The following is a 144,179-nucleotide window of genomic DNA, read 5'->3' on the forward strand; positions in this document are numbered from 1 at the left end:
GGGCTCCTGGCTCCCACTATGGAAAGTGGCGCCTTAGCAGATACATGCATTTACGATCGTGTCTGCTGTGTTAAATGTTCAGCATTTTTCTCTAGTCAGTGAGTTCTTGAACAGAAATGAAAAACAAAGTTAGTTTCTCTTTCAGTTTGACCAGTCTCAGAGAATCCCGATTTAGGGTATAATCTCTTAGTTGCACTTGCTATGCTATGAGCTTTGTTTTTTAGGCTATTGCGTGCTCATGAATGATCAAATCAATGACATCTTCAGAGCAGCATCAGTGCCTGCCTGCCAATTGCTACTGAAACTGCAGGCACACAGTCTGTTAGTGCCCTTCCATTTCTTGTGCTTTGTAGTCGTTTTAAGATCTTTTAGAGGTCCTCGTTACTCAAATGAGTGTAATTATTGATATTTATATGTAGTTTCCCTCATGTTCACTGCGTGATTTTGCACGCGGGAAAGTGTCACTCATAGTTGTTGAAATGTCACTCATAATTGCAATGAAATTATGAAAATGTCACACACAGCAATCTGAAACCTTGGCAGCTATGCAACCTTGCGGAGTGGTAGCCACACATGGCCAATACAGTCGATTCATGTCACTTCAAAATGCCGCAGTTGCAGAAAGCGATGATTGGTAGTTTATTGGGTGCACTTGTTTTGTATTAGAGATGGTAAAAACGTGGTTTATATTTGACACAGAAAATACCACCCTAATTTGAAGGTCCTGTTTTTTGGGCTTTGCCTGCACAAATTAGGTTGATGTAAATACATGTTCTCGGAATGCATTTGTCGTGTGATACTTTGTAAAATAGCATTGTGTTAAATTACAATAAGCAGTGATGATTATAGCAGATCTATTTAGGGCGTAATGGTAATGCTCGATCGCACCTTCACCCCGACAGACTATGCCTTACATTTCTTCTGTTGCACAAGTAAGGTATATTTACCAGAATACCGCGTGGCTCAGGCCTGTCTAATAATGTTTTAGAAGTCTCTTGCACCCTGTCCGGGTCACGAAGGGCTCACGTCACCTTGTCCAAGCCTTGCCAGCCCACCTCTGTCGTGGATTGTCATTTCACTCTTGCATTTCGTGCGCCCACACTCGCCTGTCAATCTCGGCTCTGCTAGTGAAGCTGACCTGGGGTTCCGTGTGATTTTCTGACCTCATGATTGATTCTCGCTGAATCCTTATCTCGCACGCCATGATACTGGTAACAATAATTTGAGGAAAAGGTTTTTCAAATACGTATTTCTCCCAGAACAATTCATTCACTGAATATTTCATTACGCTACTACTGTGTGCAGTTTTATATTAATTATTTAATACCATAGCGGCCCGAAAGTGCTCACCCTATATGCTTTCATCAACTATCTTATATATAAAAATGAGCTCTCTGCAGCAGAAGGGCATCGGTTCTGCAGTGAAAAAATGAGTGGCAAAGACCCGCCATATCTCTCTGTCAATTTAAGTCTTTACAAGGTGGCCAGGCAGGCGGTTTTGTATTTGTCACTGGTTTTGTTGTTGCTTTATTTAACAGAGCGTTCCAACAAAAATGTATAATTCCTTGCATGTGAAAAATACCTTTGTCTCTGCAAAATCAATTTAATGTGAACAACAAATATAGGCAGATTATTTTTTTCCTCAATACTTTAGGCAATATTTTCACACCTGTTGATGCAGATGAATCTTATGAGAGTTGAGTATATTTGAAAGATGACCTCAGTATATTTGAGTGATGAGCCTGGGGCTAATTGAGTATATCTTAGAGATGACCTAAGTGAGAGTTGAGTATATCCGAGAGCTGTGTCTAGTTAGAGTTGAGTATATCCATAAGCTGTCTAGTGAGGGTTGAGTATATCCGAGAGCTGTGTCTAATGAGAGTTGAGTATATAGGAGAGATACATCTAGGGAAATGTAAGCATATCTGAAAGATGAGCTTAGAGAAGACTGAGTATATATGAGAGAACACACTAGTGAATTTTGAGTATATCCAAATGAAGAGCCTAGTGGGAGATAATTATATCTGAGAATAAGTCTAGTGAGTGAGGAGTATATCTGAGAAATGAGTCTCGTAAGAGATGATGGGACTGACTATTGATTTCCTTACCCTTCGAAGTGATGTAGCAGGTACCCATGGATTCATGTACCCCCTGCTCTTAATGCACCTTTTGTAGTTCTTTGGTACTCACTAATGTTGGTGATTAATTTAATGCGCATATCTGTAGGCCCTTTGTGTCCATCGAAAACATTTAATGTAATATTCTAAGTGGCGAAGAAGGGGTCCCCGTTGGTGTAACTATTTAAGACTCCGTTAATCATTTTGTTTAAGGTGAAAGAGGTACCTAAACGAAGTATCATGTTATGATGGAAAGGCTGAGTAACATATTGAACAATGGCACATTATGCATCAAAGATATGCCACAAAAACTCATGGGGGCATATTAGCAAAAAGCTCGATAAAATGATTGCCGTTTTAGCGGCAGGAAACTGCCACTAAAGCGGTGATAATGGGCTTGCTAATATGCGCTACAGAATTCCAATAGAAGTCTAGGTTAGATGTGCAGGACATCTAACCTGGAAATGTTTACTCCGGGAACCCATAAATTGAAAGTCAGGTGTGGCAGGGCGAAGGGGCTAAGTCACAAGGGGCAGAGCTTGTAAAACAGAGCCTGACAGTCAATGTATACATTTTTAAAAAAAAGTATGCTCAAAGAAATTGTCAACAAGGATAAATGTGTCAGTAAATATGTCCTAGTTGATTAAACTGGTCACAAAGATATTGCATTTTAAAATATCTTACAGGGTTAAGACACCTGCTGCCGAGATCTTCTTTCCCCCCAATATTGAAGGGATTGTAACATCTACGATATGGGATTCCTACACCTTATAACCCCCATTGTCTTATGTAGCATTTCCTGTACATGTATTTTCACACGTATTTATGTCTTGTGTCTCTGTGATGTAAAACAATCTGAGCGCTGTGGCTTGCAAAGATTGTGTCAGGCTCATACACACACCAACCAACCATGCTGTTGTAAGCCTACAGTCCAAGGGCCACAACAATGTTCGAGAGGCATGCTTTTTTAGTTTTTGAGCCACTGGTGGTTGCATCCTTTCCTTTCTACACCACCTTTTGTCAGCATCCCTCACTGCACTGTAAGGAGACGCTACCGCGGTGCTGCTCCTGCTCGGTCAGTTACGAGAATTAAACCGGACTCCGGTTTAATTCTCGTAACTGACCGAGCAGGAGCAGCACCGCGGTAGCGACACTGACCGGACTATCGAGTATCGACGTCACATTACCAACCCCCTTGCCCCCAGTAAGATTATCGCTCAATTGGTGCCTGGATCAGGATCACAAAAGATATGATTCCTTTGCAAAGTCTTGTTTTCTTAGCATTTTGTTACTAACAATGCTCCCGGGCTGTGGTTGTGTGTTTCTGTTTCCAGTTATTGTGTGACAGTGAACCCCACCCCGCCCCCGCCCACCGTGCCCCTACTACACCCACGAGCAGAGTTTCCACACCTTCAGAACTTGGTTTTTGTTTTGTTCGTGTTCAGGGTCCATAGATTGCAGAGATTTTGTAGCGTGCAAAGGTTCTTTTGCAGTCTGTTTTGTTGACGATTTCCATTACAATCCAAGGCTCATCCCACTGTGCCAGCGCCAGTTCCTAAATACTGGGGTTCAAGGGGTGGTGGTCGACTCTACACTGATGCTCAGCAGAACGTGTTTTAAGTCCCTTTGTGCTTTCTCGAATCTTGTGACCAGTAGACATGCAGTCAGGCTGCGGGAGAGTCACTATTGTCCTTAGTGCCTAGTGAGAAGTCCGAGGTAATCAAGGCGCAGACATGAAAATAATTGTCACAATGTGAGCAGAGGCCGACAATAATGATGATCAGAGTCCAAATCTGCTGAACTGCTTTTTTGATAGCCTCAGATTGTGTTAAAGCTCCTCAGAGTGCCAGGATGAGGATCCGAGCCTAGCATGCGCTCTGGTTCTCCTCGGAGTCGGCTTAGAAAATGAGGAGAAGTAATGTTTCTTGGAGTGGGGCCTTTTTTCAAGAAAAAAAAAGTAAAGACAGAAAATGAAGAAAAAAAGTCTATTCAGTCTGACTTGTGTGACACAATTCTACATCTGGCGCGTGGAGAAATTGATTTCTGGCCGCACATTTGAATTAATGGGAAGCCTTCCCTGCGGCATTGCTAGCTCGAGCTCTAATTGACGAGAGGCAGTCATCTTTGTCCTACATCTGAGGCACTTTTGAAGCTGGACCATGCTGAGATCAAAGAGCCGCTTCCCTGGCCCCTTAACTTGTGCTCTGGTCTCCCTGTCACCTGCATGAGAAAACATGGTTGACATAGTTCACATGCCTTGCCATTTTGGGCAACCTGTTGTGTAGTCCACCAGGGACTCATTGGTGACTGGTTTCACAAGCCCTGGCGCGTAGTGGTGCTTTTCGGGCCTCGTTGCACAGTGGACTACACAACATCCCCTCCAGAAACCTGTGTTTGAGAGCATGGCCGCAGGTTGCCAGGTCTGGTGGCTTAGTGGACTAATGCATCCACTGCAGGGGCCTGTGTTCGACCTCATGGTCATGTGATCATAAACTGATTACTTGAGCAATTCATTTACCTGTTTAAATTACTAAGGAGCAGGAGTTTTCCTATTTGTACAGAATGAACTCTGAAAAAAGTTATTCGAGAAACAAAAAATTTACCGCTGCCTCTTTTATATTTAGTATATTGTAAGACTTTCATGTGACCTTTATGACCACTCTCTCCTGGCAGATTATTCTTTGAACGTATAACCTACAGAAGAATACACACTCCTCTTACTCCTCTCTGGGAATAGAGTGGTGAGCCATACATACCTTATCATTGTATATACTGACATTGTGTTGGACCATAGTGCTCATAATCTTATCCTTCTGTTGCACAGGGGTACAACCTATGTTAACCATTTGTCTACTAGAACCAAGACTGAAAGCTGTGTATGTTGTATATACAAGTGTGTGCTGGTTCATACTCTCTCTGGTATAGATAAGAATAGAGTGTAACATCTTCCTTTACAGCCTGCCAGTGCCTATTCTTCAAGAATTCACGAAGAGGTTTCCACGCTCAAGACCTGTTTTTCTTCCCCCGCCTTTCCTTGTTTTGTTTCCCTGTTTTCCCCTTGCGTGCCATTCCTTACTCTAGAGTCTAATAGAGTCGGAAGGCCGTAGGGGAAGACTGTGGACTTTTCTTCAAGTTCCTGACGCTCCTGCGGAACGAGCCTGGCAACCATTACACTGCTGTGCAACTTCTTCTACTCTTAGAGCTGAGATTTCCATGAAAGTCTTATAGTCTGAATTCAGCACCTGAGCATAATAGGACGAAATGTATGAAGCTCTGTACTTATACTGAATAAGCAGCTACCTATGTTATGCCATCTATTAATGTAATAACTGCACTTTCGCAATTGCTTTATTAACCTTCCTGCTTTCTCAAATTTGCTTGAAAATGCACCATTTTTCTTCTTTTTTTCCAACATTTTCTTGGGGGGGGGGGGTGATCCTCCCAAACCCCCCTTTTGGGGTTCGGTCTCGCTCGCTGCGCTCGCTCGCTACGGTGCTGTATGCAAATCACTTTGCGCCCCACCACTTTAAAATCTCACCCACCGCCCCTGTGTGTCTGCTTCGACTTCGACTACTGCCTTGATTCATGCAAGCTGTGAAGAAACAGCGTATTTACTTTGTTCTGGATTTCCTATGTTTTATTGCAGCAACAAAACCGACTGTGGCCTGCTAGGTTACTCTGCTGCAGTAGATCAAACCTATTGACTTGCACTACTTGAATCCTTGTAAGTGTTTGAGGGGTTTGCTTCTTGTACTGGATATGTATGTGTTTGTGTCTGTTCTCTTTACACCGGGCTCTCTCTTTGTATCTTTCTGTAGTTACTCACGTGGAATGAGTTATACAGACACCTAGAACAGACCTAGGAAGCAAGCAATCCAGGCAGTGCACTTTATTATTTTGTCCCCTTCCCTTTTCTACGAGGTGCTGTTTTCCATAGTTGTGCCTACCACACTGTGGGGAGCTGTGTTCTGGGGAATAGGGAGGCTTCTCTACAGGCTGTGGTCCCGGCTGGCTGCTAAGAAGAGGTTAGTGGCTTGTATTTCTGTCTCGGGCTACTGACATTCCTGACAAATAGTATCATTGCATAACATCATATGTTGGACGCCTGGAGAGTCCTACACCCTGCACATATAGAGGGCACATTCTACTCCATGCTAGCTGGTCGAGAGTGGACTATTGGTTGCTCTCGGCGGGACTATTCACGTGGCTCAAAGAGACATGTCACCTTGCGCACACTTACTCAGACCATTCCCCTGTACTGTTAAAGCTTTGCCCCCCTGCTAATGAAACTCCGTATCGCTCATGGCAACACCAACCCACAGCGATGTTGGATGCTGTGTTCCAGGAGGAGCTGCGGCAGAAAATCCTGGGCATCTTCCCATGCAATACTGGCAGCGTGCAGACGCTGGCCAGCGTGTGGGAAAGTTTTAAGGTAACTGTCAGGGGATTATGCATCTCTAAAAGTGGAGGAATACTGCGAAACATCAGGAATACGTTAAGCAAACTAAAACAAACCATTAAAGTAACTGAGAATTCCATAGCGGAAGCACCTACTTCACTATTGCACGCACAGCTGAAGGAACTGCTAATAGAATATACGGATACATCAGACCGGGAAGCCCTATTTCGGTCTAATGCATATGGGGAGGGCGAGAGACCTGGAAAAGCTCTTGCAGAGGCAATTACCGCCCCACGGTTCTCAAACAACATATTTAGCATAGAGATTGAGACTGGCACATTGCACGCAGACTCTACAACAATCCTTAATATTTTCACATCCCATTTACAGCACGCATAGAACTGGACAGATAGATTTGGCAGCATATTTTGAAGACACTTCACTTGGTTGGATAAATGACAGTCGTAGGGAGTTCCTGGCAGCGGACATTGAGGAGGACGAGGTGCAGAGGCCATCAGGCAATTGCGCTCCAGTAAGGCCCCGGGCCCTGATGGCCTACCAGTGGATTTTTACAAATGCTACATAAATGAGATAGTTCCCATACTTAGAAAGGTATATGAGAAGACTAGAGAGACTGGAGTTCTCCTGCAGTCAATGCGGCAAGCCCTAAACCTATTTCCCCCCAAACCAGGCCGGGAAGCTACCAAATGTGATTCTTATAGACCCCTGTCCTTAATAAATTGCGACTCTAAGATTCTAGATAAAATATTAGCCAACAGACTTAGCTTGCTGATGACAGGGCTAGTACTGCCAGACCAAGCTGGGTTTATACCCCGGAGGGCAACGTCCTACAACCTGCGCACAATCTTCGCGCTGCTACACAACGTTGACCCAGAATCTAATGCAGCAGCTGTATTATTAGATACCACTAAGACATTCAATTCATTAGAATGGGATTACCTACTCGCTATCTTGGGCAGAATGGGCTTACCTGCGGCATTCCTCAGCTGGATAACCTCTGCTGTTAAACCAACCCATGGCTGTCGCGCAGGTGAATGGTCTGCACTCTGCCCCTTTCTCGATCTCGAAGGGCACTCGACAGGGGTGCCGCTTGTCGCCCCTGATCTTCACCCTCGCTATTGAGCCCTTCGCTGCCAAACTCCATCAACACCACAGAGAATTTGCCATACCATATCCCTCGAGACATATCCTACTCTCACTTTATGTCCACGACATCATCCTCTATCTTCGCGAACCGAGCATTAGCCTGAAACCTGTCCTTCTGGAATTTATCAGGTTTGGGGACATCTCAGGGATACATATCAACTGGAGCAAATCCCAGATATGTCCCCAGACTTCATTCACTCCAGAGATACCCCTACATTTTCCATTAACATGGTGTGACTCGGAAATAAAATATTTGGGTGTGAGGATTACCCGAGATAGGGGGAGACACTGAGGGCAAACTATAGAACCACATTTGAATCTATCACAAACTCGATTAGCCGCTGGATATCATTGCCACTATCAATAGCAGGTAGGGTACCACTGATGAAAATGATAATCCTTCCGAAATTACTCTATCTATTTATCATCATACTCTACCATCCAGGTCACTCCTTCTTTAGCACAATTAAATCTCAACTCATGAGATTGTCTTAGGGGGCAAACTGCCCAGAATAAGTTGGCAGACACTGACCCTCCCATTCTCATGTGGGGGGCTTTGAGGCTCATGACATCGAGCTTTACTTCTTGTGTGTTCAAGCGCATAGCGCCATACATTGACTCCAGCCTCCACCCTTGATGCCTCATTTAGCCATTGAACAAGGGTACATGGTTCCACTGCCCTTGACGGCCTTCATTGGAGTGAGCATCCCAGAGTGGAGTACCACACACTCAACGGTAGCGTGCATGAATTTAGCATTGAGGAGGCTGATTAAAAATATAGGGAAGCCCCTACTATACTCTCCTCTGCTGCCCCTCCCGTATCTGTACCTAGCCCTGGTTACTCAGGAAACAGCTTGTAGGAAAATGCTCAGCCTTAACACCAAGGGAGACCTATATCAAGAAGGCCTGTTCAAAGGTAGACAAACATTCATGGGGGGATGGTGGCACAACATTAGAAAGTTTCCTGTACATCTTGCTGTGACATGACATTGAAGTAAATACTCCTGCATTTCTACATGAACCTGCCAGATGTGACACATTACACACTCTCCTCCACATGAAAGTGGCAGCACATGTGGTGTCTAGGCTATACCCCATGGCTTCACTTGAGTGTCCATGTACACAGCAAGAAGCGAGAAGAGGCTGGGAACTGGAACTAGAGTCCACACTCTCAGATAGGCAGAGTATTGCTGCAAGCAGACAGAGGCCATCATAGCGAGTAGCCACTTAAGGACTATACACTTTAAATTTAAACATTGTGTGTTTACACAGCTATAAGCTACGAGATAGATGCAGGAATGAGGGAGCTGGTTTCCTGCACTTGGCATGGCAGTGCGATGCAATACTGAAATACTGAGGGGAAGAACTAGATGCGGTTTCCCAGATGACTGGATATCACACTACAATGACACCAATAATTGCACTGTTGGGATACACAGAAGAACAGCCATCGACACATAGGAAATTCTTCGTTTTCAGCATGTTGCTAGCGAAGAGGCATGTAGCATGCAGGTGGGGCTGGGGACATCCTCCCAAATGTAAGGAGTGGCTCATTGATCTAATATACTGGAAGGATCAACTCACCACATATGCAGAGCTGTTACCACCTTCCTCACGCCCCAGGGAGATATGAGATCCGCTACTGACATACCTGCGTGACCACACTGACTAACCACTCACACGTCACGCTGCCGACACCCTCTACAATTAACATGGAGTCAGGCACATCGTAACTGAAGACTGGCTGAGCATGCGGCTACACACAATCAATCGTACAGTGGCTATGCATTTTTTTTTATATTGTACCATTCACTAATTGGGTGCGAGATAAATCTCACCGCAACAATTGCATATTGTCCTGGATTCTTAAAAATGTGATGTAGCATGTTGATAGAATTGCTAAGTTGGGGTGGACACCGCCTGATATATACAAACTACTACGGGATGTGTACTTTGTATATGCTGGACAAAGTATACTCTTGGGAACATGTTTTGTACTGCTGTGTATGATCAATAAAATTCAAAAAGATCATCACCTGGCTTTTGTGTTCCCTCACATTTGTTTTATTTTCCCCCTTTGTTTGTTTCCCTTTCCTACTTTCAGTGCATAGTAGTTTGATCCAGTGAATTTGTTTGGAGCTGTGGCTATGTCACATAAAGCTCTTCTTCTCCTGGTCTTCTATCTGTTTGCAAGAATTGGTTCCTGATTTCCCTTAGCAATCACCACAGCATCCTTGTTGTGAGTGTCAATATGCAACAAAAGCCCTGCTTTACTCTTCGCCTATGAGCACCAACATATTGAATATATGTTGTTGTAGTCAGAGATTTACAATCGAATTCTGAAGCTTACAACTCAACCACAAGTTCCCCATATGATTTCAGGCTGCATCGTCAGTGCCTCCAGGAACCCCAAGAACACCTTGCGCAGCTATGTTCTGCCTCTCTTCTCATTCCTCATTTTGCCCACACCACCAATAGTGTGTAACTGTACATTATTATCACTCACATCAATGTAGGGATGGTTATGTTTATGTCAGATCACAACTACTGTAGGGCTGTGATGCACTGGACTTCGGAATATTTTTTTGTAATAAAAAATGTACTCTGTACACTTTTCTAAGAAGCAAGAAGACTTGAAACTAGAAATCCCAAACTCATATAGCGATGTCATGGCTACAGCAACATTTTAGTACAATTGCCTACCAAGGACGCTGTGTGCCATGAGAACATTTGTATCTGAAAGTTCAAAGTGACTGCCATCTTTTTAGACACGTAAGAGCTTGTGGCCTACTGGGAAATGTAGTTCACATCTGGTGCTCTGCTGCACAGCATCTTCTCTTTGATCACACAGCCTGAATCCACTCTGTACCAGCACCTTATAAGGACTACGAACATTCCCTTGACTGAAAGTCACTCACTGCAGAAGGCATCAAGGTGCTGCTTCCTCGTAGTTGGACCAGATTTAAAGGTAAGTGTCACTTCGAACCCTGCCTCCTGATACAAGGAAGAGCAGACTGCCATCTCTGCTTTTGCATTCTCAAACTAGAATAATATTATAAAGGAAGCCCATATTCCGTAAAAGAACTGGTGCTGCTTTAAAACCAAAATTGCCATGTGGAAACATTTTGGGAGAAACAGGCTGTGATCCACTGGACCACTGTCTGCTCCCCCGAAGTTGCTCAACACAGTTCCCAAAGGGGAAGCTGGCTAAAATGGACAACCCCCTCTATGTGAATGGGCTACCACTTCCTTTGAAGAATTGGTAGCTAATCAATGGTTTGTGGCCTCAAATGTGGTAACAGTTCATTGATATATCTCATTGCACTTTGCAATTAGGACAGAACGTACCTTTTAAGCCCTTCCACATTTGCTATTGGGGTGAATTTGTAAACCCATTTTGAAATTCGGAAAAGATTTACCAAATTGCAAATGGGCTTAGTAGGTATCAAGAAGCCATTTTGCAATTGCAAGACCAGTGATTTTGTGAACCACAGGGTTTGTGGCCCTATAAGGGCTTTGCACATCAGCCTTTTAGTTCCTTTTTTTTTTTGTTTAAATGTTTTTATTCATAGTATTACATTTATTCCCCCCCCCCCATCCCCCGTATGACAGACAGGTAAACATACGCACATTAACGTCATAAGCATTACATTGTTTTTTCTTTTTGTTTTAACCCATCATTACATAAACCAGACTTGAGAGCAAAATTCTATATACATTACAGCATTATACATACATTTGATTATGTTTGTGAATCCCGCCATAGTGTAAGAGGGGTCCAGATTTTCATACCCCTTTTATGCCGTTGTTTACCTTTTCGTTGGTAAATGGCTATCTCAATATTATGTACCGCTAATAGCCTAGCTAACCACTGTTGGAAAGAGGGCGCTAAGGGGTCGAGCCAAGCGGAAGCTAGGCATAACCGCAGGACGGCCATCGCTACGAATATGAACTCTTGGCCACTTTCAATGTTATCTGGTTCGTCTGCCCCAAGTACCATTGCCTCTTTTGATAAAATCACCTCTCTATGAAGAACAGATGATAAGAACCTCTCTATGTCTTGCTTTAAAGGAATTAGCACAGGGCAGGAGGCAAAGATATGTATGGAATCGGCTTTAGATAAGTTGCATCTCGGGCAACAGGTCCCTTTGCCGGTTCCCCATTTTGCAATCTTGTCAGGTGTATAATAAAGAAAAAAACAGGTTTTGTAGAATTGTGCCTGAAGTTTTGTAGAGATCAGAATAGATTGAGATAGTTGATAGGTGTATAGAAAACCTTTGTTTGAAATCTCAAGTTTGCTTTGCCACTTCATTGATGTTTTATCAATGTCGTCCGGGAATAAGGCTAACAGCAGCGCGTAAACTCCACCTATAGAATGATTTTTAGAGTGTATGATTATCTCTACTAGGGTAGATTCTTCCCCCAATGTCCTAGCCCCCAGTTTGCGAGTTAAAAAGTCCCTAATTTGGAGGTATTTAAAAAAATCTCTCCAATCTAGGCTATATTCTTCCTTCAAAGCTTCAAAAGATTTACAGCCTGATTCATCAAGCCGAATTGCGCTCGCAAAGGGCCAGATTCTGAGAATCTGGCCCATTGCGAGCGCAATTTTGGCATTTGGGATTCATCATCCCAAATGCAAAAATCGCTAATGAAGAATTAGCTAATATGCGAGGATTAGCATTTAAGGAATCTCTATTAGAGATTCCTTAAATGCTATTCATGACACTTTCAAAAATTGCGATTTTGCTAATTTGGGCCGCTATTTACCGAGAGGTCAGACCTCTCGGTAAATAGCAAAAACTCAGAAAAATGCTTTTAAAAGCATTTTTCTAAGTTGCATGTTGCACACACACATGTCCTTTGGACATGTGTGTGCGCAACACCTGTTCAAATGTGCATTTTAGGGGTGCTACAGGGTGTCCTTTGGACACCCCTGGCACCCTTAAAATCGCTATCTTATTTGCGAGTAGTAAATTGCTACTCGCAAATAAGGGATACTCCCCATTCATTCCTATGGGCCTTTTGGCCCATAGGAATGAATGGGGAGTTATTCCTTTTTTTGCGAGTAGGAAATTTCTACTCGCAAATAGAGAACATGTAGGAATCGCTATTTATTTAGCAATTCCTACATGAATGCCGTTTTGCGTGTCCTCAATAGCGAGTCGCTATGATTCGCTATTAGGGCCACGCAAAACGGCCCGTACATGAATCAGGCTGTATATCCCCTGGGTTGTAAACATGTCCCCTAATTGTGTAATTCCGGTTCTATGCCATTTGCTCACACAATTATCCTTGAAAACCATTGGTGGAAGAATTCGATTGTTCCATATCGGTGTGTAATATGAGATTTGTCCTATTCCTAGTGTTTCTCTTACGGCCTTCCAAACTTTAAAACAACTATAGAGAGTCTTAAATTTGACCTTCTTGTGATAACTGTCATGAATATGCCTCCATAGATAACCATTACTAGAGTTTCCAACGAGTAGCTGGAAAATTGATACTGTATGATCTTCTGTGTTATCTCCCTCTTGTAGTAGTTCCTTACTGTAAAGTAGTACACATGACCAGTAATATCTTCTCAGATTCGGAAGAGCTAGCCCACCTCTATCTTTAGGAAGAGTGAAGATATTTGTATGCCCGCCGGGGTTGTGCATATGCCCATATAAATTTTGAGAATGTACGTTCCATTGAAGTAAGCCACTGCTTAGAGAATTCCAAGCAAATTGCCCTGAATAAGTATAATATTTTTGGGAAACACCATTTTGATTGCGTTTGCTCTCCCAATGATGGACAGATGAAGGTTATCTAGGCGTCGTAAGTCCTTATGCATTGAGTTCAGCATTGGCTTGACATTAATATCCACAACTTCCTCCAGGTTTGAGGAGATGGTAACCCCCAGGTAAGTTGCTCCCTTTACCACTCTGGGGTCGTCCATCACAATTTTTTGATTTAAAACAATTTGTGTCTTCCCCTGATTGAGTGCATAGCCAGAGACAGCTCCAAATTTCACCGCTTCGGCCTCAATGTTCAGCATTGCACCTACAGGATCTGGGGTGACTATAGCAATATCGTCAGCATATGCAAGCGTTTTTGTAGTGTGTCCCTGAGATATGATAGGTGCAATGTTGTCATTTTTTTCCAGGTAGCGAATAAAAGAGTCTATATATATTGCAAAGAGCAATGGCGAACAAGGGCAGCCTTGGCGAGTACCTCTAGATATATGAAATTCCTTGGTTAAGCTTCCATTAACGGACACTACAGCCTTTGGATTAACATACATTTTTTGTGTAGCCCGAATAAACCCTTTTCGAAATCCCATCATAGCCATTGCTTTCCAGAGAAACTGCCAGGAGACCCTATCAAAGGCCTTCTCTGCATCCAGAAGGATTAGGGCCATAGGGTCTCCTGCAGTTCCTGTTCCATCAAAAAGCGTGATAACCCGCTGAATATGATTTATTGTTGACCTCCCGGGGACGAAACCATGTTGGCTACTTGCTACTAATTTTTGTATAATTGGTGCTAACCGGTTTGCCAAAATGTTTTAATATATTTTGGAATCGGCATTTATAAGAGTTATGGGGCGGTACGACCCCAAGAGTTCAGGGGGTTTCCCTTTTTTGGCAAAAATCACAATTTTAGCCCTGGACCAGGAGCTAGGTGGTTGACCCCCAGAAAAATATGTATAATCAAGTCAATCAGTATATGCTTGATTTGATCTATAAATGTACTATAGAACTCTGAGGGGATGCTATCAAGTCCTGTTGCCTTCCCTTTCGGGAGGCTTTTGACAGCCGTTAGCATCTCCTCCATACTAGGAGTTTCCTCTAGAGTCTGCTGTACGTTTTCCTCAAGGCTGCCGCTTTCGCAGTTCTTTAGGTAATTTTCTATTTCGGCTATATCCCTACTGCCATCTTCTGAATATAGTTCAGTGTAAAACCGACAAAAGGCTTCCCTAATTAATTCTGGGTCTTTTAGTTGTCCTGCCACTGGATCTTTAATCTCCCTAATTATGTTAACATTGATTTGTTGCCGCATTCGCACCGCTAGTTGATGACCCACTTGTTCATTTACTTCATATACTAGTTCTTTTCGTGCAGTGGCTTTCCGAATGGCTTTGTCTGTAAAGATATTAGTAATTGCTGCTTTAGCAACTGCTACTTGGGCTAAGCTATATGAGATATCCACAGTTGGATCACCATTGCTGGTGGCTCTAACAAGACCTACTTCTGCTATTGTCACCTTATCCTGTAGCCTCCGTATCTCCTCCTTCTCCTGCTTGTTTGATCTGAGTGAGAATAGCATGGTCTCGCCCCGAATCCCAGCTTTTAAAGCGTCCCATACAATTTCTATTGAAGTGCTGTCAATATTCTCTACTAGAAATTTGGGGATCCAATCTTTCATATGAAGACAATATTGGGAGTCATTCAATAGGGCTTTTTCAAATGTCCAGGGTGTTTGTTCTAGTTTAGCCGATCTAATAGTTAAAGTACAAAATAGGGGATTATGATCTGATAATATACGGGGCAATTTCACAGTTTGACAGTCCTGACTAAGCGAGTTTGATATAAGCATATAGTCTAATCTGGCGTGTGTACGGTGTGGATTAGAGTAATAGGTGTAGCCTTTTAGTTCCTATACTTTTTGGAACAAAATGAACTTATTTCTGGGTGATGAAAAAGGAACATTTCCATCCAGTCCATAAGCAAAATATCCTGTTAGAAAATGATGACTGGTGGGCAACCCTGAACCATGTTGACTATCTAAGTTTTGCTGCCGGCTACCAATGACGACATGAGAGAGTACATGGAGGTTGTGTCGCGGGGGCTGGGGTGTTTTATAGACCATCTGTTCACCTCACAATATGACTCAAGCTTGGGGTCAGTAGGTAGCAGGCATCAACAAGTTCCTTGAGAAGGTAAGAATTGCTTTTTTTAAGTTCAGCACAATGAATTGAGTAATGGGGAGAAGAAAGAATTGGGCACCCTCAACTTATTACCATGAGAATGGGTAACAGGACAATGAGTCATGGGTCAGGATAGGAGTGAAAGAAGACAGAGCTGTAAGGATGAGAAGGAATAGAAGAAAGAGGGAAGGAGTAAGAAAGCTGGGGGTAGAAAAGGCCTGTTTCATCTATGTTTATTGCTATCGTTTCTGGCTTATGGTGTAATTTTATTGTGCTCCTTTCAATTGGTAGCAAACAAAGTAATCTGTGTCTTTTATACTCAGACTTCTCTAAAGTTTCCAAATGTTGACATAAAAAAATGACAGTAGAGTTGTTCTTTTCTAGTGAGGAATTTCAGCTTGTTCAACAGTTCTGTTCGAACTTTTTACAATCCCAGTGGTTAGACGCCATATTTTACCACCTAATGTTTATGAATTGAGCACCACTGAGATGGATAATATTAACATTTAATTATTTAAGCTGTTTATCCATCAGTTAGGTGTGCATTTGTGCAAGATATTTAAATAAAGGCGCTACATGTAAGTGAAAGGCTCTCATAATACCTCAAGCCATGATAATCTGTTCTTTCTAGCCAGTCCTCTTGTGGGCCAACATCCAGTGTCATCGCCCTCCTGACTATTGTGGTCTAGATCACAGAATTCATCCTTTTTTGTACTTCAATTACTGCCTCAGTATATCCAATGACCACTTTGTTCTCAATGTTAACCAGAATCTTACAAAAAATGTTCTGCATAGTGATCCTTTTCTTCATTCTGGCTACAATAAAATGATAAATTTAACTGCTTTAATATATCTGCTTAGTTAAGGTTTCAGTATCAGTCCTTCTCTTGTGGTTTTATCAATATAAAACTTCCTGATAGGTTTTTACATGTCAATTTGAAACACTAATTGTATAAAATTGCTCACTTCTACTGTTGGAAATGGCGTTTTCTGCAGGGTTATCCCCAAACGTGTTTGCTTCTTCCTCCTATTTTTTTCTGACCTGTTTTTGTTGGTTTTAGGACTCTGGGCACTTTACCACTGCTAATCAGTGCTAAAGTGCATATGCTCTCTGTGTAAATTGTGTTATGGATTGGTGTTTCCATGATTGGGTATTTGATTTACTTGTTAGTCCCTAGTAACGTGCACTGAGTGTGTCAGGGCCTGTAATTCAACTGCTACTAGTGGGCCTGCAGCACTGATTGTGCCACCCATGTGAGTAGCTCTAAAAAGGTAACTCAGACTGGCCATTACAGAATCTGCGCGCATTTTGTAACTGCCATGTCGACTTGGTGACTGCACCCACTTGCCAGGCCCTAAACCTTCCCTTTTCTACATGTCAGTCACCTCTAAGGGAGGCCCAAGGTATCTCTGTGGGCAGGGTTCAGTGTATGTGAAAGGTAGGACATGCCCTCGTGTGTGTGGAATGTCCTGATAGTGAATTACAGCTCATTTTGTTTTTCACTATTGCAAGGCTACCTGTTCTCCACAGGACAGAATGGGAAGTTTGTTTATAACATCTTATAAACATAACTGGCCTTGCGAAGTAGGTGGGGAAATAAAGTTTAGTATGCCTGAACTCAGAATCTAAAGATGTATCTTTTAGTGAAGGTGATTGTTACATTCTGTATTTAAAAATACCACTTTTAGAAAGTAGGTATTTTCTTGCTCAGTCATCCCGTGTGCCTCTGCTAGAATGTGGATTGCCTATCTGGGTTTTGGATGACTGAAGGCTGGGGAGCAGGAGTGGCTCCAGATAGTCTAGGTAGGGTCAGGAAAGGGCTAAATAGACCTGGTCTGCAATGGGGGAAGGGGGAGGAGATTTCATTGCACCTCAAAGGGCCTGGTCTGCCTCTGACAATACCATCTCCACCTCCTGCCAGGAATTTACACCAGAAAAGGCAGGACTGGTTCTGGCTGGGCACAGACACTCTCTGCCTAAGAGATCAAAGGATTTTGGGATTTAAATATTGGTGCCCAGACCCCTGAACTTTAGAACTCTTTTGGATCAAGAAGACTGCCAAAAAGAAGAGCTGGAGAAGCTGTGAGGAGGGCTACCACTTTGCTGTGTGCTTTGCTGTGTTGGCCTGCAGTGGCTGCTTCTGTTTTGTTTTTGGGCAGTGAAAGGGCTGGACTGAACTTTCTGCAATTTACTTTTGTGAGTTTCTCCAATGGCTTGAGATAGAGCTTGCCCCTTGGTCAAGAAGTCCCATGAACAGCAAACAATTCAAGCTCTTCTGCCCTCAGCACTGGGGACTGTGTGTTTTATGCTGCAACAGAAGAAAAGCAACTCAACGATGTCTACGACGCCGCTGCCGACTCCTTGTCCTGAAGGCACCACAGAGGGCAATGCCACGACGCAGCAACGAGACCCTGGTCCACCACCGAGCTGCTGTTCACACCGCGACCTGTGGGCACCACACTCCGCACCACCTTGCTTCCCACTTCACGACGATGCCTTCGTATCCCCAATGACGACGCTCCACACCGAAATCGATGCTGCTGCTTGCACCGTGGTTCAAGGGCACCACTCGTAAAGTTATACGATGCATCACCCTCATCCCGCACCTCAGCCTTGGCCTACCGATGCTGGCGCCATCAACTCCAGTTCGTCAGCCGATGACAGTGTTTCAGCCACAACAATGCCACTGCTTGCACCGTGACTTGCCAGCACAGCGATGAGCACTGCCTTCATCTCGCACCATGACCCTGGTCTCAACGACTATGCCATCTGATGCCTCCACTGAGCCACGACTCGCACTGCGACCTGAGGGCACCTCCTGCCGCACCACTGCACTTTGCACCGCAGCACACGACGCCGGCTGACACCAGTGCTTCTGACTCTATCAGAGAGGAGATCAACATGCAACGCGCGTGACTTCGACGTCCCCGACGACTCCTGCACCGACCTCCAGACCGACGCCTACAGACGGCGTGTTTTTGGAAGCTCAACGAGAGTTCATCGACGCCCTGCATTTCTAAAAGATACTGTTTGCAGGTCTTCCAGACACCGTACCTGGCCCGCGACGCCGTGGTCAGCCAGAACTGTTTGGATTTGTTTGCTCACGAAGCCCTTCATTGAGCTATCGACATCAAGGAACTATTTTTAAAGCATATTTTGATAAGTGAAGATTTTTTAAGTACTGTATTGTGGATTTTTATAGTTTTTGGTCTTGTCTTAAGTATATAAAAATAATGGATATTTTTCTAAACTGGTGTGGAATCGTTTTGTAGTGCTTACACCGTATTACTGTTGGTTATGTGCAAATACTTTACACGCTGCTTCTAAGATAAGCCTGACTGCTCATGCCAAACTATGAAGGGGGTGAGCAGGGGTTATTTTAGGAGTGTAACTCCCTTATCCTAACTAGAGTGGTGGGTTCTGCCTGGCTTTGGCACATGCCCTAGCCTGTCAAAAATTCCACCTCTAACATTATCTAACGGACCAAATTGCAAAATGCGTTTACAAACTCACCCCAATCGCAAATGCAGAGGGGCTTAAAAGGGAAGTTCTTTCCTAATTCCAAATTGCAATGAGAGTCATCAGTGATGTCATGAGTGAAGTCACTTACCATGTCATGACTGATATAATATGCAAGGTCATAAGCAGTGCATTGCGGGTGTGAGTTATAGTTAGCTGGTAGCCTAACTATAAGGTCCCTATAACCTTTGGCCTTTTCAGTGAATTTCTAAGTTTTTTTTAAAATTCTGTTTCCAAACTATGACTCCCCTGTAACCTTTGGTTCTTTTCAGTGAATTTGTAAGGTTTTTTAAATGCTAAATACTAACTATAACGTCCCTGTAACCTTTAGTTTTTAGAGTGTGGATTTTTGCCCAAAGTTATGTCTGTTGGGCTAAAGGAGCTGAAAAAAGAGCGATATTGACTGGGACTTTGGTTTGCCAAATGTGGAGATTACTCAGTTTGGCCAGAGAGGGTTAAAGTTTCATCAGTTGATGACTTTGATTAAACCATTGTGGATTGCAGAACTCCTCCCCTCATGATTGGGCACTGTGGTGGCCATGACCTAGGCACATTGACTGGGGTAGGGCTGGAAATACAATTGAAAGGTACCTTTCCAGAACTGATGTCACTTTTCCCTCACACTGCCTTGGTGTACTCTAATATATGCCAAAGACAGAAATGGAAGAGGTCAAATCAATTCTTTCCACAGATTTACAAAGCCAGGAAACATGTTAATAAAACTGTTTCTGCATTTCCATTGCATGGGCTGTGTCTATAACAACAATCTGCGTTTTGACATGCATGAAATTTATAGAAATGATGGAGGGCACTTTACAGACGAAGGCAACAGGGTATTTTTAAGTAACCTGAAACTCTGCATCCGGTCTTATGTGTAGCTGTCATATACACACAGTCAACACATAGGCTCTTGTCAGAGCCACCCTAGTACCCGAAATATTGTTAATTTTCTTCATAAAGACCCTTTTTTTTTTAGTTGTTGGGAATCTTTGCGACAACGTTGTGATGGTCACAACTACGTCACAGAATCGCAAAACAATAACAGACATTCTTCCGCCACCAGCATTAATTAGATTATTAACTAAAAAATCCATTGTAAACATTGTGCTGCATATAATACTATATCCATGCTTCTTTAAAAACATGTTTAAACTCATCTTTTTAAAATTCATCTTTAAGACATATTTTCCATTTTTCACGGTTATTTGGGACATCGTGACGATATTGTTAACTGCGCCGATTGAGCCGTTTCCATAAAGTGTAAAAAACATATCCGCACACTAGGGGTTTCTCATAGTATTCTCTAAAGTCATGTTTTTCAAGAGTTTTTTTAAAAAAACACTTCTAAAACCTGTTATGTTTTCACTGTGACTCTAGAGATGGCAATAACATCATGCGCAATTAAAAAATTCAATTTTGGACACATAACTTGTGTCACTAACACCCCCATTTCTCAAACATGGGGTCAGAGTACCTCTACTATCCCGGGTTGCGAAAGTGCAATGTTCAAGGTAGCTATTACACCTAACTTCACCCTGTCGGGGCTATTGATTTATCGGCCACCGGGGAGTGAAGTAGCCTTTAGAGCGGCGCTACCTGACGCCATTAGTGAACTGGCTACGGGGTGCTCCAATTTCTCCATCATTGGAGATTTAAACTTGCACTTTGACAACTTAACTAGCCCCTCGGTGTCCAGTTTTGTGGCAGATCTTGAGGCGCTCCAGCTGATTCAGCTGGTGGCACAGCCCACCCACTCAGGGGGTCATACCCTTGATCCGTTTTTTACTAATCTTACGGAAGCCTGCATTACCAGCTACACACCTCTAGCATGGACTGATCATTACCTGATACAGATCCAGTGCCCTTCTCTGGCTATTCAACCTAAGCCAGTGGTGTGTCCGATTCCAAGACGACGCTGGAACAAACTTAAGCTGGATGACTTTTTCCACCTCCTATCGGCTGACCCATTTGTCACCACGGGGTCGCCTGATCAGGTTTATGACAGGTTTTGTAATTGGGTATCTAGGGCGTTGGACACTCTTATTCCCTTGGTCAGCTGCAAAACTGGGACCGGTAAAGCCAGCCCCTGGTATGACGACTCACTGCGTGCTCTGAAGGTCTCCTGTAGGCGCGCAGAGCGGGCATGGCGTAAAGCCTACAACAGCACGAAGAAAGTTCTCTACCAGTCTACTGTCAAAGTGTATCATCGGGCGGTATGTAGAACTCGTGCCGCATTTTATGCTGCACAATTCAGGACTAGTTCGAACCCATCTAAGGCTATTTTTAAGGTACTACAAGACCTTACTGCCAAAAAGGTAACAACAACGCACCAGAGCTCCGTCGAGCACTGTGAAAAATTGGCAGAGTTCTTTTTGGAAAAGGTGAATGTTATCTATCGGGCCTTTCCTTTGGCCACTCCCTCGGCTAATCCATCTGTTAAGCCTTTACCATCTGAGGGACTGCATTCCTTTCCTATTTTAACATCTGATAGCCTAGACACATTGGCTCGTAAAGTGAAGTCTGGGTCCCCAGAGGATCCACTTTGCCCAGATGTGTTCAAGGACCTAGCGGTACATGATATCTCGCCGCTATGTTCTTTGATCAATTCGTCATTAACATCGGGCGAGGTCCCACTGAAGTGGAAGCGAGCCATGGTTCGGCCTATCCTTAAGAAACCCAGCCTGGACGGTAGTAAGCCGGAGAGCTACCGGCCGATTTCACTCTTGCCGTGGCCGGCTAAGGTTATGGAGGCACACGTAAACGCTGTCCTCTCGGCACATCTCCGCCATGCAGATATCCTCGACGCGACGCAGAATGGGTTTAGGGCTGGTCATAGCACGGAGACGGCTCTGCTTCATATGGTGGAGCACCTTCGCTCCGTGCTTGACGCGGGACAAATGGCAGCGCTTGTGCTATTAGATCTGAGCGCTGCCTTTGACACCGTCTCGCACCCGATCCTTCTGCTGCGCCTAGAGGAGGCTGGTGTGACCGGCATCACTCTCCAGGGGTTCCGGTCGTTTTTAGCCAACCGGGCCTTTAGCGTGACCGTCCCACCTTACCAGTCCAAACTCCATCCGTTGAACCTGGGGGTTCCCCAAGGCTCCTCGCTGAGTCCTACGTTGTTCAATCTATACGTAAGACCGCTAGCTGAGGTTGTCAGGCAATGGGGTATGACGATGGTGTCATATGCCGATGACACCCAGCTAGCGGTTACGATCAGCGGGGACGCCGAAGTCGATGCCCCCAGGTTTCAACAAGGACTGCGGGCGGTCGCCAGCTGGATGACGTCCAACTGTCTCCAGCTGAACGCTAGCAAGACCGAGGTCATGGTTTTTGGCAGGCAGCCGGAGCTTTGGGGAGAGAGATGGTGGCCGGGGGATTTGGGTCCTGCTCCTATCCCAGTCGCCGAGCTTAAGAACCTCGGGGTCTGGTTGGACCCTTCCCTTACGTTTGTGTGTCATACCAAACGCACGGCGGCCTGCTGCTTTGGCATCCTGCGCGGGCTCCGTCCAGTGCTTAAATTCTTCGATGCCCCTACCAGGCAACTCATGATCCAAGCCACAGTTATTTCGAGGCTGGATTACGCGAGTTCCTTACTGGTTGGTTTGAACCAGGCGGAGATTGGGCGCTTACAACGGATTCAGAACGCCGCTGCAAGAGCGGTGGTAGGCCTCCCAAGATTCTGTCCTACCTCCAATACCCTGCGGTCATTGCATTGGCTACCGGTGGCCCAGCGGATCCGGTTTAAGGTCCTCTGTGTCGCCTACAAAATTCTGAAGGGGTCCCCAGCAACGATCCTTATGGCCCTTCTCGCCCATTACACCCCAGCTCGACTCTTAAGATCTGCAGACTTAGAACTAGCCGTCGTTCCGCGTTTTAAGCGGAGTCGAGCTGGAGGACGCTCGTTTCGAGTGCGTGCGGCGGTCCTGTGGAACTCCCTGCCCCCGGCGATTCGCGCTATGAGGGACTTGCTTTCCTTTCGCCGTGCGGTGAAAACCTTTTTATTCCCTTAGTTTGTCTACACTGTTTTGCTTATTGTTTAGTTGTGTTGTGCAGCTGCCTTGTCGGGCGCCAGGACGCTCCTTCGCTGGAGCATCTGTGCGCCAAATAAAAACGCATAACATAACATAACATACTATGACCCCTATGTTAGCTTTTTCAGAAACGTACCATTCCAGATCAATAAAATCGAGGTCCCAACTTTCTGTTCGGGCCCTGTCCAGCCAATCAGAGCATTTCCGTTGGTGCATGCATTCGTGATTCATTGCGAAACCATTGCGAAATATCCACAGTCAGAAATATTATTACTATAATTTTTGGCTTAAATTTCTCAAAAACTACTGAATGGGTTTACACCAAATAGGCAAAAGGCACTTCCTTGAATCAATATCTACGTCTCTGCCAAATTTGGTCATAGTCCGTTTAGCGGTTCGGGCTATATCTGTGGCTAAAAGTTCCTATGAGAATTAACATTACAAACACAGCCTTATTTCTGATCCCAAATTCATGGATTACCCCCAAACTTTCCATGACAACCAGAATCTACTTTTACACGTTTTGGGGGGAATTTCATGAAGATTGGTCAAACAACGACAAAGTTATAGGCAAGTCAAAAAAATGTGTTTCCTATGGAAACATGGTCCTAACTATGACTACCTACGAGCGACTGTCAGTAGGTAAAATCCTATCTGTCTATCTGTCTATCTGTCTATCTGTCTATCTGTCTGTCGGTCTTTATATCTATTACCTACGGGCAGTCGCCAGTAGGTAGTTATAGTTAGGACCTAGTTTCCATAGGAAACATGTTTTTTGTTTTGCCATGTATATAACCTACTGGTAGTTGTCAGTAGGTAGTTATAGTTAGGATGTAGTTTCCATAGAAGGAGCATTATTTAATTTGCTAATAGCGTTGGCTTCATTCGATGAATCCCTGCGAAATGTTCAATTCTGCATCTCACTTCAGCTGCTGTCTTGAAAATGTTGGGGTGATCTGCCAAGTGGGGGCTGCCACAAGAGGGTCCCAAGACAAGTTTTCCCAATGTCAATTTCCGTTGGAACTTTAAAACCGGCTACAGCGAAAAATGCTCAACAAAATTTCACCAAATTTGCAGAAAAGTAGTTGTTGGTCCCAAAAGTGACCTTTTTGTAAATTGGCATAAATCCATTCAGAAGTTGCAGAGTAATTTAAAGAAAAGGATCTGCAACACCTCCAAATATCATGCTCAGATCTGATTGGCTGCCAACACTTCAAACCAGGAAGTGCTGGCAGCCATCTTCAGACTTGAGCCAAGTCCCAGATAAAAACATCACTAACAGAAAAGGGGGGAAGATTTAAATACCCTAACCTCCTAGGCCTCTTGGGGGGTGGGGGGGGGGGGGAGTCCCACAGAGTCCACGCAGGGTCAAAAAAGTATTAAAAAAAATGTTGTTTTAATTTTCAGCAGGATCTGTGGATCCCAGAGAATATTTATAAAAGATGAAGCGCTGCCTCCGATGCTTCACTAATTATCGGCCCCAGGGGCATTTATTAATATGGGAGGGGGGTGCATGGGTCCCCCCTGGGGCTTAATATTGCCATGGGGACCTTCACCTCCCCGGGCCTTGTTTTAAAATGAATGTGGGGGAGGCGTGTACAGCACCCATCACTTCCCAGGTGACCATCACTTACCTGGAGCTTATTTATTTATAACAGGGTTGCCTCTCTGACTCCCCTGCCCCGGAGACTGCCACCTCCCCAGGGCTTTAACACAAAACCATGGGTTAGGGTGCACGGACACCCCTGCAACCCGGGGACTGCCACCTTCTCAGGAATTTCGTTAAATTGAATGCATGGGACCGCACAGTCAGCGCTCCAGCCCCGGAACTGCCACCTCCCGAGGGCAAAATCATAGAAAGGGGGGAAGCTGTGTAGACCCCTTCCTTGAGCCATAGATGACCCGGGAACCACCATCCGCAGGGCTGACTCCTGCCATGTCACAGGGTGTCCACCCCCAAGACATAGTTGTTTGCTATGGCTTGATGGGAACTTTACCACTCCCACCAAGCAATAGCAAACTGTGCTCCGCTTCCAGCAAGCGAGACCTAAGAATGCTCTTGCTTGCTAAAAGCAGAGCAAAATTGCTTTCAAAGAGAGAGACCTGCTTGTGAGAAGTTGGCCTGATATGTGATATCCACTATTCTAGTGGGCACCCTGTATCCATCCAAACAACGCTTATGGTGATGGTTGTAAAGTCAACCTTATAGACCAGCTATCCTAGTGGTAGCATGGACAAAGCAGTCTTAGGCTAAACTCAAGAGGGCATGTGTAGCTAGCTGTTCTACCATATGTAACCCCTTCAATACCAAATGAACGGACACCACACAGATTATATATATAAAATATATATGTATTTATTACCAAACTAATCCTCTGAACTCTTTATGAGGTCAGAGGCACAAGCACATAACAAGATACTTAAATATCATATAATAAGTTGCACAAAATACAGTAATGCCCTAGGGGCACTTCAAACCATAAACTAAAATAGTGGTATAAGAACCACGTCACGAACAAAGGATAGGCCTAGGGCCTGGAGAATCACTGGGGCTACGCTGTACTACCAAAGGATAGGGAGCACGAGGCCCAGGGGATGCGTGTGCAGTATCTTTACACACTCACGAGTTACCATAGAGTTAGAATGGGAACGAAAGAAATGGAAACTAGTTCTTTTAGGGCACTTCCGGATGGACTAGGAGAAAGCTACTTGAAACTTGGACACTAGGATAGTCAATACCCACAGGAGTACCGAAATATTCGCGTTACCTCACCCACAGGAAGCGGGTGCATAGGTGTCAAAGTGTGTCGGGCTTCGTCGCTGAATCCTATGGAGCCGTGAAGAAAGATGCTGCAGGCGACCAGGAGGGAAGTGTCCGGTTGGATCCAAGGGCGGATCGAGGATGAAGAGTACCTGAAAGCAGAGGGGACAGAGTCTGGGTCACTAGCCAGTGACCAGGAAGGAACCAGGCTATGTCGCGAAGCAATCAGGTGATGACGTGAAGATTGTCTCTGCAGCCACGTGGACCAGGAGGTGTCGACGACAACCAGGAGCTGAATACCAATTGTCCCACAAAGGCTCTCGCTGTCGGCGGTGTCGGCTTCCAAATTGGAGTCAACAAGCCTTGGCAAAGTCAACCCGCGCAGGAATCGATGATGGCTTCTGGATCCGACCAGCAAGGTCTGATGGGCTTCTACTTTTCAGGGAAGCAGGGGCCAGTCTGAAGCAACCAGACCAGTGGTGTAAATTCAAAGGATCATCGTCACAAAGGCCACTAGCTAATGGGCAAGTGACCGGACAGATTCGTCAAGCAGGAAAATGCAGAAGGGCCCCACACAGAACTCGTGGAGTGTGGAGAGATGATCTTCGGTGCAGTTGGTGCTCCGGGCTGGGGCTTCTCAATCCTCAATGCACAACTTCGAGGGTGCCTCAGAAGTTGCACGGAAATCAATTCGCTGGCTTTCCAAGATGGCTGGTCCCACGTCTCTCGTCACATCCACGGGTCTCAGCTTGTCTGTGGCTGTGGATCGGGTTGTTGGAAGTCTGGGTCTTGTCAGGCTCTGTGCTCGGGCTCCGGCGGGAGCATCGACAAAGCAAACAGTTGATCGTTTGATTGTGCCTGCTTACACAGGGTGGTCACTCCTTGACCACAAGGGAGATTCTTCAGTCTTCTCTCTTCAGGTAGAACGTCGAAGGTCCAGAGTTTTGTTTCAAATTTCAGTCAGGATAAATCTAAAGTCTTGGGACTCAGCTCCTACCTATATACCAAATTTAGGGGCTGGATTACCTGCTAGGTCCTCCTATGGGTGGGACCAGGGAAGGGGGTGGTTACACCCCTTTCCCTTTGTCCAGTTTCATGCCAGAGCTGGGGCTGGAGTGCCCCAGCACCGGTTTGAACCGGACTATGCATGGGACACCTTGTGTGCCCCAGGCAGTGTCTCATTTCATTCAGCCCTCCCTGCCCCAATACACTATGGCCTGTCTGGGGTGGTGCTAGCACCTCCCAAGACAGGAAACCTATTGTCCAAGCCTCCCTCACTGGAAGGACTCCCAGCAGCAGGAGGTCAGACTTGTGTCTGTGGCAGCAGCATCCATTTTGTGATGCTGAGGCTCTGGTTAACTTTAACCGGGATTAGTAGGAACAACATGTCTTCTTCCTCTAGAAGGGTGGAATGCTACTCCTGTCACCAGAACTGGCGAGGGGGTAACATTCCAAAGCATATGACACCTTACACAACATGTTTTGATAAAGCCAAACCAAAGTTAGCATTTAACCGCGAGGTTCATAATGCACTTAAGAGTTTATGGTATGGCTATATCATAGAACAGCTATAAGGACATGGTTCCGAAAGCTGCAAACAGGCTCAGCTCATGCTAGAGCCTCATCTCACATAAAACCAAGCACTCTGCCTTCAGGATTGTTAAGGCCTGCCATAGGAGTGACTTATAGGTGCATATGTGTCTATATATAATGGTAGGTATAGGAATACTATACCCAAGCAAGGGGTGATTACACGACCTTGCCCCAGCTGAGTGATCAGCCAGTTGTGTCAGTTTGGATGGCCAGCCAGCGGTGGCATAAGATATGCTGCAGCCCCTGGTAGGCTTGGGTGCACTTATGCCCTGGGTATCTATGGTACACTGTACAGGGACTCATAAGAGTGACCAATTTCCCAATTGGTGATGTACCTAAAGTACATGGTGTGAATTTAGAGAGAAAACAGCAGGGCTGTGGGTCTGATTAGCAGGCCCACAGCCACATTAAAGTCGAAAACCAGTGAAGCAAAAAGCAAAAAGTGGGGTGACCATAGGAAAGCAGACCCTACTCTCCTACATAACCCCCCCCCCCCAAACGCAAGGACATTAGACTAACCTTGACCAGTTGTGTCTTCATGTTCTAAGTGGAAGTACCTGGAGAGACCATCTGCATTGCCATGGTCAGTCCCTGGTCTGTGCTCCACTGTAAAGTCCATCCCCTGTAGGGAAATGGACCACCTGAGCAATTTGGGATTCTCCCCCTTTATCTGATTTAGCCACAAGAGGGGCTTATGGTCGGTCTGAATTTTGAAGCGAGTGCCAAGCAAGTATGGCCTCAACTTCTTCAGGGCCCAAACCACAGCAAAGGCCTCCCTCTCAATGGCTGACCAACGTTTCTCTCTAGGGGTCAGCCTTCTGCTAATAAAAGCAATGGGCTGGTCTTGACCATCTACATTCAGTTGTGAAAGCACAGCTCCCACCCCCAACTCAGAAGCATCTGTTTGGACAATGAACTCTTTGGAGTAGTCAGGACTCTTCAAGATAGGTGCAGAGCACATGGCGTTCTTCCGGTCATCAAATGCCTTTTGACAGCTTACTGTCCACTGAACCTTTTTTGGCATCTTCTTTGAAGTCAAGTCATTAAGTGGTGTCACAATGGACCCATAATTCTTAACAAACTTTCTGTAGTAACCAGACAGGCCCAAGAAAGCTCTGACCTGTGTCTGGGTGGTTGGATGAGCCCTGTCCTTGATGGTCTGGATCTTACTCTCCAGTGGTTGAACCTAACCCCCACCTACAAGGTGGCCCAGGTACAAAACCTTACTCTGCCCTATCTGGCACTTTATGGCCTTGATAGTTAGGCCTGCCTTCTGCAGGGCCTCTAAAACCACCTTCAGGTGGATCAGGTGACCCTCCCAGGTGGAGCTGAAGACAGCAATATCATCAAGATAAGCTGCACAAAAGTCATCCAACCCAGTGAGGACTTGGTTCACAAACCTCTGGAAAGTGGCAGGTGCATTCTTCAAGCCAAAGGGCATCACCACAAATTGGTAAGGACCTCCTGGAGTTGAGAAAGCAGTTTTGGCCTTGGCATCCTCAGCCAACCTGATTTGCCAATAGCCTGCTGTCAAATCAGATGTGCTCATAATCTGGCAGAAGCCAATCTATCAATGAGTTCATCTGCTCTTGGAATTGGGTGAGCATCTGTCCTAGTGACAGCATTGTACATAGTGCACTATGTCTTGCTTAGGCTTTTTGAGAGGTAACTCCCATCCTTCCTTCACCAGACATAGGGGTCCCCTTACAGGATGCCCAAACAAAATTTCAAAAGGGCTGTAGCCAACCCCCTTTTGTGGGACCTCTCTGTAAGCAAACAAAAGGCAGGGTAGAAGGAAGTCCCATCTTCGCCTAAGCTTTTCAGGTAAACCCTTGATCATACCCTTTAGGGTCTTATTAAATCTTTCAACAAGCCCATTGCACTGTGGATGGTAGGGTTTAGTGAATTTGTAATTTACACCACACTCCTTCCACATTGCAGTCAAGTACCCAGACATGATGTTTGCAACTCTATGTGAGACAACCTCCTTTGGAAAGCTCACTCTTGAGAAAACTCCCAGGAGGGCTCTTGCCACAACAGGTGCTGTTGTGGTCCTTAGGGGAATAGCTTCTGGATACCTGGTGGCATGATCCACTACCACCAGTATAAATCTGTGCCCAGGGGCTGTTTGGGGATCCATTGGTCCAACAATGTCAATCCCTACTCTTTCAAAGGGTACCCCCACCACAGGTAGTGGTATAAGGGGGGCCTTTGTTTTGCCACCTGATTTACCACTGGCTTGGCAGGTCACACAGGAGCGACAAAACTCCTTGGTATCTTCTGACATATGGGGCCAGAGAAAGTGAGGGACAAGCCTGTCCCAAGTCTTGTTTTGGCCTAGATGTCCTGCTAAGGGAATATCATGGGCTAAGGTAAGAAAGAAACCCCTAAAGGCCTGAGGTATGACCAACCTCCTGGAAGCACCAGGCTTGGGGTCTCCAGCCTCAGAATAAAGGAGTCCTTCATCCCAGTAAACTTTATGGGTACCTGTAGCATTCCCTGCAGCCTCAGAAGCAGCTTGCTGTCTGAGGGGTTCAAGAGAGGGGCAGTCTAACTGTGTCTGGCTCAAGTCTGTACTTAAAGGTCCCCCTGTCCCCAGAAACTCAACCTGGTCAGGTTCAAGCTCTTCTGGGACAGTTCCTTCAGGGGTCTCAAAATCAGCTTCCTGAGAAGGCTGATCTTCACTTGCAGGCAGGGGGAAGGCACTGCCTTAACCCTACTGCTCTTTCTCTTGGATGGCACTTGGTCCATAGTGTCAGGATCCAAGGCCTGTTCAGTTTGGCACTTTGGCCTGTGACCTGGTCACAGCAAGGACATGAGCTGATATGCCTAACATCTCTGCATGAGTCCTATACTCCACTTCTGACCATACTGAGGATTCAAGATCATTGCCCAACAGACACTCAACTGGGAGGTCTGCACTTACCACAACTCTTTTGAGGCCAGTTACCCCTCTCCAGGAGAAATTAACAACTGCCACACTATGTGTAGTAGTGACATGGCTTGCATTGGTCACCAGGTAATTATCACCTAGTGCAATGTGTCCAGGGTCCACAAAGTTAGGTGTCACCATGGTGACACTGGCACATGTGTCCCTGTAGGCCTGAGCCACTTTGTCATTAATCAAAGGTGTTTGCCTGTACTTGCCCAGAGTACTGGGACTCACCGTAGAGAACATAGCCATGTCCACATTACAGACAAGAACAGCCTGGGTTGATATCCTGACTAAGCCAGAATCCACCTCAGTACCCATGGTTAACCCCACTATAGCCTTGGGTTGGGAAGTACCACTGTTAACTGTACTAGGGGGTGCAGATGCCTTAAGGGCTACAGTGGTAGGGGCTTTACCTTTCTTGGCGCACTCACTAAATCAGTGAGAGGCAGTTTTACAATAATTACACCAAGGTTTCTTTGGACCATCTTTCTTCTTCTTCTTGGAATTTTGGGACCCCCCCTCATAAGAATTTTGGGGGCCTGATGAAGACATCTAGTCTTTTGGTTTCTGATCCCCACCTTTTTGGTCTGCCTTTTTCTGATCACCACCTTGGACCTGGTTTTTCTGCTTAACCCTGGTTCTGACCCATTTGTCTGCCTTCTTTCCCAATTCTTGGGGAGAGGTCAGATCTGAGTCAATCAGGTGTTGGTGCAACAACTGGTTCTGACAATTGTTAAGTATTTGCTCTCTCGTGATCAAATTATACAATCCTGTATAGTCCTTAACTTTACTTCCCAGCAACCAGCCTTCCAGAGCCTTAGTGGCACAATCAACAAAATCAGTCCAGTCCTGAGTCTGTGTCTTCTGGGTATCTCTGAACATCAACCTGTACTGTTCAGTGGTTAGGCCAAACCCATCAATCAGAGCACTCTTCAGGACAGTATAATTGTTAGCATCATCATCACTAAATGTGAGGAGCTTGTCTCTTCCCTTTTCTGAAAAGGAGAGCCACAAGATTGCTGCCCACTGACTTTGGGGTACCTGCTGTACTTTGCAGGCCCTCTCCAAAGCAGTTATCCATTTGTGGATATCATCCCCAACTTTGTAGGGGGGCACAATGTTACTCAGGTTTCTATTGTCATAGGACCTGTCTTTATCCTTAGGGATATTGCTTCCACCAGTGGACTCTAGTCCACTTAACTTTTGCACCCTTGCCAGAGCAAGTTTTGCTTGGGCTAGGGCAAGTTCTTCCCTCTCTATCCTGATTTGGACTTCCCTCATCCTAGCCTTGAGTTCTCTCCTCTAAGGGGAAGTCATTCCCCTCTGAGAACCCCTTGAGGCATTGGAGTGGAGAGATTCCCCTGAGTGAGATCTTTCCCTCCTATACCTCTGGTTAAGTCTACTGATAGGTCTGTATGGGGCTTGCCCCTCTCCAGCCCCATGTAGGCTTAGGTTAGCCTGGCTAAGTCTCCTAACTTCAACCTGGCTGCCTACCTCATCCTCAGAATCATCCTCCTCCACTACCGCATCATCATCTATGACAGTAGGGTCAGGGGCATCATCTGTAGAGGGTAGGACCTCATCTGCATTACCTGTAGGACCTGTGCCAGAGACCTTGAGAATCTCAGATTCTTCTAAGAGTTCTATCAGGTGCTGAAGGGTAGGGTTAGAACCGTGTTTCAACTTCCTTGTGGTACACAAGTGTCTCAGCTCTCTGAAGTTGAGTATGTCAAATTTGGAGGGTGCCCTTGGAGGGTCACCTCCCACAGGTAGAGATACATTAGGTTCACCTGTGGCTGACATTATCTAGTGAGGTGTGGTGTGTGCACCTACCTACACTAAGTGTTTCCTACTAAATCTCTCTAGGAGTTGTAGTCAGGGTGTGCTAGGCCCTTTGGTCTACAACAACTAAGTTCAGTAGAACTTAAGTATTATAAGTCTTGTTATATGTACCTATGGTACCTAATGTGATCCTTCAAATGATATCTCAAAGATTACAATTGGTAAAACAACAGCAAGCTCAAATCCCAACCGCTGCACACCAATGTGAGAAGTTGGCCTGATATGTGATGTCCCCTATTCTAATGGGCACCCTGTATCATTCTAAACAACCCTTATGGTGATGGTTGTAAAGTCAACCTTATATACCAGCAATCCTAGTGGTAGCATGGACAAAGCAGTCTTAGGCTAAACTCAAGAGGGCATGTGGAGCCAGCTGTTCTACCATATGTAACCCCTTTAATACCAAATGAAAGGACACCACACAGGTTATATATATAAAATATATATGTATTTATTACTAAATTAATCCTCTGAACTCTTTATGAGGTCAGAGGCACAAGCACATAACAAGATACTTAATCAACATACAATAAGTTGCACAAAATACAGTAATGCCCTCGGGGCACTACGAACCATATACTAAAATAGTGGTATAAGAACCACGTCACGAACAAAGGATAGGCCTAGGGCCTGGAGAATCGCTGGGGCTTCGCTGTACTACCAAAGGATAGGGAGCACGAGGCCCACGGGATGCGTGTGCAGTGTCTTTACACACACACGAGTTACCATTGAGTTAGAATGGGAACGAAAGAAATGGAAACTAGTTCTTTTAGGGCACTTCCGGATGGACTAGGAGAAAGCTACTTGAAACTTGGACACTAGGATAGTCAATACCCACAGGAGTACCGAAATACTTGCGTTACCTCACCCACAGGAAGCGGGTGCATAGGTGTCGGGTTTCGTCGCTGAATCCTATGGAGCCGTGAAGAAAGATGCTGCAGGCGACCAGGAGGGAAGTGTCCGGTTGGATCCAAGGGCGGATTGAGGATGAAGAGTGCCTGAAAGCAGAGGGGACAGAGTCTGGGTCACTAGCCAGTGACCAGGAGAGAACCAGGAAGGAACCAGGCGATGTCGCGAAGCAATCAGGTGATGTTATGAAGCTTGTCTCTGCAGCCACGTGGACCAGGAGGTGTCGACGATGACCAGGAGCTAGATACAAACTGTCGCACAAAGGTTCTCGCTGTTGGCGGTGTCGGCTTCCGGATTAGAGTCAACAAGCCTTGGCAAAGGCAATCCATGCTGGAATCAAAGATGGCTTCTGGATCAAACCAGCAAGGTCTGATGGGCTTCTACTTTTCAGGGCAGCAGGGGCCAGTCTGGAGCAACCAGACCAGCAGTGTAAATGTAAAGGATCATCATCACAGAGGCCACTAGTCAATGGGCAAGTGACCGGACAGATGCGTTGAGCAGGAAAATGTAGAAGGGCCCCACGCAGAACTCATGGAGTGTGGAGGGCTGATCTTCGGCGCAGTTGGTGCTCGGGGCTGGGGCTTCTGAATCCCCAATGCACAACCTCGAGGGTGCCTCAGAAGTTGCACGGAAAGCAATTCGCTGGCTTTCCAAGATGGCCGGTCCCACGTCTCTCGTAGCCTCCACGGGTCTCAGCTTTGCTGTGGCTGTGGATCGGGTTGTTGGAAGTTTGGAAGTCTAGATCTTGTCAGGCTCTGTGCTCGGGCTCCGGCGGGAGCATTGACAAAGCAAACTGTTGATCGCTTGATGGTGCCTGCTTACACAGGGTGGTCACTCCTTGACCACAAGGGAGATTATTCAGTCTTCTATCTTCAGGTAGACCGTCGAAGGTCCAGAGTTTCATTTCAAGTTTCAGTCAGGATAAATCTAAAGTCTTGGGACTCAGCTCCTACCTATATACCAAATTTAGGGGCTGGATTACCTGCTAGGTCCCTCCTATGGGTGGGACCAGGGAAGGGGGTGGTTACACCCCTTTCCCTTTGTCCAGTTTCGTGCCAGAGCTGGAGCTGGAGCTGGATTGCCCCAGCACCGGATTGAACCGGACTATTCATGGGACACCTTGTGTGCCCCAGGCAGTGTCTCAGTATATTCAGCCCTCCCTGCCCCAATACACTATGGCCTGTCTGGGGTGGTGCTAGCACCTCCCAAGACAGGAAACCTATTGTCCAAGCCTCCCTCGCTGGAAGGACTCCCAGCAGCAGGAGGTCAGACTTGTGTCTGTGGCAGCAGCATCCATTTTGTGATGCTGAGGCTCTGGTTAACTTTAACCGGGATTAGTAGGAACAACATGCCTTCTCCCTCTAGAAGGGTGGAATGCTACCCCTGTCGCCAGAACTGGTGATGGGGTAGTATTCCAAAGGGTATGACACCTCACACGACATGTTTTGATAAAGCCAAACCAAAGTTAGCATTTAACCGCGAGGTTCATAATGCACTTAAGAGTATATGGTATGGCTATATCATAGAACAGCTATAAGGACATGGTTCCGAAAGCTGCCGACAGGCTTAGCTCATGCTAGAACCTCATCTCACATAAAACCAAGCACTCTGCCTTCAGGATTGTTAAGGCCTGCCATAGGAGTGACTTATAGGTGCATATGTGTCTATATATAATGGTAGGTATAGAAATACTATACCTAAGCAAGGGGTGATTACACGACCTTGCCCCAGCTGAGTGATCAGCCAGTTGTGTCAGTTTGGATGGCCAGCCAGGGGTGGCATAAGATATGCTGCAGCCCCTGGTAGGCCTTGGGTGCACCTATGCCCTGGGTACCTATGGTACACTGTACAGGGACTCATAAGAGTGACCCATTTCCCAATTGGTGATGTACCTAAAGTACATGGTGTGAATTTAGAGAGAGAACAGCAGGGCTGTGGGTCTGATTAGCAGACCCACAGCCACATTAAAGTTGAAAACCAGTGAAGCAAAAAGCAAAAAGAGGGGTGACCATAGGAAAGCAGACCCTACTCTCCTACACTGCTGTAAAAACAATGCTGGCTCCGCAGGCCGGGCCCTGGGAGTTGGGGTCCCTGGGGTGAGGGGCCAAGTGTCCCTTTACTTTTTAAAATAATTATTTTTTAAAGCCCGGGCCCTGGTGGATGGGGTCCCTGGGGCTGAAATTGGCCCAGGGACGGAGGGCCACGCTGCCCCCCCAATAAATAAAAATACATTTTTAAATAGGACTGACTGTCAAGTCTCAAGAGGTCCCGCCCCATTTCAGCAGCACTCTGCAAACGCGCCTGCTGGAGCACAACTGGTTGGGGATGAAGTCGCCTGGCTGTAGAGGGTCCTTGGAGGCCAACAACCCTTCCTGTTACCTCAAGTAAAGTCTCACACAGGGGGATTGCTGAGATGTGATTGGAGGCCCCCCTCTTTATCCACCACTCTACAAACATGCCTCCTGGTGCACTAAGGGTTGGGGGATGAAGTCCCCTTGGATGCTGGGGGTCCTTAGGGGGCATGAACCCCTTCTGTTACTTCCAGTAAGTCCCACACTCTGGGATTACTGAGAGATCTTCTGAGGCCACGCCCCCTTTCTACACCGCTCTGCTAACCCACCACCTAGTGCAGTAAAAGTTGGGGGGTGAAGTCCTCTTGGCTCTTGAGGGCTCTTGGGGGCCAACTACCCCTCCTGCTAACTCAAGTAAGTCCCACACAGTGGATTGCTCCTTCGGAGCCCCACCCCTTTTATCCACCACTCTGCAAATGCACCTGCTGGTGCACTGCTGGTTGGGGGATGAAGTCCTCTTGGATTCTGAGAGACCTTGGGGGCCAAGAACCCCTCTGGTGTCCTCTACTAAGTGCCATATAGCAGGATTCCTGAGAGCTGGTTAGAAGCCCACCCCCCTTTCTCCACCACTCTGCAAACACAACTACGAGTTAAATAAACATAGAAATTCACTAAGAAAACAAAGGTTTCAGGGATGTTATAGTTAGGAAATAGAGTTTTAAAAAAACTTGGAAATTCACAAAAAAAACTAAAGGTTACAGAGACGTTATACTTAGGCTCAGATTTCACTCGTAAAAAATGAGTGAAATTCAGGAGTTATAGTTACCTGAGCTAACTAATCAATCAATCAATCAATCAAAGCATTTATATAGCGCACTACTCACCCGGAGGGTCTCAAGGCGCTGGGGGAAGGGGGTCCGCTACTGCTCGAACAGCCAGGTCTTGAGCTGCTTCCTGAAGGCGAGGTGGTCCTGGGTCAGGCGGAGGTGGGTCGGAAGGGAGTTCCAAGTCTTGGCGGCCAGGTAGGAGAAGGACCTTCATCCTGTGGTGGCTCTTCGGATGAGGGGGACGGCGGCGAGGGCGTGGCTGGTCGATCGAAGCTGGCGTTTGGGAGCGTAGAAGTTGAGGCGGCTGTTGAGGTATCCTGGTCCTTGGTTGTGTAGGGCTTTGTGTGCGTGGGTGAGGAGCCGGAAGGTGATTCTCTTGTTGACCGGGAGCCAGTGCAGGTTTCTCAGGTGTCCGGAGATGTGGCTGCGGCGGGGGATGTCCAGGATGAGTCGTGCTGAGGTGTTCTGGATCCGCTGGAGTCTTTTCTGGAGTTTGGCGGTGGTTCCGGCGTAGAGGGAGTTGCCGTAGTCCAGACGGCTGGTGACGAGGGCCTGGGTGACCGTCTTCCTGGTCTCGGTGGGGATCCATCGGAAGATCTTGCGTAGCATGCGCAGGATGTTGAAGCACGACGAGGAGACGGCATTGACTAATGCTTATGCTGCCGCAATGCAGTGCTTATGACCTCACATATTACATCGCTCATGACATAGTCAGTGACATCACTGATTACATCACTGATGACATCTCAAATGACATCAGCCATACAGCCGTTCACACAGACTCTCTAATACATCCGCTCACACACAAACTCACTTTCCCATAAACCCACTTACACACCCAGTAACTCATTCATACAGCCATTCAAACCCCCACTCACTCACCCATACAGTCACTCACATACCCACTCACCCACCCATACAGCCAACCACACTGCCACTCATCTACGGAGCTACTCACACAACCACTTATACACCTATATAGCCACACAGCCAACCACCCAGACACCCATAGAACCACTCACACAATCACTGATATACCCACAGAGCTAGTCAGAAACCCACTAACTCACCCATGCAGCCACTCATGCATGAATTCTACCCATACAGTCAATGAGACACCCACTCACACACTGATATACACAGTCACACATACACTCAAATCATGTGTTAGGAATAGAATCACTCAGTAGTAGTACACCTAGTATACTAATCCAACACTTGTAGTAGGTTAGTAATATGTGTAACACTCCTAAAGTCTTAGCAAACACTTACACTCACTTGATGATGTCATTAGTGATGTTATCAATGTTGTCATTTGAGATATCATCAGTAATGTCATCAGTGATGTCACTGACCATGCCATGAATGATGTAATCTGTGAAGCCATGAGCAGTGTATTGTGGGGGTGTAAGTTATAGTTAGCTCAGGAAACGATGGGCCAGATGTATGTGGGTAAATACCGGTCGGTAGCGCCAAAATTCGGTATTTAGCCATTCCTAATGTGGGTAAGGAATCGGTAGGTAAGGAATCGGTAAATAAGGAATCGGTAAATAGCGATTCCTTAATAGCGATTCCTTATTGCTCTTGCATTTAAGGAATCAGTAATACCGATTCCTTAAATGCAATGTAGGAAGCACATTGAAGAGTGCTTTTGCGCCTTAAGAAATCGGTAATTACCACCAACTTCAAGTTGATGGTAATTACCGATTTCCCTTAAAAAAACACTTTTTTGCTCTTTTTAAAGTGCCATGTGACGCACATCCATGCCCTTGCATGTATGTGGGCCACATGTGCACACATGCACATTTCAGGGGTGCAACAGGGTGTCCTTTGGACACTCTAGCACCTTTCAAATACCTCCCGGTATTACCGATTCGGTAATACCGAATCGCTAATACTGAATGTCTTCACATTCATTCCTATAGGCCTCCAAGCCCATAGAAATTAATGGGTGGGTACTCCTTATTTCTCAATTAACGATTCGGTAATAAGGAATATTACGGATTCGGTATTTTTTACAGAATCTTTACCTACATAGGAAATACCGATTTCTTAATAGCGAAACGGTAAAACTCGCTATTAAGAAATCGCTATTTCTCATTTACCTACATCTGGCCCCTATAACGGCTGAATTTCAGTGGTTTTGTACAAGCGAAATCTGAGCCTTACTATAACGTCCCTGCAACCTTTGTTTATTTTTGTGAATTTCTACGTTTTTTTTAGATTCTGTTTGCTAACTATAATGTTCCTGTAACCCTAGGTTTTTTTTACAACGAATTTCTGTTATTTAATGTTATTTTCCAACTACAACGTCCCTGTAACCTTTGGAGTTTTTTTGTGAATTTTCAAGGTTTTCCAAACTTTAATTTACTAACTGGAACATTTGAGAGTGGATGTGTGAGTGGCTGCATGAGTCTGTAAGTAGGTGTGTGAGAAGCTGTATGGGTTGGTGAATGGGTATGTGAGTGACTAATGGGTCTGTGAGTGAGTGTGTAAATGTCTGATGGGTCTTTTATTGGGTATGTGAGTGGTTTTGTGGGTGTTTTAATGGGTATGTGGGTGACTGTTTGGGTCAGTGACTAGGTATGCAAGTGGCTTTATGGGTCTGTGAATGGTCTGTATTGGTGTCTGAGTAGATTTGTGAGTGGTTGTGTGAGTGTCTGAGTGGGTCTGTGAGTGAGTGCTTAAGTCTCTGAGTATGTCTGTGAGTGGCTCCATGAATGTCTGTGTGGGAGTGTCAGTGGGTGCATGAGTGTATGTGTGGGTGTGTGAGTGTCTGAGTGGGTATGCAAGTGGGAGCATGAATACCTTAGTGGCTCTGTACGGAGGGCATGAGTGACTATGTAGGTATGTGAGAGATGCATGAGTATCTGAGTCAGTCTGTGAGTGGGGGTGTGACTCTCTGGGTGAGTCTGTGAATTAATGCATGAATGTTTGAGTGGGTCTGTCAGTGAGTGCATGAGTGTCTGAGTGGGTGTGTAAGCCTTTGAGTGGGCCTATAAGTAGGGGCATGAGTTTCCAAGTTGGTTTGTCAGTGGTAAGCATGGGCGGATGTTGCGGATCCACGATTCACGAATTTGCGGATTCACGGATCGTGGATCCGCAAAATCCGCGGATTATGCGTATCGGCGGATTTGGGGGCGGGGCTTCCTCGAGTGTGTGGGCGGGGCCAAACGGACGGGCTTCCATGCGAGCGCACATGCCTCTTGTGTGTATAAAAGGTCAGAGACCGATCGGAGCAGCAGATTAAGAGACAGAAACTCCTGGTCACAGGAACAGCACGGGGATTGCGCTCGTGAAAGTCAAAGATGCAAATGCCTCTGGCCAGCATCACAGAGGATTTTCGATGGTATATTTGGGAAGAAGGCACACCTGCCCAGCACCCACAATGCTCACGATTGTTTTTGGGCTGATGAATGAGTCACTGAATTTAAGCTTCAACTAGGGCACATGCTTTATTGATATCTGCAAGTGTTCCTCGAGTGTGTGGGCGGGGCCAAACGGACAGGGCTTCCATGCGAGCGCACATGCCTCTTGTGTGTATAAAAGGTCAGAGACCAATCAGAGCAGCAGATTAAGAGACAGAACCGTTTGTCACCATCATGAATAATTTACGATGGCGCCGGCAAGCTGCCAGCGCCATCCTGCAAAAGTTACTTAATTAGCTTCAACAGGAAGCTCCAACTGATAAAATAAAGCAGGCGCTCGAGCCCCTGCTTTATCTTATCTGTTAGAGCTTCCTGTTGAAGCTAATTAAGTAACCATTTGAGGATGGCGCTGGCAGCTTGCCGGCGCCATCGTAAATTAGGCATTAGGCTTGAACTTTTGACCGCAAAATCCGCTCCGATCGCGGATTGCGGATTTTCGGTGAATTCGCGAGAGTTCGCGGACCGCGGATTTACCGAAAATCCGCAAAATCCGCGATCGGAGCGGATTTTGCGCTCATGCTTAGTCAGTGGGTGCATAAGTCTCTAAGCGGGGGAGTGGGTTTGATACTCTGGGAGGGTATATGAGTGGGTGTGTGACTCTCTGAGTGGGTGTGGGAGTTGGTTCGTGAGTCTGAGGGGGTGAGTGTTTGATTTTGTCTGTGACTCTATGAATGAGCATCTGACTGTGTCCATGAGCAACTGTATCAGTTTTTGAGTGCATCTGTGAGTGGGAGCATGATACTGTGTGCAGGTCTGTGAGTGCATGTATGACTCTGTGAGAGGGCATGTGAGTGGGTGGATGAGTCTGTGAGTGGGTGCACGAATTGGTACATGAGTGTCTGAGTGGGTCTGCAAGTTTGTGCATGAGTCTCTGAGTGGTCTGTGAGTGAGTCCATTAATATCTGGGTGAGTGTCTCAGTGGGTTCATGATTCTGTGAGTAGGTGTATGAGTGTATCAGTAGGTCTGTGAGTGGGTGCATTTGTCTCTGAGTGGGTCTGTGAGTAAGTGCTTAAGTGTCTGAGTGGATGTATGAGTGGAGGCATGACTCTCTGACTGGCTCTGTAAGTGGGTGCATAAGTGTCTGTGTAGGTGTGTGAGAGGGTGCATGAGTCCCTGTGTGGGACTCCGAGTGGGTGTATGAGTGTCTGGGAATGAGTGCATGAGTCTCTGAGTGGGTCTGTCAGCGGGTGCATGAGTCTCTGAATAGGTGTGTGAGTGGGTGCATGAGTTTCTGAGTGGGTGTGTGAGTGTGATCATGAGTGTTTGAGTAGGTGTGTGAGTGGTGGCATCACTCAGACTGGCTGTGTGAGTCTGTCCATGAGTGTCAAAGTAGGTGTGTAAGTGGGTGCATGAGTCTCTGAGTAGGTATGTGAGTGGGTGCATGAGTGTCCGAGTGGCTCTGTGAGTAGGTACATGTGTCTTGGAGTGGAAGTGTGAGTGGGTGCCTGAGTCTCTCAGTAGGTATGTGAGTGGGTATATGAGTGTCTGAGTGGGTCTGAGAATAAGTGCATGAGTCTCTGAGTGGGTCTGTCAGTGGATGCATGAGTCTCTGAGTGGGTGTGTGAGTTGGTGCATGACTGTCTGAGTGGGTCGGTGAATGTCTTTTTTTCCAGTGATATACACAAATTAATCATGACGTTACACGGGGGCTGTGCTGACAGTCGACATGAATTTGTGATTATCGTGCTTAGGGGAAAACCTGATACTTGACATATTATACACTTCAGGGGGTCCTTCGAAGACCCCTGTATTGCAGCTATTGGGTCAGATTACACACAACCAGACCCCTTATGCCACTTCCAGCCATTTAATTCAGCCCCAGGGACTGTTCTGATGAACTAAAATGGTGGCTGCAACTCTGCTCAGATTGCAGCTAGCCAATCACTGCATTTCTGTTGGTGAGCGCATTGGCAATTATACACATTTGGATTTCCTTTAATTTCTCAAAAGCTACTGAAGGGATCTATACCACATAACAACAAGCATTGGTAAAAGCATTAGGTTTCACCTATGTGATTAATAATAAGCTATTTTTGGTTGTAAGTTGTAGCTTGGTGAATTGTTGTGCAATATGAATCACTGAAACTTTAAAACAGTTTGACGGTGTTTACTGCATCTCCATTTGTTTGTAGATGTGACATTTTTTATGTGCTGTGCATCTTTGATTATCCCTTTAAAATAAAGAATTGTAGAGGAGGGTAAGTGAGTTAAATCAGACAGGAGAATAATATTGGGAGATTAGCATATTCTTCCCTAAATCTACACTTCACAGGAGATATTTCCTACACAACCTGTCAGTTCTCCCTGAAGGCAGCACACAGAAATGTATTAATGCAGTTGTCTGTAGAATTAATCAAGGCTAAATGTTAGGGAAGAAAGCGCTATGGCTGCATAGACTGACACAGATCAGAGACTGCAGCAACAGGTCTGAGTGGGATAACTGTGGTGATAAGGATCAGAGACTGCAGAGGCAAACTCTGATGTGTGATAGTAGAGCCAAAGATCAGAGATATACTGTAATGACAGAGACAGAGGACAGCAGACAAAAAGACAAAGATCAAACCCAGGTGATTGTAGCACAAAAAAGAGGGGTGGCAGACTGCAGACCAAGAAAAAGACAGGACACAGTAGACACAATTATCACGAGGAGAAAAGACAGCATAGACAGAGACATATGACAGCATGGCCTTAGATCAGAGATAAACACAGATATGAGTCAAGAGACAGCAAGTATAATAAACAGACATGAAAAAATACAGACAAAGATAAATAGACATACGAGATAACGATCAAAGGGGGGACTCTGAAGTCATGAAAAACACAGATCAGACAAAGAACAGTAGAAATGACAGAGGGTCAACAACACACAGCTGAGGTGACATATGTAAGTCAGCAGGCTCACACAGAAAACAAAACTCACACACGTAAATGGGTGAGATAGCCTTACCTGTGGATTTATGGTGCTGAATTACTGTCAGGTTAGTTGGAGAGGGAATGCCAACACACAGGGGCATAGGTGCGGCATGGAAGTGGAGCAGGAATCTCACCTGCCCACTACAGATGTTTGTTATCATCACCCACACATGATGCTTCTTCTTATAAAATATATTACCTTAAGCATTAATTATGCTGCATTCTACCTTGTTTACAACGTAATAACAGATCATAAGCAGATACAAATAATCAGATCTAAAGATATGTGAGTGGCATAAATAAAAATAATCTGTTCTCTGAGATTGAACAGCATTTTACTGGACCACACTTTGGGAATTCCCAAATATGAAGATAGCACGAAGGGTTGAGCGCTCACTGCAGAGTTTGATGTGTAACCTTCAAGTTACCAGTCCCTTTTCTTATGGTGATTCGGGGACAGCGCTTCCACTGTTTTTCATTTGCCACAAAGTGTGCACTTGAGCAACCCCATCCATTGGTTTCAGGTACAATGGTTAAGATTGCTAAATTGATTAATGTTTATGAGGCTGCAATATGTCTGGGTCTTACAGTTTCAGTATAACGGCTCAGTGGTTTAAAGCCCGGGGCATCGCCTGCCAGTCACAATTTCAGGAAGCTAGCTCAAATGGTCAGTGTAGCTGCTGCATAGTTCTAAGTATGAACAGTATGTGGCACGATCATTGAGGATCGTACCGGGCTAACACGCACGTTATTGCGATTTGTGTATGACCTGCAGGATGGTTCCATGTTTAAATATCGATTACAAAAATATAGATGTAAAAAATATCGATGTAAAAATATCGATTACAAAAATATCGAATCCCTATACTTAAACAGGTAAGTACAGTAATATCGACTCAAAAATATCGATGTAAAAAATATCGATGTAAAAAATATCGACTTCAGAAAAAACCTAACTTAAAATAAATTAATTAAAAATATGAATATTATTAACAAAATAGGAGACTCGTGTTTGTGCTCCGCTGCCCCCCATTTGAGTCCGCATAGGAGGCATTTCCTGAGAGGTCACGTGATACGCGAGCGAGCAAGCGGAGCAAGCGGAGCAAACAGAGCCGCGGAGCGGAGCTGAGCCGAGCCGCGGAGTGGAGCTGAGCCGAGCCGCGAGCTGTGAGAAACCGTGAGAACTGAGCAGAGCCGCGGGCTGAGCCGAGCCGAGCTGAGGGCCCCCCCCCCCGAAAGGTGCGGATTACGGGTGATTACCGGGCGGCAGCGGCGCCAGCGGGTCCTAGCACCGTCCTAGCACCCTCCTCTCTGCAGGCTCTGGCGGCGGCGATGCTGGGGGGGGTCACGGGCTGCTCACGGGCACCAGGAGCCCAGGAGGTGCCTTGGCGGAGCCGGAGCAGGCTGGTGCAGGTTGGAGCGCAGGCGGGAGCAGGAGTGGGGGAGGAATACCACAATGCAGGTGAGCGTTTGGTACCGTAGGAGGCACTGTAGGAGGAAGGTGGCAGATTGAGTAGCCGCTACCTACAGATGCTGCAACGCTCGGGCCTCTGCCTTGCCTTGTCTTGCCTTGTCTTGCCTCTGTCTTGCCTCTGCTCTAGCTCTAGCCCCAGCACCAGCTTCACACAACTCCAGCCGCAATAACAGCTTTAGCCTCAGCCCCTAGCCCAAAACCCAATATCCAAACCCCTGATTGATTCTGCAACCTGCAACCTGTAACTTGCTAACCTGTTAAACAGTGCCACAACATCCAACATCCAAAAGAACCATTAAAAAACCTGCCGAAAGACTCAGGCAAGAGCTGTCACGCCTGGCTGGACTCCTTCCCTGGAATAGGAGGCGGAGATAGAGGCGGCACAGTCAGGAGTAGCATTTTATTTGCCGAGGAGCAACGAGGAGTAGCGAGCGCGACTGCCATTAGTAAAGCAAGCGCCGGGGGCGCCTCGCAAACCAGCCTAGACCAGGCGTGGCTAGCGGCTTCCGCTCGCAAGGAAGCAAACACAAACACAACATCAAGCTCAGCCCCGCCCCGGTATAAAACACACCCAAATCATTCAAAACCACGAGCGAAAGAGGGCACTAGCCAAAGGTGCTTAAATCTGTAGGGAAATCATGAGATCAGGGAAAGTGCGGCAGGAGTTAATCGAAGAGTCAAAAAGAAATGATGAAGATAAAGATCAAGGGCCACTTAAGAACCACAAAAAAAGAAGAAGGCCTTACAACGAAGAGAGAGACTAGTGTCTGCACCCGAAATGTCGAAAACTAGTCCCAAAAAAATCACTGGGATTCAAAACTGTTTCTTTTTAAAGGACCCAATGGCTGCCATTTATGCCCAAACGCAGGAACAAGCCCACCTGCCAAGCCCAATTACACCAGCATTTAGGGTTAATAATAGTGAATACCTGCCACCAAAGAGTAAGAAGGAGGAAAAGGACGCACAAAAAATTATTATTGAGAATAACCCCCTGACCAAACCAACAGAACAGCCTCAAATCTCTCAAACTTTTGCCAAGTCAAACTGTAAAACAGAAGGTTGTCAATCAGTTTTGGTAGTAGCTCACATACATGAATACAGTTCTCCAGCACCTGAAAACGTCACAAACACAGATAAAAGGAATAAGGAGAAGGATAAGAGTCCTACAAACAAAGAAAATAAAATCGGGGCTGAGCATATTACCGCACAAGACGATGCGCGGTCAATCTCCTTTTCCTTACCAAATGAGATAAGTTTGGACCGATCAATGGAATCAAACATACAAACAGAAACGCAAACCCGATCCCAAACACAAGAAGACCTCAACAATAAACAAATTCCACAAGGAAGACGCAGATTATCACTAGAGCAGGAAAAGGGCCTAGGCGGAGAAGAAAGGTTGGAATCTACACCACTATGTCCAGATAATAATCCTGACAAACTGGACGAGATGTATGAAGAAGATAAAGGATGGCCAAAAAAGTTAAACCTGACATCCCAAATAACGATTTCCTCTGTGAGTAGGCTAGAAGAAGTGTCTGAGGCTTTGGAAATACCGGCTGGAGAGGTTTATAAGTCCCCGTGGAGTGAAGCACTATTAAACACCTTGGAACAGGCAATAAGGGCCCTGAATTTTCAATCGAACAAAATAGATGTACAAATCGATTTAATAAACCTCATCGCTGGACATATTTCAGGCATAAATACCAAGCTGGACCATATGGCAGCCCTTATACCCAGGAGGGTAGACAGAGCACAACACACAGACACCTCACAAACTCAGCCAAGCTGTGTATGTGGTAAATTGGTGGACAAATTGTGAAACCTACCCGATATCCTAAAAGATATCCGAGGGGCAGTGCAGTCATCAATAGGGAACAACAAAAAATTGAGCCCCAGTGGGGTCAAGGAGGCTGAAGAGGAAAACGGGAGCTTAAATGAATTCAAAGATTTAAGTATAAACTACGTCCCGGAACAAGAGGCAAAAAAGCCAAACGAGAAATGTTTAGAGCAGAGAGTTTGCCAAATTGAAGACACACAAAGCGCAAATGATATTTTAAAAAATAGCGAACAAAAAGACAAAGAAAACGCACGAGAAAGGGCAGGGTCCAGCTCAAGGAATCACTGCCGACAAATGATCATACTTACCCTATCTTTAATCAAACAACATCAAAGAAAGAGAAACGACCAATGGAAAAAAATTCTTCAAACCTTTCATATATGGCTCTAGATGACTTAAATCAGTCAAGAGTGGAGAAAGGACGTAACTTGCAGAACGAATCATTGATCTCCCTAATTCTTACAAAGTCAGATCACACACAATAAAGAAAAAGTCTAAACTCACAAAAACGTAAAACCACACAGCATTCAGGTAAAGACCGGACCTAAGTTAAAGGGGACACAAAGCCACCTAGCCAAGAGGATTTTGGAACACAGGAAGTATCGATACAGCTGGCAGATGAAAGCCCAATACCTAAAGATAAAGGAGCAAAGCGAGATATGGGGACCCACAACGCGCCTAAGTATGAGGAAAAACAAACCATTGAAGGAGACAAAATCATTCCGTGTCAAACCGCAAAAGAAAACAGCAAAGAACGAAGTGTAAGAATGCCTATAAAAATAAGGATAAATGAAAACGGGAGATCATGTAAGCTGCCACAAAAAGAACAGCACTTTAAGTCCACACAAGTATCAAAGTACACAAAGAGCGACAAACTTGAAGATGCCAAAGTAGACGGAAATAAGTTGAATACAGTTAGGCCTATTGCCCACATTGCTCAACCAAGCAGAACGACCAATACAAATGGAGGAATAACAAAAAACAACCAAGGGCAAAAAGTTAAAGAAGAAAATCCAGCAGCTCAAACACAAGGAGAAACCCCTGAAAAACTGTCATTTGTACCAGAATACCATACAACTGGCGGACAAGACTTCTTGAATCGAGGTAACATACTGTAGCTTTTCAAAGAAATTCCAGAATTAGAAGAAATATCATCACAAGACCTATCTGTAGAATTTAAAACCAACGAAAATAACCCAGGTGTAGAGGAGTCCTTGACAACCTGGTCCTCAAAGGCCGTAGTAGACAGGATATACGCCACAAGATTGACCTTTGAAGCATGGGCCATTGGGCTGAGACGTCATAAACGGAATAAATACCCATTTCCCGTTTTAAAAACCATCATAAATCAAAAGCAGGAAATTGAAGTTGGAAAAAACCTGAAGTCATGCCTAAAGAGTACGTGTTCTGTAACTCAGCAAAAAACATCACAAGGAGTAAAGAGACAGGTAAGCTCAGAGGAACAAGAAAGCAGGATGGAAAAGAGCATCGACTTGTCTTGGGTTCCTAAGGCCTTAAGCAATAAGTGTTCCTAACCAGCATAAAAGGCCAACCGAGGACAAAAAATCCCAGCAGCAGATAATACTTTGTAATGAACGGGAACCGGGGAAAATTCAAAGAGTTACGGATGAATCCAGCGCGTTGAACTCACATACAATCCGTATCTGTTCTTGGAATGTCAATGGCTTCAATAATATGGGGCAAGACCATGAAACTGCGAAATTCCTGGAACAAAATGATTTAATATTACTCCAGGAAACTTGGAACCTGAGCCCAGTATCAATCCCCGGATACATAGAGTTCCATATTTTTGCTGAAAAATTCTCTAACTTTGGGCACCCGAGAGGAGGCCTAACAACATACATTACTCAACAGTATGGATGGCAAGTGGAAGAAATAGATACTGGGGTAAACTGGCTGCAAGCAACAAAACTCACAAAGAAAACTGATTCAAATTTACATAATCAAAACTTATTAGTGCTTAACGTCTATGTCCACCCAGAAAAAACTGAAGAAGGAAAGACTTACAACATTAATGACCCTGATCCGAGCGCTACAAAAGTCACATGAATTGTACTCCTTGATTATCTCTGGAGATTTTAACAGCAACTTAAAAAAGGATAATTATATAATTCAAGAATTCGCAGAGTTGGGTCCCCAATGCAAACGAGGATAGACCTACAGCAATAACTTTTTTAAGTGGTAAAAGGCAATCAACAATAGACTATACAATAATCAGCAGCAACCTGGTGCCGAACGTAACCACATTTGCGGTCGGGCAACGCATAGAAAGTGGCCATTTTCCATTAATTACTAAAATCAAAATCTTTGCTAAGAAAACTCAAAAAATAAACACCGTAATTCAATATACCGAAAAATTCAACCTACGGAAACTGAAATGGGGTGGAAAAGATATAAAATCAATAATGGATACATTTAAAGAATACTTGCTTGCAATGACAACCAAAGACAAAGAAAATCCCATAAAAACTTGGGAACATCTATGTAATGCCTTAACAAGAAATCCTCCAGCCCCGAATTGGAATAAAGGAAGAATCGATACCGGGAAGAAGCCATGGTTCAATCTCATCCTCCGGGAGGAAAAAAAGGAAAATCTCACGCGAAGTCCGAAAGCAAGTCATAGCGATGAAAAATGGAAAGAAAGCAGACGAGGCGAAGTTAAAGGCCCTACGAAAAAATTATAAGATGCTGCTGGGTAAAGCAAAACAATTATACCAAGAAGGATTTTGGACAAAACGACCAGTAAAAAAAAAAAAATGTAGGAAAAAAAACAAAAACTTTATGGATCCGCCAAACTCAACTTTGTATCAAATAACCCTTCCAAATGAATTCCATGATTTTAAATACATGATAATGGGTAAAAGTTACTAGATGAAATGCCTTACGCCATATGTATTACTAAGTGTGTGAAAATTTTAAGGAATATTTTTCTACTGTGTTTTGTAATGATTTTAAATAATTGGAAACAATAAAAATGTTTGATATGATTTGATATTAACAAAATACGTTTAATGTAATATATATTTTACCTAATTATAACAAACAAACTTATTTTAATAAATATAAACACACAAAAAATGTGTACTTATACATATATTTATTTAAATACAGTTGATCAACAGGGTGATCAACTACTACGAGGATCAACCAACTGATGCCCCGAAGTTGGATGGTAAGTTGATCCCCCTGTTGATGTTTGCAGACGATACCTTATTAATCTCTAAGACACAACAAGGCCTGCAAAAGGCCATAGATGTTTTTGAGGTATTCTGCAAAGACCATGGACTTGCTATAAATGTAAGCAAGACCAAGTTCATGGTCCTTCACAAGTCCAAGCATGTTAGGGGGAAGGTGGCTATGAATGGTGTGCTATTAGATCAGACCCAGGTTTTTTCACATCTGGGGATTACCCTAGCATCTAAACTAAACTGGAAACATCACACTAACCAGCTGGCTACGAAACATGCCCAACTAGCAGGGGCACTAACCAAAGAATTCTTCCTATCCCACACTAGGCCCATCACCCCAGTTCTTAAAATGTACGATGCTAAGATAGGTGCAGCTGTTCTTTATGGGGCAGAATTATGAGGTTTTAGCAATCTTACCCGCTTGACAGGTGCTCAGAACAAATTCCTGCGTGGTATTACAGGTCTTCCTGTGTTAACCCTCCTGACTCCCCTACTTTGCAATCTGGGATGCCAATGCTTGGATGATATGGCCCGATACCGACCAGTTGCATACTGGAGGAGATTGTGGGTCACTCCGGAACTCCCCCAGTATACACGGGCATTCCTCGAAGTTAGAGACGCTGATAGGGCTCATAAAATCCCATGGATGAGGGAGGCAAGGGCAACATATTCTGCTATGGGTTTATCGTTTTTGTGGGAAGACCCGACAGCTAATTCATTCCCTCCAAGGAAAATCTTTAGAGAACTATACTGGAACATGGTTTTATTGAAGCGTTTTGGTCGCTGTTCCAGTCCGTCTCTAACCATGGAGTTTTTGGAATTAAAACATTCTCCTGCTCGTGAGGGTTATTGGGACTGGATCACCCTCCCAGTGGATCGGAAGAAGTACCACCAGTTTAGGGATGGCACACTACCGATTATTTCTTTCACTGCTAAATAGAATGGTGGATGTAACACCAGTTGCCCTTTTTGTCCCACCCAACGAGAAAGCATTGGTCATATACTCTTCATCTGCCCCGAATATAAAGTTACAAGGCAAGCTTGGTTAAAGCCTATCTGTTTGCACTTAGGTCTTAAAACAGGTTGTGAGTCCTTAACCCCTTCCATGCTCATGACGAGCTCAGCTCGTCATGCAGTACACTGCTCGTGTGCTCGAACAATGGGAAATCTGGAGTAACAGCACTCAGGGGAAATTGCCTTAGCACTAATGTGGTTAAGGATTCTACGTTCTAATAATTCACAACCTGTGGTAATAGCTGTGGCTAAGTTTCTCCACTGGATGTGGATAATCTGAGCTCGTAAATTGGGTTTACGTAGATAAATTGTCTGATGTTTTAAAGTTATCAAATGTGATCATGCCACCTAAATATATATTTAAAGTTATAAGTTGTATGTGTAAATTTTAGAAATCTTTTTCTCTGATTTTAAATACAAACTTTTTACATTTGGGCAATGAATTGTACATATTTTAAATCAATGTCAAAACATTTGAAATTCCCCAATTAATTTACTTAATTTATTGTTCTAACTAGTGTTTGGACGGTTGACAATTGGTTCTAACCCTGTACTGCTTTGTGGTATTACGATAATTTGCCGAATGAAATGCTAATGTATAGGTTCAATTGTGTAATGTTTAGTCTTTTTATTATGTTGTCTTTTATGATTCCTAAATCGAAATAAAGACTAATGAAATGAAATACCTAAATACATTTTAACTATTATCTTTATTGAATTTATAAACTTTTTTAATAATATAAAAATAAACTTAACACATATATAAATAATTTAAAATAAAATATTCCATATTTAATTAACAAATTAAACTATTTAAAAAAAAGAATACATACATTTAATAACAAAATAAAAACATTAGTAGGTAAAACGTTGGATAGCGAAGGGGTAAAAATTACTATTTCCTCTTCAGTGAGTGCAACAGTAGGGAAAGCGCTAGATAGCGTAGTGGTAAAAATAACTATTCTCACTCCAATGAGTCCAACAGTAGGGAAAGCGCTGGATAGCGGAGGGGTAACATTTACTACTCCCACTCCAGTGGGTGCAACAGTAGGGAAAGTGCTGGATAGCATAAGGGTAAAAATTACTATTCCCACTCCAGTGAGTGCAATAGTATCAATCAATCAATCAAAAAATACGTTTATTTTGACCATTTGGCCTTTAAACTACAAAGACATTTTATCACAGAATAAAAAATACAATTATTAAAATTCATAGAGACCTAAAAACCATTTTCATAATATTCTCATAAAAACATATTTTTGTAATAACACATTATAAATCACAGTAAAATACTTAACAATTGAAATATATAAAATGATTACAGCCATGCTATTTCTATCAATTTATCACCCCTTGGACCACCCTATTTTGAATCTTTATTCCAACAGATATCTTTTGGCTACTTGTATAAATGTTGCCAAGGCGATTGCACTCTCTAAGGTCTGCATGTCTGTAAGTAGCTCAATTGCTTGCGGCCTTGTTCTTATTCTATATTTTAAAAAGAGTGGTCTTACACCGTACTGATATCAATTTTGGCCAATCCATTACAAAATGAACACTAGTACATTTTAAATTTAAACCACAAGTACATTTACCATTGTCGTCCATTAGCATGTTTTTTACTTTCTCATTTGTACGGGCGGGATTAATACCTATTCTCACTTTTAATAATTCTAATCTCATCCTATGGTCTGGGACGGTATCTAAATATGGATATGAATTATCATTACTCCAGGTTTTGATCATAAATTGCACAGACTTTTTTTGCTTCAGATACTCCATATCGATCTGTCTGGATTTTTCATTTCCCAGGTTTTTTAAGATACTCTTCCCTTCGTCAATGCACAATGATTCTGGGTCAATTTTTGCTTCCAGGGTTTCACAAATGGAGTACAATTTATTTCTAGTAGCTATTGCCCACTTCAATTCACTTTGTTGGATCTCCCTCCGACACCAGCTCGACACTTTCTCCTCTTCTCCAGCTCCCATCCTTTTCCAACATCTGCACAGATTTACCTGTGCTTGTATATTCCATGCTGGCCAGTCCAGTTCAAGTCTAATAGACTGTATCATTGAGGAGCTAGGCAAGGAGAGAAGAGATTTTAAACATTTTCCTTCCTCCTCTCCCAGGCATATTTGCCCCCCAAGCACAGAATTTCCGCCCCATACTGTACTTGCGGGGGATCATAGCCTTAAATGCCTTCAGCACAGGTCTATGAGATATGTCACCATAGATATCGTTACATTTTTTCAACCCACATGTACCTGCGAAACCTTTTGTTTTTTGGGCCTGAAGGTGCATATTCCAATTTAGTGCTCTGTCGAACCATACACCTAAGTATTTGTATTCATTTACCACTTCTAATTTTGTGTTGCCCAAAGCCCAGTTGTAACCTTTGTGTTTCTTTCCAAAGCACAGTATTTTTGTTTTATCCATATTTACTGTTACATTTTTGGATACGCAATAGTTCTCAAAGACATTTAATTTTCTTTGCAACCAAATTTCCATTTGATCTAGAATAACTAAATTGTCTGCATATAGCAGGCAGGTCAGATGCTTTCCATCTACCTTAGGGCTTGCAGATCTTTCAGTTATTAATAATTTCGGCAGATCAGCAAGAAAGATAGAAAACAAAAGTGGAGCCAAGACACATCCCTGTCTTAGCCCATTATTTATTCTTATCTCTTGGGTTAAGCCTCCTGATGTATCTTTGATAACTTGTGGCCAATTTTCATTATGCAGACTTTGAATTACTTCTAAGATGTCAATGGGGATATCATATCTTTTTAACGTCTCCCATAGGCATTCTCTATCTACTAAGTCGAAAGCCGCCCGGAAATCAACAAAACAGCAGTATAATCTACCCTGCTGTTCTACTGACTTCCTTGCCACGGCCCACAGGGCAAAACAATGTTCAAGAGTTGAATGCCCCTCCTTGAACCCTCCTTGTTCTACCGGGACAATTACATTTGAGTCAACCCATTCCTTCAGTTTACCCAGGATTATTTTAGAGGACACTTTAACCCCAATATCTAAAAGATTAATTAGCCTGTAGTTCTTAGGGTCCTTTCTATCCCCTTTCTTATGTATGGTCCTGATTACTGCTCCCCTCCAAGAGTTTGAAATTATCCCTGTGGTCAAAACTGCTGTGAACATTTTTGAGAAGAATAAGGCGCACCAATTTAGCTCTGTTTTTATTATTACGGCAGGTAGATTATCAGGCCCTGCTGCACGGGTTAAATTTAACTTCTTAATAGTATCTTTTACATTTTCAAATGAGCATAGGGGAATTAGGCTCTTTACTACTTGTCGCCTTAGTATTTTCCCCTTTCTAATTTCAGCCACATTTTTTGATTTATATAGTTGCTTTAGATACTCCTCCCAGGATGCCTCGTCAACTTCACAACTCATGGTTCCTGGGGGATCGACCGGAAGCATCTCGGATTAATCTCCAAAACCCTTTAATATTTTTGCTATAGTTTCAAGTAAGGAGATCCAGCATTTTTCTTTGAAGCACCTTTTTTTATTTGTCACTAACATTTTGGGGTCGATTCCGATTCGGGAAAAAAAACGTCCGTACGATTTGTATCCGGAGCCCTCTCTGTACGAATCGTACCCGTCCGTCCGAGTCGCGTAGTACGATCCATATTCCGTGAATCCGTCCAAATCGTCAGGATCCGTACGTATTGCAAGGCTGAAACCATGAACCATACGACTCGTACACATGCCGTACGACTCGTACACATGCCGTACGACCCGACGAGTACGATCCGGACCGGGGTATGAGGACGTGATTCGTACAGTCCACGTCAGGTAAGGGCGAGTCGTATGGAAAAGCACACAAACACACACACCGGACGGTCCGTACACCCCATGATCGCAGCTGTACCCACCGTACCCCATGTACGATGGGTGTACGCACCATACCCCATGTTCGATGGGTGTACGCACCATACACCATGTACGGTGGGTGTACCCATCGTACATGGGGTACGGTGCGTACACCCAGCGTACATGGGGTACGGTGCTTACACCCATCGTACATGGGGTACGGTGCGTACACCCCATGATCACAGGGGTACGCACCGTACCCCTGCGATCATGGGGGGGTATGCACCGTACCCGGGGGGGCTGTTCCATACCTGTTTCGGCGCAAACTCTGCTTTTACGGCTGTTTTCAGCTTCCGTAGTAAAAGGGTCGTAATTTGCGTACCCGACACGTTTCGTACTTGCTGGGTCATAAAAACCAGCCACGAACCATACAGATGTCGCGTACAGCGGGTTCCGAGGGAGAATCGTACGGAGATTGGAGTCATACGGTCTCTGTACGACTCGTACGGAGTACGGCTCCTGGTACGAATCGTACTTCGTCGTACGTACGGGGGACGTTGCACGGTACGATTCGTCCGGGAAATACGCTCCTAATGGCTATTCGGAGCGTTTTTTCTCGAATCGGAATCGGCCCCTTTGTATTCCTTCCTTATTTTTAACAATTTGTTGAAATCCTCTTGGTTATATCATAGCTTTATCTTTCTTTCCTCTCTCCTTAGCAGCCTTTTTTTGCCCTGCATACAGAATCAAACCAAGTAGTTTGCCGTTTTGCACCTCCTTGCTGATTCTTTCCCCCTGTATTTGTTTTTCTTATATTTGTGGACAGACATAAAGCTGCCTGATTTTTCTTTCGAACCATACAACCTTCTGGCTCCACTCTATCTCTGGGTCTAAATTTTGTTGGAAACAAGTCAATTTCCTAACATATTCCTCAGTCAATTTTGTAGTCAGTCTTTTTGGGTAATCCATCCGCTGGGGTAAAACTTCATCACATTCTCTTGGGGCGGCTCTTTCAATTTCACAATATAATGGATAGTGGTCACTACCTTTGCGCTTAATTACCTTAAATTTTTTTATTAGCTCAAAGTTCCATCTGTACAAATAAATAGTCAATAGGGGATGTACGACGGTACAACGCGTGGTATTACCACGCGTACCATTACAATGCGTTTTTTACAACGCAAGTCGTTACCACGACTTGCGCTGTAGGGGTGCTGGACTTAGAATAGTTAAATTTACTATTCCAACACCAGCCTACGTACAGTAGGGAAGGTGTTGGAATAGTAAATCTACTATTCCTTGGCTTTAAGCGCCCTCCAGCGCAAGTCGTGGTTACGACTTGCGTTGTAAAAGACGCGTCGTAACAGTACTGTGGGGTAACATCCGCGTTGTAAAGGATGTTCCCCGTCAATAGGGAAGCATTGATTACCCCTTCTAAATGTTTGTTCTGCTGGTCTGTAATGTCATGATCTACCATTTCGGCTAATGAATCCATATGATCCTAATAATCTCCCTAACTCTACATCTTGGTTCTTCATCTTATTATCAGGAAAACGAGCTGGCGCTATCTTGTATGCATCTAGGATTTCCTTCATCCACAGGTCTACCTTTTTTGGGTTTAACCTATGGTTGAAATCTCCCATCAAAATTATCAACTCCTTCCCATAATTATCGTATAGGGATTTCAAATCTGCCTTGAAGATCTCCAACTCTCTTGCATATTCCCCTGGGGTACCCCACTGTGCATTTATATGAACCACAATCACATCTTCCTTTAGACTTCCCTGGTTCTGTAGGCGTATCTCAGTGGCTAATAACCATTTACAGGAAGTATTTATCATGGAGGCCTTATTTATTGGTCTAGTAGAGAATAAAGACATGATTTGAACTGTACTATTGCACTCCAGTGAGTGCAATATTAGGGAAAGAGCTGGATAGCGGAGGGGTAAAAATTAATATTCCCACTCCAATGAGTGCAACAGTAGGGAAAGCGTTGGATAGCGGAGGGGTAAAAATTACTATTCCCACTCCAGTGAGTGCAACAGTAGGGAAAGCACTGGATCCCAAAACAATAAAAAACAAAACCATCAACATTTTTATTAAATTTAATTTCCAAGATTAACATAATAAATATATAAATGTAAATTTAGTATTATTAACAAAGATAATGAAAAAAATTAATTACACACTATTTAACACTATAAAATCCACAATACACACCTACAATTAATTACACAATTAAATGTAATATTTACTAATTAATTATTGAAAACTAAATTATTATTTATTAATTAATCAATAAAAAATTAATTACCACCTTTCACAAAATTTACACATAAAAACACCTAAACACACACCTAAAATTAATTGCACAATTACAATGAATAATTACTAATTATTTAATAGTAATTATTTTAAAAGTATTTAATAATAAATAAAATACAATAATTACTTACCACCCTTCACACAATTTACACATATAACCACAACACACACCTAAAATTAATTAAACAATTAACCAAATTATTTATTAATTGACTAACTGAAATTAATTAACAACTATTAATTAAACTATTATTAATTAATCAATAAACACATTAATTATTCAATACATTTGATAAAATTAAATTACTTCCCACCCTATTCACCTATAAACCCACTACTCGCTACAGAACTAAAAACGCAGAATTAAACTTAAAATAAATTATTAACTAGTAAAACTCTAAAACATATAATAAAATACCAAACAATTCTCATTAAAAACACAAAAATTATTAATAAATCGATATTTTTGTAAACTATATGTTTGTAAATTATATTCATTACAAAGATATTTATGTAATCAATATTACTTACCTGTCAATCGATATTCTCGTCAACTATATTTTTGTTGTCAATATTTCTTCCACATGATATTTTTGCGGCGATATTTCTACTCTGCACCCTGCAGGACACTGCTTGCAAATCTATTTGGCCACGAAGTCTTACGACTCTCCAAGCGCGATACAGTTAGGACAGGACCAAAACCAGTGAGTAACAGTACTATGGCACGTAGAAATATAGAAGACCAAATAAGCACAAAATATGTATAACCAATTTGAATGTATTTATTTATGTATGTGTTTTCTTCAGACCGTTTAAATAGGCCTTAAGGGGCAAGAGAGTTTAAAAATATTTTTTAGGCATTTTGGATACAATAATGTATGCATAGTTTTTCCACTGATAGCTGTGGCATGCTAGGTGTTTCCATGCATTGTCAAACTTCAGTTCGTGCAGACTTTTGTCTGGTGTTTGTAACGGTTCTTGGTAACTCAATGCAATACCATTACTTAAAACTGTTATGTGACTTTCAAAAAACATTGGCCACTTAAAAAGGCTGTAGACAGCTTTATCAGAAACCTTTTGGTACTTTTGGAGAAACAAACTAATCTGAATTAGCTCATGCTGCAAGGAATATGCAGGTAGACCAACAGGCGTGAACAAACAATCATCTGCTTTCAGGGTCCACCCCACAAAGATGAAATGGAACGACTTGTGTAATGGAACTGCAAACCTTACTTAAAGAGGCAGGGTGAGGGTGTGGGGGAAAAGTTCTGATGAGGTGCGATGGAAACAGAAAGTAACAAAAGGATGCAGAAAGTGGGGGCTTTTCATATTGTGCGTTTCAAACGGAGAAATTTCAAATCATTAAAGTATATTAAAAATAAATACAATGATTGCCATTTGTACACAGTATGGCCATTGCTCAAACAATTGTATGAATGGGAGGGGTCATGGGGGTGGGGGTGCATGTGGAGAATACATGGATGGGGCTGTGTATGTCAAGGTGTCAAGGGAGAAGAAATGGACAATGAGGTGGGCGGGATAGGCTGAAACAAAAACTAAATATTGGGAGAAAAACAAACAAGTGCCTGCCCTACACAAAAGGGTCTCTTCCACTCCCCGGCTGGATTTAATAGTGCAGCCTCCCCGGGGGGATGTCAGGCAGCTAACCCCAATGGATGCCAGGTGTAAACACCAGCAGATCAATCAGGCTCGCACACACTCCGCCATTTTGTTCTCCCTGCAAGCCTGACAAGCTTGTGTGGACAACGATAAGATGCAGCCAGAAGGAGATGGGAAATGTAGCTTTGTTCAAATCAAGATACTCACTAGTGACAATAATCACAGAATCTAGTGAAAAAGCCCGGCTGCAGAACTACAGCTCCCGGAACGCCCATGACTGTGGAGCGTGCCATGCCAAACTGCGAGTGAGGGCAAGTACAATAATGTGTGCCATGAAATCACTGCACAGTGTAGATGTGTTGAAATGTATCCCAGTTATTCGCCCTTGTATGCTGCAGTGAGGCAAGAATGGCCCCTCATTAAAAAGCAGATGGGATGAATCAGGGCAACAATCTAAATGGGAGGAGGGAGGAAGTTTAGGAGACAACGGACACCGCAGAGGAGCAAAACACAACAGAGAGTGGGAGGAGCACGGGGTGCATGTCTTGCAAGCACACATGAAATGCATGCAGCCAGGGGGAGATTATGTAAATTTGCACAGCGAACGATATGCAGCCAAAATGTAGAAAAAGTCCCCCAAAAACAGATGAAAGCAGCACTTCGTTGTTGGGACACTGATAAGAGTAAACAGACGAGGAAGAACAGGAAATTGCATGCCACAGCCAATAGAAACAGAGGAAAAGTACGTGACAAGCACAGGAAACAATGAAAAGCAAGGGGCGGGATGTAAGCCCCTTTTAAGATATATAGTAACAATAGATTTCACAAGCAAAGCATAAATTCTGTGCAGGCAAAACCTAAAAAACACAATCTGCGGACCAAAATCTACCTTTCTGCCAAATTTGGTGATTCACAATGTCTAAAGAGTATATAAGAATTAAAATGGGAAACACACTTTTTATGACCCACCCTTTTTCTCGGCACCCGCTTGACGGATCGCACAAAAGTTTCCATGCAGAACAAGATTCAACAGGGCACTTTTTAGGTACAATTTAGGGAAGATTCATCAAATGGCACCAAAGTAAAAAAAAAATTTCCTATGGAAACATGGTCCTAACTATAACTATCTACTAGCAACCATTAGTAAGTAATAAATATATATATATATATGGTGGTCATGGTGGCAAACGAGCAATAAAGCAAAAACTGTGAGCACTTATCTTGTGGTTCGCATCCGTTTGTTCCTGTGGAGTGGAAGATGCAGCAACGGTGTTTGTGGAATATATATATATATATTTATATATATATATATATATATATATATATATATAAGATATATCGTGAAAAATAAAGGTTTAAGTGACGTTATAGTTAGGTGAAAATGTCAGTGTTTTAAACAAAAAAAACACTGAAACTCACCTCGTGTCCCAAGGTAACTATAGCTCGCGCCCCCACCATGCACGGTCTTCTCATCAATTATGGTATTACAAATATTGCAGTGATGTTATCAATGATATTGTACAACATGTCATGAGTAATGTACTAAGTAAGAAAATTAGCAGTGTATGACGAGGGTGCGAATTATAGTTCTAGCTTTTGGGCTTCTTAGTGAATGTCTAGGTATTTTTAAACGTAAAGTAATATTTGATTACCATATTTTAAGCCACCTCCCCTCCCACACGCGGCATTCAGCCTTTGGCTTTCATGCCCGTGCATCTCTTCCCAGGGGCCGAATTCTATTCGAGAGGGAGGGCCCCTCTCTCAGCCTGTAAAGGTCTCGGTACCTTAACACCCGGGGCTGGCTGAAATACTATGTCCCAGGGAACCCACCCCCTGGATACAGTAGTTTCCCTGCCTGCACTAACATGCTCAGGGATACATGTCTGCTCCTGCGTTTTTAAAGCTCCTGCCAGGTAGGATCAGACATGCCTTTCCTGCCTTGTTAAAGCAAAATGTCTTCATTCACAGACAAAGTAGTCACTTTCAATGCCAGGAACATCCAGCCCATTGAGTGCTTTCTGTTTTAAAAATATTTATTACTTAACATATTTTAAACTATGCAAGGCCCATGAGTTTATCAAAAACAACTACTGGGCCTTCACTGCAACTTGCATTAAGATATGTAGTGCACACACACTGCTTTTGTCTACTTTCTTTGGAAATGGGCTTTGAACCCATTCCAAGATGGCCTCTCTTGAATGTGCATCTTTAAATGTTTTGTGAAATTTTAAAACAAAAGCATTCAAAGACATCTTCCTCTGCATTTGCACACATGTGCATGCATGAGCAGCCATTTTTATGGTCTGGCATGACTACAGCTGTCATCAGACAATTATAGGAGCATCACTAGAGAGAGGTTTTTGCTCTACCCACATGTGTGAGCCACATACAGCTGTGATGATTTTGTTTATTTGTCCAGCTGCCTGAGCTTCCACTTTCAGGGGCACACAACTCATGACATTGTAATGCTGTAAAAGTGTATTGGATAACCAGATAATGTATGGTTTGCTGAGTCTGGCTTGCCAGTGCAACTGTCATGTGGCCTTTCAGCATAAACCAATATTCATATACAGTTCTTTGCTTCCCCACAAATAAATATCCATTCCCCATGCTATCTACATGTAATACTTCACTTGTTAGGAGTGCTCCTCCTCCGGCCTATGCTGGGGCGAGCATAAAGACGCTCTGTGACCCTGGAAGAGCACTTTGCGTTCTAGTGATAGCATGTGGCTCTTCCAAGTCGGGTTCACTTGCCTTGTTCCTTTCATGTTGTGGTCGACGTTCCTCATCGGGCAGCTGTGTGGAGGCTCTCTCTGGCTCCTGGTTGCGCCCTCCTTATCGGTGCTTTGGTACCAACCCTTGGATTCTCCTGAAAAGGCACAGAAAGAAAAAAAACCTTTAAAGTATCATTAGAAGTTGAATATCAGTAAAGCGCTCTGCGCTGGCAAGATATACATTTATGAGTTACTCATCTGATTGATCTCCCCACGGCTTTGGAGATCCTGTTTTCTGTCTGTGCTTTCTGAGTAAGCTGAATATAGAAACAGCTCATTTGCGTCTCCTGAAGTTAAGGAGACATAACATATAGCCTGCATATATTTTGCATATTTTGTTTTGATTACTTCAAGGGAGCAGTTCATGTTGTTACTGCCTCCTTCCGATTTTCTTATAAATTAGCTATTTTTTTTAGCTTTACTTAACTCACTGCTACATCCTTACTGTTGGTGGGTGTTTCTCTGTTTCATTACTTTCTATTCTCCTGTCTGCTCCGCCATGCTGTGATTACACAATATGTCTCTATTCTCTCTTAAAGATTGCCCACTGTTTCTATATATACTGTGAGTGGTTTATAAGTGAAAGAGGGAGAGTTACGCAGGTAGAAACGGCATTTACAAAACATATACTCCTAGATAGAATGTAATTACTTTCATAAACCAGCACACACACTAAAAATCATTTTCTGCTTTTACATACGCGGAACACATATGACTTCATTGAACCATACCTTCTTTACTGGGTACGTCATGGGGCATTTTTTCCTTTCTCTTGCCTTGTTTCCCCTCTTCCCCCATTAGACCAGTTTTGCTTTGACTCTGTTGTGAAGGCTTGGATGGGTAAGGGAAGTTAGTACCTTTTCTTCTGAACTTGTATATCACTCCTGCAGAAACAACAGGTGAGAGTTAACATAACGCAAAACCCAGGCTTATTTTCCACCTGGGCGATATGGAAGAACACTAAATAACCCTTGCTGATTTAGCGCACATGATAGGGAATCTACTAATAGAAACTCAAGGCCTTACACTAAGGGTGGACTCTTTACAGCATGGCTCTAGACCTAACATAGCATCTGGGTCCAATACAGGGGATACAAGTAGTTTGTTTTCTCCACTATCCTACTCTGCTAGTTCAGGTAATCCTGTCATTCATGTCACTACTACTCCTGCTATACCGTTGGCCCCTCCTGGTAGGTTTATGGGACATCCCACAAGGTTCACCACATTCATGAATCAATGTCAACTACATTTTATGTATAAAGCCTCATGTTTCCCTGCTGAACAGGCTATGGTAAAATGTGACTTATGTATAAGGACGCACTTTTCACATGCCCATTATGGTGCTCTAATGAATTCAAAAATATTATTCATTAATCTCAAGTGTTCATTTCTTTTCACTTTCTTTTTGTTAACAGCTTCATAACATATTCTCAAAACACACGTTTTTAACCCAAGGTTTTCAAAACAATTAACATGAATTACAAAGAAATAACAGAAGAATAGCAGTTAGATGATATTTGGTATTTTCTTGTTTATTCTCTTGATCATTCTTTAATTTCTTGGTTGCTCGAAACAAAGTATTTACATTTCCCAATGCATTTTGGTGCAACACCTTCATCGGGGGAATACTGCAAATAATCAAATGCAATGTTTTCACACGAATTCACATCTATTTTGCAAACACTTTAGTGTCAATAAAGTTTAATTCAAGGAGTGCCAGGCAACACTGGTCCCATCACAAAAAACAATGTGTGTATTTGTGTACAGTATGTTCATCCTGCTCATCACCCCAAGTGATCCAAATCACGCACAATGAGCAATACAAAGACACCCTATTTAAAAGGTGATATCCACAATAGTTTGAAACAAATAAAGGGAAAATAGTGTCAAAGCCAAAGTATACCAGACTACAAACAGTTACCGCAAAAACCTGTGCTCGCCTTCACCTACCACTCACAGAAAACACTCACCTACACAGGTACCGAAATGGTCAAATGATAATCTAGATGATATAATTACAATGTGCAAGCTGAAAAAATAGATGAAACATATCTCATAACCAAGTGCACCGCCCTATGTTAAACATCAAATAGCCCCCGTGGGGGTAACTGTCAGGTAACCTACTTGCTGTTCCTGGTGATACCTCTCTCAGTTCTCCTATACTATTTATCAGTGTTAACCTCCACGTTCAACTGAAAAATGAAAAAGATAGGAACAATGGTATTTTAATCTAAAACTTGCCATACGGACTTAAATCAAATATGAAATGGTCCAATTTCCTAAAGTCGTACCTGCTCAGCAAGTATCCCCGCTCAACATAGACTCCTCTTTCCCGCGTTCTCCAAATGAACTGAGAGACCAGCCCCTCGCTGTTTAAGTTCCACGTGTACGTCGTGACGAGTGTGTCAAATAATGAAAATAAAGGACAGACTCAATGCTGCCACTAATACATCGCGCAACTGGTATAGTAAAGACTGTCTCGTGCACATGGATAAGAAGTGTCTAAATAGTAAATTACCTGACTGTAGATTTCTATAGTAACCACGTTAAAAATGAACTGAGGTCATATCATTTAGACAGCTTAAACCTGACTAAAAGTTTGTTTAGCTGGTCTAACCATAGAGATGGAAAAAAGACTCCTATGGCTGAAATAAAAGAGTGATGAAACTTGAGTCTCACAATTATATCGCGCATTCGCTAGATTGTGTAACCATAAGAGATGTTTCAAAAATACCCATAAAGAAAAGAACCAAATGAACTATGTAATGTGTGTACGGACTTGAAAAGGTAATTATTAATATATCTGTGAATATCACATTTAATGTCAATTGTATGTGAACATTCTGCGTGCCTTGCATCCATTGGTGAACCAGGATAACAATATCTATCACAAACCCATCCCAACAATAAAAGCATATTCCAATCAAAAAGCTGCAGTTACATATTTATAACAACATCAATTTGATCATAATCACATCAATGTTTTCTTCAAAAGAAACAACCCAATTCAATTTTATCATTCAATCCACAAGAAGTTTTAAAGAAATATATCCAAAAGGTTTCTCTTTGTGCCAAATGCCTAGTGGCATCAACATGCGGTAGTGCTGACACCCTCTCCAGTATAGTAAAACGTAACTGCGGTATAGTGTGCTTTTTCTCCCCCAGTGCAACGCTAATCATGATTTGATATTAGCAGCTCGAATCATGCTTTTGTGTTCGGTCATTCTAACCTAGACTTTCCTGGTGGTACGTCCAACGTACACTAGCCCACATGGACATTTTATGGCATATATTACCATAATAGTGTTACAATCAGCAGTATGTTTTAATTTCATCTTTTTCCCTGTGTTTGGATGCACAAAATTATCAGAGGCAGAGGGCAGGCCGTAAGATTGCCAAGTTGAAATAAAGGAAATGTTCAAAAAGCCTCCTTCTACTTTCCCCTCATTGCAAAAACTTTCCCGCGCCCCTCCTCCCTGTTACTGATAGGTGCGGAATATAAACAGTATCGTAAAATAATAAAGACAAGAGTCCACGTTTTGGACGCACCTTTTAAAATTGCTTAGAGACTCATTCAAAGATGGCCGCCACTCACGTCATTTTACGGCGAGTGCGCTTCACTGACGTAGCCGTACACACGGGCGTCACGTGATTTGAACTACACGGATTAAAAATGAACTGCAGGAGAACGCCATTAGAAGCGGGGTGAGCGGAAGCCAGACCATTGCTCTATAACGGTAAGAGAGACACCGACTGACCGTTATACATGTAGATAGGGGTGCCAGGTGGATTCGCCTGGAGGGTTTCCGTTAGATCAGGAACGCCGACATTAAGCCGGGTTGGGAACAGACAGGGTGATAGGTAAGACGCCCCGAGATAGGGAGGATCCATCCACCCCCTTACTATTCAAAGCCCGCGGCATGTGTTTCCACTGAGAAAAGGCTATATGGCATCACGAGGAGTAGCCGTATCAGGTGGTAGGAACCGGCTGAAGGGCCGTACAAATAGTGTGGAGACAGAAGGGAGAAGACCAATAAGAGCGTGAGTACATGTTAGCAGCCCAATAAATTCGGTTCTTTTTCCTCATATTGCTTTACAGAAAACCGACCGATAGGCGGACAACGGGACACACTAATGGTATTGTGTGGTCCACCTGATTCTTCTACGGGGGCCTGGTAGGCTCACAATAAAAAGGCCACCTGGTAACGTATGATGATCGAAAATGCTCCTAAAAATGACTTAAATGTGGAGCAGTTTCTTGCTCAGTGATTAAAAAAAATTTTATCTTAAATTTAATGTAAACATACCTCAATCGAGACACAGTGATTACAATGTATGTGTGTGTGTGTGTGTTTTTCGCCCTCTGTTTACTGCAGGTACAATAAAGGGAGAATCCAGTAGCGCAAAATTCACGCTGACCCTGAAAAACCCTGATGAAATCACCGGTAATGTGTATAGAGGTGATGAAACATGTTGGTTGTTGTTTTTAATAGAGTGAGCAAACAGCACAGAATATAGGTATAGTTGCCAGTTTAGCTCAGCACTTCTTAAACACAGTGGTAGTATAGAACTGGAAGTATTAGGGTTTTATCACACCTTCAGAAGGTCACTTAATAGTAGTCGCACATTTTGGTTTCAAGGCACTTTTTTATTCCCCTTTATTTTCATGGTTGACAGTAGCTGATGATGATAAGTGAGGATCCAGGCGAGTACCAGCCTGAACGATCCTCCCCTGGGTGTTGCTCCCGTGAGGCACTGTCAACCCCCCCACCCCTTTTTTTCACTTAGAAGGGTCTAGTGAGGGAATATGATCTGTTGAGGGTGACACACACTTACACATACATATAGTATTTTAACCAATAAAACTAGTGACTGGGATCAGCACATACAGCCAGAAAGTTGATGAGCATCTTTGGCCTGTTCATAAAAGCAGGAGAACTTATTTGGGTCCATGACCACAGAACTCTTAGGGAAGGCCACTAGTGTAGAAAATGATATGAGTGGGAGACGGCCTATTTCCCTGTGTTTTCCCTGTGGCTCCTGTTGTGATTGTGCACAAAATTATCACCTACAATCACATTCCCACAGTGAACGCAGTTATGACATTTCTGCATGCCCTGATTGCCAGTGTCTAAGTGTGTTACGCTCGTCTTTTTGAGTAGCTCCCTAATATTTTTTTACCTTGAAAAAGCAAAAATAGGGTGTGCCATAAAGACTTCCTTAAAATCATGCTCCTGCTCTATGATTTCCCAACAAAGGCACAAAGGATCTGATGACCTATATATCTAGTTTCAATAGACTGGTGGCAGAAACAGGGTGGCCTGAAGGAAGGTGCGGTGCTCTTTTTTAAAAAAGGAATTAGAGACAAACTAAAAGACCTATTGGCACAAGTAGTAGATCCCCCTGAGTAATGCAGTGCTCTTATTGACTTAGTGGTAAAATTAGAACACCGATAACATGAAAGAAGGTGAGAGAAAGCGCGTTCTGACACCCGGATAGTGATGTACAAAGATAAGAAAGTAGAACCTGAGAAACCAGCACACGAACCAGGACCTATGCCAATCTGTAGTATTAGGGGCCCCTCAGTTATGAAGAGTGACAGAGATGCTGAGACAAGAAGTGTTGTCTTTATTGTGGAAAACAGGGACATTTCTTGCATGAATGTCCTCTAAAACCTAAGACATGAAGTGAGTTGGGAAACTCTTACCCCAGAAGTCTGTGGGGACAAGTGCTTCGGGTAGGTCAGGATTGTTTGTCTCACAACTGACAACTCAGAATAGTTCTTCACCTTCCTTTCATCATTTTGTTGTTAAATCTCATCTTAAATGGGAAATGCACTACACTGAAGTCCAGATTATGATAGATTCTGGTGCTACAGGGAATTTCATGGACATACAACGCGCCAAATAAATGAGAATCTCTTTTGTGACTAAGGCTCTAAGGCATGAGGTTAAACCCATTGATGGTAGAGACATTAAATCAGGCCCCATAATACAAGTTACTGGGGAATTGACCCTCTTCATACATGATAAACATAAAAAGACTTTAAATTGACCCTCTTCATACATGATAAACCTAAAATGACTGTATCTTTTGATCTTATTCAATCCCCTCAGTTTACAGCCATCTTTTGCATTCCATGGCTAACACAACACAGCCCTGGCATTGATTGAGAAATTAATTATTTGTCATTCCGTTCTGTTCGGTAATTCCAATTGTATCTATGAAACAGAAAATCATTTGTAAACAGCAGTGAACATCAAACTGTAGTTCCTAAATTGCCTTCTTACTATCAAGACTTAGCATAGTATTTGATAAACAAAAGGCATCCATCCTTCCACCTCATAGACCATATGGTTGCAGGATTAATTTAGTTACTCGAGCAGTTACCCTGCAGTAGGATCTATGCCTTAATGGAAAAAGAGAACATATACTCAAGAGACTACTTGGACGAAATGCTATGCATTGGATTTATTTGACCTTCTCGGTCTCCTGCTTCTTCTCTTTGGACACCTGTAGCTGTGGAAACATTTAAAAATTGAAAGAGGTTTTCACCAATGCCCCCTATTGAAACACCCAGACCCAGCCCAACCCTTCGTTGTTGAGGCTGATGCATCAGAGAAGACTATTGGAGGAATACTTTCTCAAAGAGATACAACCTTGGGATGATTACATTCACATAAACTGAATTCCACTGAACAACAATATTCCATGGGATATAAAGAGTTTCTTGCAATAAATAGAGCTTTTGAAGAGTGGCACCATTATTTATTGGGAGCATTACACACTGTCATAGGCCTTACAGATCATAGAAATTAGCAGTTTTTAAAATCAGCTAGACCCTTGTCCATGAGATAATTGTGCTGGACCCAATACTTCAGTGACTTTGACTTTGTTATACACTTTCAAACAGGTAAAAAGCATGGCACAGCTGACACCCTTTCCCGCCTAGGATACGAGATTAGGGAGACATCAGGAAAGCATCCCCTTATCATACTCAGGGAACATATTCTAGGGGCTATATGTTCAGGGGAGAACTTCGTAAATGAGGTGTTACAAGTTTAGAACTCCAGGAAGTAGAGGAATTGCAACAGAAACACAAGGGTGTTAGAGGGCAAAACCTCGCAGAAATTACCGTTAGCATAAGCTGAAGCCATTTTGTTTGTGGCATTTTAGTTAGCCATGTGTTAGCCATGTGCTTCTTCCATCCTCACTGTTGCCAGCTTTTCTATTTCACTTGAGTAATCAACTATAATTAACTTTTTCAGTAGACTGTAACTGTCAGGCTGTTTTAACTAATGTAAACAGAAATGTCTCCCCTCCCACTTTGTTGATCAAGCAACATTTGTATGCCCATGTTAGTCAATAACTATTCTTGTATATGCCGGTACCTCCTCTTTGAGTCTTCTTGCTTACTCAGCTGTACTGAGTATATAAGGCCCATGGCCTCTGTATTCTATGGACTACCTCCTACAGTGGCCGGAGGGTGCTGTATTGATGTAGTCCCACTCATGAGAGGTTAATAAATCTATTCTTTGGTATTACAGCTTCGGTGCCAATCTCTTCTTTGTTGGTTTAAGAACCAGTGGACAGATAAGGGTGAACCCCTGCAGCAGTGAGCCCCTAAAAAGGCTAATTTCCACAAATTGGCACCCAACCTGGGGCTCAGTGGAGACGCGGCTATCCAAGGGTGTGGTCTTGGCTGAAGACAGGAATCTACTGAGGACATACACTGCACAAGGAGACTCTTTGTCTTTGCAGACCAACGTCTTTTCTGGTTTTCCCGATCTGATCCTCCAGGTGTTGGCCGGTCCCGACTGAGATCTCCCTTGTTGTAAATTTCTTCCAGCAACCATTAGGTCAACCCAGAGCTTGGCGGGTGGAGGTTGGAGACTTTGGTTTGGTAAGGTCGCTTAAGCGACACTCTTGTTTTAGATTGCTTGGCCAAGATTCTGGTTTGATTTTGTTTGTTTATTGCAATATACAAAGGCAGTTAATAAGGAGATGTTTTGTCTCTAATTTTGATATATTTGGGATAAGTACTATATTTGGGATAAGTACTACTTTAGTTATGATATTATATTCTGTTATAACAATTTTGGCATGCCTGCTCCTAGCACACTTTGTAGAAAGTGTTGCTGTCTTGGAGGTACTAATATGGATCTAGAAAATAGTCAGCCGGCTCCCCTAGAGGGGACACTTAATAGGTTTAGGTATATTAAATACGGTATTTCTTCCATAATGTATAGTACACTGTGGAACAAATATATGTGAAAAAGGCCTTATGATATTTGTAACATGGAACAGTCTTTGGGCTGTTTACTTGTCTTGGTGCAGTCTCTGGCCTGCTTTTCAGAGCTCTTTTGTTTGTGAATATGATTTACAATTGGTTTGGTTCGAGTACAGTCTGTGTGTTGCCTCTTGTTTTTGTCCTAGTATTGATTTGTGGTTTGATTGTGTGTTTGAGTGTCTATGAGGATTGTGGACTGACACCGGTGGTGATGCTTGTGAAGTACTTGCTTGGGTAAGTAGCGACCGTACTTTTTGTGTAAGGATGTCTTGTCTTTGCAAACTGTGTTGTGCGTTATGAGTGTGTGGCCCCTTCTTGAAAATGTCTGTAATGAGCTCAATTTGGTTTATTGTTGTCATTGTGTTCTGCAGATGCCATTGGAAGAATTACACTTTCAAATTCAAAGAATGAATTATTTAATAATATTAAGTAGCTGCACGCTACTATTAAAAGTAAAGCAGTAACAAAGTATAGGTGTGTGAATATTGCCACAATGGTAAAAAAAATTTTATTAATGCTCAATAGGAAACAGTAGGCCTCATAGAGGAAAAAACGAATTTGTGTGTTTTACACAACTAGGACTCAATACAAAATGTTACAGAAGTATGCTTAGATGCATCACATTAAATGTTAAAAGGCATTCATATTATATGAGTAATTGGTTGCTGCTAAAATAAGTGTTCTTTTACCACACTACCAACGATAGATTTTGACTGGCTTGGAATGCCTGGGTTTTAAATAGAATGAACCATGTTCATTCCTAGCACCAGAAAGAGAACTTTTAACAGCTGCTCAAAAGTCGTTTAAAGCACGTGCATTAAAGACTAAACACATCAAAAACGTTCATCATGATATGTGATTCATGAAGTACGAAATGTAGAGATATGTGTTAAAAAGATGATACCTGAGGCAGGAAAAGATAACAACAGTCTTTATTCTGTCACCTGACTCTCCAAACTGCCTGGAGAATCTCAACATTCCAAAGCAGACTCCAGTGGAACACACCAACAGGTAGGAGTCCAGGGGGGGGGGGCGAAATGTGCCTTTATTAAATACATAACAGATTAAGCAGATTGCAACAGATCGCCCATTGCTAATAAGGGGAACAGAGGGGAAAGGAGAGGGGTAAGACACAAGGAGAGGGACAGTAGGAGGGGAAGTCTGGTAAAGTACATGCGAAGACAGAGGCAATAAGACGGGGATGCAGGAAACCCCCTTGAAGAACACCAGCACCAGGGGTGGGTAGGGGTGGAGGGGTCCCATGGACTAGAAGGGAAAGGAGGGAAAAAGATAGTTCTAGCATTAGCAAGAAAAACAATATAACATGGAGCAGGCCCAAGTAACACATGCACCATAGTGACCACAGAAAAGGAACTAAAGTCACAGGAAGAATGTATAATAGATAAAATACTAGGCATACAGCTTTCCTAGAACACAACATTTGGAGTCTCTTCATCTACACTGTGTACCCCCTTTACCTGATCCATTTCCCCATCTTTGCACACTCTTGCAAAATGGCCCCTTTTGTTGCACTTAATGCAAGTGGAATTACGTGCAGTGCAATGGACACTATTGGCTAGGTGGTTGCTGCTCCCACATCTGAAGCATTTCAATCCTTCTGTAATACTAACAGGTTTCTCACTCTTAATATCCCTAGATTTGATCTTAAGCACTTTCCCATCTCTATTATCCTCACAAACATAACCTTTGATTTTGTTCACATCACTGACAGGTTCTTTAGGTTGGTTCATTTCCAGAATACACTTCGCAGTGTGTTCGATGGATTGAGCCATGGTGACGGCTTCTCTCAAAGAGGAATTCTTGGCAAGTAACGTCTCTTTTATTCGAGGGTTGTATGTACACCTCACCAGCTGATCCCTGATAAGGGAGTCATTCAATTCTCCAAATTCTCACAACTGGGTGAGACCTCGGAGAGAGGCTATATAGTTGGTAATTGACTCATGCTTAGCCTGAACTCGCGAAAAAAACGTATGCCGCTCGAGAACAACATTAACTTTGTCCCCGAAGTGGGTTTCTAGTTTTATCATGGTAATTTTAAACACATCTAAATCTATCTCATCATCCTCCAAAACTGGGTCAGGAAGGGTGTCATAGATTTTTCTTCCTTTAACTCCTAAATTATGGAGACATGTTGCTTACGTACAGCCGAAATTTTCTCCCTCCCTACGGCAATGAGGTATGAATCAAATAAATTGATACAGTCCTTCCAGTGGATAACCGGATCCCCGATATCGTTTAAAAAGGAGGGGGGTGGGTTCATGGATGATGCCGCCATCAGAAAAAATACAGTGCTATACACTAATTACAATAGGGGTAAAAGGCGGAGAAAAGTAGAAATTACTTAACCCAAAACACTCACTAATCTCATAACTACTTGCAATGGTGTTTGAAAGTGTACACTGCCCAATAAGAAAGAAAGGTATACCCTAAAGGTGCTAATAAGCTCTGAAATTGTACTAAGCGTACAGCTGGATGTAATAGGGATACAGGGTACTCACTATTATAGAATGATAGATCTTACGCACTGTACAGACACAGCTAAATGTACCTAGTGTACCAGAATGTCACTTTAAATTGCTAAGTCACAAATGCACAACATCACATGAAACAGGGTCTGTCTATACCAAGGGATAAAACATCCCCCACCCCAATCAATAAATGCGCTTAATAATTAACCTATTTGAAGAGATAAAGATTACTATCAATTGTGGCCCAAATTATTTTCAAACACTGAAAGTAGATAAATTACCCAAATCAATAAATGCACTTACTAATTAACCTATTTGAACAGATAAAGATTACTATCAATTGTGGCACAAATTATTGTCAAACACTGTAAGTAGCTAAATTAGCTAAGTGCAGAGTGGATCATACAACCCATAACTACACCTTGGCTGTTGTAAGGCAAAAGGGAAGGCAAAAAAAAAAACGGGACAGTCTTGATGAGGCTATATCAGTTCCAGGAAGGCGTAAAAGAATGGGCAGTCTTACTGTAGGAACAGTCAGTCACCGAAGAATTGCTTCACTGGATGAATCTGGTATCAACTGTCACTCGATAGCACCAACTGAACACTTCCAGCAAAAGGTCCATGAACTGCAAGGCTGCACTGCAAAGATGAAGGCCTGGTGAAAAGTGAATGGCGGACCTGAAAAGGCTTGTGCTTCGGCGGTGGGTGGACTTTGATCCAGATAATGGCAGAATTTTCCGTTGGTAATGACGGCCCTGAGGGAGGAGTGCGCCAGAACTCACGCTTCCACAATCACTGCTGACGCTTCTGACAGGAATACAGACGGCGAAACTGCGCAAACTCAAAACACACGGAACACGAACACTTCCCTGGCCTGATGTAGTGTCTGAATCACCGTAAGGATGTAGAGACCCACTGACAAGAATAGTTGCAAAACTTACGTCTTGAAACTGGAGATTATTTTAAGCGGGAAACAAGGCAAGAACCCCAGCTGCCAATGACTTGTTTACCGCACGTGCTGAGGAATACTTGGTAATTACGGCCCTCAACAGTCGGTGCGCCGGATACACTGCTGACTGGAATGAACCGATAAATCTCTGCTGGACTGGACCTGAGGTGGTTGATGCGCCGGGGGGACACACACTACTACAGACCGGCTCAAAACTGTTGGAGCGCCAGAGACAGGAGCCGCTGATTCCCGGAAGGACCGGACCTGAGGTGGATGATGCGCCGGAGCTACCACTGCCACAGACACAGTACAGATTGGAGACAGCAACCAAGGCTTCCCTGCCGCTAGCACCGTACCTCACAATTTGCACAGAGACGAGGAGGAAATCATCTCGCCTCAAACACAGCGTCACCAAAATGGGATCACTTCCACAAAAATCACAGCAGGCAGGTTCCAGGCTGATTTTCGGAGCAACGCCACAGAGCTGAGGACTGATGACACACTGCAAGATTCACAGCAGGCAGGTTCCAGGCTGATTATTGGAGCAACGCCACAGAGCTGATGACAGATGACACCACCTCAAGAAATCACAGCAGGCAAATTCCAGGCTGAGCCTCGTAGGTGCACCGATACTCAGTACCCCAAGACCAGCAGTCAGCTCACAGGGCAACTCCACGACTTAAATGGAACATCAGGTTTTCACAGATGCACTGGTCACTGGTTACCTCATCACAGCCAACGTCACTCAGCAAATGGAGAGAGTACTGAAAGGGGAGGTGACAGCATGGCCCCCTGCGCCAGATTTCGTCGCCAGTGTTAAAAAGATGATACGTGAGGCAGGAAAAGATAAGAACGGTCTTTATTCTGTCACCTGACTCTCCAAACTGCCTGGAGAATTTCAACATTCCAAAGCAGACTCCAGTGGAACACACCAACAGGTAGGAGTCCAGGGGGGGCGGAATGGGCCATTATTAAATACATAACAGATTAAGCAGATTGCAACAACATGTTTATTGACACCCAAAGAATACATTTTATCAAAAATTTTAGCTACTTAGGTATCTTATTTGACAATAAATCCACATGGAGGCAGGCTGTGCAGACTAGAAAACTAGCCTTTATGAAAACTACTGTACCCCTTACAAGTTTCTCCAAAAAACTAGGAGTGAGAACCCCACAAGCACTACTACAAATATACAGAGCAAAATGTGTATCAACAGCTATGCATGGAGCGGGATTGTGGGGAAATTGTAACACAATGGAGCTGCAAATGGTCGAGAAACAGTTTATAAGATATATATTGGCCCTGCCTAATAGTGTATCTTCCTATGCTTGTCATTCGGAACTGGGGATTCCATTTATAACAGGTCTAATAAAAACAGAACCAATCATGCTCTGGCATAGGATATGGACTGCCGAGGAAACTCATTGGAATAGGGATATTTTAACCAATGCTCTGGGAATGACCGACGTGCTGAAACTCAAATGGTTAAAATATGTCAGGAACTTCCTGTACGACCTAGGACAGCCTGAGTTCTACAAAGAACCACTTACCATGAGTATGTTGTCTAGAAAAGAATTGAAACAAACATGCTTATCATTACTTGAAACCTGCCGTTTAACATACGAAATAGTGAAGCCCACAGTACTGCATCAACAGATGATAACAACAACCTTGAACATTCAACCCTATCTCATTCTATTGCACGGTCAATACGACAGATTGCTGCCACAACATTTTGACTAGATATCGTTCATCGCATAAGGAGTTTCCCAAATATGAATGACTGGGCAAGGGCGATGCAATTATGCCCCTGCGACAGCATATCTGGGCAAACGACAATACATGTAGTTTTTTTCTGTACATTTTATAGCCTACAGAGGAATAAATGGCTGGTTCCACTTTTAAAGAAACTTGCTTTTAGAAGATGCCGACCATCATTCTTAGCTTTACAATTTTTAGATAATGAGCTTACGATATGGATTTTAACACATTTTCTGAAAAGTGTGATGAAACGTAGGAGGCTGATAACTTTGTAATGAATTAATGATCTGTATTACAACCTTGTCCCTACGGGAAATGTAATGAAGTTTTTATAATGTATTTTATGATGTGCTTTCATGATTTTTTAGCATCAAAATCGAGAAAAGCTTGTTATATTTCTATCATTAAAGACTACTAATTTTGAAAGTTAAAAATACAGCTTCATTATTGTGGATAAAAGAGAAAGGATAAAAGTAAGGGTTTTCTTTCTTGTTGCTTTCCTAAAAAAGCACATCTGTAGTTCTGATGGTAAATAATTACTGCCCTTTAAAAGACAAAGTGAAACCCATTTTCTGTGTTTCAGTAAAGCTTCTGCACATAGTTGCAAAGGAACTTTTATAAGTTTTATGAATAAATGCATTTAAAGACAGAAGGAAAGGAACAGGGCTTGCTTTTCATATGTAGAAAAAACGAAAGGGTTAGTGATCATTATTAAAAAAAATGACTACATGAAATAAATTATTTAAAATCATTGCACTAAAATCGTTTTTGCATTATCATGATCTTTATAATGTCTAATAGCACTACTGAGAAGATTTAATAATATTTAGTACTGTTGAAAATTACCCTGTGCAAAGTATGTATTCAGAATTCAATGTACACATTAAGGTTTCTATGCCCAACTGGTTAAAATATGTTGTTGCACCAAATTAAAAGGGATAATATCAGTTTATCTAATAACGCCAACATTACTGTGTCTTAGTGACAAACTTAAAATGTAGTAGAGCTTAATGGCTGCAGTGTCAAATACAAAGGCTCTTAAAAGCCATGCAAAGAGTTGCTGCAAAGACATGTGAATTACATTGCGCGCCTTAATGCACGATAATTCTGAGCGCATTATGGCGTTCTGAAAACTGAAATTTTGAGCCAATTTTTTAGGTGCTAGAAAAGCACAGTGCACAAGGATAAAAAAATATATAAATAGTAACAGTTGCATCCTACCTTTAAAAAATATCAGCACACAGGCACGGAGCAGGGATGCCTTCAGTCATGCAGAGAGTTACTTTGAACTGTGCTGGCCACATTGGAATAGCCTTGTTCAGACAAGGGACAACAGGTGCAAGGGTCAGAGGCCAAGTTCTGTATTTTGAACTGACCACCACTCCTGAAAGCAAAATATCCACACAGGTAGTTTTGAAGGATTTTTTTTTATCTGAGGCTAGCCACTGTGACAGTGTGTGATTTCTACATTACACTATGAAAGCATCACAGCGTTTTTTCATGTGTACATGTACATATATAATTGTGTAAATGCAAGTTGTACATTTAGTCTATAGCCCTTGCAGTAATAATACAAATAAATAAGTAAACAGGGCTGTATTTGATTGAAAAGGGAACATTTTCCTTTTCAGCAGATTTGCTTCTATTTTGGTCTACAGCAAATAACACATGTTAAGTAAACGCACACTTCAGTGCCACTTGTTCTACATAGGAAATACATACATATAATACCGGCTTGTAATGTTGAAGAGCAGTTTAACAAATTAATTCCTTTGTGTTAATTACATTTCCTGATTCTAACATTGTAGGATAAAACACTACAGGTAATGTAAACTTTGCTCTAATGATGTCTGAGGCTATTATGTGCCTAGAAAAATTAGAGTCAAATTAATACTTAATTCATGTTAATAATATTTAGGATAATGTTATTAGTAATTTAGCTACATTTAAGAAATGGAAAAATTTACTTAGTTGTTTCAATGAACGTATGGCCTTGATTAAGCCTTCCTGGACAAAACACATGTGATCCAGTCTGGGTTTTTGAGTTTGGCCGCCGCTGACGCCATTCGAGCAAGGAGCGTCGCATCTGAGAACATAGTTCTCCATGAGGCCATCCATCAGGGGGCCTGTGTCCAGCACCTCGGGGGCAGGCCAGAATCACCCTGAGTATCCAACAGTAACCCTGCAGCCACAACTTGCAACCTGCAACACGCAGCCCACAGACCATAGCCCACAGCACCGTGGCCTGCAGCAGATTCAGGTGGGGCGGAGTGGAGCTCTATTCCCAGCCAGGATTCAGCAGTGAGCAGCGGTAGGGAGCGGGAGCGGGGAGCAGGAGTAACTACTGCAACTGTGGGTGAGCTGGAGTCAGCGTGGCTCACCTTCGTGATTTAGCTGATGAAGACTGCAATTCAAAAGCATTTGCCTTCTAATCATACAGAGGATTGACACCATAAATTGGGTTTCAATACATTACTGTTACATTACTGTTTCCTGCTGCCAGCAGCAACCATTGGCTGACTCAATAGCATATATTAAAGCATGATTTAAAGTTAAACACGCGCCAGCACCAGCTGGATGTGGAGCCATAGGCAGGGACGCCCCCCTGCTGACTGGGACCCCTAGAGTTCACTGCAGGCTCAGTACTTAGGATCCTGCAGAGGATAGTAGTTCCACTAGCAGTACTACCAATAAGCTAACGCCTGCAGAAGTGCCCCAGCCATGGAGGACACTGTTCGCGGCTCTGGGTAGCTGCACTCACGGCAGTGCACGGAGCACCGTGCGTCCCCCGGCAAACTTCCACTGGACTGAGCCAGGATTAAACTAGGAAGCAGTTTACTAAACTCTGCTAAAGCCCAGGATAAACATCTCATCAGATCCCCTAAATTTGGGAGTATGAGATCAGGGTGGGTCCGCGGGGTGCTTAAATCTGCAACCAGAGCAGGCAATGTCAGCAGCAACTCAAGTAACACAGCTAAGCGGAAAAGTAAACTGAAATCACCGGATTGCACAGATGAAGAGCCGCAGGTCAAGACCTGACCGGCTACGCAGGGGGAGGGCACCATAATTGAAATACCATCAGACACAAGGAGGCTCAGCAACTCGACGCCAGAGTCTAAAACACCAAAACATCGCCTTCTTCAGCTGAAAATCTACACCAAATTCTGTATTTAAAAAAATGCAGGCGATACCCTGCTTTCACGCCCCACCATACCTGCGGGTCTTCAAACACCACTCCTCCCCTGCCCAGAGGACAAAGGGAAGGTGGAAGGCAACGAAGGGCCTACAGCCCAAGGAGGAAGGGGGACAGAACAATGACATCTTTATACGGCCCAGCACCTGCTGCAAGCTGGAACCCCAAAACCTCGGAGAGGACTCCGGAGATAAAGCTTAACGAACTGTAGCCAGAGGTGCCATAAAATTTGGCCAAAGTTTGGGCGGCTAAGATCGAGCTCAACAAAGCAAGGGAAGAATGCTGTCTCAGGCAATTGCAACCCTGCGTATACCCATAACATCCCTGCAGCCATATTAACCAGGCCCCCATCCAACAGAAAAATGACGGAGGTAACTGCGTAACACTAGATCCATGACCATCCACGAGCTAGAAAATACAAAAGCTATCCTCCGGCTGGGAACCAAGGCCGACCCTGTAGATGACAACTTGGAAAGCAGCACAGAGGGAACAAAATCAAAAGGGGGATCAACACCGGAAAACCTAAAGGACAAGTCGAATACAGAAAACGAAGTACGCTCTGTCCCTACACGAACCCAATGCAAGCCAGTGCTGTCTCAATCCAGCTTGCTGCTGGACGAATCAGAAGAACTAGACCAACACTCATACTTAGATAAGGAGGAGTGGGAAGCACTCCTGGCAGCCTACTGGGGACACACACACAGGAGCGAATCAGAAGAAAACCTAAAAACTGATGGATGCAAGGAGACACTTGCACAAGCAGCGAAATTAGAGTAGACCATGGGAAAATGCAAAAAACTGACAATGGTAACAGAACCGGCAGTGAGGCCGGCAATTTTAAAGAGGACGGGCAAGAAACTGCCCAAGGGGATTCATGTGCAAGTCTGCTGAAAACTGTGCAGCTCCTGGTTGAGGCCTTGCAATACCAGACTGACAAAATGAACTTGTAATTATCCCTATTGAACTCTATGGCAGTATATGTGGTATCGATCGATGGCAAATTGGGAAATTTGAACACAATGCTGGAAAGCACTCAGGACCATACCCTAGTCATTCTCCGATCCTGCGGATGCAGCCTAATCGTGGACAAACTGACAACTCTTCCAGCGATGCTGACGGATTTATGCGCACAAGTGAAAACGACATCAAATAACGAAAATATGCAGCCTTCAAATCGGCAAACCCTGCTTGCGCTTTGTGAAGAAGCAGCAATTCGCCAGCTTCGGCCGGTCAATGAGGAGCAAATACCAATTTCAATTGAACAACCGGAAGAGAACATCAACAGCGACAACAGTAAGCAAACAATAGCATTGTTACACAGCCACAACAACACACCAGACAAGCAAAGGGGAATTAAACCTAAATGCAAAACTAAGACATGCACAAAAAAGAAAAGGCCGGAACAAGAAACAAAGCCTTTCCAGGACTGGATTTCAACGACTCTTTAGGACATCATTAGTGCAAGAAGGGACGCTGCCAGTGCCAATGGGACAATGCAACTGAACATCCCGTCACCAGAAGTAATCAACAGCATTACAAACATGTCTAGTTGCGCCCAAGCTCTACCGAGCAGAAAGCAAGAAATTGGTGAACCTAAGGACGCACATGAGATCGCAGGAGTTGACACCCCCCCCCAACTGTGTCTGGTGGGAAATCCCACCGCAAACCACATCAAAACCAGAATTGATGGAGAAAAAGGGACGAGAAATCAAACCTCAGAGAACAACCAGGATTCTAGACATTTCGACATCCCAGGGGTATCAATTGTAGGAAGGTGGATATCTGACTATGGTTACCCCCAAACTTTTTGCCTGGTGTTTAGCTGGTTTTTTACTTTAGTTGGGCTGGGATCCTGCTATTCAGGGCCCCAGGCTAATTGCTCTCTCCTTAAAATGGACTCCATGTACCTTAGGTACATACACAATTGGAATTGGCTCACCTTATTGGCCCCTGTAACAGTGTACCCAGGTACCCAGGGCATAGGTGCTTCCAAGGCCTACCAGGGGCTGCAGCACGTATTGTGCCACCCCTGGCCTGGCCTCCATATTTGACACAACTGGGTGATCACTCAGCTGGGGTAAGTCGGTGTAACCACCCCTTACTTAGGTGTAGTATGCCTATACCTAACCTAAAATGGACACATATGTTCCTATCAGCCACTCCTATGGAAGGCCTCATCAATCCCAGAGGCAGAGTACTTGGGAATATGTGAGATGGTGCTCTGGCATGAGCTGAGCCTGTCTGCAGCTTTCAAAACTATGTCCTTTAGCTGTTTCATGAGACTGCCATACCATATACTCTTAAGTGCATTATAATCCTCGCGGTTAAATGCTATCTTAGGTTTGGCTTTATCAAAACATGTCGAGTAAGGTGTCATACGAATTGGAATACTACCCCCTCGCCAGTTCTGGCGACGGGGGTAGCAGTCCACCCTTCTAGAGGGACAAGACATGTACCTAACCTGAAACCCGGGTAAAGTTAAACAGAGCCTCAGCATCACAAAATGGATGCTGCCACCAAAGATACAAGTCTGACCTCCTGTTGCTGGGAGTCCTTCCAGCGAGGGCAGCTTGGACAAAGGGTTTCCTGCCTTGGGAGGTGCTAGCACCACCCCAGACAGGATTTTGTGTATTGGGTAGGACAGGGCTGAATAGAATCAGACATGCCTGGGGCACACAAGGTGTCCCTGTGCATAGGCCAGTTCAAACCGGTGCTGGGGCTTTCCAGCCCCAGTCCTGGCGTGAAACTGGACAAAGGAAAGGGGGTATAACCACTCCCCTTCCTGGTCCCACCCAGAGGAGGGACCTAGTAGGTGATCCGGCCCCCAGAATTGGAATAAGAGTGGGAGCTGTGTCCTGAGACTTCAGATCTTCCTGAATCAACTTGAAACTAAGAAGACGACTGGACTTCGACATTCTGCTGCACAGAAGACTGAAGAGTATCTCCCTTGTGGCCTAGGAGGGGCCACCCTGTGAACACAGGCACCATCCAGCAACTCGACGTCTGCTTTGCCGCCGCCTCCCACCGGAGCCCGAGCCCAGAGCCTGACAAGACCCAGACTCCCAGACTTCTCACAGCCCGATCCACAGTCCCTGCAAAGAAAGGACCCGTGGAGGCACCGAGAGACGTGGGACCGGACCTCTTGAAAGACCCCCAAGAAGCTGACTGTGCAGCACCCGAGGCACCCTCGATGCTGTGCTTTGGGGATTGAGAAGCCTTAACCTCGAGCAGCCCTTGCACCGAAGATCAGCCCCCCAGCATCTCCACGATCTGTGTGGGGCTCTTTTGCACTGTGCCACTCGACGCGCCATCCCGGCCACTTGCCACGTGGCTAGCGGCCATCTTGGCGACGAAATCTACAATTTGCACCGCTGGTCTGGTTGCTCCAGACTGGCCCTTGCTCCCCTGAAAAGGAGCACCCGCTCTGACCTTGCTGGTCTGAGTGAGAAGCTTGAATCACTTCCTGCGTGGCTTGATTTAGCCAAGGCCTGTTTGCTCCAATCAAGTTGCCAACACTGCCATCACGAGAGCCTACGTGGGACAGCTCATGATCGACTCCTGGACGTCCTTGACCTCTTCGTGTCCACGTGGCTGCAGAGACAATCTTCACCTCATCGCCTGTTTGCACCCGACCTCGCCTGGTTCCTTCCTGGTTCCACGGTAGTCACTGGCTAGTGACTTTGAACATTGTCCCCTCTGCTTTCAGGTCTTCACCTCTTCAGATCCACCCTTGGATCCACCGGAACTCTTCACATCGAGCCGCCTGCAGCATCTTCAGCTCCAAGCACCATCCACCTGCGTGACGAAACCCGACACTACTTCGACCCTATGCACCCGCTTCCTGTGGGTGAGGTAACTCAGCAACGCCGGTATTCCCACACTGGTACACACCTCTAGTGTCTGTGTCTAAAGTTTCATCCTTCTAGGTCACTCGGAAGGTTCCTTAATAACTAACTTTGTAACTTTTACACACCATTGACATTGCATTGGTACATGCGTGCACTTTCCGCACTGCACCCGAGTCCCGCGGGCCTTTCCCGACTTCATCACTGCTAGTCTCGAATAGCTCCAGCGATTCCCCAGGCCCTAGGCCTCTTCACTTTCCCCATAGTGGTTCTTATACCACTATTTTAGTATATGGTTTACGTGGCCCCTAGGGCTCATCCAAAATTGTGCAACTTTTGTATATTTAAACTGTGTTTTGTTTTAACGCATTTGCTTCTGTGCTCATAAAGAGTATAGGGTATATTTGTAGAAATAAATATATATATATTTTCAATATATATCTGTGTGGTGTCCTTTCATTTGGTATTCAAGGGATTGTGTATGGAAAACAGCTTGCTTCACATGCCTTTACAGAGTTTAGCCTAAGACTGCTTAGTCCATGCTACCCCTAGGATAGCTTGTCTATAAGGTTGACTTTACAACCTGCACCATAAGGGTTGCTTGGCATGGTACAAGGTGATCACTAGAACTAGTGAGCATCATATACCAGGCCAACTTCTCACATTGGTGAGCAGCGGATTGGGATTTGAGCTTGCTGTTGTTTTACCATTACAATCTTTGAGAGTATCATTTGAAAGATCATACAGGTACCTGATAGGTACACTAAAACAAGACTAGTATACTTAAGTTCTACTGAACTTAGTTGTTGTAGAGGATAGGGAGTAGCACACCCTGACTACAACTACTAGATAGGTTTTGTAGGAAAACACAAGTGTAGGTATATTGCAACACATCCACCACACTAGAGCAATGTCTGGAGCAGAGGGATCCACTGGACCTATCTCTGTTGAGAGTGACCCTGCAAGGGCACCATCCAAATTTGCTATCTTTCCTTTTAAGGAACTGAGGCAGCTGTGTTCCATGAGAGGAATCAAAACAGGCCCTACTCCTACAGCAGCACACCTCAGAGAGCTTTTAGACCAGTCTGAAGCTCTAAATAACTCCAAACCAGGCCCCTCAGGGACTGGTGATGGAGGCTCTCCTTCTGAAGAAGAAAACACTGATGCCCCTGCCCCTGTTATCCACATAGATGAGGAAGACCAGGTCACTGGAGATACTCAGCTAGAGGATGAGGAAGAAGAGGAGGAGGAGGAAGAAAGTGGGTCTGATGATGAGAGAAATAGCCAGGTGTTAGTCAGCAGGCTCAACCAGGCTAACTTAAGCTTATTTGGGACTGAAAGTGGGTCCAACCCAGTCAGAACCCCAAATGGACCTAACCAGGAGCACAGGAGGAGGAGGAATCACTCAGGTGAATCCAATACCTCCCATGTTTCTAGAGGTTCTCATGGTCACTCCAGAAGGGAGTTGACTAGCCCTCAGAGAAGGGAACATGAGGCCAAAATGAGAGAGGCTGAACTTAGGATCCAGAAGCAAGAATTAGAAGTTGCCCTGGCCAAAGAGAAACTTGCTAGAGCAAGGCAGCCTAGAGAGAGTGGATTAGGATCCACTGGTGGCAGCAATATCCAAAAGGATAAAGACAGGACCTATGACAATAGAAACCTGAGTAAGATTGTGCCCCCCTACAAAGTTGGGGATGATATCCACAAGTGGATGACTGCACTTGAGAGAGCCTGCAAAGTACAGCAGGTCCCTCAGGATCAGTGGGCAGCAATCTTGTGGCTTTCCTTTGAAGGTAAAGGCCGAGACAGACTCCTCACAGTTAGTGATGGGGATTCTAGAAACTACCTGGTCCTGAAGAGTGCTCTGATTGATGGGTTAGGCTTAACCACTGAACAGTACAGGTTAATGTTCAGAGATACCCAGAAGACACAGACTCAGGACTGGTCTGAATTTGTTGAATGTGCCACTAAGGCTCTGGAGGGCTGGTTGCTGGGAAGTAAGGTTACAGACTATACAGGATTGTATAATTTAATTATGAGAGAGCAAATCTTAAGTAATTGTCAAAATCAGCTTCTACATCAGCACCTGGTGGACTCTGATCTGACCTCTCCACAAGAATTGGGTAAGAGGGCAGACAAATGGGTCAGAACCAGGATCAGGCCTAAGAACCAGGATGGTGACCAAAAGAAAGAGACTACCAAGCCTCAGGAGAAAGGTGGGGATAAAACCAAAGAGAAAACTTCCCCAGGGCCCCAAAACTCCAAGGATGGGGGTGGGTCCCAAGGCACTTCCTCTACACAGAAAAAGCCTTACTGCCATAACTGTAAACAGGTTGGCCATTGGAAAACATACAGCTGTTGTCCAATGAATGGTAATAAGGAAAACATACCTCCAGGTAAAGCTCCAACACCTCCTGTCACTGTTAGCAGTGGTCCCCCAAGAATTTGGGTGGATTTACTTTTGGAACACAGGTGGATTCTGGCCTAACCAGGTCCCTACCTCAGATACTCTTGTCTATGAAAATGGCATGGGGTTTGCCAACTTCACTGCTTGCCCAAACACTTTGAGCAAGTACAGACAGGAGCCCCTCATCAATGGCTTGAAAGTTGAGGCCTTTAGAGACACAGGGGCTAGCATCACCATGGTGGCTGAATGCCTAGTCCCCTCAAGGCAACTTTTACCTGATGCCAGATATCAGGTGACAAACATTGATGGAATAGAAACCAAACATCCCATGGCAGTAGTCAATCTTAGCTGGGGAGGTGTCACTGGCCCAAAGAGAGTGGCAGTGTCAGCAAACTTGCCTGTAGATTGCCTACTTGGTAATGATTTGGAAATCTCAGCCTGGGCTGAGGTTGAACAACAAACCCATTCTAGAATGGTAAATCTCCATGGAAAGGTTTAGTGGGGCTGTGATGGCTACAGCCCCAATCCAAGATGTCCTTCCTGAACAGGTTGGTAGGGCTGAGCAAACCTCAGCCCCATCTTCAGCTAACTTCCCTCCTGAAAAGATTAGCAGGGCTGTGATGGTAACAGCCCATACCCAAACTGAGTCTCCTCCTGAAAAGGTTGGTGGGGCTGTGATGGCCAAAGCCCAAACTCAAACTGACACATGTGTTGTGAAGCCTGAAAAGATGGATCACTCCACACAAACAGAGAGCATTGAGGAGGAAGAGAAATCTCCCTCCCACCAGACTTTAGGAAAGGATCAGCCTCCTCAGGGAACTGATCTTACCCCTGATGAAGGAACTGCCCCAGAGGTAGTCAGGCCTAGCCTGACAGAGCCTCTGATGTCAGCGGACCCTTCTCAGGTGGGACCCAGTCTGGAGCAGGTATCCTGCCCCTCTCTGCCTTGCCTTAATCAGCCCAGGGCTGCAGAGGACAAGAAGGACAGTGAGCCCCAAAGGGCCCCCTGTCAAATAAAGCACCCACATCAACAGATTAGGGGCACCAAAGCTAGCAGCCCTAGCCAGGTGAAAACTTTAAAAACTCCTGAGGGATCCCCCTTAAAATTAGTTAGGGACCTCCCACAGATGGATTCTGTTGGGCCTAGCCAAACCTGGGACCCAAAGGGCCCAAACCTGACCTGTCCCTCCAGTAAGCCAACAGAAGGGACCCAGCCTCCAACTTTAGGTAGCCAGAGGTTGACCCTGAGAGCACAGTGCAATTCAGTCAAAGAAAGAAAGGCCTACATGGTGGAAAGTGATTGGAGGAAGCTGAGTCCTACAGAGGAATCTCACTTCAGTACTCCATCTCAACATCAGCCTTTAACTTTGCCACGACACACCACAGGTAGAGATTCCCTATGGTGGAGACCCTCAGATACCCTTAGGGTGAGGGATTGCTTAGTGGACCATGAGACAGGGGGTAACCAAGCCAGAGCTGGTACTTCCTTATATGGACACTTAGGCAATATAGGCTTACCTGGTCAAGGATAGCCTTATCTCCTTTCGTTTGGGGGGGGGTGTGTAGGAAGGTGGATATCTGACTATGGTTACCCCCAAACGTTTTACCTGGTGTTTAGCTGGTTTTTTACTTTAGTTGGCCTGGGATCCTGCTATTCAGGGCCCCAGGCTAATTGCTCTCTCCTTAAAATGGACTCCATGTACCTTAGGTACATACACAATTGGAATTGGCTCACCTTATTGGCCCCTGTAACAGTGTACCCAGGTACCCAGGGCATAGGTGCTTCCAAGGCCTACCAGGGGCTGCAGCACGTATTGTGCCACCCCTGGCCTGGCCTCAATATTTGACACAACTGGCTGATCACTCAGCTGGGGTAAGTCGGTGTAACCACCCCTTACTTAGGTGTAGTATGCCTATACCTAACCTAAAATGGACACATATGTTCATATCAGCCACTCCTATGGAAGGCCTCATCAATCCTGGAGGCAGAGTGCTTGGAAATATGTGAGATGGTGCTCTGGCATGAGCTGAGCCTGTCTGCAGCTTTCGGAACCATGTCCTTTAGCTGTTTCATGATACTGCCATACCATATACTCTTAAGTGCATTATAATCCTCGCGGTTAAATGCTATCTTAGGTTTGGCTTTATCAAAACATGTCGAGTAAGGTGTCATACGAATTGGAATACTACCCCCTCGCCAGTTCTGGTGACGGGGGTAGCATTCCACCCTTCTAGAGGGACACAACATGTACCTAACCTGAAACCCGGGTAAAGTTAAACAGAGCCTCAGCATCACAAAATGGATGCTGCCACCACAGACACAAGTCTGACCTCCTGTTGCTGGGAGTCCTTCCAGTGAGGGCAGCTTGGACAAAGGGTTTCCTGCCTTGGGAGGTGCTAGCACCACCCCAGACAGGATTTTGTGTATTGGGTAGGACAGGGCTGAATAGAATCAGACATGCCTGGGGCACACAAGGTGTCTGGGGGTGAGTGTTTGTATTGTCAACGCTCCGTCCATCATCACCTTTGGTTTTTCTTTGTTCGCCCTAAGTTGGCAGGGTATGCTCAGACGTGAGTCCCTTGCTCACTTTGCCGCTGGAGTCAAGCAAGCCCGGCTGAAGACGGCTGTAATGCCAGAAACCGGTCCTGGGAAGCTTGATTCCGGTCCAGGGAAGACATGGCTTGTCAGTTCGGGCTGGACTGTTCCCATGAGGCACAGGGTCAGACTGATTTGCATATGGCCGTGTCTGAACTGTGGTGGCGGAGTGAGCTAAAGAACGGTGATGGATTAAACCCAGATCAGTTGACTGGGGGTGAGTGTTTGTATTGTCAACGCTCCGTCCATCATCACCTTTGGTTTTTCTTTGTTCGCCCTAAGTTGGCAGGGTATGCTCAGACGTGAGTCCCTTGTTCACTTTGCCACTGGAGTCAAGCAACCTGGCTGAAGACGGCTGTAATGCCAGAAACCGGTCCTGGGAAGCTTGATTCCGGTCCAGGGAAGACATGGCTTGGCAGTTCGGGCTGGACTGTTCCCATGAGGCACAGGGTCAGACTGATTTGCATATGGCCATGTCTGAACTGGGGTGGCGGAGTGAGCTAAAGAACGGTGATGGATTAAACCCAGATCAGTTGACTGGGGGTGAGTGTTTGTATTGTCAACACTCCGTCCATCATCACCTTTGGTTTTTCTTTGTTCGCCCTAAGTTGGCAGGGTATGCTCAGACGTGAGTCCCTTGCTCACTTTGCCACTGGAGTCAAGCAAGCCCGGCTGAAGACGGCTGTAATGCCAGAAACCGGTCCTGGGAAGCTTGATTCCAGTCCAGGGAAGACATGGCTTGGCAGTTCGGGCTGGACTGTTCCCATGAGGCACAGGGTCAGACTGATTTGCATATGGCCATGTCTGAACTGGGGGTGGCGGAGTGAGCTAAAGAACGGTGATGGATTAAACCCAGATCAGTTGACTGGGGGTGAGTGTTTGTATTGTCAACGCTCCGTCCATCATCACCTTTGGTTTTTCTTTGTTCGCCCTAAGTTGGCAGGGTATGCTCAGACGTGAGTCCCTTGCTCACTTTGCCACTGGAGTCAAGCAAGCCCGACTGAAGACGGCTGTAATGCCAGAAACCGGTCCTGGGAAGCTTTTTTCCGGTCCAGGGAAGACATGGCTTGGCAGTTCGGGCTGGACTGTTCCCATGAGGCACAGGGTCAGACTGATTTGCATATGGCCATATCTGAACTGGGGTGGCGGAGTGAGCTAAAGAACGGTGATGGATTAAACCCAGATCAGTTGACTGGGGGTGAGTGTTTGTATTGTCAACGCTCCGTACATCATCACCTTTGGTTTTTCTTTGTCCCTGTGCATAGGCCAGTTCAAACTTGTGCTGGGGCTTTCCAGCCCCAGTCCTGGCGTGAAACTAGACAAAGGAAAGGGGGTGTAACCCCTCCCCTTTCTGGTCCCACCCAGAGGAGGGACTAGTAGGTGATCCGGCCCCCAGAATTGGAATAAGAGTGGGAGCTGTGTCCTGAGACTTCCGATCATCCTGAATCAACTTGAAACTAAGAAGACGACTGGACTTCGACATTCTGCTGCACAGAAGACTGAAGAGTATCTCCCTTGAGGCCTAGGAGTGGCCACCCTGTGAACACAGGCACCATCCAGCAACTCGACGTCTGCTTTGCCGCCGCCTCCCGCCGGAGCCCGAGCCCAGAGCCTGACAAGACCCAGACTCCCAGACTTCTCACAGCCCGATCCACAGTCCCTGCAAAGAAGGGACCCGTGGAGGCACCGAGAGACGTGGGACCAGGCCTCTTGAAAGACCCCCGAGAAGCTGACTGCGCAGCACCCGAGGCACCCTCGATACTGTGCTTTGGGGTTTCAGAAGCCTCAACCTCGAGCAGCCCTTGCCCTTGCACCGAAGATCAGCCCCCCAGCATCTCCACGATCTGCGTGGGGCCCTTTTGCACTGTGCCACTCGACGCGCCATCCTGGCCACTTGCCACGTGGCTAGCGGCCATCTTGGCGACGAAATCTACGATTTGCACCGCTGTTCTGGTTGCTCCAGACTGGCCCTTGCTCCCCTGAAAAGGAGCACCCGCTCTGACCTTGCTGGTCCGAGTGAGAAGCTTGAACCACTTCCTGCGTGGCTTGATTTAGCCAAGGCCTGTTTGCTCCAATCAAGTTGCCGACACCGCCATCAGTGAGAGCCTACGTGGGACAGGTCGTGATCGACTCCTGGACGTCCTTGACCTCTTCGTGTCTATGTGGCTGCAGAGACAATCTTCACCCAACATCGCCTGGTTCCTTCCTGGTTCCACGGTAGTCACTGGCTAGTGACTTTGAACATTGTCCCCTCTGCTTTCAGGTCTTCACCTCTTCAGATCCACCCTTGGATCCACCGGAACTCTTCACATCGAGCCGCCTGCAGCATCTTCAGCTCCAAGCACCATCGACCTGCGTGACGAAACTCGACACTACTTCAACCCTATGCACCTGCTTCCTGTGGGTGAGGTAACTCAGCAACGCTGGTGTTCCCACACTGGTACACACCTCTAGTGTCTGTGTCTAAAGTTTCATCCTTCTAGGTCACTCGGAAGGTTCCTTAATAACTAACTTTGCAACTTTTACGCACCATTGACATTGCATTGGTACATGCGTGCACATTCCGCACTGCACCCGAGTCCCGCGGGCCTTTCCCGACTTCATCACTGCTAGTCTCGAATAGCTCCAGCGATTCCCCAGGCCCTAGGCCTCTTCACTTTCCCCATAGTGGTTCTTATACCACTATTTTAGTATATGGTTTAGGTGGCCCCTAGGGCTCATCCAAAATTGTGCAACTTTTGTATATTTAAACTGTGTTTTGTTTTAACGCATTTGCTTCTGTGCTCATAAAGAGTATAGGGTATATTTGTAGAAATAAATCTATATATATTTTCAATATATATCTGTGTGGTGTCCTTTCATTTGGTATTCAAGGGATTGTGTATGGTAAAACAGCTTGCTTCACATGCCTTTACAGAGTTTAACCTAAGACTGCTTAGTCCATGCTACCCCTAGGATAGCTTGTCTATAAGGTTGACTTTACAACCTGCACCATAAGGGTTGCTTGGCATGGTACAAGGTGATCACTAGAACTAGTGAGCATCATATACCAGGCCAACTTCTCACATCAATTATCAATGACAATGTTGCCGCTGGGAGGCACACAAATCAGGGGAACCCGGATATTCCTCTCAGCGAACACATAGCCAAAAGGGAGGTAGAGTTGTTACAGAATAGCCAGCACTTGCCCTTAGGCATATCATCTCCACAAATAATAATCAAAAATTCTATGAACACTCAAGCACAAAATCGAATCAGTCCCGGCCCAAAATTTCAAGGAAGTCTAGGCCCCACAGAAGCAAACCAAATTGCACTGGGATGCCCACAAAACGAGGCCAGCCGGCCCACTTTAAAAAACAATAATGATGTCTCTATCTAGGCAGGGGCGAGGGGAACAAACGCAATATGGTTCAAGCCTGAATACACCTCTTAAAGAAGGCACAGCATTCTGAACCGAGACAACATACTGCGGTTTCTATCTCATATAACCTCATTGGCAGACATAACAACGACAGATTTAGAGTCAATAGAATTCATTAATTGCGGGGACTTAAAGGCAGGCAAAAACACAAGAGCAACATGGGCCTCTCCGGCAATAGCACATAAAATACTCAAAGAAAGTGACAACCTAAAGTCTTGGGGGACAACCATCGCCCCGTACTTTAAGCCAGGATACCCCTGAGGGCCCCTGAGACCAACTACATCAGTGCTGAGAGGAGCCATAGGGCACTGCAATGGCAACAAGAGGCACCAACCCGAGGAATTAAGAAGCCGCAATGACCCCTTCACACTGCAAGCTCGGGAAGAAGACACAAGATGGTTCACAAGAACCATAAATAACACAAGAGATTGACACAACCTTTGCCCATTAAACACAGCAAACACATTAGGGACAGTACGGCTCTGTTCCTGGAATGTAAAGGGAATTGCCAACAAACTAGCGGATTTGGATTTTGTCACCTATGTCAGGGCCTTCCACATAGTGGCACTATTAGAAACTTGGGTGACTGACCCGCCTCATCTCCAAGGATATCTGCGCTTCTTCGTAAATGCCACCAGGGGAGCAAAATACAGCCATCTGCAAGGAGGCTTGGTCACATATGTCGCTAATACAGTCGCCTATTCTGCTCGCATCTTCGGTTCCACAATACAGTCAACTCTAGCAGTCACTATTTCCTTTCCATCACCACCATTAAATAAAGGGAATTCTAATGACATGTTGCTAAATGTTTACATCCAACCTAAAAATAAAATCAAACTATTCGAGGAAATGTGCAACTTTGTGGAAACATGTATAAGTGAGGGGCCCACAACTGATCTTGTCTTAATTGGGGACTTAAACCACACTGTAATGGGATCCTCGGTGGGCGAAGAAGTGCTTTTGCAAAATGCAATCTGGAATATCCCTCAGCAAGGAAAACCTCACGCGTGCAAACAAACCAAAATAGGACAAATGACCATGGAGGTTTTGGAACATCTTAATCTAAGGGTATTAAATGGTAGAGCACCGAATGACAACCCTCCCGTGATGACATATAGTCCCACAAAAACAAGCTCAATTCTGGACTATACTTTCGTCTCCCTAGGTCTTTTTCAACAAATTGCATCGTTCCAGCTGGGTAACAAAGGAGATAGTGATCATCGGCCCGAAGAAATAGAACTGAGAACAGTCACTCCAACATTCTAATGCTGCCAGGAGCCTCAAGGATTAATTGCCACCATCAACTTAAGAAGAATTAAATTCAAGATAGCCGCAGGAAGTGAGATGCTTGAAATTGCAAAACAACACTATGCTGCGAGGGTCGGAGAGGGTGAAGTGGAGAAATGGAGAAACTTCCTATTAGCGATGGAGGCACATGCAACCAAGATCAAACCACCAAACCTCCAAAGATTCAGCGGCACTAAACCAATATCATATAGTGGTAAGCAAGAAATTAAGCTTGCAAAAAAAAGGATTCAACAATTACTGAGACACCTTCGACACAAGTCCAGCGATGAACCACACTTACAAGAATTACGGAAACAAAGGGCAGTCCAGTTAACAAGGGATGCGAATAGAGCTATGGAGGAGGATGTATGGGTTAAACTACATGCCGATGTCAAACATAACAACAGTACCAGATTCTGGGGTACCATAAACCAGTTCATTCACCACAATCATGACGGCGTTTCCACAAACATCACAGAAGAAGCCTGGGTAAAATACCTCAGGTCACACTTTCAACAAGGAACTGATCATAGCGAGAAGCGCCAAGCCTGTCAAAATTTACCTGACTTCCAAACGACACTCAAGGCCCGGGTCAAAATCAATCTTGTCAACTCTGGGAAATCAGGTCCAGATCCACCAAATAATAGCCATCAAACGATTCAAACTGACGCCATCAAAAGGCAGATAGGAAAGGGGAGAAGAGAAGGTGCTCCTGGCCCAAACGGAATACCACCAGTACTTTACAAACAGGAGGCAACTTTCTGGGCAGAAGCACTCTCATGGAGAGGTTCAATCATTTCCCCAATCCATAAATCTGGTGACAAGTTGGAACCTCAAAACAATTGTTTAGTGGCTCTACTAGACAACGAAGCAAAATTATTTGCAGGCTTGTTATTTGAGGACCTTCAAGCTTGGGGGAAAGAAAAATCCGCAATTCCTCTCCAACAGAATGACTTCACAAAATCAGTGGGGACAAAAACTAACATATTAAGCATGGCAATGCTTATGGACAAGGCAGCAGCTACACAATCATCACTATACCTTTGCTTTATTGACTACAAGGCCGCTTTTGATCATGTTAACCGCATCAGACTTTGGTCCAAACTTGCATACGGACACGTGGCTACAGGTGATGCTGGGTAATGGAACCATCTTGTCAAAACGCATTCCCACGGAAAAAGTCCTGAAACGGGGCTGTGTTTTGGCACCCACTCTCTTTCATCTGTACACAGCCGATTTAGTTCCGCTGCTAATCGGCTGTAATTCAAACGCCCCGAAATTAGGAGACACAGCACTTCCCTGTCTTCTTTATGCTTATGACATAGTCCTGATCAGCAAAACAAAAGTAGGGCTTCAACATCTACTAAATACAATGCAGGACTTCTCACAAGTAAATGATCTAACGATCAACATGGACAAAACAAGAACAATGATAATCGGGAATAAAAGGCGACAAACAGCAGCCTGGTTTTGGGGAGAGACCAGAATAGAAGGTACAACAGAATACAAATATCTCGGCGTGAAGCTGGATTCTGGCGGTCATTTCTTGGTGCAAAAGAACAGCATAAGTCAAAAAAGCTTAATAATAGCAACTTCACTAAAAACCTTCAATTCTAAATTATCTGGCCCATCTATCCTGCCACTCACAGAGGTGGTTAGTGCAAAACGTCTACCAACAGTCGCCTACGGTAGCGAGGTACAGAACGGCAGGGATGCAGAAATACTCGATGCCACTGTAACAACGGCATACAGGGTCATTTTTGGGCTGCTGAAATATACCTCACCTGCACAAATCAGACTTGAGTTTGGCGTCCTGAAACAAATAATTGGCAGACAGGGGGCCTTTTCCACTGCATGGGATTAATTGCCAAAAACACCTCGGGGAACGTTAAACGAACAGTTGTGGAAAGAGCTACAAATGCACACTACACTACCAGCTGCGAAATATCTTCACAGCAGTTTAAACAAATTAGGGTTAAATCAACTTTGGGAAACATAGACAACCACCCTAATCTTCAAAAAATGAGTATGGAAGATGGTGAAACTGCTGTCATGGCTGGAGGATAACGCCGCACTTTCACAGAGAGACCATACATACACATACACGAAGCCAGGTGCTCAAGCTTATTTCAATCTGGGATATGCCAAAAATATAAAAATTGCATTTATGAAATATAGATTTGGTCTGCTCCCTTGCAACCAGCATCTTCCAACTTGGCTAGGGAATTGTGTGCCGATTATGTGGAACAGCTCAGAAAGACCTGCTGCATTTACTATGCTCCTGTAAAGAACTCCTCAAAGAACGAAAGAAACTGTTGAAACAATTGTTTAATCTACAAGGGATTCGAACAAGGAGGCAAGCCCTGTTGGCATGCTTTGAACCTAGTGATCCACAATTGAACTGCAGAGCAGTAAAGTTTCTGAGACTGTGCAGAAGCAAAGTGTCAGAAATGGAAACATCAAGAACCCCGCCAGAAAAGGCATAAGCTAATGTGCAAGGTAGCTCTGAAGACATTTGTAACCTATAAACTAGGAGATAAAAATGTATAAGTTATATGCTGCTATAGTTGTTCAAAACTAGAAGCTTTATTAGCATGGGTTTAAGACATAAGCATTATGAAGGAACACGTTTTATGCATGTACATGACAGATTTTTTTATTGAATATATATATTTTTCTGTATTGCAACGGTTTTAATTAACTATACAAATAAAAAAATACTTACTTACTTACCTTCCTGGAACAAGATTGGACACCACAGATATGTTTTAGATATCATTAGCTAAAGGAGATATAGCATATTCTGTTAGGAGCAGATGTGGATAGGGCCAGATAAAAGAGCCATGAAATACAGTTTGTATTAATGCGCTATTATGTTACACAGTTCAATAAGCTACAGGAATTGGTAGTTGGTTATTGGATTAAAGTTTTCTAGTTAGCTCCTACAAGTCTATCCGTGCCCGGCTGCTAAAAGGGGTGTGTATTGTCGACAGGCGATCACCTGCTTAGGATATCTACTGTCAAAGAGGGGCAGGAGACTAGCTCCCGGGCAAATTAAGGGTAAGCAAAATTAAGTAACACATTGTCCTTTTTCTTGGTTTTTGTGCCTATTATGTGTATTATTGTGGGCTATTCTGAGTGGAAAGTACGCAGGGCAGATTGTTGTTGGTCTCTCTCTCTCTCTCTCTCTCTCTCTCTCTCTCTCTCTCTCTCTCTCTTGAGCTTGAGCTTGAGCTTGTCTAAGCTGTCTAGGAGCGGCTATGGGACAATTGGTTGGGCTCTCTTTAGTCATTCATTCCACAAGATGCTGTGACTATGTTCTTAAATAAATAGAGACAAAGCACCTCACCAGTGCACGTCTAATTGGCTATTAAGTAATACTGTTTGAACAAATTGTTAGAATTAACAAAATGAATAAATAAATATGCCATGTTACTGCCCCTCCTGTCTGTAAACTGATGAAATTATGAAAGGATGGTAGCAATGTAAATTGTAAATGTAAATTGATACTTGTATAGCGCACTACTCACCCGCAAGGGTCTCAAGGTGCTTGTACGAATACCGCTGTGGAACCCATCCTGGCTTTCCCTGTCCACTCCTGAGCACCCCCAAGGTGGAGGCCAGGCATCCTTAGCGTTGTGGGGGCTGTTGTGGAGATTAAGCAAGCTATTGCCCAGAGTTGCAGAGTGGGACTCCATGATTGGAATTTGCACCGAGGCGAGAATTATCAGGTCCGTGGAATTTTGAGCCCAAGACCTGCCGAGGTGGGGAATTGAACCCTGGTCCCGGGCTAGACCTCTGCATCAGGGTCTGCTGCTCTAACCATTGAGCCACACTTCTCTGATGATCCCCTATTTGTATTTTAAGGGGAACTATATGTTAGTAGTTTTGTTCTAAAATTCCCAGGTGGCAAAATCATTATTGTTTGTTATTTCAACACTACATAAGTCACAGAGTCATCACTAGTCACCCATTAGTTAGTTTATATAATTGAGCTGACAATCCTTGCTAGAGCTGGTGAATAGGTTTCTCCCCTGAATATGATATTACATGGCCCGGATCATGAAAAGTATGATACATATGTGTCAAAGTGCTAGAAAAGAAACCCATATGCCCATGGCACACATTTTTAAGAACAAAATGTTCTTAACTTGTTTTCTTGTCTGCCACAAACAAGTTCTGCTAGAGAGATTTATGTACTTACTATGTTAGGATTAATTGATCAGTTATTCATGTAATATGGATCTCTGTTACATTCATAATTCTAGAGTTTCCTGTTACACCTATCAGTCAGTCAAAACTCTTTATTTCGATTAATTAAAATCATAAAAGAAACAGCAATACATACATTCATTGTGCATAAAATCAGTAAAATAGATACAAATAAATAAATATATATACTTTTGCAAACAATCATATTTGTACACTATTTACAATTCATGATTTGTACCAAACAATTAATAAGCAGATGTCTCCACATGACCTATGGGATCGCAATGTGGGCTGCAGTATAAAAATCTAAAACATCATTTCAGTTTCCATAGTAAGGAGAACAAAGGTACCCCCCTCTCCTATAATATGAGAACATGGTCATGAAGCACAAAACATGGTTGTTCTTACGTAAGGAAAATTATTCTAGAAGTGTCCACAGTCCTTTACAGTAGTAAAAAAAAATCACAAGTAGAAGAAGTGTTGTGAACTATATGATTTATGGAACACAAGCTTGCTAACACAAGAAACAACAAAGAATAGTTGTTTTGAAAATTCCTTTTCTTTGAGGTTCTTCAGAAAAATAATATTGGGGTGTTTCTGAAAAAGAATATCCTCTTTTGATTGATTATTTGTATGTTGTGTCTAAAGATTTTCATTCTGTTCACCAACAGATATCTGCTGCCTTACAATCATTACCAGAGGGGCCGGACATCAGATCCAGCCTGGGGAGTCAGTGCCAGTCCAGTTTGAAGCCAAGGTGGAGCAGGGCTTAATTTGAGCCGGAGCTTGCCGGTGCTCAGCACCGGCACTTAATTATGGGGGCCGGGTCTATCACGCGGCATTAAGTGCACCTGTGCTCCTGCCTTAGAATTTGATTTTTTAACTCGTGACTCGTGTGTGACTGCGTGTGTGTCACTGGTGAGTGTGGCTGTGCTACTGACTCACTGTCATTGATCGCGTCGTCGATGATGCTGCTTTGCTGCATCGCATGCAGTACTACTTACTGCTGTCGGTGGTGACGTCACGTCTTTCCGACCTCTACTCTCTCTTCAAGGCAAGTCCGGCCGCGGCGCGGATCAGGGCCCCAGTGGGCGGGACACTGTTTGTGTCATGTTGCAGGGGCCAGGCCAGGCACTGGGCAGGGCTTTGCAGCGGGGGTTGGGGCTATGCGCGCCAGAGGAACCGACGCGTGCGCAGATTGCATGCAATTGAATGCACGTGACGCGCATTTCCTCTGCCCGCCCCAGCATACCGGCCATACCCGCGCACCTCTCCCCTAGCCCTGGCCTCGCCACGCCGTCGCCGAGTATCTGCCAGCCGGCCTTTCAAAGTTACTGGACTGGACTCGGTCGGAGTTGGGACTGGGAGCGCTAGCAGGTGAGGGGCAGGGCCAGCCAGGGCATTACGGTTACGGGGTGATTAATTTACTGGTGTCTTTATATTTGCTGGTGTCAGTCAGGGGGGGGGGCGGCGGCCGAAATTATAATCATGAGCTGCACCTGGCACTGGCAGGCAGGTGAGGTTAGGCAGGGCACTGAGGGCAGGGCAGGCAGGGCCTGGGCCCTGGGTGCGGCGGGGGCCGCAGGCTTTTTAAATTATCATTGTTGATTGGTTATCTGGATAGGCGGCGTAGGCCGGCCCGGCAGACATATCATGAATTCAATTAAGTAATAAATCTGCGCAGCAGCGCAGGTGAGGCCTACAGATTTACTTTATCGGTTCATCATGGTCACTCACGTCACTGCTTAAAAATTTTGTTCAAATGCCCTAGTTTGATGATCATCGCCATGTTTCATGTTTTGTTGCCAGCACTCTGGGACTGCACTGGCTACTTGTTGCGCAGTTGCGGGCCGGACTGGAATCAGTACTATGGTATCTCTTGGTGACTTTAGAGGTTTATTTTCCCTTTCAATACATATCTGTCAGTCTTCCTGGAGATCACTAGAAGCTGAGCTTCCAAGCTAGGCTTAAAACATGTATTTAAAATTTCACAACTAAACCGCCCTTGAAACTACAACCTAAAATTTACTTTTGTTCAATAGTTTAATTTCATTGTCACATTGAAGGGTTGGTGCCTGGTACTTTTCAATGATTTATTGCATGCATGTATACGTACCAACAGGCATAATCATGGACACAGACATAATATGTGACCCCTGCATTCAAACCTAGCTTTTGAACCAACATACGCTTGCATTTTGGCACTCACAGTTTTGTTTTTTACCACTATTAACCTGAGCCTAAAAGCTGATGAAAAGGGGGAATCGTCACACATGACATGGTGCCACCTGGTAGTTGAGGAGACCTATTACGTCTCTGCTGCCTTTGGCGTGCCTATTTTGTGAAATTGGCTTGCTCTGGTGCTGAGGACTTTGATAGCCTGCACAATTGCCCTTTCTGTACTTTTTTGTGCAAACGACTTGCACTGTGGCTTGCTTCCGGTGCGTTACTTCTTTTGTACCAGACTCTTTGACAGCTGGATATTCTTTTGGGTTCCGGAGTACCGTACTACTTACTAAAAAGCGCTTTGACGCATCGTATGGGGAAGGAAGCACTATTTAAGAACAATTACAATACCTTCTCTCTATTTTTATGGCAGAGATTCACAAAGCAGTTGCTCATATTAGTTCATTTGCACTGTTCCTTCTCACGCCATGTCTGTTGTGTGAGGGTGGTCTGCGCTGATGTTTTCCAACCGGCCATTTTGACTATAAATGTTGTTTTTTAATGACCTACAGCAGGAAGTTCAGCCCAAAAAGGCTTTCTCCACTCTATTACAGAAAAAATGCAATGATTGTCAGTGACTGGGAGAGCTCAATACGCCTTAAACCAAACTCATTCTCTTTTTATATGCCCCTCTCGAATATGAAGATTTTGGAGAAACATGTGCTTAACAGCTGCTTCTACAATTAAGAGGGTTGGTACTCCTTATATTATCCCAGTATGGGTGGATATCTGAGCACGGAATAGAAAGTGCGTCATGAATGTTGCACACAGATTTCTGCTGCAGGCATGTGAACCCATCGTTCTGTGTGGCACACAGCCATCATGTCTGCTAGGGATCTTATGGACCATTCATTGCTTGGTGACGATACCACAAGGCAGCACACTCGTCAAGTCGACGAATTTCGGCTTTGCAGGTAATTTTATGCAATGAATTATGGTGGCACTTTTCCCATATTTCTGGGTCCAGTCAAAAAGAAGAACTTTCATGTTTTAAGGTTTAATCACACAACCTGGAAAGTGTTTTTTTTTAACCACTTAAATAGTATTTATTTCTAATATATTAATCCTTGGTGTTATATTCTCTGAGACCTCGCAATTCCTGTCTTTTATTCCCTTAGTTTTGAGGAAGTAGTCGTGCATGTTTTGTGGAGGTATTAGTATTTGAGGCAAAGTGAATGAAAACTGTCAGTTGAAATATTTTATTGTGCATGATAGTTCATTCTTTAATAGATGTACCTATCAATGTCCATATTACTCCGATAATCATGGTAAACGGTGGGGTTTGTTTTTAAAGCGGGTGGTGCGCCATGGGTTAATTTATGTTTTTGAACAGCACATACATTTTTAAAACCGTGATTTCGAGTTGGTTGAAGGAGTAGGTACTATATAGCCCTCTCTATAAAATCCCGCACTTTAGGTTTAGAATTCACCCCTGCGATAAATAATACCCATTCGGAGTTTTGGTGAAAATCATGCGCGTTTTGATGTCTGCACCAAAATCCAAGTAAGGGAAAAAAGGACCCCGTTTCAACTTGGCATATTGCACCCAGTAATTACTAGTGTCGGAAATATTAACCATTTCTGAATCCCAACTCCTGCAAATGAGTTTGTGCATGGGTCGGAAAACACCAGCCAACTCGTAATCAGGGCTAATATGGGCCCAAGGCCAGGGAAGATAAGGTGATTTGCGCAGGATCAGTCGTACTTTTTTAGTCAGATCGGGTATTACATCTGACTTTTAACAGTGCCAGTTGAGAATGTGGGTGGAGCTAATAGAGTAAGTGGGTGGAGCAAATGGGTGGGGCCGGAGAAAAGTAGGTGGAGCCTCCAACAAACATTTGAGCACCTGCACTTCATATTTTACAAATTAAGCACTGAGGTGGAGGGAACCAGCACAGGCATTACTGGCAACTATAGCAGCAGTAAAGGTGGAAGACCGGAAGAAGCATGTACCCCTGCCACTGCCATACGACTCTTGGGCAAAGGAAGGGGTTGCAAATCAGGATGTAGCACTGATTGTTTGCTTTGTTCCAGTTTTGCCTAGCTGAGAGAGGTGCGGACCGATAACAAGAGCGAGGAGGTTTTTGCTTGAGGTGACCCCTCTGAAACAAGGGTTTCTTCAGATACTTCAGCATCAGGCCTCTGAGTTCTGGTCCGCAAGACGCGCTGCTGTTGAAAAGTTGACTGATAGCAACGCTGAGCCTTAAATATTCAAGCTTTGATGAGGAGTTTCTTAAATAATTGAACCTACCTCCACAACTCTGTTTTACTCTTCTGGGATTTACAGATAACACGCCATGGATTAATCACACATGCCTTTCAGGAATTGGATTCTACACATTCCTTGTTTCTCCTAGGGGGATAACTTTAAGCCCTACAAAAACTAATTGGTCTGCCCCACTCTGTCCTGATGAAGATCCGCTTGGACAAGGTCTAACTTACCTCATGGGCCCAAGACGGGTCGATACGTCGATGCCCCTTTAAACGCACTGCCTGGACCCCCATCCTTCATCCCCAACGTGCCACTTGGGAATGTACAATACCGATGTATAAAATTGTTTAAACAAACATTTTAAGTTGCATTTGTGGACATGCTAACAAGGACGGTGATTTACAACCAGTCCGCATTTTTAGAACTGTATTATCTCATGTCACTACCTTAAATACTTTTTCCTTACTTCACTACTACACACTTGAGCACCGTTTCTTCTTAGCACTTTCCTCCTCTGGGGCACCAATTTATATGTGTTTATATTTATTGATATTGCATATTTCCCTTTACTTTTTCCAAAGAAAATTATTTTTTTCTGATTTAGAATCGGGTTATTGCTTTTTCTACCCCTTTATACTTAAATGATGTATTAAATACCTTGAGCAGACTTATGTTCCTTCAGCAGGCTCATGAATCAATGTACTAACTGAACTGAGTGTTTCGATTAATTTGACATTTGGAATACGGTTTAGGACCATTGTTTACTGTACCACAAGGTGGAGGGAACCCGCACAGGCATTACTGGCAACTATAACAGCGGTAAAGGTGGAAGACCGGAAGAAGCGCGTACCCCTGCCACTGCCATACGACTCTTGGGTGAAGGACAGGGTCGCAAATCAGGATGGAGCACTGATCGTTTGCTTTGTTCCAGTTCCTTGATGCCTAGCTGAGAGACGCGCAGACCGATAACAAGAGCAAGGAGGTTTTTGCTTGAGGTGACCCCCTCTGAAACAAGGGTTTCTTTAGATACTTCAGCATCAGGCCTCTGAGTTCTGGTCCACAAGTGAAAGCAGGTCTGCACCTTTGTTTGTTGATAAGGGGGACTCTGAAACTGATTACCTGCCGGGATTTTTAACCACCGACCCTCGTTGCTGCTTGTGTGCTCTCTTGTAGCGCTGCGTCCCGCGGAACCCGCTTCGTGGGTCCCGCTTCGCTGTGTGCGCTACCCGTGGACTTTTTTATCTAAAGAAGGGCTTGGACCTCTGAGACTGTTGTGGGGTGCGTATTCTAGCAGCAGGGCTGCGAGTGGTAGGACCAGGGACTTCATCTCCCAGGAGTCCTTGTGAGCCTAACCCGAGACACCTGGGCCGCTCTCCCTGCTTGCCCCGCCCCCGCCAACGAAGCTAAAAGCCTTTGCCTCCCAAAGCTGCATGGGACTCTGAAACTGATTACCTGCCGGGATTTTGAACCAACGACCCTCGTTGCTGCTTGTGTGCTCTCTTCCAGCGCTGCGTCTCGCGGAACCCGCTTCGCGGGTCCCGCTTCGCTGTGTGCGCTACCCGTGGACTTTTTTATCTAAAGAAGGGCTTGGACCTCTGAGACTGTTGTGGGGTGCGTATTCTAGCAGCAGGGCTGCGAGCGATAGGACCAGGGACTTCATCTCCCAGGAGTCCTTGTGAGCCTAACCCGAGACACCTGGGCCGCTCTCCCTGCTTGCCCCGCCCTCACCAACCAACCGCCCATATTACTAGGCCATCCTCCCCGCTGCGCGGGGGCATCCCGGGAGAAGCCCGGGACAAGGGCGGGCCGTCTGAGGCCGTCCGAGGTTGGCTGAGGTTGGGTTGGGGCACCCCCCTTGTGTTTGTTTTATTGTGAGTAAATTGCTTGTGACTGCTGGGGCTTAATTTGTTAACATCTTAGTTGGCCCCATCTGACATCTTTTCTCCTCATTATCTTGTTTGTTATATTTTCACCGTGAATCATGCCTTTACGCTCAGGGAAGGAAAGAGTCGTAAATATACAAACAGCCAGTGGGGTGGTAACCGGCCCCTTTGACGCTTTTATAACTAGGGCGACTGGGTTCCTAGAAAAGGAGATAGCGTTTGCGGAGAAACGTTTATCGTTAGATCTTATTACAGGGAAACGTTCCTCTATTGGTCACCTTGCATTAGTGGCAAGTCCACAACCATCTTCTACGACTCCCCCTGTGTCTTTGGACACAATTCAGGTGGAAGTCCATTCTGATGGGGGAAAGCCAACCCTGAACTCTATTGGTAGCGATTCCCAACTTAGTACCTCTATAGAAAGCCTTAGTGGAGATAGCGTATTAAATGGGAGCATTGACAATCCAAACCCTTTAGAATCTCAACGGATTGTCCCTTTAAAGCGGAAGAGGAGCAAGAACCCCCAGCAGGGGAGCACCTCTAAAATACCCAAAACTAACAGTAATCCCCAGTTAATTCACAATCCTAAAACATTTATTAAATCACAATCCCCCTACGGTTGTAACTAGTCCTGTGGTTCCCTCACAGTTACAATTGATTAACCAGGCCATTAGTACAGACAGTTCTAGTAATGATGATGATGGTCTCCTAAGAAAAACGGAATTGTTAGTAAAATCACTCATGCTTCCATTATTCGAACGCACAAGACTTCTGAACACGAAGCTTGACCTTTTGGAAAATCTGGTTCTGGAAAATACAGGACTCTTGAAAAAGGTAGTTCATGATCACCCAACACAATCTATCTTAGTAAGTAAACCTAGTTCACCGGTTGATGTTGGCAAAACTAAACGCCCACCTCAGGCTTCCACCAAGCAATCTAATACCCAATCCAGTACATCTAATCCGGCTAGGGATATATTAAGGGGTAGGAACATGATGACAGTTGATGTAAGGCATAATGATAAAAATCCCACTATTGCCCAACCCCCGATTATTGCTAGGGGTCCTACTCATTCAACAACTTTGACAAAACCAAACTCTAGGGTTATGGGGAAACAAAGCAAAAATATACAAGCTCTCCCCAGGAAAGTTCCTAGACAGGATTTGCCATTCATTAACCTACCACCGGAGGCTTCCCCCTTCACGATTGTACTAACAGGAGTTGCACCCCTTATAGATGATAAATACGAAACAAATGGGGACCTTAGAAACAAAGTAGTTTTTTGGTTAAACAAAAACAGACCCCTCCCCCCATCTTTTGCCCCGGAGATTTTGAGTGTTAGGCGGGTAGACTGGGTGGGACCCTGCTCGAAAGACCTAGAAGGTGATTGTATCATCATTAATTTTAGGGACCCTCGTGTGGTGAATTTCATAAGTAGGGAAGCTAGATTTGGAAGGGCGGGGGACGTACAGTCGTTGGGTCTAAGTTACTTCTACCCCAAAAGACGTAATGCTCCTTTGTTTAATCCTTTAATGAGTAATAGATCCTTTGGAAGAGTTCCAGTTGATAGGAATATTTATTCCCCGTCTTTCCCCCACCTATATAACCGCTTTGAAGCCCTTTCTGGTTTGGAGAGTAACGACTGACTCTCTTCTATACCCAGTGGTGAGAGCCATCTTATCGATTCAGGAAAAGGGGTAGTAGTTTCATGTAGTATAACATGTCCAGTTAGCAAAGAAGGGGTGACATCTATCTCGGAAGTGGCGAATGGCAGTACCATAGTGGGATATACACATGATGATGATGTTCTTGTACCGAATGTAATGGAGGCTTCTGAACATGAGTTGATGGGTATAGATCATGTGGTTTCTTCACATGAGGATCCGATTCTGAAAATAGCCTCATGGAACATTGCAGGGCTCAAAGGGAGACTATCTTCAGTTGAATGGAGAGTTTTTATTGATTCATTTGATGTTTTAGTCTTTCAGGAGACCTGGGCTCCAGAACCAATTTTTCGTATGGGTTATTTGAACTTTTATAAACCGGCAACAAAGGGTACCAAGGGCAGAGCTGTAGGAGGTTTAGTAATTTGGGTAAGGCAGTCCATTAATTGTCGATCAATTGAAATTCCTGTGAATAACCCTGATATCTTGGGGATAAAAATGGGGATGGAAAACCAGGAGAATATAATTTTAATTAATATTTATGCACGGGGTCAACCTGGCGGGAGATGCCCGGCTATTTTGGACAATCTGGACTCCTACTTAGAGTCAATTGGGCAAGACAACTTTATACTTATAGCAGGGGACTTAAATTGTACTTTTGAACCCCAGAAGAATCAGGACGAGGGTATATGTTGGGAGGAAGATGCTATGTGGAACATCCCGAACTTGTCCCTGAATTGTATCAACAGGAGTACTGAGGCTGCTTTGCATTGGCTAGGGTTATGCCTGGAGTGGGGTTTGAGAGCGACCAATGGTCGTACGAAGTCTGATAAAACTGCCCATTCTACTTTTGATAATGGGATCAGTAAGAGTAGAATAGATTACATTCTGGTTAAAATGGAGTATTGGTCCCATGTAATTGATATGGTAGTAGTGGACAGGCCAGAGAGTGATCACAACCCATTGTCTTTAAGTCTGATACTCTCTTGTGCCACAGAAAGATCTCAGGCAGCCACATGTGTTACCGCAGAAGCCGTTTCGACGAACGATAGAAGGCGGGTTAAATGGTGTAGGGTACTGGCGAACCCAGCCATGCTGGATGGTATTTCACATGTAGCTTCTGCAGTGTTAATGGCCATGTGTGATTTACCCCCCGTTATGGAGGCGTTTCACGAGATTACTGATCTTCATGAGCAGTGTTTTATCAAATTAAAGGCTAGCCTCACCCTTCCACAGAAGCATAGTAAAGAGAATACACCCAGCTCTAGTAAGAAATGGTATAACAGAGATTGTAGGGAGGCATTTAGTGGTCTCAAAAAAGCAATTAAATCACGAATAACATCAGATATTAAATCAGCAAGGCAAAGTTATAAGAAGGCCCAGTGGGTGGCGAAACGAGAGTGGGAAGAAAGTTATTAGTCCGACCTATATGAGGCTAGTCTGTCTTCTAACCATATTAAGTTCTGGGAAGTTGTTAAATGGGGTAGAAACCCTGAAACACAGATCCCAGACAATAATGTTTCGGCAGAAACATGGGTCGATTTTTTCTCATCCCAGTTTAGAGGTTCAGAACATGAGAGTAGAGATACTCTAGTGATACGGTCCCTGTCTCAGCCACTGTCCATCCACTGCTTGGTGTTTACCAATGAAGAGGTCGAGTCGGCGCTCCGATTAGTTCAAGCCGGGAAAGCTACAGGGATGGATTGCATCCCGGCTGACCTTTTTAAATCTAATCCCCAACTCTGGGTTTCTTACATTACCCAAGTTGCTAACGCAATTGCAAAGGGGGCAAGGATCCCAGTTTCTTGGAAAGGGGCTGAAATCCTACCCGTTTTCAAGAAAGGCGATCGTTCGAACCCTAGCAACTATCGTCCTATTAGCTTAATAGATTCTCTGCAAAAAAAATTTGCTAGGATGATTCTTGCTAGGGTTCATGGGTGGATGGAGATGGAGAGCATTCTCTCTCCATTACAAGCAGGATTTAGAGCAGGTACTAGTACTATTGACCAAGTCTTCCGATTTGTTCTGATTTTCTGGAAAGTGGTATTATTGGGCGGAGGGACCATCTATACCTCCTTCGTGGACCTTAAGTCCGCCTTTGACCTTGTGCCAAGGGAAAAGATGTGGGCAGTTCTGGCCAAAATTGGTCTACCGCCCGAACTACTCGAGATCCTGGTTAGATTGCATGAGAACAACTTTGCCAAAGTGAGGTGGGGGAGACAAGGCCAGGTAACGGACAGTTTTCCAGTCACAAGGGGTGTTCGTCAAGGATGCGTTTTGGCACCCACCCTATTTTTATTAATTATTAACCAGGTGGTGAATTATTTCGAAAATACACCAACAGACGCACCAATCCTGGGTGGGACTAAGTTCCCGTTGCTCATCTTTGCAGATGATACACTAATTCTCTCTAAGACCCGTAGTGGTCTTCAAAAGGGGATCAATAGATTTGAGGATTTCTGTAAAATAAATGAACTGCAAATCAATGTGAGCAAAACTAAATGTATGGTTTTTACTAAGAATTGTCAGGTTAAAAGTCATGTGAACATGAATGGTGTGGCACTAGAACAAGTGAATGTAATGACATATCTCGGAGTGACCCTGGATTATCGCCTATCTTGGAAGCCATAGTTGGAGGCACTCCATTTACGATCCGCCCGCCTAATGGGCTGCTTGATTCAGGAACATAGATTGTCCCTGACTAAAAGGGTTTCACCTGTATTAAAAATCTATGAATCGAAGATTAATTCCGCAATTTTGTATGGGGCCGATTTATGGGGCCATACGGACCTCACACCCTTAGCTAGGGCCCAAAACAAATTTTTGCGTAAACTGGCAGGTCTACCACTATCCTCTCCAATTAAACCACTTCTGATAGATATGGGTTGTAAACCGATAAAAGAAATGGCACAATATCGGCTTGTAGCTCTATGGGGACGGATCTGGACGTCTCCAGACCTGAGCCTCTTTGCTAATGAATTAGCAGAAGTGAGATCGATTAGGGGCTCATGTAATATCCCATGGTTCCGGGAAATAAAAACAATCCTAGAAAGCATGGGACTTAGCCAATTGTGGGCCAACCCAGGGTCTAACACATTTCCTTCCAAGCAAGAATACAAACTGCTTTTTTGGGCTTCTGTTAGATCCCGCTCTGTTGTATTGTCAGATACATCCTCCCTAACAGGTTGTTTCTTGGCCCACAAATTGGATCCCGTATTTGAGACCTACTGGGATGTTATCACCAGTTTAGAGTAGGGTCTCTACCGGTGAGGTCTTTTACCAAGAAATGGGTTGGTCACACAACTGAGTTCTGTTCTTGGTGTATTGACCAAAAGGAGAGTGTGGGACATCTCTTATTTGCCTGCCCGGCTTACTCAGCAGCAAGGAAAAAATGGATTGGGCCTATATGTCGAAAGCTAAATGTTGGAGGGTGTAATGATGCACTCTTGGCTTTAAGAACAAACACCTCAGAGATCGTGGTTATTGGAGTAGCTAAGTTTCTAGGGTGGGCTTGGATTACTAGAGCTAGACACCATCTTGTACAGTGATTCTAACATTTATATATGGTCTTTTTATTCATTCATTCATACTGAGTCTTTAAAATTTGTTGTTTAATTCTTGTTTTAATGAATTTAATGAATTTTATTTAAGGAACTCGAGATGAGTTGAATTGTATTGCCCTAAACACTATTTTGTACATATTATCTGGTCTTTTTTTAATATTGCCTGTAAATTGTATATTGTCTTTTATGATGTATTAATCGAAATAAAGACGAATGAACTGAACTGAACTGGATAAGGTGGTACCTGGGCACACTGGGTACAATCTGCGGACCGACAACAGAGCAGTGCGCCAGCAAAGCAACACAGGAGTTAGAGAAGGACTCGAGTTCAGGGTACAGGTGCTGTGCCTTTGGTGCCTGTTAGATTAAAGTGAAGAATACTGGTGCACTGTCTGAGACACTGGACAGTATCATTGAGGGTATTTGCTCTGGAGGGTGATTGCCCTATCCTAAAAGAAAAAAACGTTTTACTCAGCTAGGCCATGATTGTTTTTCCTGAGTTGCAAGTTGTGCAGCTCCACTGTAGGAGAAGTGAACATTTGATGAACGATAGGAGCCTGCCTGTGAGGCTCAGACGGACACAGGGAGAAGACTCCCTCTGGCTGGTTGTACGGCAGCTTCAATTCCCCAAGTACTTTTATTGGTTAGCAATGAAACACTTTGGTCGTCCCATGTTTGAGGAGGAGCAGCCCTTTGCTGCACCTAGTCCTAATTCCCATAGCCCCTTTTGGTCCTCCTGGTCCCCCAACACAAAGATTGTTTTTGTGACAATATGTGTAGTTGCTTTAATATTTGCATTCAGAATATTGCTGTTTCTGCAAGAAAAATATTTTGTGCAGTCTTTGATAAATCCAATCCGCCCCCCACCTCTAGCCTTCCTACATCGGAACCCTGAAACTTGGAATTGGATTGGGTGGTTTGGGGATTTTTGTTCCAAGGAAAGCTTTATTCAATTGTTAAAAAAACAATCATAAAAGCACATACAACAAAAACAAATAAAAATGTCATTATAAACTTAACAAATGTTGATATAATTACACATTACAAATTGATCTTGGGATTTACTTTCTGCTTTGGGGTTGGAAAATATGGACAGTTCTGTTTGCGATAATAGCCAGTATTTTCTCCTGCTCTCTGTGTGTTCATTATGACCCAAAGCTCTGTTCCCTATGTATTTCTACTTGTATCTCGCTAGTTAAACGAAATGTTCAAAAGTAAATGCCCACCTAGTAATGGATCAGGATATTCATGAATTCATTAGGATAGATGTGCAGGATAACTTCCATGCTTCTAATAATTCTTAGCGGATGTCTTCAGTTAATGCTAAAACGGCCATCTGTGGAAATCGCAGACCTTACGGTTAGCATAAGCTGAAGCCATTTTGTTTGTGGCATCCATTTTAGTTAGCCATGTGTTAGCCATGTTCTTCTTTTGTCCTCACTGTTACCTGCTTTTCTATTTCACTTGAGTAATCAACTATAGTTTACTCTTTCAGTACTGAGCCAGAGCACTGTGCATGCTCAGAAAGGTCTGTAGCTGCTAGAATGCACCTGTCTTAGACTATAACTGTCAGGCTGTTTTAACTAATGTAAGCAGAAATGTCTCCCCTCCTACTTTGTTGACCAAGCAATATTTGTATGCCCATGTTACTCAATAACTATTCTTGTATATGCCTGTACATCCTCTTTGAGTCTTCATGCTTACTCAGCTGTAAAATGAGTATATAAGGCACATGGCCTCTGTATTCTATGGACTACCTCCTACAGTGGCCTGAGGGTACTGTATTGATGTAGTCCCACTCATGAGAGGTTAATAAATCTATTCTTTAATATTACAGCTTCTGTGCCCATCTCTTCTTTTTTGGTTTAAGAACCAGTGGACAGATATGGGAGAACCCCTGCACCAGTGAGCCCCTTAAAAGGCTCATTTCTACACCTTTACAACAACAAACTTTAGAATGGTATCCTAACCATCTGCTCACTGGACATCCAAGATACAGAAAGACACTAGAGCTATTTAGATGGCAATTCTGGTGGCCCAATATGACAACAGACTCTAAACAATATACTCAGAAATGCCATGTATACTGCCTGTTTGTCTGATGCAATGCGACCAATGGATTGACATGTCAACTGGAAAGAGCACTGTTAATAAAAAGATTTTTTTTTTTAAAGAAAAAGGGGAAAAAAAGAGAAATGCCATGTGCGTGCTCAAAGAAAATTTCAAACCAGGCTCCAACTGGCTTATTAACTACTATGCCCACTCCCCCTGGTCCATGGCATTCCATTTCCATAGATTTCATAGTGAACTACCAAATACCACAAAAGGTTTTACAGTCATATTAGTTGTGGTGGACACCCTGACTAAGATGTCCCACTTTATCCCTATGAAAGCACTTCCTACATTTAACCCCTTCCATGCGTCGGACGGCCGGCGGCTGTCCGACGTCACGGTGGGCGTGTGCGGAGGACGGCCGGGGGCCGTCCGAACCACGCCCACGCCGTAAATCACCCGCACCGTGGCAGAATTTTCGCTGCGGTCAAGGGGTTAAAGAGTTGGCCATGGTATTTGTAAAAAACCTAATGTGATTGCATGGACTTCCCTCTGTGATCGTGTCAGATTGAGCCCCCAGTTTATTTCTAAATTTTGGAAAGGGTTGGGCACTCTGGTACAAATATAATTTTTTTTGTCATCTGGCCATCATCCTCAAACTGAGGCTCAGACTGACAGAGTTAACCAATGCTTTTAGCAATATTTAAGGTGCCAGTTACTGCCCTCTTCACTAGATTGGGACACATTTCTATGGGCTGCTGAATTAGCTTTTAACAATGAAAAGCATTCCTCCATTGGTCTTTCACCTTTGTATTGCAATTATGAATTCCATCCCTGCTTCTTGCTTTCACCTCCTCCTGTTTCTATCCCTACTCCTGCGGCTCTGGAGTTTGTAGTTCACATACATGATACACAAAAGACAGCTCTGATGTATCTAGGGAAAGCCAAGGCAGTGTACAAAGGGAATACAGATCTCTATTGTCGCTCCTTCCTGATTATGTGATTGGGACATGGTTTGATTGCCCACTCATAATAACGCTGTGAAGGGAACCCGTAAATTTAAACCTCGCTTCATTTGCCTTTATAAGATAACTACGATTTTCAATCCGGTGTCCATTTAATTAGAGCTCCCTCCTACCTCGAAGGTACAGTCAGTCTTTCATATGTCCCTACTGAAACCTCTGGTGGCATGGACACGGTTGTGAGTCCGACCTGCCCTGGTGGTAGTGGATGATGAACCTGAATATAAAGTGGGTGCTATTGTGGACTGCAGGAAGGTGAGCATAGATTGCAGTATCTGATCAATTGGAAATGCTATGGTCTGCTGGCCATGTACATGCCCCTCATCTGTTGTGTCTTTTTCATAGATGTACCCTTGGAAGCCCAAAATCCGATCCCAGGATGCTTGTTTCCGGTCCAGGGAAGACACGGCTTGGCAGTTCAGACTGCCTGTTCCCATATGGCACAGAGTCAGACTGATTTGCATATAGCCATGTCTGAACTGGGGTGGCTGAGTGAACTAAAGAATGGTGATGGATTAAACCCAGATCAGTTGACTGGGGGTGAGTGTTTGATTTGTTCAAACGCTCCGTCCATCATTCTCTTTTGTATCGCCTTGTTCGCCCTAAGTGTGGCAGGGTATGCTCAGACGTGAGTCCCTTGTTCACTTGGCCACTGGATTCAAGATAGCCTGGCTGATGAGGATTATGAATCCGAAACCGGTCCCAGGATGCTTGTTTCCGGTCCAGGGAAGACATGGCTTGGCAGTTCGGGCTGGACTGTTCCCATAAGGCACAGGGTCAGACTGATTTGCATATAGCCATGTCTGAACTGGGGTGGCTGAGTGAACTAAAGAATGGTGATGGATTAAACCCAGATCAGTTGACTGGGGGTGAGTGTTTGATTTGTTCAAACGCTCCGTCCATCATTCTCTTTTGTATCGCTGAGTTTATATAGGGGACATCCGGGGTGGAACCTGACAGAGCAGATTGTACGCCGTTGGTATAAAGAGCAAATAAGAAGGGGGCAAGGACAGAAACCCCTGCCTAACGCCACTTACATTTTTTAAGGATCTAGTACACTCGCTGTCCCATCCATAACGTACACATGCTGTGGCACATGAATACAGGTCACAAATAATGTTAATGATATTCAGGTCGATTCCCATGGCCTCCATGATCTGCCGCAGCCTAGGCTGTGCCACGCAGTCAAAGGCTGCGGACAGATCCATGAAGGCCAAGTGGAGGTGGCCTTTTTTTGCAGGTGTTTTTTTCGCTATAATTAGGCTCAAGTTCAGACACTGATCTACAGTGCCTTTTCCTCTTCTAAAGCCAAACTGGCAAGGAATAATAAAAAAAATTTCAAGGGCCCAATCCTCTAATCTATTTAAAATCAAAAGGCCCATTAACTTTGCATTAGAATCAATCAAAGAGATTTGTCTATAGTTTTTCAAAATTGACCTGTCCCCCTTTTTATATTCTGGGACAATTACAGTTGTTTTCCACGATGGTGGTGCACATGTTTGGGCAATTTTATTAAAAACATTTGTAAGGAGTGGGGCCACAGGTCTTGATTATCTAAAAACAGGTCAGTAGGAACTCCATGTGGTCCTGGTGCTTTTGCTCGTTTACATTGGTTTAGGGCGTGCTCAGTTTCAGCAAGTGTAAAACTAGCAGGAGTCTCATTCATTTCTATAGATTGGGAATCAGATTGTAGAGTTGTCATATCACCCACTCCAAAAAGCCCTTCAAAGTGCTTCACCCATTCTTCCTGATCTACTTTGGTATCTGTGGTCATAGCCTGTTCGTCTTTTAAGAACGGAGCATTGATCAAAGACCAAAATGCTTGCAAACTTTTTAGTTTTGCTGCCTTCTGCAGGTTTTTCCACCATTCTTCTTTTAAGGTTTTAAGCCTGATAATTCTTGCTTTTTTATAGGCTGTACGTAGACGTTTAACTAATATTGTGTCTCTGGGTTTGGACTTCAAAGCTACATATAAACTTTTCAGAGTTTTATCACAATCCTCATCAAACAACTATATTTTTTACGTCGGCCATTACGAATTACGCGAGTTAAATTATTTTTGCATCAGATAAAATTAGCTCAAAATCCAAAATAATTCTCTCATGTAAAACTGAATCCAAGCATAGCGCTACCTCCGCAAGACGGATGGACACTAGGTTGGCCAAAAAACTCAGTGTCTATTTCTTCCCATTTTAGGACAATCCCGTTTTCTCTTGCAATTAGGGGGTTTATAGGGAGTTTAAAAGCACAATTGGCTTTCTTTGCGGATTACCAAAAGTGCAAGGTGTCATAGATATAAATGAAAAAGGGTGGGACTGAGAATAGAGCCCTGGGGAATTCCACCATTCATGGAAGATATGGGAGATGAGAAGGGGGTAGCCAGATGTCCTGTGATCTATTTCCCTGGAAGGAGGACATCCATGTTAGGGTGGTCCCACCCAGACCGATGCTTGCTAGTCTGTCAAGGAGCCTCTCGTGAGGGACCGTGTCAAAGGCCGCTGACCGATCGAGTAATATCAGAACAGCCTTTCCCCCTTCATCTAACTGACCCTTGATGAATTCAAGCACCTCCAGCAGAGCGGACTCCATACTATAATTGGACTTAAAGCCTGATTGGAACTCGTGAAGAAGCTTCAGGTCTTCGATGTGCTTTAGGAGGGCCTTTGTTGGACAGGCCCCCCGAAGGGCTCGCTCCCTCCCCGCATGACAGGGCCCAGACACCGGCTCTCCGGGGGCTACCCGCAGAAGCAACCCGCAACCCGTCCCCTCCGGGACGCCTGCTCCCGGGTGTCTCTGTGTCACGGGCCCGGGCCCCCGTCAGCCCCATTGCCCGGCCCAGCCGCCATCTTGGACACTGCACCACGCGGCCGCGTGGCCTCAGCTCGACCCCAACCCTGGACCTGGCCAGGCCCCGCCATCCCGGCACCACCATCCACCCAGGAGGTGAACGGACCACTTGGCAGGCTAATGGGAGAAAGAAGTGTCGATGGCTCTCCCCCCGCCAGGTGCCGATCGCCCCCAGCCTCCCCGGGTGCTGGCTCCACCCCCCTACTGGGTGTCTGGACTCCCTCATCCCGGACCTCCCGACCTCCCAGTGCGAGGGTCCGGACATCAAAGGGCGCCAGACCTATAACTGATGAGTGTAAAGGAGTTAGGCCCATAAAACTGTGGGGTTGGCTGGACCATATAAATCATATATCACATGAACAAAATGCCACCCCACCTTACTTTAGAACTCTTACTGATAAGCAACACATAAATCTTAGTTAGACATGTGCGGTATATTTATTTACCTCTTTTTCAAATGTTTTTGAAAGACAATCTTTAGTCGTATGTCAGAGTAAAAAACACAACATATATAATATATATACACAACAATTTGACAATTAAACAAAAGAAAAAAACATTACTACATAAACAATGCAATTACTATATACAATCACTATACACAACAACACATATATTTCTACTACCACTCGTTCCAAAGGGCAAGTCACAATCCCTTGCCTAAATAGCCATAAATGAATTGAATTGAATGGAACAATAGTGGAAAAACACAGTTAGAAGGAGATCTCAAGCCTCATTAGTTCAGTGATTCAATAATTATTATTAAAGGGTTTTTAAACTCCTTCTTTGCCGACGCGTTTCGAACTCCATACAGCTGTTATGGGTTCTCTTCAGGGCCTTGTCACTTCTATCTGTATGTGTGTAAGGAAAAAGAACACTCTTTTAGTGTCTGTTTCTTTAGCCTCATATTAACATACCGCTTGTGCCTTCATAAAGGTCCATATTACCTTCACTGTAGCCAGTTGGGGTGTTCCTATCTCTAGATTTAAGTGCGCTGTGCGCACGGTGACATACATCACGAGCGAGGCGGAAATTGAAATGGAAAACCGTCCCCGAAGCAAGCGGTGTGTGCCATAAGGTATTTACATGAGAAAGGGATAAGGGATAACGATTAGGAGTGATCACCCAAGTCCCCCAGTGTTAACTGCATCTTGCGTTCCCCATAGGTAAAAACAACCCCGCACCATAGGGAGACGCCCCGGGCCGGACCCCAAAACGATACTAAAGGTATGTCTTGCAGTGTTATTGTTGAAAGTAACTGCGGGCTGACCAGTGAGAGCTGAGACTAAATGGGATCTTTACATGTCCCCTAGATTGCAAATCCAACCCCAGAGATAGGAACACCCCAACTGGCTACAGTGAAGGTAATATGGACCTTTATGAAGGCACAAGCGGTATGTTAATATGAGGCTAAAGAAACAGACACTAAAAGAGTGTTCTTTTTCCTTACACACATACAGATAGAAGTGACAAGGCCCTGAAGAGAACCCATAACAGCTGTATGGAGTTCGAAACGCGTCGGCAAAGAAGGAGTTTAAAAACCCTTTAATAATAATTATTGAATCACTGAACTAATGAGGCTTGAGATCTCCTTCTAACTGTGTTTTTCCACTATTGTTCCATTCAATTCAATTCATTTATGGCTATTTAGGCAAGGGATTGTGACTTGCCCTTTGGAACGAGTGGTAGTAGAAATATATGTGTTGTTGTGTATAGTGATTGTATATAGTAATTGCATTGTTTATGTAGTAATGTTTTTTTCTTTTGTTTAATTGTCAAATTGTTGTGTATATATATTATATATGTTGTGTTTTTTACTCTGACATACGACTAAAGATTGTCTTTCAAAAACATTTGAAAAAGAGGTAAATAAATATACCGCACATGTCTAACTAAGATTTATGTGTTGCTTATCAGTAAGAGTTCTAAAGTAAGGTGGGGTGGCATTTTTTCATGTGATATAAGACCTATAACTGAGGCAGCCCCAGAGCAGGAGGGGAGTTGTATCCTGGAGTCGAGAGACACCGAGAAGAACTCATCCTTGACGGACTGCTGGCGCTGCCGCAGCCCTGCCTTGTGAACTATCGTCCTGCCTGCTGGCGCTGCCGCGCCCTTCTGCAACCTTCATCCTCGTGGGACCTGCTGGCGCTGCCGCGGCCCGTTGTAACCGTCATCCTCGTTGGGACCTGCTGGCGCTGCCGCGGCCCGTTGCCATCTACGACCTCTTCGGGACCTGCTGGCGCTGCCGCGGTCCGACCCGTCCGAACACCGAGCTCGAGGATTGTGAGCTACCGCCGTTTCACCTCAGTACCAGTAGGTACCAAGACTGTCCCGCTACCCCCTTTCCCTACTAGAGACTAGAATTGAGAGGATCATCGTGTCCTGATCTCCTTGTATTGTACTACCTTACTTCCAGAACTGCCTATAAAAGGTGTTAATCTGATCTTCGTGTGGTGTCCATCTGTGGGGGGGGGGAGTTACTTGTCTGTACGATCGCTGGAGACGGCCCTCACCGGAGGCCTCTCCCCTTGTGCTCGGCCAACCCTCCAGGTCCCCGTCTAACATTGGTGGCCAGCGGCGCGATCCGAACCAACGCGTAACCGTACAGAGAGTAACTCACCCTACGACTAATCCACAATGACGACCAGAGAGAGCGGATCTGCAGAGAAATTCCAGATGGAAAAACTGGAAGAGTACAACCACCGAGAGCTAAAACAATTTTGCATAGAACTAGGCATTGCCAACACCGGTCTGAGCACGAAAGAGGACTTCAAACACGCCCTAGAATCCTGGGCAGAGACAAATATCGCCGGACCCCGGGACCACGAAGCCCCGGAGACAAACACCACTCTGACGGAAGAAAGGAGAACGGATCTCTCCCGGGAAGAGATCCGAGAACGAGAGAAAAATAGACTACACGAGTTAGAGTTGGCACGGCTCAAATTAGACGGAGAATTGAAACTGGCAGAACAAAAGATGAACTTAGAACACTTACGGCTCCAAGAAGAGCGAGAGGAAAAGCAGAGACAGAGAGAACTCGAAGAAAAAAGACTGGCATACGAACACGAGTGCAAGCTGGCGGAGATAGAAATGCGCAAACAGAACAAAGACCTAGGGGTGCCCGAGCAACCGCGCCCCCCAGGGACTACCGAACAGAAGGTCCACATCCCCAAAGATGTGGTCCGTGAATATTATCGGAACGACGACATACAGCAGTGGTTCAAGGCCTACGAGATCGCCATGACTGCCCACCGGATCGCTCGAAGTGACTGGGGAGCCGGTCTATGGGGGAGATTCGTCAATGAAGGCCGGGATGCCCTGCTGCAGCTTCCGGACCATCAAATGACGTCCTATGACCACATGAAGGCCGCCCTCCTCAGTCGATATGGGCTAACGCCCGAGATGTACCGCCAGAGGTTCCGCAACTGCACCCGGATCCCGGGTACAACCTGGATAGAATATGTGAACTATTTCAGCCGAGCCTTCGAGGGATGGATCAAGGGTAGCAATGTAACAACCTACGAGCAGCTCTTCAACCTCATTGTGTGGGAGCACCTCTCCAACAACTGCTTCGTCGAGCTCAGGCAGCACCTCCTCGACAGCAAATTGACTGACCCACGGCAGCTCGCCGACGAGGCTGACCGATGGGAGAGCTCCCGAGTGACCCGGAGTGGGCCAAACGAGCAGAACAGAACCAACCAAGGTCATCATCGTCCCCGAGGAGGAGGAGGAGGACAGGGCCGGGGCAGAGACGCCGTCCCGGCCGCTCCCGCAAACAACACCCCGCCCCCGGCCGGCCGGGGCAACACCCCGATGCGCCCGGGGTTCCGAGCCAACGTTACGTGTCACCGATGCCAACGAGTCGGCCACTATGCCAGTGACCCGACCTGCCCAAAGAACCAGACCCCCGGGCCCCGCCAGATGGCTGCCGCCGCCCTAGGGGAAGAGCAAGTCTCCGAAGAGCCTGACGAGTACGAGCAGGAGCAGCCCGAGTGGGAACCCGCCGCCATGACCCTGGCCTGCCTAGGGGGAAGAGACCTGATCCCGCGGGCTCCCCTACCAGCCAACACCAGGAAATACAGTCAGTGGGTGAACATAAATGGGCGTAAGGCCGAAGCCCTGCGTGACACAGGGGCCAGTGTGACGGCCGTCCGTTGTCACCTGGTGACCCCAGAACAAATCCTGCCAAACGTTCTTTGCCCCGTCCGATCGGCCGACAATTCGGAGAGCCTGTGTCGGATGGCCTGCGTCCCCTTCGAATGGGGAGGAGTGTCCGGTATGCTAAGAATGACTGTCCGCGACGATGCCCCCGTGGACTGCCTCCTGGGGAACGATCTCGAGAGTTCCCCGTGGGCAGCCGTTGAAAGAAGAGAGCACCTGGGGATGTTGGGCCTCCCGGGCTGGGCGTGTGTAACAACCCGGTCCATGGCCGCCGACACCATCCCTGGATCTGAAGAACCCGAATGGCCAGCACCGCCTCCCCCGATCGCTCCAGAGGGAAGCTCCATCCCTACCGACCCCCCGGAACAAACCCAAGAAGAGGCCGCTCAGCCCCAAGACCTTCCCGACCTGGCTCAGTGGCGTCAGGAAGTGGGGCCCACCCAAGAACAATTCCGGCAAGAGCAAAAGACATGTTCCTCCCTCGAGGGACTGCGACAGCAAGCGCTCGCCCAGAGCGCAGGAGACACCGCAGGAGCCCACTGGATCTATTGGGACAATGACTTACTGTACAGCGAACAAAGAATAGCGGAGCTGGGGGCCAGTCGAGTGCTGGTGGTGCCCCTCTGCTTCAGAGACTTCCTTTTGAACTTGGCCCATGATGTCCCCTGGCTGGACACTTGGGGCAAGACAAAACATACAACCGCCTGGTGACTCACTTTTACTGGCCGAAAATGAGAAATGACGTCTCCAACCACTGCCGGTCCTGCCCGACCTGCCAGGCCAGCGGTAAGAGCGGCCGCAAACTCAAGGCACCCCTGCAACCATTCCCCGTTGTGACCACCCCGTTCGAAAGGGTGGGAATAGACATTGTGGGGCCCCTGGACCCCCGAACAGCACAAGGGCATCGATTCATCCTGGTCCTGGTGGACCACGCCACCCGCTATCCTGAGGCGGTTCCCCTTCGAACTGTAACCGCACCAGTGGTAGGTCGAGCCTTAATGGGAATCTTCTCTCAGGTGGGCTTCCCCAGGGAAGTCGTCAGCGACAGGGGCACGAACTTTATTTCAAAATATATGAAATCCTTATGGCAACAGTGCGGAGTCACCTACCGATTCACAACCCCCTATCACCCGCAAGGAAATGGACTGGTCGAGCGATTCAACCGCACTCTCAAGGGGATGATCATGGGGCTGGAGGAACCCCTACGCCGCCAGTGGGACGTGCTACTACCGTGCCTCCTCTTCGCCTACCGAGAAGTACCCCAGAAGTCCCTCGGCTTCAGCCCCTTCGAACTCCTGTACGGACACCCTGTTCGCGGGCCCCTCAGCCTAGTTAAAGAAGAGTGGGAAATGGCCCCCCTGAAGACCCCTCCAGACGTCTACAAGTACCTCCTGACCCTCCGTAATCAGACCCGGCGATTCAGAGAGATCGCCAAAGCCAATCTTGAAGCCAGTCAGGAGGACATGAAGAAGTGGTACGATCAACATGCCTCCTCCATCGAATTCGAGCCTGGCCAGCAGGTATGGGTGATGTCCCCCATCGAACCTTGTGCCTTACAGGACCAGTGGACGGGGCCCTTCAAGGTGATCGAGTGTAAGAGCCCCGTCACCTACCTCATCGACATGGAATCCCCCCGGAACCCCCTCCGGGTCCTCCACGCCAACAGACTCAAACCCCACTTCGTGCGCTCGGAGCTCAGCCTGCTGATGGCTACAGACAGTGGGGCGGAAGAGGACTCCGAGCCCCTCCCTGACCTACTGGGGACCGGGGAAAAAGATGGTTCGGTGGACGGGGTCCAACTCTCCGAGGCTCTGACCCCGGAGCAGCGCCAAGACTGTCGGGCCCTCCTGCTGCCATTTGCAAACCTATTCTCCCTCACACCCGGGGTCACCCCCTGGTGCCTGCACGACGTGGACACTGGCGACAGTCCTCCTATCCGACACCGGCCGTACCGAGTACCAGATCGGGTACGCACCTGCATCCAAGAAGAAGTCTCCAAGATGCTCGCACTCGGAGTCATCGAACCCTCGGACAGCCCCTGGGCCAGCCCGGTTGTACTGGTCCCCAAAGCTGCGGCCCCGGGCACCACACCCGAGCTCCGGTTCTGCGTCGACTATCGGGGTCTGAACGCTGTCACCCGAACCGACGCTCACCCCATCCCCCGAGCCGACGAACTAGTTGACCGCATGGGGGCGGCCCGCTACCTAAGCATCTTCGACCTGACGGCGGGCTACTGGCAGATCGGCCTCACCCCCAGGGCACAAGAACGATCCGCTTTCTCCACCCCGGATGGACACTACCATTTCAGAGTGATGCCATTCGGCATGAAAAACGCTCCAGCCACGTTTCAACGACTTGTGAACCAGGTATTGGCGGGCCTCGAAGAGTTCAGCGCCGCATACCTGGACGACATCGCGGTGTATAGCCGCCACTGGTCAGACCACCTCCGCCACCTCCGAGGGGTCCTGCAGGCCCTCCAACGGGCCGGCCTCACCATCAAGGCCAGCAAGTGCCAAATCGGCCAGGGGTCCGTGACCTACCTCGGACACCAAGTGGGGAGCGGTCTGGTGGCCCCCCTCCAGCTCAAGATCGCTGCCATCCAGTCCTGGCGCCCCCCCGTAACCCAAACCGAGGTCCGAGCCTTACTGGGGCTCACCGGGTACTATCGGCGGTTCGTAAAGGACTATGGCAGCATTGTGGGGCCCCTCACGGAACTCACATCCAAGACCAACCCAAGAACCGTCAACTGGACTCCCGACTGTCAAGCGGCCTTCGAGAGGCTGAAGGCCGCCATGTGCACCGCTCCTGTGCTCCAGGCCCCCGACTACAGCCGTGAGTTCATCGTCCAGACTGATGCATCAGACCATGGCATCGGGGCCGTCCTCTCCCAACTGAACCCCGAGGGAGTCGACCAACCAGTGGCCTTCATCAGCAGACGCCTACTGCCCCGAGAACAGCGCTGGAGCACCATTGAGCGAGAGGCCTTCGCAGTAGTATGGGCCCTCAAGAAGCTCCGGCCTTACCTCTTCGGAACCCACTTCCGGGTACAAACAGATCATCGGCCCCTGCAATGGCTAATGCAAATGCGGGGGGAGAACCCCAAACTATTGTGATGGTCCATCTCCCTGCAGGGGATGGACTTCACTGTGGAGCATCGCCCTGGCCAAGACCACGCCAACGCGGATGGCCTGTCCCGCTTTTTCCGCCTCGACGAGGAGAGTCCCCAAGAGGATGGGTGACTCTCCCCGCCTTCAGCTGGGGGGGACGCATGTTGGACAGGCCCCACGAAGGGCTCGCTCCCTCCCCGCATGACAGGGCCCAGACACCGGCTCTCCGGGGGCTACCCGCAGAAGCAACCCGCAACCCGTCCCCTCCGGGACGCCTGCTCCCGGGTGTCTCTGTGTCACGGGCCCGGGCCCCCGTCAGCCCCATTGCCCGGCCCAGCCGCCATCTTGGACACTGCACCACGCGGCCGCGTGGCCTCAGCTCGACCCCAACCCTGGACCTGGCCAGGCCCCGCCATCCCGGCACCACCATCCACCCAGGAGGTGAACGGACCACTTGGCAGGCTAATGGGAGAAAGAAGTGTCGATGGCTCTCCCCCCGCCAGGTGCCGATCGCCCCCAGCCTCCCCGGGTGCTGGCTCCACCCCCCTGCTGGGTATCTGGACTCCCTCATCCCGGACCTCCCGACCTCCCAGTGCGAGGGTCCGGACATCAAAGGGCGCCAGACCTATAACTGAGGCAGCCCCAGAGCAGGAGGGGAGTTGTATCCTGGAGTCGAGAGACACCGAGAAGAACTCATCCTTGACGGACTGCTGGCGCTGCCGCAGCCCTGCCTTGTGAACTACCGTCCTGCCTGCTGGCGCTGCCGCGGCCTTCTGCAACCTTCATCCTCGTGGGACCTGCTGGCGCTGCCGCGGCCCGTTGTAACCGTCATCCTCGTTGGGACCTGCTGGCGCTGCCGCGGCCCGTTGCCATCTACGACCTCTTCGGGACCTGCTGGCGCTGCCGCGGTCCGACCCGTCCGAACACCGAGCTCGAGGATTGTGAGCTACCGCCGTTTCACCTCAGTACCAGTAGGTACCAAGACTGTCCCGCTACCCCCTTTCCCTACTAGAGACTAGAATTGAGAGGATCATCGTGTCCTGATCTCCTTGTATCGTACTACCTTACTTCCAGAACTGCCTATGAAAGGTGTTAATCTGATCTTCGTGTGGTGTCCATCTGTGGGGGGGGGGGAGTTACTTGTCTGTACGATCGCTGGAGACGGCCCTCACCGGAGGCCTCTCCCCTTGTGCTCGGCCGACCCTCCAGGTCCCCGTCTAACAGCCTTGTTTGCATGTTTCTCTAGCACTTTAGAGAGGACAGGAAAAAGAGAGATTGGCCTTTAGTTGGTGGGCTCCATCTGTTCGGCATTAGCTTTTTTTAAGAGGGGTAGAATCTTTGCTTGCTTCCATAAGTTCGGCATATTTCCGGAGGAGAGGGATCAATTAAACAGCTTATTGGTGGCGGGGTTGATGACAGGAGCTAATAGGTTAAGAATATTTGCCAGGCAAGGTTCAGTTGGAGAACCTAACTTTATGCTCTTTATGCTTTGAAGAAGATAAAGTGACTCCTCCAACTGAAGCTCGCGGGAAAGATAGTAAAGTAGGGGGCTCCTGCGAGACAAATTCCCCATTAGCCGTGTGGTAGAAGGTCAGTTCTTCCTCTGAGATGCTAATGAGAGCTTGTTGGATAATGGAGGTCTTGTTATGGAAGAGTTGTGCTATCTGCTTGACCATTCCGTCTTGTGAGGCCCTTCCTTCATGCCAGCTTTAGGGGAGGTGAAAGATTTCACTAAGCTGAAGATTTCTTTACTCTTGTTTTGGCCTTATTCTATCTTGGTCTCTATAATGCTGTGATTAAAAAATATGTCTCTATTCTCTCTTATGGGTTGTACACTGTTCCTGTATATAATGTGATTGATTTATAAGTGGAAGAAGGGAGTTAAGCAGGAAGCGAAAGCATTTAAAAAATATACACTCTTAGAATTGTACTCACTGTTATAAACTAGCATACACATTAACAATATTTTCCAGCTTTTTACATACAGGGAACACATATGACTGCATTGAACCTTATCTTCTTTATTGGATACCTCGTGGGACATTTATTAATTGTTCTTCCCTTGTTTCCTCTCTACCCCCATTACACCAGTTTTGCTTTGCCTCTGTTGGGCATGCTTGGTGGGTAAGGTAAGGTGGGACCTTTTCTTCTGAACTTGAATATCACTCCTGCGGAAACAACAGGTGAGAGTTAACATCACATTACCATACAATATTAACTTAAAGCGAGACCTATTAGCATTGCCAGAGCTTGCTTAAAAAGGTTTTGTAATGGAGATTTTAAAAAACATGATTTTTTTTTAGCAAAGATATTAGGCTGGAAGCCATAGCCAGACCTATTGGCTATTCCAATGCATGTGGTTTATCTATTGGGTTGTAAGCTGGTATAGTAAATATTGTCTCTCCACAACATTATTATCCCAAATACCCTGTAGGAAATTGGGGTACTAATTTGAAATCCTACTCAAGCAGCAACACAAATATTTGTCAGGGTGACCCACAAGCAAATCTCAAATGAACCTGTGCTTCACCCTCTGGTAGCTTTGCACAAAGCAGTCAGGCTACACTTAGAGAAATGTGTAAAGTATTTATGCAGCACTTTAAACAATAATAAAGTGAAAAAAACAACATAAGAAAAATCCCACTCCAATTTAGAAACATTTAGTAAAATGTAATACATTGAAACCTAAAATACGAAAGTGCAATCAGTAGAACTGGAGCTATTCAATTTAAAGATTGAAATAGCCCACTGTGGTTTTCTAATTGCGCCAGACTGAGACAAAGTCACATGTTCAGACTGACTGTGATGGAGCACGGATTGGATATAGAGACTAAGTTAGGCCTGCTGAACAGAATACCTTAAATCCGGGTTGCTGAGCGCAATGAGGTTGAGTAGGGCAACAGTCGCTGCGGAGTCCTGAAATGTGGATGAGTCGTGCAGTGGTGGTTCCTAGCAGTTGCAAGGCTACGATTTAAGGTCCTGTGTCAAGGATGAATCATGCAGCAGAAGTTCTGAGGAGCTGCAGGGTCATGATGCAAGGTTCTGTGTCAAGGATGTATCTTGCAGCAGCAGTTCAGAGGAACTGCTGGGTCCTGCATCAGGCATGTTTCTTGCTGCGGCAGATACGATGCGAGGCTGTGAAGCGATGGATCCCGCTACATCGCTTCTGCTCAAGAGAACACAGCTGGGCTGGTAGAGCACTTTCAGGCCCACATCCAAGGGTCCAGGACCAGGGTGGAACCACTTGGGGGGGGGGTAGAGTCACAGCTGGCAGAGTTCCATTTCTGGGTTCAAGGTGGTTGAAGCCTATTCTGTCTCTGTGGCTCTAATCAGGAGGCCAGCCAGGTAGAACTTTAAGTGACTCTGATGATCCTGGGTTCAAGATGCAGGTCCAGTCCTTTTCATTCATGCAGCAGAACAGCAGGGCTGAAGTGCAGCAGAGCAGCAAAGTAGATGCCCTTCTTGTAGAGCAGCACATTAGTCCTTTTGAGTCTTCCACAGGTCCAGAGGTGTACTGAAGAATTGTGTCTCAGGGTCCAACAATTATACCGGTGCCAGCTTTGATGTAGGAGAAGGTTCTGAAGGTTTCCTCCCCAGAAGTGTTTTCAAATTTCCTGCCTCCCTGCCCTGGCCCCAGCTTGTCTGGGGACACAAAAGAATAGCATCAAACCCTTTGTGAGTGTGTTGTGGCAGAGTCTTTGAGATGTGCAAGTGTGGCATGTGACAGCTCTGCCCCAATCAAGTCAGGGGTGCCCCATCCTGCCAACACCTATTTCCCCCTATGTCAATCAATCAATCAATCAATAAATAAATAACTTGTAAAGTGTGCTACATACCCGTGAGGGCCTCAAGGTGCTGGGGGGAGGGGGTGCTGCTACTGATCGAAGAGCCAGGTCTTGAGGAGTCTTCTGAAGGTGAGCACGTCTTGGGTCTGCCGTAGGTGGGTAGGGAGGGTGTTCCAGGTCCTGGCGGCGAGGAAGGAGAAGCATCTGCCACCGGAAGTTGCACGAAGGATGCGGGGGACAGTGGCGAGGGCGAGGCCGGCGGAGCGGAGCTGGCGGCTGGGGTTGTAGAAGTTGAGTCTGCTGTTCAGGTAGGCAGGTCCGGTGCTGTGGAGTGCTTTTTGTGTGTGGGTGAGGAGCTTGAAAGTTATCCTCTTGACGGCGGGGAGCCAGTGAAGGTCTTTTAAATGGGGGGTGATGTGGCTGTGGCGAGGGATGTTGAGGATCAGTCGGGCGGAGGTGTTTTGGATGCGGTGTAGTCGTCTCAGGAGTTTTGCCGGGATTCCTGCATAGAGTGTGTTGCCGTAGTCCAGCCTACGGCTGACAAGGGCCTGTGTCACCGATTTTCTTGTTTCGGCAGGGATCCACTTGTAGATCCTGCGGCGCATGTGGAGGGTGTTGTAGCAGGAGGAGGAGACGGTGTTGATCTGTTTAGACATGGACACACACACAGTACACACGGAACTCGGGTTAGGCTATATTGAGGATACTCTCAAAATGGCCCCACTACTCCTCTGGGTGAAAATATGGCTGAACCCAAGTTTAACTTTAAATCATAAAATCATCAACGATTGTATGGGGCGAGATAGAGCTAAGGACATACAATGGCTGACACACATTAAAACCATTGCTACACAATTGGGTCGCCCAGAACTTTATTTAAATCCCGAAAGTCTGAGTAAAGATGACATTTCCTGGATAAGGGTACATTTCACGAATATCAGAAATCTTTACCGTGAAACCCAGGAAATTGAGAAACCAACAGTAAGGGCACATTACTCACTAATATCTACTATGACTATGCAACCCTATTTGTCAATTGTGAACAGACCATACCATCGATGGCTTTTGACGAAATTTCGTTTTAATCAAGTGCATCTTTTACTGGGTGAATATATGAAATGGTGTACTCCAAGGGAAAACGTACCATGCAAATGCGATAGCTTTTCGGATCAAGACCTGATACATTTTGTGTTTTTCTGCCCTTTTTTTTAAGAGGGCAGAAAGAAATATGTTATACCACTTTTGAGGGACAAGGGATTTAAGCAGGTAAAACCTGCATTGATGTTTTTACAACTTATGGTGTCCCCCATAGTGATGTTTGGGGTTGCAAATTTTTTGGTAACGTCTATACGTGCTAGACGGAACAGACTGCTGAGAATCCCAATGATGGAATGTATACAAGTCTAGTTTAACTTTAGCCGATTTTTGGAATTAAGTAACTCGGTAAAATGAAATTATAGATAACTTTCATAAATATGACAGAATTCTGGAACATGTAATTTTTTTAAATGTTTTTAATTGTTTTTACTAAATTGTTTTATTCATTTCTAAATCATTACTTCCCAGCAATTGCTCATTAATGACTTGAATTGTTTTATGATGAAATGAATTGATGATTTGTGTATATTTGTTGTATACCTGTGTATTTGTATGTGTAGTATACTTTTATGATTTTAAAATAATAGAATAAAGTATTTTTGACTCTGACTCTGACTCTTAGACAAGGAGAGGTAGGAGTCGAGGATGATTCCTAGGTTGCGAGCGTGGTCGGTAGCTGTCAGTGCTGCTCCCAGCGTGGTCGGCCACCAGGAGTTGTCCCAGGCTGAGGGGGTCGGTCCGAGGATGAGGACCTCAGTCTTGTCCTAGTTCAGCTTAAGTTGGCTGCTCCTCATCCATTCGGCGACGGCCTTCATTCCTTCGTGGAGGTTGGTTTTGGCGGTGTGCGGGTCCTTGGTGAGGGAGAGGATGAGCTGGATGTCGTCGGCGTAGGAGATGATGTTGAGGCTGTGCTGGCGGGCCACTTGTGAAAGGGGGGCCATGTATATGTTGAACAAAGTCGGGCTGAAGGACGAGCCCTGGGGCACGCCGCAGATGATGTTGGTGGCCTTGGAACAGAAGGGTGGGAGTCGGATGCTCTGTGTTCTGCTGGAGAGGAAGGATGTGGTCCAGTCCAGGGCCTTCTCTTGGATTCCGGCCTCTTGGAGGCGTGTTTTTAGTGTGTGGTGGCAGACCGTGTCGAAGGCGGCAGACAGGTCCAGGAGGATGAGGGCTGATGTTTCGCCATTGTCTAGTTGGTGCCTGGTGTCGTCTGTGGCGGTGATGAGGGCTGTCTCGGTGCTGTGGTTTCTTCTGAATCCGAACTGAGATGGGTCTAAGATGTTGTTGTCCTTGAGGTGGCAGGTTAGTTGCATGTTGGCGATTTTCTGGATGACCTTTGCCGGGAACGGAAGCAGGGAGATGGGTCGGAAGTTTTTTAAGTCCTTGGGGTCTGCCTTGGGTTTCTTGAGAAGGGCGTTGATCTCGGCGTGCTTCCAGCTTTCCAGAAATGTGGTTGTCTCGAAGGAGATTTTGATGACCTTCCGTAGTTGGGGTGTGATGGATGCGCCTGCTTTGTTGAATATGTGGTGTGGGCAGGGGTCTGATGGTGATTCTGAGTGAATGGAGTTCATGATCTTTTTTTTTCTTTTTTTTAAACTCTTTTTATTGATTTTTTCAACACAACTTGGTACACATGTGGTCATATATATGGCACTTAAATACAAATCTTGTACAAAATTTGCTAGTAGTCAGCAGCGTAGAAATTTAAATTCACATATAAATGTATCAGAAAGTGGCGACAAGTCATGCATTGATGAAAAACATACACTGGTAATTGAGGTGTATACTACTGCAATACATTCACAATAGCAAATTCTCTTCGATGCATGCACAGGACGAATACCATTAACAAGGAAACACCATTATACGTCAGGCAAACATTGGGTTACAACATTTTAAACAGCGCAACAGGGGGTCATTACCGGTTTCCTGTTAATTCGCCTGTACAACATAAAAGGACCACCCTCATTCCATCGCATCCATTATTCTTTCATACCTTGTGGACTCATTGAAGGTATAGGTACGTAATTAAAAAAACACTTTTCTATAGGGTCAGATCCTATCGCTCTCTGGGGGCTAGCTGCCAATAAATAACACTTTAATGGGGCCCATATATCACCCGGCCTAGATATCACAGGTAATAACTCAGCGTAAGTCGCAAGTTGTTCTTGACAGTAAATTAAGTCATCTATCCATACCTTGAATTTAGGCGCTCTCCCTCTGCCCCACCTACATGCCACTCTTCTCTTGGCTAATAATAGTGCGAAAGCAACACATTTGCAGTGTGTCGCCTGTAGCGGTGCTACGTACCCTAAGAGAGCCAGTACCGGGGAAGGTACCATGTTGATGTTTATCATGTTGGATAGAACCTCAAAAACGTGTTTCCAGTATACTTGTATCTTATCACATTCCCTGGGCAGGTGCAAGAAGTCAGCCCCCAGGGCATGGTGACACCTATCACAAGTGTCTGAATCCCGTACTTTGTATCTGTGCAGGCGAGCAGGCCTGTAATATAATCTGTGTAGAAACTTATAATGAATCATCCTGAGTCTGCTGCTAGCCGAAATCCACTCAGTCTGCAGTGAGCAGAATTCCCACTGTTTATCCGTCAGGGCCACGCCTAGCTCTTGGTCCCATCTTGTTTTTGCGGGCGCCACTGGCCATTCCCTCTGCGTGTGTACCGTCCTATATATCACCGATATCAGGTTTTTTGGCTGTTTCACCTTACAGTATCAGCTGCAATGGCGCAAGGGGGTGGGGTTCGCTGGGAAACTCTGGAGTAACAGAGCGAAGCCCTTGACGGAGACGAAGATACAGAAAGGTGTCTAAAGGTGTCTGTTGTATACCCTGAAACATGTGTTCTAGTGTGCGAAATTGTCCCCATGATATAAGTCCCCCCCAATTTTTAACTTGTATGCGTTCTACAAATTTACGAAAAATACCCTCCTGAAGGAGGGGCATGTCTGGGTGATATACCAACGGGAGAAGCGGGGAATAGAGCATTGGAGTATCCAGCATCTTGCTGAGCTGTGACCAGGCATTGACTGTGCTAGACACCGTCGTAGGTGTACTATCTCTGCCAAGGGGTGGGGCATATAATGCTCCATCAATAGGAATTGGTAAGGCAAGCCAGTGCTCTGCCACCACCTGAGGCATATACCTCGGTTAATGCACCCAAAAGAAGGCATAGTGCGCTTGTGCACTATAATAATATAATTCAAAATCGGGGATTCCAAACCCCCCTTGTGAGTACGGCTGAGTGAGAACATTCCACTGGAGCCTCGGGCTCTTACCTCCCCACACCAAGCGCATTAATTCAGACCATACTCGCTTAAAAAAATAGGCTCCTGGATAAAACGGAATATTCATAAACAGGTAGATTAACTGAGGTAATATCACCATTTTAATCAAAGACACCCTGCCCGCCATAGATAAGGGTAGAGTAATCGACCTTGATATATTATCCGAGATCCGGACCATAGTGGTCCCGTAATTAAGGCGCATCAACTCATCCCTATCCCTTGTTATACATATCCCCAGATATTTCAGCTCATCCTCGCACCACGCTATAGGGTAATCTAGCGGGAACTTAGCCGTTGCGGCAGTTAGGGGAAAAAGGTACGATTTGCTCCAATTCATTTGTACACCAGAAAGCCTCCCAAAAATGATAAATTCTCTAAGGACGGGGTTCAGGTTGTGCTGGGGGTCACGAATATAGAGCGTGATGTCATCAGCATACAGTGATATAAAAATGTGCCTCATATTGCATTTCAACGCTCTGTCCCTGTGGTGCTGGCGCAGCTTCACCGCCAGTGGCTCCACTACAATCGCAAAAAGTAAGGGCAATAGGGGGCAGCCCTTTCTTGTGCCCCTTGTAACCGAGAATTTCTGAGACACTTTACCATTAATGGTCACTTTAGCTACTGGAGAGCAATATAATAATTTTATCCAGGAGAGAAAAATAGGGGGAAATCCCATACGCGTCATTAATCCAAATACATAATCCCATTCGATGGAATCGAATGCTTTCGTAGCATCCAGAAATATAGCTGCCATAGACAATTCGGAGGAGATATTGTTCAGGATTGTGAACAAGGTTCTAAGATTGTGAGACGTTGCTCTGCCTGGTACAAATCCTGACTGGTCAGGCAAAATTAAATTTTCCATAAGGAGACTAAGGCGCGTGGCAATGAGTTTAGCAAGTATTTTAACATCGCAATTTAGCAACGATAAGGACCTATAAGAATCACACTGTTGTGGTGGCTTCCCCGGTTTAAGAAGCAAAGTAATGAGGGCCTCTCTCATAGAGGGGGGAGGTGTCCTACTTCTAGTGCATCTTCATACACTTCCCGCAATATTGGGGCCATTAAGTCCATATAGGTTTTATAAAATTCTATCCGGATGCCATCCATCCCTGTGACCTTCCCAGATTGCATAATTGCTTCTCTGACCTCGTCCAATTTAAACGGGGTGCTTAAAAACTGTTGCTGCGTATCGCTTAACCACCCTAGAGAAAAATCCCCTAAATATTCATCCAGATTGAGCCTACCCAACCTTGTGGTAGTATACAATTTAGTATAATGTGTTGTGAAGGTGTTCCGTATGTTGGTAGTGTCCCTATACAGCAGCCCATCCAACCCCTCTAATTCCAGGCCCACATTAGAGCCTTGGGCCTTCCTAATTGTGTCAGCTAATGCCTTACCCGGTCTTTCACCTTCTCCATATCGGCGAGCTGTCCAGTATCGTCCTCGAAACAGAGATTCTCTTCAGGCAGCATCTGTATATCCCGTAAGTTTCTCTCTAATTTGTGTTTGAAGAACCATATCTGGGTGGAGGGCAAGTGACGTCTCCAGCGTCCGGAGGTCGGTTTCAAGCGAGCGGAGAGTATTTATTTATTTATTTTATTTGTGTATTTTATAAAGCGCGCAGCTGCCCCAACGGGGCGTCCCGGCGCTAATAGATCTGGCAACAGAAATTGCGAGATACCTAGTTATAGGCCAAAAAGGTGGGTCTTGAGGGACTTACGGAATACAGGTTCTGTCAGACATGCCCATAGGGGTAATGGGAGTTTATTCCACTGCTGAGAAGCACAAACTTCAAACGATTTCCCCCTGATCGTTTTTTTTTTAATCTAGGGGTAACCAGAAGAAGTTGGGAATTTGAATGCAGCGTTCTGGAGTTATGGTACGGACGAAGGCTAGTCTTCAGGTGAGCTGGTCCTTTACCCTTCATGGCTCTGTAGGCCAGAGTCATAGCTTTAAACTCGCATCTCTTGGCGATGGGGAGCCAATGTAATCTACGAAGGTGTGGGGTAATATGTTGTCTGGGGGGAACTCCCTCAACTAGACGCGCTGCAGCATTTTGAACAGTCTGAAGTTTGTTACATAGACCAGCCGTAAGGCCTAGGTAGAACGCATTTGCATAATCGAGATGGGAAGTTATCAATGCGTGGACCACAGTCTTACGGCAGTCGGTAGGCAGATAGTTGATAAGCCTTTTTATTGTTTTAATCTTGGCAAAACAGGAAGCTGCTACTGTTTGCACCTGGGCACTAAAGGAGAGGTGATTGTCCCAGCGAACCCCAAGGTTCTTAACTGAGTCTTTAGGTATGGGGGCTTGACTCAAATCTTCCGGCCACCATAGACTGGGTTCCAGGGGGGATGGTGAGTTAAAAAACAGTATCTCCGATTTTCCTGCATTGAGTCTCAGAGAATTAGAGTCCATCCATTTTGATATCTCCCTGAGACATGATTTCAGTGGATCGAATGCCGAATCAGTGGGCTCATCAAAGGTGGAAAGAAGCTAAATGTCATCAGCATAGGAAGTAGATTTAACACCGGTCTGTGCAATCATTTCGGCAAGGGGGGTAAAATAGACATTAAAGAGTAGCGGGCTCAGGGAAGAACCCTGGGGAACTCCCCATTTAAGTGGTCTGGCGGAAGATGTATAAGGGGGGGTATATACCTGCTGAGTACGATCAGATAGAAAAGAAGAGATCCACTTCAGCACGGTACCGCCTATGCCCGGGGCCCTTAACCTCTTCAGCAGAATCTTATGAGAGACGGTGTCAAATGCTGCTGAAAGATCCAGCAGCACTAACACAGCACTCGACCCGCGGTCCAGCGTCCATCTCACTGAGTCAGCCAATTCGATCAGGGCTGACTCCGTGCTATGGCCAGACCGGAAGCCATGCTGAGAATCATGCAAAAGTCCATGAGACTCTATGTAATTGGCAAGTTTAGAGTGAGCCAATTTTTCCAGGATCTTTGCAGGGGCTGACAGAAGGGATATTGGCCTGTAATTACTTGGGTTGTCTGGATCCTCTTTGGGCTTTTTCAGAATGGGAACTAAGGATGCATGCTTCCATTTATCAGGAAACCTACCTGTTCTCAAGGATCATTCCAAATGGGGTTAAGAAAAGGATTGAGGAGAACAGCCAGAGCCTTATATTGCTTCGCCGGCCAGGGATCATTAGGTGATCCAGATTCACATTTAAGTAATTCTACAAGGGTGTCTTCTTCTGAGAGATCTGCAAATTCTAAGAAGACGGGGGACAGCAGGTTCGGAATAGTCAATTCCTCCTCCAATCCTGAGGAGTTGGTTTTGGGGAAGGAGGCATATATAGTTTCAGTTTTTTCTTCAAAAAATTCCGATAATTTATCACAGAGAGACTGGGAGGCAGGCTGGCTCAGAGTCATCGCTTAAGGATCAGTAAAGGATCTAACAATGCTGAAAATCTCTCTGGTGCCATTACTGGCTTTGTTGATTCTAGTGGCCAGATAGGCCCTTTCATGCTCCACAATCAATCTGCGGTATTCCTTAAGGGCCGTCCTGTAAATAGCTTTACTTTCCAGGCAATACTTCTGCCTCCAAGCTCGTTCCAGGGCTTTACATGAGGTTTTTTTTTTACGAAGATCGTCAGAATACCAGGGCGGCTGTGGGAGCTGACCTATAGGTTTTAATAGGCTTCAAAGGGGCCAATGTCTCCATGGCCTGACTAATCCAGACATCCAGATTGGCAATACGCATGTCCAGATCTAAAGCTGGACTAGGCTGCAAGTTTATTAAGTGTTCCTGGAGTGATTCCAGAGTAATACGACTCCAATTTCTGCCTGTTGCCTTAGGAATCAATGCGGGTCTATTGGAGTGTGATATATTGATCACAAAAGGGATGAGGTAATGATCAGACCAGATCACTGGTACAGGGTTAGCTACTTGGATGTTTGTCAGATTGGAACAAATCAGGTCCAATGTGTGACCAGCTTTATGTGTCGGTAGCTCCACCTTTTGGACTAAACTGCATGCCGCTAGCATGGAAATGAGGCTTTTACTGTGAGGGCAAGACTCATTTTCCACATGTAGATTAAAGTCCCCTAAAGCTGTAAAATTAACATAACGTGAGCTAGCCTGTATGATGTAATCCGCCAAGGCAGGCAGATGAGAAGTGCTGGAGTTAGGAGGGCGATAAATCAATAATCCTGAGCAGGAAATTGAAGGGGATATCTTAATGCAGAAAGGCAATCCCTCAATACAGTCAATTTGGTCGTATGAGGGAATTATAGCAGTCCATTTGGATTTATGAATAAGTGCAACCCCACCCCCCTGTTTGCCATTGGATCTATTGGTACAGATAATACTGTAACCTTCCGGAATAGCTAGAGTGATAACGGGGTTAGTGGTATCATTCAGCCATGTTTCGGTAAGAAAGAGAAGGTCCCAGTTGTTATCCTGGAGGGACTGCCAGATGTCATCGGCATGTCTAACCAGTGATCTACAATTGATCAGAGCCCCTCTCAGGGTTATGGAGGACCCTGATCCCTGGGAGATGTTAAATCTCCGAGCGTGTGAGTGGCTGTTCCTTAGTTCGTAATGGGATAGATGGAAGTCACAGTCACTACGGGTGTGATCCGGCTTCCAAATATCTGGTGCCAGTAGGGGGCCATGAAGGCATCGGGGAGGTCTAAGAGCAAGTAACTCTGAGCGTTTATAGGAAATACCTGCTTTACTGTTCAAACGGGCAGGGGGACCGGCCCCGGTCACGTCTCGGTAGCGGACGAGCGCAGACGGGCTTGCCTTTGGCGCGCCGCCTGCGTGCCCGCTGCGCGGTCGAGAGAGGCCGGCCATAACAAGGAGGGGAGGGTGGGAGGGGCCAGGCAACTGGACCGTCAACCCTCCAGTTCCCCCAAGATGGTGGCTCGGTGTTTCGAGACCTCAGCGACAGCACCTACTCGGCTGCGCGGTGTCTGGGGGAGGGGTACAGCCCTGTCGTGTGTCAGCAGGTAAGTGAAAGTTAAAAAGCAGTATGCCTAAGGCAAAATCACAATTTAAAAAAGTATCACAATTTTAAAAGAAAGCGCTGCAGTCTTCCCGGCTTCCGCCTCAGGAAGGTCTGCTGCCAAATCCAATGCGCGCAAAGTAGATACGCTGGCTAAATACCGGTGAGGGTGGGAAGGGCCAGGCAACTGGACCGTCAACCCTCCAGTTCCCCCATAATGGCGGCTCGGTGTTTCGAGACCTCCGCGACAGCGCCTTCTCGGCTGCGCGGTGTCTGGGGGAGGGGTACAGCCCTGTCGTGTGTCAGCAGGTGGGTGAAAGTTAAAAAACAGTATGCCTAAGGCAAAATCACAATTTTAAAAAGTATCACAATTTTAAAAGAAAGCGCCGCAGTCTTCCCGGCTTCCGCCTCAGGAAGGTCTGCTGCCAAATCCAATTTAGTATGTCTTTATGCACACCAGCCCCCTTCGCCAGACCCCTTCGCTATACAAAAGCCCCTTAGCGTAACCTTAAATGCCTCCCATATGATCTCAACACTGTCAACAGTATCTTTATTACGTGCGAAGAAGTCTTGTATTTCCTCCCTAAGCTCCTCCTGAAACACAGCATCAAGTAGCATGGTAGGTTGCAGCCTCCAATTATTCCGAGGCGGGCCAAAATCTGCCGAGGACAATGTAAGCCTCACGGTGCATGGTCCGAGTAAGTTCTAGCTAAGTGTTGCACTCACGATACAGCAGGGCAAAGTCCCACCAAAAGAAAGATGTAGTCTAGTCTCGTCCACGACGACGCATGTGCAGTAAAATGGATACCTTCCCGTAAAGTGGGATGCGAGTGTCTCCAGGAGTCAATTAAGTTGTATTCCTTGAGTGTGGTGTGCAATACTTTACGTGCCCTGTTATAGTGATGGGGGCAGGGTGTGACCTATCTATATCTGGGTTATATGTAACGTTAAAATCACCACCCCATATTATATTATTAGATCCGATATCTATTATTTGGGCCCATAGTTCTGTATAGAACTGGGGGTCGTCCACATTTGGTCCGTAGCAACAGGCCAATGTGACTGAGTCGGGTCCCAGCCTCCCCCAGATAATACAATATCTCCCCTGTGCATCACACCGTGTCCCAGCTAGTGTGAACGGCGTAGCCTTTTTTACCACTATCGCTGTACTTCTTGCGTACGATGAGTAGGAAGAAAACACCCTGTGCGCTGCCCACCTACCAGCAAAGGTGTTATTAATTTGTTGGCTAAAATGTGTCTCCTGCAAAAAAGCCACATGGACTCGATTCCTATCCAGATAAGATAACACTTAGCGTTTTTTACGCGGATCCCCGAGCCCCCTCACATTCCATGTAATAATGTTCAGCTCATTTACATCTGTTGGGTGCATGGGTCTAACCAGTCAATATCTCCAGAGCCCAGTTCACCTCTGCGACGCCTGACATTCAAGCGCATCACAAATGCAGTGACACCGACCATGTAGCATGTAAACTTGTGCCATTTCAAACCCCGTACAGGACTACTTCCGAGGCGTGAACATGTAAGAGGCATGACATTCATGTGTACCTTTCGGAACAAAACCAACCCCTCACCCCAACTGTGCATCCAACCAGTTAAATTCAATGCCCCTCCACCCCACCCACTGAAGCAACCCAATCTTGCCAGAATCCTTAATCCCTCCCCCTCCCCTTCCCGATAGTAACCACAATCTCCCCGTCAACATTCCTCTACCCTCTGCATCATGAACCGTTGTAGGGGAATACCCATTGGGGACAAAACTAGACAGTCGCGCAGGTCCTCTGCTCCCCTCAAACTTCCTCGTGTTGGTGTGGAAGGCCCGGGCTTGGGGGAGCGGGTCCTGGGATTGAATAACTTACATGCAAATAAACTAATTGGAAAGGCCTCACTTTCCGGTAAACAGTTCAGATCATGTGACACAACAGTCCCCACGTGGCAAATGTAAAAGTTCTAAAATGCAAATTGGGATAGCAATCATTCCATAAGTTCCTCATCGTTGTCGCGTTCTCGTTGCAGTTGCGCCTCCTGTCCTCCTCCTCCCCTAATCGCTCTTTTCACTGACCTTAAAAAGTCGTCCACTTGTTGCGGGTTCGTGTAAAAATGCTGCTTCCCTTGGTGTGCCTCTCTGAGTCTCGCAGGATAAAGGAGTGCATAATCAATCTGTGCGGCCCGTAATTTCCTCTTTACGTCCAAGAAGTTGCGCCGCTCCTCCTGCACCATGGGGGTAAAGTCTGGATATATGGAGAAGGCATTTCCTCCATAGGTCAGTGATTGCTTGTTCCTCGCCGCTCTGAGGGCCACATCCCTATCCCGATAGTTTAATAATCTTGCGATAATGGGATGAGGTGGGGCACCGGGTACAGGTCTCAGGCCAAGTGATCTGTGCGCCCTTTCTACGATAAATTGTGAAGAGAAAGCATCCTGTCCAATCGCCGCCAGTAGAAGTTTCTCAATATATTCCTCCATGCGCTCAGTGTTTGCCGATTCTGGTATTCCTGTAACGCGTATGTTATTGCGCCGACTGCGCGCTTCCAAGTCCTCATTCTTGGCTGCTACCGTACGCAGGATTTTCTCCATTGTCATAAGCTGTGTCGAGTGTTGGACACTGATATCATCGGCCTCAGATATGCGACGTTCTGCCTCTTTGATGCGATCATCGTGGCCATCTAACTTGCGTGCAATTGCGTCCATCCTTGAAGACATTCGATCCAGTTTGTCTACCACAGTCGCGTAGCCTTGGCAGATCTCTTGGAGGATATTGCTTATGTCTGAGGACTGACTGCCAGTGCTGCCGCTCGCTTGTGACATTGCGGCTTGTTCCTGGTCTTCTTGTACTTGCTTAGTACTTCTTTTTCCCGCATCAAACTTCAATTTAGGTTGTTTGGCATCAGGGCGGCCCATTGTGTAGGCGGCCGAAGGAGTCACTTGTAGATACACCCAATTTCAATCAGATTAGTCATTCAGAGCTGGCACCACCAACCGCAACCCGACAGCAGCTGCATTGGAGTTCATGATCTTGCGTGTCTCGTCGTCGTTGACGGTAGTTCAGGAGGTAAGGCCGTTGATGTAGGTGATGTTCGTCGGGCGGGTGGGGGCTGGCGTTGTTGGGGTGGTTGAGGTGTTGAAGCTTTCGTGGATGTTAATGATCTTGCGGTGGAAGAACGTGGCCAGTGACTCGCACAGTTCTTGTGAGGGCGGGATGTCGTTGCCGTTGGCGCTGGGGTTGGAGAGTTCCTTCACGATGCTGAAGAGCTCCTTGCTATTGTGAGCGTTATTGTCCAAGCGGTCTTTGAAGGAAGATCTCTTGGATAGTCTGATGAGGTGGTGATGTCTGCGGGTGGCGTCCTTGTGGGCTGCGTGGCTGTCGGGTGTTTGTTCGTGGATCCATTTATTCTCCAGTTTCCGGCATGCACGTTTGGAGGTCTGTAGTTCTTCGTTGAACTAAGTGGCTTTCTTGCTGGTGTGACTGTTGGAGGGTTTCTTGAGCGGGTGAGGGTGTTGGCTAAGTCGTTGATCCACTGTCTGAGGTTGCGGGCGGCAGCGTCTGGGTCGGTGGGGTTGGTGGGTGGGTTCTGGGCGAGTGTGGTGGTCAGCTGGTCTTCGGTGACTTTGCTCCAGCAGCGGTGGGGCAGCTGTTGGGTGCGGTGGTGCGTGGTGGGTTTCTTGAAGGTAAAATGGACGCAGCGGTGGTCGTTTCAGTGGAGTTCGGTGGTGTGGTCGAAGGAGAAGTGGGTGCTGGTGGAGAAGATGGGGTCAAGTGTGCGGCCGGCGGCGTGGGTGGGTGCTGTGATGAGTTGTCTCAGGCCGAGGTTGGTGAGGTTGTTGATCAGGGATGCGGAGTTGGCGTCGTTGTTGTTCTCGAGGTGGAAGTTCAGGTCCGCGAGGAGGATGTAGTCTGTGGTGGCGAGTGCGTGGCTGCTGGCGAGGTCGGCGACGGAGTCGCTGAACTGTGCTCGGGGTCCGGGGGGTCTGTAGACGAGGGTTCCTCTGAGGGTGGTGTTGGGGTCGGAGTGGTTCCGGAAGTGCAGGTGTTTGACGGCGTTGAGGGTGTCGTCTGAGTGGGTGGAGACCTAGAGGGTGGACTTATGGACGAAGGCTATTCCTCCTCTGATTCCATTGGTGCAGTCCCTGTGGGTGATCTTGTAGCCGTCCGGGATGGCTATGGCTATGTCGGGCGCTGAGGAGTCGTTCCACCAGGTCTCAGTCAGGAATGCAACGTCTGGGGCGACGGTGTCGAGCAGGTCCCAGAGTTCGACGGTTTGTTTGCGTGTGGAGCGGGTGTTCAGTAGAATGCAGCAGAGGTGGTTGACTCCGGTCTTTAGAGGTTTGGTCGCTCTGTTGCAAGTGAAGCTGCATGTGCGGCAGGTGAAAGGTCCGTGGGTGCGTTTCAGGGCGGCCTGGAAGCAGCTGTGGTCTCGGCCGGCGTTGAGTGCATGGAGGGTGCAGGCGTCGTAGCAGAGTCTTGCTTCGTGGCGGTTGTGGGGTCCAGGGGTTCTGGTTCTAGGCGTGGTCCAGGCACGGATGGGCGCAGACGGGCTTGCCTCTGGCGGCGCGCCAGCGGCCACCATTTAAGGCGAGGTGGAAGGGAGGATCAGCTGGGAGCGGGGCGGCGAAGGGTAGCGGGATACAGAAGGAAAAAGGGGGTGGGCCGCAGGGTAGCAGTGGCGGGAACGGGAACCAAATGGTGAGGGGTACAGAAAGCAAAGAGGGAGGGGAGACTGGGTTTCTGGGGAGAAAACAGGCAAAAACAAGCAATGGAAAATAAAGCTAGTGAAAATGAAAACAGGCTAAGACCAGCAGTTAGCAATGAAATCACAGGCAGTGTACAGACACAGCACAGCACAGCACAGCAGTGGCAAACTCACGATAACAGGAGGCGGCAGGCGGAAAGGCACGGGTACAACTGGTGGAGCTGTGCTGTGTGGGGAGCGACCTGGCCTGCAAGCAGGGTCAGGGGTCGCTTCTCACCACCACGCAGCGGCCGCCATTTAAGGCGAGGTTGGAGGAAGGATCAGCTGGGAGGCGGGAGCGGGGCGGCGAATGGGAGCGGGATACAGAAGGAAAAAGGGGGCGGGCCGCAGGGGAGCAGCTGCAGCAACAGTAACCAGACGGTGAGGGGTACAGAAAGCAAAGAGGGGGAGACTGGGTTACTGGGGAGAAAACAGGCAAAAACAAGCAATGGAAAATGAAGCTAGTGAAAATGAAAACAGGCTAAGACAAGCAGTTGGCAATGAAATCACAGGCAGTGTACAGACACAGCACAGCAGCGGCAAACTCACGATAACAGGAGGCGGCAGGGGGAAAGGCACGGGCACAACTGGTGGAGCTGTGCGGCGTGGGGAGCGACCTGGCCTGCCTCACTGTCTTGGGGTAATACACAAAACCAACTGGTTCTAATATATTCTGAAAGTGGCATTTTCAGAACTGTGACTTAAATTCCGACTTTACCATAAAAGAGGGTTTTAAATTGCAATACTTTAGACACAAAACTCAAGCTACCTACCTGCTCCTAGCTGAAAGTTACTGCTTATTAAATGTAATAAGGCAACCAAATGTTATCCTATGGGAGAGGTAGGCCTTGATCAGTGAAAAACTAGGACATATAAAAGTTAACAGTATATATAACTTTTTAAATACACTGCACCCTGCCCTATGCTTTATTTAGGGACTACCCTAGGGGATACTTATGTGTATTACAAAGAAAGTTTAAGGCCTAGAAAATGTTTATATTTCCAGGTCAAAATGGTAGTTCACATCAGCACACACAAGCTGCAATGGCAGGCCTGAGACATATTTGAAGGGCTACTTAAGTGGGTGGCACAATGCAAGCTGCAAGCCCACTAGTACCATTTAATTTACAGGCCCTGAGTACATGCAGTACCACTTGACTAGGGTCTTACAAGTAAACTAAATGTGCCAACTGTGTGTAAGCCAGCGTTACCATGTTTTAGGAAGTGAGCACACGCACTATAGCACCGGTTAGCAGTGGTAAAGTCTCCAGAGTCCTACGGCCAACAAAACCAAGATCAGAAAAAAATGGAAGAGTAAGGGAAAAGGTTTGGGGGAAGACCAAACTAAGGCTGACAGGTCTAACATGGCCAAATTATTTCATCTTCTTTCAAACAATTATCACCATTTTTATTCAGAGAAAATCAGCCACCTTTAAAATCTCTGCTTTTATTAATCCTGCTTGTTTCACGTCTTTTTGTGTCCTGAAAAATAAAATTATGAATATAATACCAGGTAATGTGGTCTCGAACAGCTACATTTTATAGGGAGGCACCAGAGACGAGCTTTTTTGCTGAGAACATCACATATGAGCACTGCACATCACCATGCTGGTGCTGCACCCTATTGGCGATGCCTAACTAGGCCAGTACATGTCTGTGGCTGTTTGTGATTCAGTGCAGAGGAAAAGTGGCATTTCAACTGTCCCTTTTGAGACTGAACCAACTGTGATTTATAATGGTACAGTGTGCAGAAGTTAATGCACTCAAATGCGCACTAGACTAATTACCAATGGCTCAATGTTACATAAGAATTCCGCCCATCCCTTTTTGTTCAAATTTTTAAATACTCAGGACATGAGAGGCTCAGACCTGTTAGTCAGCACAGGCTGCTCCACTTCAAGTCCTCCACAACCAAAGATTGAGAAGGTGTCCTGATGAGGACCTTCATTCCACCACGGAGAGCCGGAGAGTTACAAGCTGCCAGACTTGTAACTCTCAAAATGTCCCAAAATGAGCCCAAAATGTCCACGGACTCTGTAATTCTCGCTTTGGTGCCTACTCGAATCACAGGTTCACACTCTGCAACTCTGGGCAATAGCTTGCTTAATCTCCACTACGGCCCCCCGCGGCGGGATGCCTGGTTTTCACCTTGGGGATACCCAGTAGGGGCTATCTCACGGGGAAAAACCAGGACGGGTTCCCAATGCAAAGCGCTTTGAGACCTGGCGGTGATATTGCGCTATATAAAAACCTATCCATCCAGACTTGTGTTTAGAACCTAGTTTATTGTTTTTGCTTTTTTTTGCCGAAGTGCAGAAATTACTGGTACTTGAAGTCACTTGACGTTACAGTTGCTAATTTTGTACTATGCGTTATGGTATGGCCTCCGTCTGCCATATCTTGACTTGATAAGTTCCAACGTTCCATCCAACTGGCTAATTTAGGGAGGCACTATTGAATTGCATGTAAGCTGCTGGGCTGTACCTGAGGGTTGTTCAGGCTGCAGTTTTCAAATCACATTCAGTATACATCAGGGAAGATTACGTAACAAAAGGGATGAGTGGGTGGAGAAAAAAACTCCACATCCCAGGCCAGAAATAAAGAGTCTGAGCCCTTCCTTGCTGTGTGCAGGTGGTAGCTGATGCCACCCACCACCACCCACAGCCATTGCAAGATTACCAATGTGGACACAAGTCACCTGAAGCAAGGTGGTAGGCAAGATAAAAATAAGGCTGTTGCCCTGTGACCCGCCATCTTGCACTCACCAGCTTGGCTATACCATCCACAATGATCACTCTCCCCATTATGGGGAAGAGCCTTCGGACATGTTCTTGGTTACTACCACAACTGGATCATCATGCTCTCCTAATAGATTCTTCCTGGAGCAGTAAGGTTTTTCTTTGCTGCTGCATTACCAAATACTGGTTTCTCCCGAGTATGGCACTTGTACAGTGATGAGGAAGAAGGACCAGGTGATAACAATGTGAATATTTATCTTTAATCTCCATTAATAAATTGCACCTAATTTGCTAACATGCTTCCTAAGGCTATTTTTTACTGATTATCTCCCTGCCCATGATATAATTAACATTCCGAGTTGCAAGGTTTGAAGCTGAACAGGAAGAAAACCAAGGTGGTGCACCTAGTGGACACCCAGTTCAGTTAATTTAAATGGCACGTAAAGGGCAAACAAGTTGAAGTGACATGCTCATATAAGTACTTGGGTGTAATGCTGGGGTGATATATGTTGTGAGAAGTTAACCTGGCATATGATGTCCACTATTCTAGTCGGCACCTTGCACCAGTCTAAACGACCCTTATTGATGGTGGTTGTAAAGTCAACCTTATAGACAAGCTATCCTAGTGGTAGCATGGACCAGCAGTCATAGGCTAAGACTTCACAGAGCATGTGAAGCAAGCTGTTTTACCTTTTATAATCCCTTGAATACCAAATGAAAGGACACCACAAAAGGTATATATCAAATATATATGTATTTATTTCTAACACAACCCCTCTGCACTCTTTATGAGGTCAGAAATCGAAGTACATCACAAGTTACTTAATTAGCATACGATAAGTTGCACAAATACAGTTTTGCCCTGGGGACTCACAAACCATATACTAAGTAAGTGGTATAAGAACCACTTCAGGAATAGTGAATAGGCCTAGGGCCTAGGGAATCGCTGGGGCTACACTACACAACAAAAGGTTAGGAAGTAGGAGACCCACGGGAGACGCGTGCAGTGTCTAAACACAGTCGCGAGTTACCATTGACTTATAATGGAGAACGAAGAAGTTACAAAGTTACTGTTTTAGGGCACTTCCGGATGGACTGCGACAAAACCCCTTTAAACTAGAACACTTGGATAGTCAATACCCACGGGAACACCAGAGTACTCGAGTTACCTCACCCAGGGAAGCCGGGTGCATAAGTGTCTTTTCGTGTCGGGTTTCGTCGATGCTTTCAATGGAGATCTGCAAAAGAAGTGCTGCAGGCGGCCAAAGGAAGAGTGTCCGGGTGGATCTAAGGGTGGATCGAAGAACTGAAGAACCTGAAAGCAGAGGGGACAGTGTCTGGGTCCCTACCCAGTGACCAGGAAGGAACCAGGCGATGTCCAGTTAATTTCAGGTGAAGAGGTGAAGCTTGTCCCTGCAGCCACGAGGACCAGAAGGTGTCGACAACAACCTGGAGCTGGATTTGAGCTGTTCCACAAAGGATCTAGTTGACTGCGGTGTCGGTATCTGGATTAGACCCAACAAGCCTTGGCAAACGCAATCCACGCAGGAAGTGAAGATTGGCTTCAGGTCAGACCAGCAAGGTCTGGGAGCTTCTCCTTTGTAGGGAAGCTGGAGCAATCCTGGAGCAACTAGGAAAACAGTTTAGTTTTAAAGGTTCGTCTTCGGAGGGCTCACTAGCCAACAGGCTAGCAACCAGGAAGATGTGGTGAGTTGAAATGCAAGAGCAGGCCCCACGCGGCACTCGTGGAGTGTGGAGAGCTGAGTTTTGATGCAAATGGTGCTCTGGGTCTAGGGATTCTTGTACCCTAATGCACAACTGCGAGAGTGCCTTGGTAGTTGCACAGTTATCAAACTGCAGGATGTCCAGGGTGTCCGGTCCCAGGTCTCTCGTGTCGGCCACGGGTCTCAGCTTTGCTGTGGATGTGGGTCGGAGTCAGAGAAGTCTGAGAGTCCAGTTTTTGAGTCGCTGAGTCTTCGGGATCCACCAGAAGCATCAACAAAGCAGACTGGCAAGTTACTGGTGGTGCCTGTTTGCAAAGGGTGGTCACTCCTTGACCACAAGGGAGATGTCTTCAGTATTCTAGTTGGTATAGAATGTCGAAGGTCCAAGAGTTTTGTTTCAGAGCTTCATTCCAGGATAATCTAAAGTCCTGGGGACACAGCACCTATCTTTATACTAAGAAAATGGGCTGGATTACCTTAAAGGTCCCTCCTATGGGTGGACCTGAGAAGGGGTGGTTACACCCCTTTCCCTTTGTCCAGTTTCACTTTCCCCCGCCGCCAGAATTGGCGGGGGGGGGTAGTATTCCAAAGTGTTTGACACCTTACGCAACATGTTTTGATAAAGCCAAACCAAAGTTAGCATTAACCGCGAGGATTAAAATGCACTTAAGAGTATATGGTATGGCTATATCATAGAACAGCTATAAGGAGATGGTTCCGAAAGCTGCAGTGGGGCTCAGTTCATGCTAGGGCACCCTCTCACATAAAATCAAGCACTCTGCCTCCAGGCTTGTTAAGGCCTGCCATAGGAGTGACTTATAGTTTACTATGTGTCTATATATAAGGTAGATATAGATATACTATATCTAAGTAAAGGGTGATTACACCACCTTACCCAAGCTGAGTGATCAGCCTGTGGTGTCAGATTGGATGGCCAGCCAGGGGTGGCATAATACATGCTGCAGCCCCTGGTAGGCCTTGGATGCACCTATGCCCTGGTGTGAGAAGTTGGCCTGATGTGCAGTGCTCACTATTCTAGTGATCACTATATATCAGTCCAAACAACCCTTATTGATGATTGGTTGTAAGTCAACCTTATAGACCAGCTATCCTAGTAGCATGGATACGAGCAGTCTAAGGCTAAGACTCTAGAGGGCATGTTAAGCCAGCTGTTTTACCATCACATTACCCCTTGAACACCCAGTGAAAGGACGCCACACAAATGTTATGAAAATAAACAGTGTATTTATTAGAATCACAACAGCCCTGTACTCTTTATGAGGACAGGGTGCTAGGCACACAACAAAACTCCTACGAAAATACTTAAGTTAGCACAGTATATACAAATGCCCGAGGGGCATGGAAAACCATATACTCTAAAAGTAGAATGCGAAATTACTAGCAGGTAAGTACAGTACTAATAGGCTTTGGAATCGCTAGGACTTGACTATGGAATCGTTAGATTACTTCTAGGAGGCCCAGGGGACTCGGGTGCAGAGTGTGCACTCTCACGCGGGATGCGGGACAAAGTCTATGATAGTTAGTAAAGGTAAAGTTAGTGTTCACGGGCGAACCCGACCTGGTAGGGAGAAAACGACAGTGGATCCTGACCCTTGGATAGTGAGGCTATGCTGGGGCACCGAAATGCCGAAGTTACCTAGCCCAGGGGCTGCAGCTGCATAGGTCTCAAAAGACGTCGGGAATCCTCGTAGACGAACCAGGAGCCTGGAAGAAAGATGCTGGCAGGCGACCAGTGAAGAGAGTTCGAGTTGATCCAAGCCTGGATCTTGAAGATGGATGACACCTGAAAGCAGAGGGGACCAAGTTCGTGGCTACTAGCCAGTAGTCAGGTGGCACCAGGAGGGCACCGGATGGTAGTCACCTCGGCTAG

Source organism: Lissotriton helveticus, chromosome 2_1 (genome assembly GCF_964261635.1).
Source record: "Lissotriton helveticus chromosome 2_1, aLisHel1.1, whole genome shotgun sequence".
In the NCBI taxonomy this organism is placed as follows: Eukaryota; Metazoa; Chordata; class Amphibia; order Caudata; family Salamandridae; genus Lissotriton; species Lissotriton helveticus.